Source organism: Rissa tridactyla, chromosome 3 (assembly GCF_028500815.1).
Source record: "Rissa tridactyla isolate bRisTri1 chromosome 3, bRisTri1.patW.cur.20221130, whole genome shotgun sequence".
Taxonomy (NCBI): Eukaryota; Metazoa; Chordata; class Aves; order Charadriiformes; family Laridae; genus Rissa; species Rissa tridactyla.
This window is the reverse complement of record NC_071468.1, coordinates 110,891,034-111,034,599: the sequence shown is the minus strand read 5'-3', so window position 1 is coordinate 111,034,599 and position 143,566 is coordinate 110,891,034. Positions and strand designations below refer to the sequence as shown.

General features: G+C 42.1%; 3 protein-coding genes across 7 annotated transcripts; 2 read left to right on the top strand and 1 right to left on the bottom strand.

The window, feature by feature from the left end:
* Positions 1-20,495: 20,495 nt before the first annotated feature.
* On the top strand, positions 20,496-35,322 carry PDIA6 (protein disulfide isomerase family A member 6). Its single transcript, XM_054195860.1, has 13 exons — positions 20,496-20,582; positions 23,424-23,565; positions 24,743-24,800; positions 25,595-25,721; positions 26,214-26,320; positions 27,745-27,878; positions 28,293-28,407; positions 29,348-29,488; positions 30,557-30,641; positions 30,735-30,807; positions 31,884-32,042; positions 34,000-34,096; positions 34,831-35,322. Exons 1-13 carry the CDS (start codon positions 20,549-20,551, stop codon positions 34,897-34,899), a joined length of 1,341 nt encoding a protein of 446 aa, XP_054051835.1. The 5' UTR covers positions 20,496-20,548; the 3' UTR covers positions 34,900-35,322.
* A 1,291-nt stretch (positions 35,323-36,613) lies between these two features.
* On the bottom strand, positions 36,614-59,355 carry ATP6V1C2 (ATPase H+ transporting V1 subunit C2). Its single transcript, XM_054195861.1, has 13 exons — positions 59,259-59,355; positions 58,372-58,557; positions 56,746-56,813; positions 49,821-49,906; positions 45,127-45,221; positions 44,019-44,110; positions 41,576-41,674; positions 40,412-40,480; positions 39,394-39,486; positions 38,873-38,966; positions 38,480-38,577; positions 37,944-38,073; positions 36,614-36,767 (listed from the first exon to the last, which is right to left on the bottom strand). The coding sequence occupies exons 2-13, from the start codon at positions 58,498-58,500 to the stop codon at positions 36,672-36,674; spliced, it is 1,149 nt and encodes a 382-aa protein (XP_054051836.1). The 5' UTR covers positions 58,501-58,557; positions 59,259-59,355; the 3' UTR covers positions 36,614-36,671.
* Positions 59,356-64,632: 5,277 nt separating this feature from the next.
* Positions 64,633-123,173, top strand: NOL10 (nucleolar protein 10). 5 transcript variants are annotated; one of them, XR_008465542.1, is made up of 23 exons: positions 64,633-64,722; positions 65,195-65,240; positions 65,994-66,092; positions 66,914-66,991; positions 68,829-68,866; positions 73,192-73,328; positions 74,071-74,136; positions 75,604-75,664; positions 76,187-76,272; positions 76,631-76,709; positions 77,880-78,029; positions 80,375-80,441; positions 85,877-85,929; positions 103,432-103,558; positions 105,224-105,303; positions 105,482-105,580; positions 106,235-106,324; positions 108,095-108,268; positions 108,669-108,916; positions 114,231-114,333; positions 117,670-118,180; positions 121,974-122,044; positions 122,671-123,173. XR_008465542.1 is itself a non-coding variant. In XM_054195901.1 (21 exons), the coding sequence occupies exons 1-21, from the start codon at positions 64,657-64,659 to the stop codon at positions 117,787-117,789; spliced, it is 2,067 nt and encodes a 688-aa protein (XP_054051876.1). In that variant the 5' UTR covers positions 64,633-64,656; the 3' UTR covers positions 117,790-123,173. The 5 variants fall into 5 exon arrangements, 1 of the variants encoding a protein (XP_054051876.1); XR_008465541.1 differs by having other exon boundaries at positions 117,670-120,889; XR_008465539.1 differs by having other exon boundaries at positions 117,670-122,044.
* The last annotated feature ends 20,393 nt before the right edge of the window (positions 123,174-143,566 follow it).

Sequence of the window (143,566 nt, the reverse complement as noted above, 5' to 3'; positions counted from 1 at the left end):
AAGGAAGATTGTGAAAGCTTCTGCGAACTGTCAGCATTCTCCCTTGTTACTGCCCCTCTCCTTTATTATCAGTGAACTTCAAGGGTTTATTATTAGTGCAACACCGTAATTTGTACTAGATTTTGTGACTGTCTAATTAGCATTAGCAATTTAGTACAAAGCTATCCAAAAGGCTTACATTCATCTTGCCAGGACAGTTCCACACAGTTAAAGGACTAAAAATGAAAGAATTTGTCTGCAGTTACCTATTAAGAAAAGATCAGCTGTGGATGCTGCATTCCCAAATTAAGATATTCCTACTCCTTTGCTCTAAGCGGTTAGGCAGTATGAAAGGCCATCCTAGTCTTCCCAGTCTGTTGTAATGTTTTCTGGAACACGCTGGAAAGAATGCAACCCAGGGCCCACCAGAGCCTTTCCTGCAGGTTTCATCCTCCGTGTCCCCCTGCCGAGCGCTCCCGTTTGCTCCCCTTGCTGCCTGCCATCTTCATTTGGCACAGTTTACGCCACAACCAGTATTGTTACTCCTGTCTCATCACAGCCCGGTCTCGTTAGCTTGTGATTGACTTTACTATGCTGGCTGCAGCCTCGGGAAGTAGCTTATTGTCTCCAATGTCCAGTACATAATGGGATAGTTGATTGTGTTTTCCACTTACCCTGAAAGCCTACCACAGTTTTTCAGCTCTTAATAACTTTGGAATAACACCCTATTCGGTTCTAGCCTGACCACATTTGCAAATAGCAGCATTCATGTATTAGGTCTGGAAAAAAACATTAATAAAAGATGTCAGTGGTAAGAAGACTGGACAGCTGGATTACAGAAACAAATGTGGGTATTAAAAAGTAGGACCTTTACCTTTTGAAGCAAGCAAGAGTGTCTCCCTGGCTGTCAGTGCCTCTCTCTGCAGCAGGGACAAGATTCCAGCTGCATTTATACTCACACCATGGTCCTGTCTTTCTCCTTGGCCTCGGTGGCCCTACTTACAGTTTAACACTACAGCCACTGGGTTTCTGCTCATCAAGGCAGGAATTTGTCTGGACCGATGGAGGTGGCCCTCCACCTGGATCAGTTGCCCGTGCTGCCATCGTCAATGGAGAGACATGTAGAAGTTTTAGGCTGGGATTAATCTGATTTATTTTAGATGTCTACATTAAGATGACATGAATCACATCTCAAAACTTCTTGTTTCTCACCACAGAGCTGAGAGTGACAGTGATTTAAATGTGTATTGTCAGCATCCACACTCGAGCAAACAAAACCCCTGCAGAGGTAACACCTATACTAAGGCTGTAAGTGGTGTCAGGGCCCCTCTCTGGGCCTGAAGCCAGCTGGCAGGAGCAGGACAGAGAAATGGCCTCTCAGCCTCCAGGGAAGGGTGGCGATGTGCGACCTGCCCACTGGGAAAATTCCCTAGCCTGGGATTGCTCCTCAGTTCTTCACAGAAGTGATTTGGAGCAGTGCTACTTGAACAAGACCAAAACCATGTTGAAGACTTTTCTAGCAAGTTAACGGCGTGGACAATCAAGTTCCCAAGTCCTTGGTCCACATCTTGGCACTCTTTATTTTTCTTCGTGTCTGTACCCAGAGTGTCATAGCTACTCTTTTAACGGAATCCTAATATTGTGTTTCTCCCTCAGCTTTAAGTGCTACAACAGACTTATGATCAGGAAATTTTGGTAAATGTATTATTTCTCTCTTTTCTCAGGACATCTAGAAATTTCCAGAATCAATACCTTCTCACAGACTGTATTGCTTTCTGGAACTGCTCTACTGTTAGACAAATCACAGTTTAACATCACATGCCATCACCCAGTAACTTAAAGGATGGCACATGTGTCTACCTGTTATTAAATGTTTATTTATGCCTGAAGGGAATGAGGTGCACACAAACACACATAGCCAAAAGGCATTATTCTGTGACGCTGTTTCCATGCAAGACCAAATCATTTACAGAGCTCCCATCCACAGCAGATACTACCTGTTCTCCAGAACTCGAACCAGACCTTCCCTGCCTGCACTAACTTGCTGCCTGCTTACCCTGCCTGCTTAACAGCGAATCCTTCCAGCCTAGTGTACACTAGTGTACAAGTGTATAGTGATAGAAGGAGTTCAATATCCTCTTTTTCATCCAAAACCACATAGCTCAATGTTTAGTTTCCCTACATAAGATGTAGGTTTGAAGATCCTCAAGCGAAGAATAGAACAGAATAAATAATCACCCCATACCCTGTTTTATTGCAGCTTGGTTGGGCTGAGCTCTGTAGGGAATCCATCAAATCTGCAGAATTACTGGGTCTTGGCAGGCCATGGGTATGAGATAAACAACTGCACAGCCCTGTAGAAATCAAGGTTATCCTGGCATGCACAGAAGGAGAAGTCCCAACATTTGGTTATACTATTATAGAGAGCTGAGCTGCCTGTGAAGCTCAAGCATCTCTGGTAGCACCACATGGGAGTTTTGAGGATTTAGGTCTTTGGTTCCCAAGATATAGTTGAAGTTGTTTTCATGCTCAAGGGTCGAGGTTATTTGCCCAACACAGAAAGTGTGATTTCCTCACGGTGGCATGCAAAGCCCACAGGGACACCCTGAACCTTAAAGATATATTCATAACTGTGGGGTCTCTGCCTGTCGGCAAGTTACCTGGCTGTGCCTCGAGAGTGGAGGTCATCTTGGGACACTGGTTAGAAAGCCCCATGATAGAATAGTCTTTACAATGATTTTTCAATTTGTATAGTTTGACGTTTGCAAGCAAGGTAATTTGAACATATCAAATATCTTGGTGCAAAGAAATGTTTCATTTAAGGTCGAAAAAGAAATCAATGCTCTTAATTCAAAACCATTCAATTTTCAAACCTTCCTAGCCACACTGATACCTCTGGTTCTTGGCTCACTTGTGGAGTATCAGTCACCAGCACGTGTCCTGGCACCCTCTGAGCTCCGTATGGATAATGTCTTTGTGATGTTTTTTACTGGTGGGCTCTTCTTGGCTGACGGTGGGGTTTTTCTCCTTTTTATGTATGCTTTGTACTTTACTTGATGGTTAGTGCAAGTAGCACTCTATACACTACAAAAAGGCTTTCCTGTTTTCCTTTAAACAAAGAAATTTCTACTTATGGTGTATATTTGCCATGTGCAGTGCAGACATACTTTCCCTCAAATGATGCTAAATCCTGAGTTCAGAGACGGTCAGTAAAGTTAATTCACTGCTGTAAGTCCTGGGTGCCAGGGGCTCAAGGAAAAGTCACTGTTGCATATGTGTTCTAGAGTGACACTGATCCAACCAAAACATTCACTAAACCCAGTCATGTAACCGTGTACCACAATCTGGTCGCAGTTGAAAAAAAATGAGAGATATCTCCCATGCGTTCAAAAAATTTGTAGACCCTTTTGACAGGAATCCAGATGCATTTTTCTCCTAATGGGGATGCTCAGTCAGGGCAGTGAAATATGGGAATGGTGCCAGAGACATCGAATTCACCATCACCTTTGCATACAGTTTCTGCAGTTTCACTATGCATTTAAGAACAGAACTAACTGACCTAAAAGACATATCCTCCAGATCACAGTCAGGATGTGACGCAGGGCTGGAAAAGCTGTATTTCTCTTTTGTTTTACTGCCTTGCTTAGTCTAGAAATGATGGACTTGTATTAAATATTTCGAAAGATGTTCCATTCTTGCTCAGAGTGTGTAAATCCTGTGTTCCAATGGGAAGGGTACTCAGTTTTTACTCTGGTATGGTTGGGACTGTATTACAGCTATATTATCTTCCAGATAACACACACTGTGTTACGAAGCAGCGGACACCTGCCAAAGCCATCAGGTCTGGAACAGACACTGACATGGTGATACCAGGATGCTCGATCCGTTTACCCAGGTGTTTGGCTTGCTGACCAGGAGAGTATCCCTCCTTTCTCCCACCCTGGTCCCCCTGATCACGGAGGCAGGACTGGCTGGTGTGACATGATCAGAGCAACACGCCTGGTTTATTGTCCTGCTCCAGCTGTGGTGACGACACACTGAGCTGCCCATGGGGCACTCCTAGACAGCTCCACTCACAAGATTTGTGTATCCTGTTATTCCTTTCCCCACTCCTTGACACTCCTTTTCACCACCCTTTTACTTGCCTTTCTGCACCTCAGTCTTCTCTAAACAAAGCCATGCCTAAATGCTCTCCTCTCATTGTCCCCGTTTTGGTGCATCTGCACTCAAATTTGCTATTTTGATACTATTGCTTAGCTCAAGCTCACCTTGGACTTACATAGTGATGTTGACATGCACTAGGCACCGCTGGACTTGCAAGATTCTTCTCCCCAGGAGGTCCCACATACTCTCCAAAACATCCCTCCAATTAGCTGTGAAGCTTAGCCGTTTCTCACGCAGCTCCCCCTTAAGGACCTGTGCAATCCAGCCTTCCCTTGCAGTGCGAGCTGTAACTTTTGTCAGTCTCTCACACTGCGGCCACGTGCAGCAATTTTTCATGTCACATCCCACAGTTTTCCACATCTCACTCAGGCAGCTTCACCTCAGGCCAGTGTTTGGTCGGTGACCTGCAGTCCTAACAAAGTACATGACTCATAGAAAGGTAAGCTCATCTTGGGCCAAGAGCAGCTGATAATTATTTATTGCATTATTTGGTATTTATTGCTGTTACTATGACAAACCAAGGCTATCTCTTCTAGGAAATAGTAATCTTCCTCTCCAAATTACGTGAAGTCCTCAGTTAAATTAATAGAGGTGCTTTGGCACTGGAAGAATGAACAGTGTCATGGCTGAGGTTGAAGGAGCTGGTAGCAATGTCACAGCAGAGATTTCACTGAAATTTGTAATTAAAACAGAGCTAAAATTCCTTTATTTCATATTTTTATGATTAAATTTTTTCTCCATAACTCCTGCAGTAACTCTTCAGGGGACTATTAAATTGTCTGTATATTTTTAGAAAAACATCCCTCCAACTATTGCTAGGGAACAATTTACATTTCTCCATCCTGGATTTTACTCTCAGCTCTAAAGATTTCTTCTCATCATCTGCAGCCCAACTTACGTGCATTCTTAGACCACTTCTTCAAACAGAGATCAGCTTAAAACTCACACAGAAGAATGACCTCTGTATGTTTACCTGACATGAATCCTAGACAAATTTTTCTCTGCAAGGAAAAGCTCAGATTGGAGAATCATTCCCTTTCTGACAGAGCAGAGCCTGCCACGCACAGCCTTTGCTATTTGGAGACCTCTCCTTTCACAGGAGCTGCCCTCCTGCTTAGCTCAGCGGATTAAGGAGGGAAGAGTCAGAATTTATCCTCTGCCTCACTGGAAACAACTCCCTCTCCCGCTTCTGTGGCTTATTCCGGGTGAAGCCTCAGCCTGTACCTGCATACAAGACTTGCACTGACCTGTCTTAGGAGGTATGAGCAAGGAACGGAAGATAGAACTAGGGCAGGGGGATGGAGACAGTGGTTGGGGCCAAGCTGCCATGCTGACTCCCACGCCCACCTCCACCTCCCTTTGCCCACCTGTCCCAGCTGGAGAGCTCTCGTCCTCAGCTCCTCACGGCACAAATGGGATGAACTGGCTCTGAATGACAGCTCTTCATTTCCTTGTCTTTAGAGTCTGCATTAACGAGATATGCAAATTAGCAAACCGAAGTTAATTATTTTTTGACACAAACCAGGGGAGATGAATCACTGATGATTAAAGCAAGTTTAAGGTCTCTTTTTGCACAGCTTATGTAAAACAAAGGGGAAAGCGGCAGTCTCACACAGCTCTGGTGGTGCCTGTAACACCCCTGAGGAAGCAGGGGTGGGTGTTTCCATAAGCATGTTTCATGGCCACCAAAATCATTTGAGTTTTCTGCAACAGAAGGTTTCCAAAACAACTGAGGGCTTTGTTATATATGGGGATAGTATCTGGAGGAGCTAATATGGGCCATAATGGGCAGGAATCCACTTGCTCAAGTTTCATCTTACCTGAAGGTTAGATATTGTGTTCACCCAGGTTCTTGGTACAGTCCCTGGATAGAAATATGCAACTCACGTGACCTATCTAGAGACTTGTTTTCGTATGAAATTAGTAGTCATCTCTCTTTCTTAACTACAAAGGCGGCCTAAGATGCCTTCATCATCTATGTAACTCTTTGATGTGGAAGTCAAGCAGACGACTCCCATGCTAGATGCTTCTTTTTCTGCATTTGTCCCCTGGGCTTTTCTAATCAGAAAGAAACTCACTTTAACAAATAGTTTTAAAAATACAGGTTAAGCGTTTTTAGTAAAAAAGCGATTGGGTTTTGTGGAAGGAAGAGTCACGTGCAAATTTTGCTTTGCATCTTGTCTCCTGGCTCTAGAAGTCACATAGGAACTATGCCTGCTGTGAAAAAACAAGCTACGCTGAAAACTCTAAGACTATATTTGTATGAATAAACTGAGCTAGAGGCATAGGCTTGGACACTTGATTTTCTAGAGTGGTGACATTGTTAGAACAATCCACGGTACAATTTTGTCCCAGGCCAACCAACACTTTCCTACAAAATCCTTGGGTACAGTTTTGGAGTTAATGCAAGCCAGGAATCAATCCAGATGCACACAAAATTTTTTAGAAGCTAAAGAGCTCCATGGCATGATAATGGCCAGACCAGGCCAACTGACCTCAAGGCCAAAAAGGGAAACAGATTTTTCTTAGCTTACCAGTGGCAGTATAACTGCAGTATATCAACAATCCAAAGCAATGAAGCCAAAAGAGTCATATTCTCCCCTCAGCAGATCTGTAATTACATTGAACTTGATCAATTCGGTGGTAATAAATTTGCCTTATGTGTTTAAGGCTAAAAATATAACATAAAACTAACCATAAATTATTTCCCTTTGTGAAATATAGGCTCTGGATTTTGCATTCGCTGTTGGTGTTACTGTTTTCATATACAGCAGTGTAAGGAAAGCACCTGAGGTTTTTGAGGGGTTTAACAGAAATATCCTGAGCCGGTTACTGCAAGAGCACAGAGCCAGGGTGTAACACCAGAGCTGCACAGGCACAGAGGTTCAAACAATAATGATACTCGCATGAATTATACCTCGCCTCCTAATAATGCGTACTTGCAAACTGACCTTTCCCTAATCACACCACCATGTGTGGCCAGCTGGTATGATCATATTTATTTCTTACGAGGCACCTCCAGAGGCTAAGGACATCAATTTGAAACTTAGACGATAAAAAGCAGACATTTAAATCCATCATCTGTCTCCTGTATTGCTGCCCTGTCAGTGAGATTTCAGAAGCAGCTTTAGCTATGCAAAACCAGGCCTCTCCTTTGTGTGCTGAAGCCTTGGCACCTCAGCCACCCCAACCTGAGCACAGTAGATCTGGTGGCATCTAAAATCATAGCCAGCCCTTTATCCTCTGCCCTGTTGAAGGGCAGAACATTAGTGGCTGCTCACCTGAGAGCTCAGATGGAGTAGCTGCAAGGCTCTGTGAAGCCTGAAGGTGAATACATGCCAATATACACAAAATCAGCACTTTGCGAACAACTGTGGCACTCAGGTCTCAAGTAGTGAAACGTCCTGCAAATTTCTGTCAAGACCACGCTTCAATCAGTATTGGGAAAAATCAGCTACGTACACAAATATTGTCTTCACATCTCATCCAAGTAACTCACATAAGTGACGAAGAATGGTGAGCTCCTAAAACTTCACATTTCACAATGGGAATACAGATCAATTTTGGTAATTACATGTACGTGAACCTTCCTAAACAGGCAGAATTCCCTTTGAATAAAGCAAAGATTTTATGAAGCAGTCTCTGACAAAAACACTCCTCGGTTTCATGAGTCCTCCTTTTGAATCTCTTAGCATCCATACAGGACCATGCTCATTAAACAAATGTCCTTCAGCATTCCAGAAATCACTTGTTCCAATTTTTAGCAATGTTGCAAGGACATGTTTTTGCATTCCCCTTCATTACCACGTTGTCAGCCTCCTAAATTAACATTCAAGATTTTATTCCACTGTCATAGATTGAGCTGACAGGTCAACTCGTGGTTTTTAATTTGAAACATTGCCCTGTTCTCTGCAATTAAGTTTATTTCTCTAAGTTGAGTGAGAAGGAAAATGCCTTACTCTGCTATGTCTATTTCCCTTACACCTGGTTACTCCACGCTAACATTTGCCTGATTTAAATGGAGTGTCCCTATAGGACAGCGGTGATGTTCAGATTTGTAACAGAAACTTTAGGATGGTTCCTAGTGGAGAAAGAAGGGAAACATCCCAATGCAGATGCAGCAGAATGCATGGAAGATGTGGAGACGTAAGAAAGACACATGTTGATGGCACCTAGATTAGCATGTCATCAAGATCATAGCATATCTGCCAACGGCTTCTGCATGCTTCATACCCAGGTTGGAGAAAAAAAGGAGAGCCTAAAACAAAGGACAGCCTACATCAAGACTAAGACAAAGACTCAAGACATTGCAAGATGATCATCAGAAGATGAGGAACAGGAAATTCCATTTAAACATACGAAAAAAAATATTTACCTGAAGGGGTGGTTAAAAATGGTAGTCGTGGAGTTTCCACCCTTGGAAATACTCAAAACCCAACTTGACAAGGTCTTAAGCAATCTAATTTGGTGAACCCTGCTTTGAGCAGGGATACTGGACCAGACAATCTTCAGAAGTCACTTCCAACCTTAACCATTCTGTGATTCTAACAGCGCTGGATCCTTAAAATCCCATCATGGCAAAGGACCATGAGTAAATTCTAATGAGTGAGATGCAATGGAATGGTGAGATAAAAGATCAAAATCACCATCAGCTTCTATGGGTGCAAAAAAGCTTATCTAAAACTATCAAATGGTCATCAACCTAAGGAGAACCCAGGAGACATGATGTGTACTGAGTAATCAGAGTCCTTTGTACATCTTTTCACCACAAGTAATCTGGACCAGACCACTTTGTCCGCCTGATCCACCAGATCACCTTCTAGAAGCCTAAATGCTGGGCAGGATACTTGGACACGTGTGTCTTAGTGCTTGAGATCATGCAGGTATGAGGATGGGAGAAACAGGCTTTTTTTGTAAATAAAATAACCTTTCTCTGCATGTAACACCTGGCTTTGAGCTATATAATATTGTTTCTACAACAATGTAGCATTATTTCCTACAATACTGTGATGCAGTATGAGGAAACATGAGCTTTTCCTTCTACAGAAGCACTGCAAAATTCAGTGCACAAAATGTAATGTATCATTTCCTCAGCTGGGATAAATTAATACTGATCTAATCATAGAATCATAGAATCACAGAATCTTCATGGTTGGAAAGGACGTTTGAGATCGTCGAGTCCAACCAAACAACCTACAATCTCTGCCACTAGAGCATGTCCTGAAGTGCCACATCTAGACGTTTCTTAAATACCTCTAGGGATGGTGACTCGGCCACCTCCCTGGGCAGGCTGTTCCAGTGCCTGACCACTCTTCCAGTAAAGGAATTCTTCCTAATATCTAAGCTAAACCTCCCCTGCCGCAACTTCAGACCATTTCCTCTGGTCCTGTCATTATTCAGCTGGGAGAAGAGGCCAACACCCACCTCTCTCCAACCTCCTTTCAGGTAATTGTAGAGGACAATGAGGTCTCCCCTCAGCCTCCTCTTCTCCAAGCTAAACATGCCCAGCTCCCTCAGCCTCTCCTCATATGACCTGGTCTCCAGACCCCTCACCAGCCTGGTAGCTCTCCTCTGGACACGCTCCAGCACTTCAATGTCCCTCTTGTACAGTGGGGCCCAGAACTGAACACAGCACTCGAGGTGAGGCCTCACCAGTGCCGAGTACAGAGGCACCATCACTTCCCTGCTCCTGCTGGCCACGCTATTCCTGATACAAGCCAGAATGCTGTTGGCCGCCTTGGCCACCTGGGCACACTGCTGGCTCATGTTAAGCTGGCCGTCCACCAGCACCCCCAGGTCCTTTTCTGCTGGGCAGCTTTCCAGCCACTCTTCCCCAAGCCTGAAGCGTTGCTTGGGGTTGTTGTGACTGAAATGCAGGACCCGGCACTTGGCCTTATTAAACCTCATACAGTTGGCCTTGGCCCATCGATCCAGCCTGTCCAGGTCCCTCTGTAGAGCCTTCCTACCCTCAAGCAGATCAACACTCCCACCTAGTTTGGTGTCATCAAACTAGAGGGACACCTCCCACTAGACCAGGCTGCTCAAAGCCCCATCCAGCCTGGCCTTGAACACTTCCAGGGATGGGGCATCCACAACTTCCCAAAGCAACCTGTTCCAGTGTCTCACCACCCTCACAGGAAAGAATTTTTTCCTGATATCCAATCTAAATCTACCCTCTTTCAGCTTGAAACCGTTACCCCTCGTCCTATCATTACACTCCCTGATGAAGAGTCCCTCCCCATCCTTCCTGTAGGCCCCCTTCACCTACTGGAAGGGGCTATAAGGTCTCCGCGGAGCCTTCTCTTCTCCAGGCTGACAAACATATGAGTTTCAATTTTAATGCTAGCAAACAATGCAACTTGTCATGTTAATGCACAAGCTCCAACTGCTCTAATGTTATCTTCGATCAAAATCTTAAGGATTGTGAGACTCACCCCTGTTCACCACTTTTTAGTCTTCTCCTCCTCCCTTGATCTCCACTCTCCAGTGTACAGCACCTGTGTGAACAAACTGTTTTGACAGTAAAACAGCACAATGATAAAATATGCTGTATATCAAAGGTAAGCAGCACCATCTGCCAGCTCTTCCAGAGCACTGCAAGGAGCAGCAGGCTCAGACTGAACTTGGGCAATCCTGCGGTAGCCGTGGGTGAGAAAAGGAAAGATCACGTTCCCCAACACCCTGTCCTACAGCAAAGATAGCTGTTCATGCGCCATCGATTCAGTTCATGACTCAAAGTAATCAAGGATTTTTGAAATGCACCAAACTACAACATATTTTTCAAAACATTTTGATTTGTTGCAATAAAAAAAAGTATTCAAAGTCATACGTTAGTTTAATTTAAAGATTTTGGGGGAAATGTTTTCTAAGGTCCAAGATGGATATCTGGTAAGAGAGACCCTGCCTCCACCTGACCACAGGCATTCATAGATAATCAATAATCTTTTGTCCCAAATGAGCCTCTAATTTGTGTCCCAGAGAACCTCTGAAATAGAGCAAGGAGGGTCTCCACGCTTCCCTCCCTCCGTTTGCCCAGACACACCCCCTTCCAGATGTGTGGGTATCTGAATGAACATTCCTCCCTGCACAGGCACAGCTGGACAGAGACTTTCCAAATATTCTTTTTTTAAAACTTTTGGGAAGCCATGGATTTTCTGGTAGTACACAAGCAGGTTAGTTAGGAGAACAGCCCCCAGGACTTCTCTGAGGACTTGATCCAAGTCATCCTCCCTGATTTAAAAAAAAAAATAAAGGGGGGGGGGAAATAAAAAAGGTAAAAATGAGATAGTCCTCTAGACCTCTAGCTTCCAAAGAATAAACACGTCACAGCTCTGATCTGCCAGCAATACCCTTTCCTCAGCCTGCTCCTCTGTACAGTAGTGATAATTAGCTTTCTCATGGATGACATGTTTTAATTAGTGACAATGGCAGTCTGAGTGAGAGGAAAAGAAGATAAGTTAGTCTCTAGACTTACTTCTGGCACAGAAAACATGTGGCACAGCAAGAACTAGAATCCAGCAGGATCCAAACATTAACATGAGGAAAACACATGCCTTTTCGGATGCTTAATACAGATTTCACATACTTCTAAATGTCACCAGTTGAGGCCAGACAGAGAACCATCTGGTGTCTGGAGATAAGGTGCTTTGATTTCTTGCTTGTCACTCATTTGTCACTCAAATGAAAAACTGCAGAACTCACAAGACAAGTGAACCAATATTTGAAAAATAAAGGGCATCACTCCAGGGAAAGCCTGGATTCCACCTGTTAAACCAACAAGTCTAGGCAGTGGAGCAGCACTGAGTTGGGAACCTATCTGGTTCTAAGTCATATAGCACGCATCAAGTTATTGGAATACTAAATAAAACAGAGTACCAAAAAACGCACATATGCATCTGGGATGACCAACTTCTGGCTCGTCACATGACCAGCCTGGCCACCTTGGCCAGCTGCAAGACAAAAGGGACCGCTGCAGTTTTCATGGTGGTTCTACGTTCTGTTGACACCTTGCTCATGCTCAGCCTCTCTTTCCACAGGTCTTCTGCAAATTGTAATGTTATTAACACCCAACTGACCACATATAAAAGCTTTTGTACTGGAAGGACTCTAGTGAAACTGGCTGCTGTTTCATTTTAGCATCTTTCCTGAGAAATTCTGTATCCGTCACATCTTGTCTTTGTCACAGCATCAAACATACACGGAGCTGCCATACAGACAAGTTCCTGCACTGTAGCCCTCACTATCCATACGCTCACAAAGATGTGCATGTGGCAAACAAGGCTAAGAGCAAAACAGAGTGCACAGGAGAAGGTCACAAGATCCTTTGCAGGATAAAAGCCATTTTTTTTCTGTTTTCAAATGTATAACATTTACATACTCTCATCTTCTTAGTATGAGCTTGATGATGAAAGCACCTGTGCTGTTTGGTTTTGGTTTTTTTTTTTACAAGTTTGCTACGTTTTGCAAATTCTCTGGAACTCAACAAACATGTGCACACCCACACAAGTCTATTACAAAGTTTTCTTGTCAGAGGTCCATCAGCTAAAGTGAATTAGAGACGCTGATTTCATCCCCATAACTAAGTGGTCTTTGGCCAATGGCTCAGCCTAGTGTTGGGTGCTGAGACAGAGACAGATCAGAGCTGCAGCCGGGGTGGAGCTGGAATGGGGCTGCCAAAGAAAGGTTGGGGCTGCAGAAAGATCTCTCCCATGGGGACCGTTTAGCCGGAGGAAAGGCTTAGGTACCTTGCCTAAGGTCCAGCCAAGGATTACAGTGCAGTTCAGAGCCAAGAAATAAACTCAAAGCTCCAGCTGTAGGGGCTGGAAAGTGTCTTTCCAAGTAAACTAGGGGCTGATGCCAGAAGTCACTTCAGAAGAGTGCCGTCAGCTCTGCTCCTGAAACTCTGGGCTTTCTCTTTCTCTCAACCCCACACTGAAATAAAGCATTGGCTTTACTGGAGCTCTTATCTGAGGAATAATTAGTCCCTGGATTGAGCAGAGCCTCTGGTCTATGGCTTAGATTATTGCTAGGGTCAGGATTAGGTCTGATAGCAATAGCAAGACCACAGTTGGAGCAGGGCTGGAGGAAGACAGAGAAGGCTGCAAAAAGTATCTTCCCTTGGACACGGCATAACTGGGAGAAGGTTTGGGGTCCTCTGTCCAAGGGGCACTCTAGGATTAGGCTTAGGGTCAGGCTGAGAGAAAAAGTCAGAACAAAATTACAACTGAAATGGGACAAGAAAGTATATTCCAAAGCAAATGAAAGGCTAATGCCCTAAATCTTCTCTAAGGGATATTTAGCCCAGGGGAAGCTCTTAGCTTGGGGATAGTGTGGTTTATCCCCACCAGAACTTTCTAAACCTCACTAAAATCTTCTGATTTAACGGTGATTAAAGAGGTTGCATATGATAGCACAGGTAACGTCACAAGGAGGGAACATGCCACAACAGAGGCAACGTGAAGCAATGTTAAAAAGGTGACCATTTGGTGCAACACAGAAGAAGGCGCCATATGTAATTTTTTTTTTTACAAATGCTTAGGTGCATCACAGAACTCTTATGCAATTGTAACCCTACTTGGTAGCTCTGAGTGAGGATTTCACTGGCTGCCCCCTAGCTCACAGCCACGAACATGCAGCAACTCAGGCTGGGCACAAAGAAGGGCTTGCAGGGAAATGTTACAAACGCCACATAAAGTAATGGCCACTGCTGCTTTCTATTGTATAACAACTAACCTCTTCAGCATTGCCTCACCAATGAACAACCCACCCTGCTGTTTTCTACGACAGTGTTGTCATTAGTCTCTGTTGGGTTACATGCACACAAAACCGCACACACACACCTTCAAAAGCATCAGGGCTGTGACTGAAAGGAACATATTCTGCTCCTGTCTGCGAAGGGCATGTAGTCTTACACAGATTGAGAAACGGCGCAGTGGCATCTAGTGGGCATTCGTTGCATTAGCTGATAACCAGCAATAATTCTTGATTCATTAGTGCTGAGAGAGAGGAATATAGAGAGGGTGTCAAGGAAAGGGAAATACGGAGGTCTGCCCTTCCGCCTCCAACTCCAGCGCAGAGAAAACCCCTGGCATCAGGGGCTGCCCCCTGGGCTGTGCCATTCGCAGTACCTCGCCCAACAAACAGCTTAAATGAACCTGTCCTTAATTTCTTCCCACCTCTCCCTCTTCTGCTTCCACATACCCTAGTAAAAAAGTCCTTTAACACCCAGATATTTGTACTATACAGATATTTGTCATCTCTTTCCATCTAGCTACTCAGCATTTACTCACTACTTAGCAAACAGGTCATTCCAGTTCACCTGTCTAAATTTCTGTCACCTTAATGCCCTTCTCTAAAATAACTTCAATTTATTGTTTGGGTTTTTTTAGCAAAGCAGTTTCATTTTTTTTGTCATGGTGCAAATAAATGCAGTTCAGCTAATGAGGGAGTTTCTGTCACCCATTAGCACCTCCAGCTAAGAAATTACAAAAGGGCAAAACAAGCTTGGCGGTAACTGTCCTACCCAAGGTTTTTCCACACCCATCCCCAAAATAATTAACTTGTTAATGAATGGCAGATAAGCATTTGACAACATAAAACAGCAATACGAAAGCAGGCCAACGAGCCATCCAGCTCTGTAGCTTGGAAGAAGGTATTAACAATAAAAAATAGATACGTTTTCCCAGCACAGTCTCAACCCTCATAATTTTGTGGTTAAGAGACTTTCCAAGACAGGGTTCATGGCTAACCAACCAGGAGTGGCTTTTCTTTCCATGACTTTCTTCAGTCACTTTTCTAATCCATTTAAACTTTTACCGTTCAAAATACCCTGCAGCAAGGAGTTCAATAATTTAACTACCCATAGGAAAACGTATCTGCATTTTTGGTTTTGAACCAAACACCTATTACTTTCATTTGTTGTTTCTTAATGAGTAACTCTAGTTCTTGTATTAGGCAATAAGCAGCTGCTCCCCATCCACTGTCTCCATGCCACTCAAAATTAACTCCGTTGCTTTTACTGTAAGTTAAAATAAAACTTCACAAGGTTACACAGAACAGTTTGTTACCACCGCGTTAATCTGTAATGTACCATATGTGTTGCTAGTGAGGCAGTAAATTACAACTTTTAATCCATTATTCTTCATCTGAGTCATCTCTCCTTCTGGAGTCATGTGGGAGCAGAAACTAGCTCAGCTTTTCCACTCCACACAGTGCCTTTATTTTTCCTGCTCACCAGAACTAACTGAACAAAATCCTTCCTTTATTGCAGCCAGGAGAAACTTGCCATGGTTTGTAGCGGGGTCAGGACCAGTAGTATACCTCCAGGTATTTCTAGACTTTGACAGCTCAGATGCCAGAGGTTCAAGCCAGTCTCCCAGGCAGATTGGCCTGCAGCTCCCCAGACCCAGTCTCACTGATCTCGCCAATGGTTCCCTTAAGTCTTTGATCTTCTTTGTATTTAGCAACTTCCAGAATAACACTGCCTGTGGATCTCATTGATGCACTTTTTCCCTTTTTCCCACAGTTCCTGATTCTGGTCCTAACCAGAGATGTTTCTATTTTATTGCGACCTTGCCTATACTATCTACAGTCTGACAGCCAATATTCAGGCTATGCTTTCAAAATTATGTCTCGCACAGTTCAGTCTTGATAACATTTTTTTGAGTCTGAGTTTCCCTTCACTGTCTTTCATCATTTTTTATAGTGTCCTATATGCATTCCTGCCAGTTCAGCCACGTGGAAAACCCTGTGCCTTCAGGACAAGATAAGGCAGAGCAGTCAATCACAGTAAACAAGTAGTCTGCTGGTCAGCCAAAAATACAGCCTGCTACTGCACAGAAATACTCTGGTGGAGTGTACTGCCAGCCTGGACTGACCAAGGTGAAAGGAGAGGAGCAGGACAGGGCAGTAGCACCCTGCCCTGTCAGCCAGCAGCCCCAGGGTGACAGGTACCGCTGGAGCTGGGGGAGTATGCAGGGTCCCCCTGCCAGCCAGACTGGGCTTCCACCTGCCTGACACAAGCAAGCTAGTAGAGATCTACATCTATAAAACCTCTGAAATGCTCCCCCTCACTGCCGCCTTTGGTATTTTTCCTTTCTTTTTACAGTTCCCCTTGGTGTCCTCAATATCTGCTTTCTCTTAGTCTTGTTCCAGCCAATTCTTTACTCTTCTCAACCTTTAAAATCAAGACTTCCGAAAGCCCCACTATACCACAGCCAAAGCCAGGCTGGCCTTCAGACGTGTTTATCAAAGTTTAAGGTGAACTCTCCTGTTGAGGAGTAGAGGAGAACCGGTATAGCCCAGAAAAGCTAAAGGAAGAGGGTTTCTATATTCAATGACTTATTAGGCAAGACACCGAGAGGGGGAGCTGAGGTGGACTCATGAGCTGTATGTGAGATGTCTGAAAACGCAGATTTCTGCTGAAATACACGTTTGCAGTAAGATTTATGTGGCTTCAGCCCTTAAAGGACAACTAGAAATCACTTGATGTTTTTTAACTTATTTACATTCCCTTTAATGCAATCTGACAGGAGTTTCAACTCAGGTCTGCGGTGCTGGCTCTTAGCTTTTCAATGCGTTGATGCTTTGACTTTATTGAGCGGAGATGTTAAGTGGTCACAGAGATGCTGTGCATACACATGCACTGCTTGGCTAGCAGTCACAGTGATCAGATGTGTAAAACTACGCACGGCTATTAAGCAAAAGCCCTTGCGTGGTAAAAGCCTAGCTCATCAGAAAGCCTTGCACAGAAATACAGTTTGTCATGCCAAAAAAAGCTTTAACTACGCTAGTAATGCTGTGCTCACTGCACTGGGCCGATGGCAGGGATGGGCCTTCTTAGAGTTAGTTAGGACCACTGGTGGTGGTGGTTATTACCAGGATATAACCTAAAAAAAGGAAACATCTGGCACTGGAAAACACAATGCCTTCTGCTGTTATGCATAAAGAATAAACCTTATATTGTTGCACCAGGTGATGTGGTGATAGGAACCTACATGATTGGGTCAGACTCGGTGCATCTGAAACTACTGGTTTTTCAATGCCATCTTGAGAGTCCAGAAGTGAATATAAAATGGCTGCGTAACAGGCTAATCCCAAAATAAATTATGATACAGAAAAGGGGAATGACAGGTCCTGTGGGGGATCTGAATGTCCATGACAGAACAGACTTGGGAGAGAAAGGCCTGGATCTGAAGAGGTGAATGCTCCACTTAAGTAATGGAAGTGGCTGATTCCAGCTGCGGTGGGGATAAGGCTAAAACAATCATATCTGGTTTAGGTTAACCTTGATGCCTAATAACTGAGTTCATTCCCTGTGATGGCCCCACCCTGATGAAGGCAAACGGGCTCCAAAGCTGACGATGTCTGTTGCATCTCTGAACAGCAGATGCTGGAGCCTGGAATATTTGTAGGGTTACACCCTCCAGGTAGTGAAGGCCCCTCAAAGTTTTTGCTGTCTTCCAAGTCAGCTCTGGTCATGTGTATCAAATGAGCCAGCAAAAGGCCTTTTTACAGCTTCCAAACCTTCACCCCAGTCTCATCCTAAACAGATAATAAGCCTCATTAAGCAGAGAATAGCTTTTCTTAAGCTCCATCCATCGTTCCTTCTGAGGCTATACAGCCGCTGGCTCTTCTCTGCTGGAAACAAAGCCAGTTGTTCCAGGGAGCAATCCTTATCCCCACTTCTTTTTACTAGCTCTAAGATTTCCCCCGTTTTTTCTGTCTCCAGTAAAAGCTTCTGTCCGCTGCCTTCTGGTTATTACAGACCACTGAGATTAAGCGCATGTTAATAACACAAATGAAAAATGCTCCTTCAGGCGAAGCTTGCTTTACAGTGAACTGCATTCCAGGAACGCTCAAACACGTCTCAGTTTTTGAGTTAGGAAGTACCCGGAACTTGTAAAGCCAGAATCCCTGTGCGTTATATTCCTCCTACTCATCTGCCAGGGCAGGAACTAGGCAAGATCCCTGGAATACAAGAATATTTCTCACATTTATAACATCAGTACTCTTGCTGTCTGTACAAGTGTTCTTCAAGCACTGTATTTCCTTTCTCTGGTAACTGATTTCAGGTTTTGTATCAGCCAGCTCCCCTGCACACCTCCATGTCCTATATGGAGCGATGTCTGCCGTATCAGTGTGCTGACCTCAGAAATCTGCAAAGTCCCTTCTAATTCTGTTCCTGCATCCTAAAAATCCCTATGCATTTTTAAATACAGGCTCAATAACTTCTCATGAAAATCTGCAGGCAAAGTATCGTCCCATTATTCCCTTTTTATGTAGCCATGAGTCATGTCAGGTTTTTTGCCAGTAGTATCACAGAAGTTCATGCTGCAGTGGAGAAAAAGCATCTAAATCTCTTTCAGAGACTCCATTCAAGTACTGTCTTCACTGAGATAGTAAAGCCCCATGCACACTCATTAAAACCCTTAATGCATTTTGTCTGAAGGCAGCTCATTTATCAAATACCCCGTATCACTGCCCTGTTTTTATTTATCACTCTGCTAATATTTGTGTTGGTGCAGGTTTTATCAGCACTATCTTACATGTATTTCCAGAACACATATAAAAATGTTGAATAGCTCCTGGTGCAGAATTGTTTCCTGTAGAAACTCACTAGGAATTTACTGAGTCAGTAAAGATCTGTGTTAAAAGCTTCTTATTCGGCAATAAGTACTTCAACACACGCTTCTTGGTGCATAGAAATGTTAAACACATCCATTCAACTTACTATTGCATGACACTGATGAAAAATAAAATACACTACCTCTATGCAGTTCCTTCTATTAGCCACATACCCTCCCCCTCCAAATTATCAATTTTCTCTGCGAATTTACATGCCATAAAACTATCCTCTAGTTGTTTCTGGTTTTGAGGATTTTACCTAGAGCTCGTGTCATGCTAACTGCTCAGGACTGGCCCAAGGTGTCACGTCTACTTTTTTCATCATACTGGTAGAACGTAAGAGAAACTTAAGAGATGCTCATTCCCTTGGGAAGGGTCGTCGGCAAAGCAACTCCTGTTTGCTTTAGGAGTCAGTAAAAATAAGAGGTGAGGTATGTTTTATCTTAAGAACTAGGAATCATCACAAACTTGAAACTGCCTGCTCATCAGGCTGCTCTTTTACAGATGGAAATGCCAAGATGCCGGTATCTTGCATCTCATTAAACCTTTTATTTCATGCATCCCTGTTCCTCTATTTTTGAAACAACTTGTGTGTGAAAACAGCTGCCTGTTCTCACTACCGTGCTAACAATTTCATGCTCTTAAAAAGCAGGACTTAATAGCCCTGAAAAGTGCTACTTGTGAGCATGAAGTAATGGGTGTATGATGGGGGGACAATTTAGATTACTTCAGATCCAACTGCTGAAACTTCTTATTTCAATGCTACATTAAGTCCAGCTGCTAGTACTACACTAAAACCTTCACAGCTCACTTAATCATTGAATCCTAGCTCTGCAAAAGCCTTTCTCTGGATCTATGCCTACTGACAACATAGCCCCAAGCTCTAGTACCCTCCTGCAATCTGCAATCATGGTTGTGGGGAACAATCAGCTTTTACTATCAGTTGTTTCTAGAGCTTTTGAACTGGGATGCTGATTTTTCATAGCTATACAGATATTGTGCTGCTCAGCCCAAACTTTCCAAGTCTTTGCTGGAGGCAAGCAGGTTATCCAGGTTTTAACAGCACTTGTAGAAGCCTGCACCAGCCCTCCCTTCACCCTACTTTCATTTCCTTGGCCTACAGCAGGCACAGCTAGGTGAACTTCTGCTTTTACACGCAAGCTTGTGGCTTGCAAATCTCTTTTGAATCTAGATGCCAGCCCCACCTTTCGCAGTGACATGATTTAGCCTGTCAAATCCTTAGTCTGCACTTAGAGGCAGCACAAAAGAAGCTCGGGCAGCAAACAGTGCACGCACCGGCGTGCCTTCCTTCTCCTCGAAGGCCTGCGTGGGTTTCAGCCCAGGCACAGAAAGCCCTCAGCGCTGCGAGGAGGGGAACTGCTGAGGGCGCTCCGGCTGTCAGGACCCCAACAAGCTGCCAGAGGCAGGCTGAGAGCGCGTTTTCCGGGACGGGCAGCCTGGTGACCACCCTGCCCAGGTACACCTCCGCCACCCTCCTGCCCTCGTCAGCCTTCGGCCAACCCCGGGTACCCCACTCCGTCCCTGGCCCAGCAGGCCCGGCCCCGCCGCCCTCTTCCTCCTCCGCCCCTCGCAGCCTCCTCCGCACACCCGCGCCCCGCAGCGACTGACGCGGCCGCCCCCCATTGGCTCTTGCCAGTGCGCGAGCGCCGGTGCCGCCAATGGGCGGCGGCCACGGCGGGGAACGCGCGGCGCGTGGGCGGGGCGGGCTGGGCCGGGCCGTCTCTAGTAGCGGCGGCGGCGGAGGGAGTGGAGGGCAGCCATGGGGGCGCGTGCAGCTGGTCGTCTGTGGTGGGGTAGGAGCCACTGAGGGAACGGAGGGCGCGGGGGCGGCCTGAGGGGGCGGCGGGCCGCCGCTTCTCCCTTTCCGGGCCACGTCGGGCTTGTGGGGCCGTGGCGGTGGGAGGGAGCTGAGCGGCCGCTGGAAATGGGCTGGGAGCCGTCGTGGAGGGACGAGGGCTCTAGGCCGTGCGGGCCGCTCTCCAGGGTGGGTGACCCGTGGCGTCGGGGTGGGTAACCCGTGGCGTCGGGGGCAGCGCCTACAGCTGCGTTTCGGCCATCGCCGGCCCGAGCCGCTGCCCCGCCGGGGGACGGGAGTGGAGGCGGGAGGGGGAGGTTGGGGACGCCCCCCATCCCGAATCCTCAGTGGGTTACCGGAGCGCAGACAGGCGGCCTAAAGATCCCAGCAACAAAAAAATTGTGCTTGTCTTCCTAATTAAAAAAAAAAAAAAAAAGAAGAAAAAAGAAAAAAGCTTTGATTTACAGTCAGCGGCGATCCGTTACTTGCCTGGCTGCCCTGACCTGGGATCTGGGGCTGTAAGAAAGTGATGACTGAGGACAAAGGGAGGAGTCTGTGGGGAATTGTGCTTCCTCTTCCCCTCCCCCTGCTGCTGGGTCTCCTGTGCCCAATAAATGGGTAACCCTGTGAAGTGGACCCCTTCGGACCCCGCGATAGTAGTGCTGGAGGTGCAGGTAACGCTGCTCAGGGCCGAAGGGAAAGGCTCTCACTCACTGAGGGCACATCTGTGAAAATGTGTGATCTTCAGCGCACCCAGCTCTGTTGCAGAAGGTGCGGGTATTTTAAGGAGGAAGTTCACAAAATCATCATCGTTATCCTGTAGCAAAAAGTTATCCTCACGGTCCTTCAGAGTTGCAACTTGTTTTTTTGCTGAGGACTAGTAATACTAGCATGGAGCTGCCTTAGTTGGTTTAACAACGCTCCTGTCTATGTAATTCACTTACATTAGAAAACAACTTTTGAAGTCAGATTATCTGAGATTTTTTTTGGCTTTAATATCAAGGACAGATGTGTATTTTCCTGGCTTAGATGCTTGTAGGAAAATGATGGTTTTACTTGCTAAACATGAAATAAACCTTAAATATTACACTATAGAAGGGAAAATTATGCCAGCACTTAATGAGTCATAATTAAAAAAATGCAGTGATACGTGACTAGATTAATTTCACCATGTGCTTTCTTTTGTGAGTTCTCTTTAGCAGGTGTTTTTGCATAAGCTAGAACTTCTCTATTTGAAGTGGCAGAAATAGCTGAATGAATTCTGTTCAGCTACTGAATGTGTTCTGCCAGAGATACCTTTTTACATGAAACCAAAATATGCTGATTTCAACTGAATGGTCTCATTCCATCTAGAGAAGGGTTTCTCTCTTGAGAGTGGCTGTAACATTCAAGTAGCTTTTTTCATCCTTGTTTTCTTACTCTACCCCAGTGGCAGCTGCTACTGTAGGTCACCGTAACATGCTGTGACAACCACGGATCGCCCTGGAAGTCAGTTGATCAGTGCTGCTAAAGTGTGTCTTGTGTGTGGGCATGCTGAAGGGAGAGAGCTCATCTAATGTGTAAATCTGGAGGTGGAAACCAACTAGGATCACCCCAAAAGAAAGGGGTTGGGTCCTAGGGCTAGAAGAAGCCGTTAGGAAGGGGAGTGGTGCAATGAATGGGGTGCTGGGTTGCTGGTTGTGGCAATTCAGTCCCATCTCTGGTTGAGTAACCTGGAAGATGTTATTTCTGTCAGCTTCTCCCCTGTGGAATAGGTGTAATGAAACTGGCTTTTCTTGAGCGGGACTGATAAAGCGTAGGTGATGCTGTGCAGTCTGTGTACCATGTGCTGTAGTTTCTGCATCACTGAACTCTATCTTCATCTCATTTTCAGTCTTGAGAGAGAATGTGCAGCTTCCTATTCAAGTTATTAACCACTCACAGCAAAGTTCACTTTTTTTTTTGCCTAGGTCTAACTTTTGTGTTTGAGCTCTTACTCCCCTTACTCTTTGGATTAAGAAAAGTCTTTTGCTACGTGGATTTTGTCAGAGGTGCTTGTCATCTTTCATCAAGTCACTCTTAATCTCTTTGACTAGGTAGAAGGAAGGATTATGAGGTTTTACGTGTTAGTCTCAAGAGATAATAAGATCCAGAACTGACCAGAAATATAAAGTCTTTCTGAAGAGAAAGCAATTTCCTTGTACCTTTTAAGGATTATTTTTTTATCACTCTTAAGACTGCTTGAGTTGTTGACCAGAAAGATTTAGCTGTTGTTCTACAGTCTGATGATTTGTCTCCAGACAAATCAATGGTAGATTAAGATCCTCATGAGCAATAATGAAGGAGCTCCCAACGCTACTAGTGCATCAAGTGCTGGTCCTAAAATCACTGTAACTGTACTAAGACTACTTGGGACAGTCCCGCATTATGTGATCCTGCGAAAGGTGCGTTTAAATGCCTGCTGTGCAAGAGGTGTGGGCGATAGGCTTAGGAGTTTCCGTGAGAAAGAACTGATAGAAAATGTAGCTGGCTGTGGGGATCCCTGTGGAAGTTCTGCTGGTTTGGTACCAGTAGTAGTTAGGGTTGCAGCTTGATAAAAATGCTCTCTGGAGAGTAATAATGGGAGTGACATAACTCCAGCTAGCTTTAGGCACAGAAAATGTATTACATGATCCTGTAGAACCATGATTTAAGTGGGGAGGGAATACATAATGTGGCCTTAACTTCCTTTTTATATCGTCAATCCCTTTCCCTTTTTTTCTTGCTGATTTTTGCTGGGAAGGGACATGATTTAGCCATGGCAACAGGAGAGCCATAAATGTTCTGCAGGAGTGCTGATTACTTTGCTTTTTTGTTCTAGGAACAGTGAGCTGCACGTTATTCCTGGCAGTTAATGGTTTGTATTCAGCCAGTGATGATGTGATAGAGCTAACACCAACTAACTTCAACAAGGAGGTCATTCAGAGTGAGAATCTGTGGCTTGTGGAGTTCTATGCCCCATGGTAAGAAATACACCTGCATACTTGCTTGCTCATATCTTGGAGGAGCAGCATAGGAATCTGATCAGTCCAGGGTTTCATTCGGTTGCTGGCAGTACAGCTGTTGGTTTGATGGCCTCATGACTAGCTAAATTGCTGTAGTTGGGATTCCTATTTTAAATAGCCTCACCAGAGAAAAAGGCAGGAATTGATTTCAAGTTGGCATATAGAGTCTGACAACAAAGCCTTATATGCCATTTTACTGCTTCAATTTTTCGACTGAAATTAGTATTAAAAATGACTGATCAAAGTGCAATAAGTAAGTGAGAAGGCCCCTCACTTCTGTCTTTCAGAATCTGCTGTGGATGTGAAAGCATAGATCTGAATTCACACTTAGTATTTTTCTATGGAAATTGGAAATTCTTGCTTTGTGCATCTTAATTTCGCATCTCTGTCTCCCATCCTGATCGTGTCCAGAGCATGTACTGTCTTCATCTTCCATGTAAATTCTAGTGACGTATATTCCATCTTTGCACAAATCCTCTGTTACTGCCACGCAAAGCTCCACATTCTGGAGGAAAGGGCCTTTCAAAGCCATAGCCTGACCATGAGGTTTATGGGGAAGCTCATCACGTGTGTTGCAGCTTTACAGGCGGCAAGAAGCTTTATTGAACAATGGCAATAAAGTAAATTGGCAGCTCCTCTTTCCCTCCAGACTTGTGGTACTGTGATTATACACTAGTTGCCAGTCAGCTGTTGGTCTTCCACAGATGCATCCAGGAGATTTTGTGCCACAAATTCTTGCTAGTTAAGAAGTTACCTCTAGAATAATTTTTTTCAGGCCTCGTTATGGGTCCATTTTGGCTTCCAACAAGCAGACTAGCGTACAAATCTGGATTTTGATGCTCATGTTTTCCTCTGTGTTAGGAAAGCTAGGTAGCTTTTGAGATGTGTGTGTATATATCTGTGTGGGGGTGTGTATGCACTATCTAATACATATGGAGGTTTTTCTTCAGAAGTCTGAGTGATGATGTGATGTTGTGGCACAGCCTCTTCCCCTCTTCATGAGTAGATCTTGAATCTTGCACAGTTTGCTGCGAGCAGCTGTTCTGTAATTGCAAACCTAACAAGGCCACTCTGTACTTTGTGAAATAGTTGTCAGATCTGAATTACAATTGCTGTTTGTTTTTCTTTCTAAAAGGTGTGGCCATTGTCAAAGACTAACCCCGGAGTGGAAGAAAGCAGCAACAGCATTAAAAGTAAGTTTAATGTTTCAGATGTGCTTGTGGCAGTGGATTGAGGGAAGTTTGGCTGTTTGTCATCTGGCTTGGGAACATGGAGGTGGGGTTTGGTCCCCAAAACTGTATCACTTTAATCATGCTTGTCCAGCCAGAGAAGTGGCTAGTCAGAGGCACTTAAAGTCAGGATTTTTGTGGATTTTTTTCTTTTAAAAAAGAAGCCATCAAATTGTGTAGGAAGCAAGTAAATTCAGACCCTGTGAGTTCACATTACAATTTTCCAGGGATGACTTTTTTAACAGTACCAGGAGATATTAGAATCCAGCCATCCCCTAAAATAGCGTGTTTCTCTTTTATTCCTCGCTATCATGTCACCTGCCTCTGAACTACAGGAACAGCATGAACTGAACGTTCGACAACAGCTTTGTAAGCTGTTGGTGATGAGTATTTCTTTCATTACAGAAAGCTTGGTCATGTAGTGATTTGCTGAGCTCTTGCCTATGTAAAATATGTTCCTCCTCTTAAAAAACAAAACAAAACCACCCACAAAAAACCCAAACCAACAAAAACCAAACAAAAGAACCTGAAACCAGCCAAACAAAAAACCCCAATTTTAAATTTAGTTTGTCAGGACGAAGAAAAATGGACGTATATGGTGTTCTGCAGTTAAATGCTTTAGGGGGGTTAATACCTCTCTTCCGATGACTCTTTTCTTACCCTGCTAATAACTTTCTCTCTCTCCAGCATGCACAGAGTATAAAATGTATTAAATCACTGTAGAAATCTTGTCTTACTTCTTGTTTTTATTTCCACAGGGCGTAGTGAAAGTCGGTGCAGTAGATGCAGATAAGCATCAGTCCTTGGGTGGACAGTATGGAGTCAGAGGGTTTCCAACTATCAAGATATTTGGAGCCAACAAAAACAAAGCAGAGGATTATCAGGGTAAATGTGATGCTCTTTCATGTGTTGCACATATAAAAACTTACCAGAATACAGTAATTATGGTAGCTGTTAATACTGTCTTGCATGGTGCTTCCTTCCTGTCAAGTGCTTGTAGTAACTGAGAGACAGATGGGTGGGACTTGTTTGAACAAATTGTGCATGTCTTAGCGTGGGCTCACAGTTCCATTTGCAGTTTGTAATTGGTGGATGTTGATAGGCAGTTCTAAAGAATTATTCCTTTCTTCCTGTTTACTGGGAGCTTGCCACAGTCACCCCCCCATCAGATAAGGTGTTTAAGTTTTTGAAGTCAGTCCTGCTGCTTCTGTTAAGTCAGTGATCTCCCACCACTAGTACCCTATCTATGAATATAGCCCAGTTTTGCTTTTCCTGAAAAATCATTAGGGTGAGGGAGTATTAAGTTTGTATTGAAGTCAGGGCCCTACCTTAAACTGTCTTTTTGATGCTTTAAACACTCATTTTGCTGCGTTGCAGGTGGCAGGACAAGTGATGCCATTGTTGATGCTGCTCTAAGTGCTCTTCGGTCCCTTGTGAAAGACCGTCTTAGTGGCAGAAGTGGAGGATATACTTCTGGGAAACAGGTATTTGAGGGACCGTGTGGGTTTTTTTTCAGCTGGAGGCTCTCTTGTACAGGAGATCAGAGCTTTTGCTCCTGACTATTGAAGTTGGAAGGGATCTCTGGAGGCTGCCTAGTCCAGCCTTCTGCCCAGTGCAGGGTCAACTACAGCAGATTGCTCAGGGCTGTGTCCCATCAAGTTCTGAGCATCTCCAAGGACCAAGACTCCACACAGACTCTGCTCTTTGGGCAACCTGTTCCAGTGTTTGACCACCCTCACAGTAGAAAAGTTTCCTCTTATGTTTAAATTAAATTCTTGTATTTTAACTTACGCCCTTTTTGTCTTGACATTGGGCATTGCACAGAAGAGTCTGCCTTTGTTTTCTTTAGTCCCCTCCACCTGGATATTTATATACGTGGGTAGGATCCACGCTGAGCCTTCTTTCTTTCCAGCTGAGCGATCCAAGCTTTCTCAGCCTCTCATCATATATCAGATGCTCAAAGCCTGTAAGCAGCTTTGACCCTTGGCTGGACTTGCTCTAGCGTGTGCATGCCTTATACTGGGGAGCCCGGAACTGGACCCAGCACTGCAGATGTTTCACACAGTGCTGAGCAGAGGGAAAGATCACCTCCCCAGACCTGCTGGCAACTCTCTGCCTAAAGCAGCTCAGGAGGCTGTTGGTTGTGTGTTGCTGGCTCACGTTCAGCTTGTCCACCAGGACCCCCAGGTCCCTCTCTGAAAAGCTGTTTTTCAGCTAATCAGTCCCCAGCATGTTCTTGTACGTGGCGTTACTCTTCCCCAGGTGCAAGACTTTACATCTCCCTTTGAACTTTGAGGTCCATGTTAGCCCTGTTCTCCAACTAGTTGAGGTACTATTTGCCTAGACCTAGTCTAAGCTAGATGGATGGGGCTTTTTTAATTTGGTAGTGTTCTTCTGAAGCTGGCTTGCTGGATTTCTCTGAAGGTAAATTGAAAAGCTTCTAGCTGCTACTATGGTTTCTAAATCATGGAGCAAGTGCACTCCAACATTCTCAAGTTGGCCAGATAAAAGACCTGGGTGGACTGTACCCTGTAGTGTGTATTGCACTCGCATGTTACTGTTGCTTAGAAAACAGAGCGCAGTGGGGTGGGAGAGTTGGAGAGGACTTTGTTCTCGGACAGATGGGAGATGTTCCTGCAGCTTCTTGTTAGTCAGTCTGACCTGATTTCTTTTTCTGGGTTTTTTTTGTTTGTTTTTGAGACAAGGTTACTTGCTGTTTCTTGAAAGTGCTGTGGGAGTAGGCTGTGTGTATTGTCAGTTCTAAAATGGGAAAGTTGTATGACCTAACACTGCCTGTTTTGTATCTCATTCAAATGAAGACCATTTGGTATAACATGACACACAAGAGATGGCTTGTGTGGGAAACTAATTTTGGTTACTTATGTGCGGGTCTGTTTGTTTCTTACAGAGCCGAGAGAGTGGAGGTGGAGATAAGAAGGATGTGATTGAGCTGACTGATGACAGCTTTGATAAGAACGTCATAAACAGTGACGATGTGTGGATGGTGGAGTTTTATGCCCCATGGTGTGGGCACTGCAAAAAGTAAATGAGGTTTTTCTTTGATAGTTCATTTCCCATTAGTGCTTGGTTTTGTGCAATACCCTTAATCCTCTAAAAGAGTCCCTGCATCTCTGGTATATTGGAAGTGGGTTTTTCTCTAAGGTGTTTTGACAAAACTATGGGCTTCTGCTCAGGGCACTTTGGTGCTGCTCTGGCTGCAGTGCTCCTTAGCTAAATTCCTGGTTAGAAGTGGAAGTAAGATCCAGGAGTTATATTGACACTTTCATTCCCTGAGAAGCAGGACTTCAGTCTCATTTAGAATAACCCTCCTAGCTGTCATTCTCTACAAAGACTTTAATTTTTTTCCTGAGTGGAATATGCTAGGTAATATTGGAATGTGGTATACTTCTGCTAGCTCTAAGAGAGCTTAGAGCACTCTTACTCTTTGTTTTTCAGCCTGGAGCCAGAATGGGCAGCTGCTGCCACTGAGGTGAAGGAACAAACAAAGGGAAAAGTAAAATTGGCTGCAGTAGATGCAACAGTCAATCAGATGCTGGCAAGCCGATATGGGGTGAGTGTGCTCTGCAGTGGTTGCAGTTTCCTTTCCATATCTAGTAAGTCAGATGTCCCTTTAATGCTTGCTGAACTGTTCCTTATCTGGTAACACTTAAATGTTTTGCGCTAAAAATAATGTTAAGTGACACATACCACTTTTGCAGAAATAATTCATTCCTGAATGTCAGTAACAGTATAAATAAATGGAGTGAGAGGAAAGGAATAAATCTGGATGTTGCTGATGAAAAAGGCTGTTTATTACCATGTCTTGTATAGCTTTATCTGAAGTGAGAGGTCTCTCCTTTCAGACTGTTTGTATGCTGGCTGGATACTGCCAGAACGCACACATGTGCCTGTACATCTTGGAGCCAGTTGTCAGGGATCACTCAGACACTATTAGCTGCCCAGATCAGCTATGCTGTGGGCCCAAAGTGAACTGATATTCGTTAATTTTTAACACAGTACAGGGAGCTTACAGGGAAGCAAAGCAGCACACTGTAAGTGCACGTGGCTGGCGGTCAGCAGGAAGACTAAACAAGTTTTTCTGGAAGTGTAGCAGAGGGAGCTTAAGGTCCATTTATTGCCATGTAGGCACAGTGTTGTCTCCCCACAGACAAATCAGGGAAACTAATGTCCAAGAAATACAAAGAGTTAAGATGGTCCTCCTGGTACTTAAGCCTGCTTGGTGCATCTAAACTGAGATGAAACTGTTGCTGATTCATCAGGCCTAAAACTTGAATCAGTGTTTCAGTGTACGTTACCCTTTTTTTGAATTGTTGCACATGTAGGAAGTTAGAAAATTGTTCCAGTTCTGTCATAACATGCTGTGAGCCTTGATTCATCTAGACATTAAATCTCTTCCCTTTCTCTTAATCTGGAAGACATCTGAGTAGCAGGTAACTTCCACCATAAATATTCAGATTTTTTTGAGCTGATGGCTTAAACTTGTCTTGCAGATTCGTGGATTTCCTACAATTAAAATCTTCCAGAAAGGAGAAGACCCTGTTGATTATGATGGTGGCAGAACTAGATCTGATATCATTGCTCGTGCTCTGGATCTGTTTTCTGATAACGCGCCACCACCTGAGCTCCTGGAGGTACCTCTACATCACTTTCTCAAATTCCTTTTCCATCATATCCTTTGCAGCAGTTTTTACAGAACTATATTAACTAAAGAAAACAGCCTAAGGTGCTGCTTCCATACTGTTTTGCATCAGAATGTCGAAGATGACAAGTCTGATTGTTTAGCTTTCTGTTATTTAATTTTGACTGCAAATTTGTTGTTGACTGAAAGAATAGCAGAATTGATACAACGAAGACACTGACATGATGGTGCCAGGGTGTCTGAATCCTCTTTGAGGAACAAGTGAACACCTTGGGTTCTGTGCCCTATCTCTTTTTTTTTTTTTTTTACAAGAGGGCAGGGTTTTATCAATTGTAAGCGATCCGTTAGAAGTTGTATGATAACTAACTTTGCTCGTTGTCCAAAAAAACTCCACTCTCTGTATGGTGACTCCTAGTTTCAGCTTGATGTTGGTAGATTGGAAATGGGGATCAGTTATCTCCAAAGTGGAGTGCATGCAAGACAATCCATTGGGGTGCAGAAAAAATTGTACCATTAATTAAAAAAAAAAAAATTTGAAAATGGTTTGTATTTCATCTTTGTCATCCTTTTAAAATGTCTATTTTCTGTATGCCTTACATACATATGATTATTTTTTAAGGTATATCACACAAAACTGGTATTGCTCTGTTAATGTCAATTAAATATCCTCATCTTCAGCAAATGCTACACCCTGCTGGCTGTCCTTATGGTAGCAATACCATGAATAAAACCTACGGGCACATGCATAGGTCCAGGTGTGCTGTTTCCAGCCCTGGTCCAAGGACAGTGACTTTGAGCAAGAAGTGACATCTTGCTGTGCTCTGTGTAAGCCTTATTTGATACTGCTTACTTTCCTGTTGCTGCAAGTTTCAACAGAAGACTTTGAACTCTTTGTAATTAGCCTTGTGTTGGGGCCAGTGAAGGAGGGGAGTCTTGTAAGCTTTTGCATGAAGTTGTTTCAGTGCTTATTACCTTGTAGGATGGAGTTGTTGGAGGGTAGTACAGTCACAGCTGGGTAACCCAGTCTTACTCTTATTGACTTTCTGCCACTTTCTTCTAGATAATTAGTGAAGATGTTCTGAAGAGTACCTGTGATGCTCATCAGCTCTGCATCATTTCTGTCCTGCCTCATATTCTTGACACAGGTAGACATAAAAGCTGGCAGAGTTCTGTATGAATTTGTCACTTAAAGCATGTAGTTGTATCTTTTAACTTGTCCGATGCTATCTAACAAACAGGAGCTTCAGGGAGGAATTCTTACCTGGATGTCATGTTAAAAATGGCTGAAAAATACAAAAAGAAAATGTGGGGGTAAGTGTCACTATAGACTGGTCATCTTGGAAAAGATGTGAACATTTTCAGAGGTAACAGGATAGAATTTGTATGATAGTGATTTATCTGCAGATATGAGTTGTTCCTTGTTCAGGATAGTATATCTTGGTATTTCATTAAATGTACAGTGGGAGTGGATGCTGTGGCTTTAGAATAAACTGCTGATTTTTTTTTTATCTACCCCAAATCCTGTGTTTACAAGGGATATCTAAGCATTAATGAGATCAGATTAACCACATTTTACTCTTGTCCTGAATGATAAAATATTTTAAGGCAGTACTTATCCAATCTCTTTTAGAGTCTTCTGCTGGTGGGTCAATCTGACAGTATGACTGAATTCTCAAAAAAAAAAAAAAAAAAAAAAGTAAATTGCAGTTTAACAAATTTCATTCTCACAAAGAAGCAGGCCAGCAGGCTTTGCCTCTTCTCCTCCTCCTCTCAAATGGAGGTTAGGATCTCTGAGGCGTCTCTGGGAAGTGAGAGTTCTTCTGACACACTGTGACTGCTGTGAAAAGGGGGCAAAATGGCCTGAAAGCCTGGGAGAAAATGCTGAGATTGGCTGATTCCAGAGGTTCCTCAGGGGACTTCTTAAGCATAAGAGGAACTGAGACCTGACCAGTGAGGAACAAATACTGGTCTTGCAGTCTTTGGCCAGAAATCCTCTACAATGGGATTTTGGCAGTACTTTGTTGTGTTTAGATCTGTAACTTGAGCCATTTCAAACATTGCTTAATACAGGCTAAAGTGCATCAGTTTCGTTGGATTGGGAACATAGTTCTTTCCTGGACTGTCTCTTTTGATCCAGCTTTCAGTGGCTGTGAGCATGGTGCTGGCCTAGAGGTGCTGTTCGGGAGGGGTTTCCTCTGTTAACATGGCTCAAGATTGGGATCCTGCTGTTTCCTGCTGCCTTCAATAACAAACTGGGATGGGCTGACATTCTCAAGGGCAGTTGAGAGCCCAGCTTGCACTCTGCAGGGCTGCAGGGTATGTGTGACTTATGAACAATTGTAGTGCCTATCATAATTATTTGTTTTATATTTTATCTTTTCCTCAAGGTGGCTGTGGACAGAAGCAGGTGCTCAGTCAGATCTTGAGAGCTCTTTGGGGATTGGAGGCTTTGGGTATCCAGCAATGGCAGCTGTTAATGCTCGGAAGATGAAATTTGCCCTTCTGAAAGGATCATTCAGTGAGCAAGGGATTAATGAGTTTCTCAGGTATGAAATCTTTATGTGACTTAAGTCTTTCTGTAACTGGGGCTGCAACTCCAGCCCAAAACTCTCCTGGATCAGACAAGACTTGCACAGTTAAGAGAAATAAGATGATGAGCATTCATTGGAGTAAGGGAATGGTTTCGGTGAGGATTGCAGCTAATAAAGCAGTCCTTTTTGTGGTTGACAAAATGAAGAAGCTGGACACTTACACTTAAGTGGTAGTTTTAGGACAACTTTTGAAAACAGTTTGAAAATAAAGCGAGGTTTGATCTTGGAAAAATTCTGGTTCTCCGGTAACCCCAGAAATTAGTGGGATTTAGTAATCAATACTATTAAATTCAAATGGTGTATTCTGATTAGTAATTGGGAAGTTCCCAGTTTGGGAGTCTAAACTGGTGCTACTGAGGTTCTTGAGATTCTGTATGTTGCTGTTCATCTTTCCGGTTTGGTTGGGTCCTGTCTTCCCGTTTCCCATTCCCCTGGCATCTGGTAAACTAACTGGGGGAGCTGAAGCAGTCCATCCAAAAAGAGCTCTCTGCTCAGCTCAAGTTCCCTGAAACTGCCTCTTGCGTAGTTTGGCAAGAGCCAGTGCTGAGAAGAATCGAATGGGGAAAGGAAAAGGGGAAGAGGACAGAAGGTGGCAGCAGCAGCACTGAAACAGAGCAGCTAAACTTAAGCTGTTAATTTAAGCATGGTCGAAGTGAAGTGAGAACTCTGCTTTTGCAAACGCCACCTGCTATAAGGTGTATAAGAGCCTCTGAGAGCTTACATTAGCAGTGTTATTTCCAAGTCCTTGCTTGGAGAATGGCAAAGGACAGTCAGAACTGAAAAAGCAAATACAAGTCCCTCCCCACCTCACCATAAATTCAACCCTGTTCCTGCTGGATTAATGGAAACAGTGCTATATTCTCTTACCTGTGTAAGGGATCAGACTTTCTTCTTAGTGCCAAAAAGGGAAGGCTCTCAGAGCATCAAGTGAAAATACAGGATTCATATGCAAGAAGAGTAATACCAGTCAGTCTGCACTAATAATGCACATGAGAAATGTCTGCTTTTCTCAGACATAGCAAATTCTCTTAGTCTATATTAGTGAAGCCTTTTCTCATGAGGGTGGATGGTGCTTCCAGGACACAACAGCCAATGTAAACAGCTTATGTTGCATTAGATAATTGGTTTGGTATTGTCTTGCTACAAAGCAATACGTGCTGGAATAATCTCTTACTTGACACTTCAGCTCAGCTGTGCTGCCTAGAGAAAGCAGTACAATCCCAGCTGCTGTAGCTGGCTGTTAACTCAGCTTGCTGCGTGCAGGCTCAATAGCATTGACCAAAAGTAAGGAAACAAGCACTGAGAAGAGCATAAAAACTGTATACTCCACCTAGGGAGGAATGCTTCAGTCCTACTTGCCTCTGAAAGAAGGAAAAGGGATTAGCTCTTCAGGATTTTAATTCGGGCTTTTTGAGCAAGTGTAACTAGCAAGTGCAAGACAGAGTGTCTCAAAGCAGAAACTGTTGCCTCATACGCATGGAAGCTTAGAACTGACTAAAAAGGATCACTAGCGATTTCAAGTAACAGCTGCAGGTGACTTCCAAAACTAGAATTATAGCCTCCTCTTGGAGTTGTCTCAGATGGTACACAATATACTGTTAAAGGGGCCATGTTTGTTCATGAGCGTTACAAGGGGCACTGCTGAAATATGAAACAGTGTAGTTCACATAGTTTGTCTCTTTGGATCCAATGGTAAATTCACAATGCTGCTTCATTTTCTGCTTCTCAATTTGAAAAGATGAGAACGTCCAGAAAGTTCTGGAAAAGAAAAACTTCCAGACAGTTTAGATTTGCTTCAAGAGGTGCGAGCAATCTTCAAAGTTAACTTCCTTTTATCTGAAGTAGGCATTGTTCCAGGTGGATGGAGACTGGAGAAATTTCTTAATGTTTACTTTTTTTTTTTTTTTCTCAGGGAACTCTCTGTTGGTCGTGGCTCTACAGCACCAGTGGGTGGTGGAGCTTTCCCTAAAATTCATTCAGTTGAACCTTGGGATGGCAAAGATGGTGAGGTAAGAGGTGTTCCATCTCTAAAAGAGCGGATGATTTGCTAGGTTCAGGTAGGATAATGTAACTAAGAACTGGCGATGTGAAAATTCTTGTTCTTCAAAGACTGTGGCAAGTTGTGTTGATGGCTTCCCATTATGTAAATTCTGCCACTACACCAAACACCAGATTCATTGTCTGACACTGGACAGATACTCCTGCCTGGCTGTTAGGATGTAATCTGGAAGTTGAATCCCTTGAGGCGGAAACCTGTTACTACCCGCGTGGAGTAAGGGAGGTGGTAGTGGATGCATTCAAGACCTGAATGTTTGTGGAGACTTTGGTTCTGCAATATGCTGACCTTACCATCAAAGTCTTAATGTCAGAAAGTTTGTAAGGTAAAGCCTGTGTAATTACACAGCGATTGAGTACGTTCTTAAGGTTCAACATTGCTGTGAAAAACAAAGTTACTACAATCTTTTGATCTCCTTCAAATGGAATTAAAATATAGAACACGGTAGTAGCTTTGTTACAGCATTTATCTGTATTTGCCTTCATCTGGATTGTTTTTATTAGAAAACAACTTTCTAGTTTGAACTCTGATCACTTGTCCTGTGCTTTGGAGGTTGTTTTTTTTATGAATGAAAGAGATGACAGGCAGGAGCTTTACTCAGGATGAAATAAGCGTCTTTCAAAGTCAGTGATGTCCTGGTGTTAAAGTGCTTCTAAATGTGTGCTCAAAACCTTCCCTCTTTCACAGCTTCCAGTTGAAGATGATATTGATCTCAGTGATGTGGATCTGGATGACTGGGATAAAGATGAGCTGTGAGACCTTCAGGAAACTTCTTTTTTTTTTTTTTTTTTTCTTGGGAGAGTTTGCGCAGCAGTTTCCAACCTGGTTCACAATCAGATGGATATTCCAGTGGCCTTTTTATGGAGAAATAGCATGTGACACACTGTGCTATTTGATGCACTGCAGCAGTGAACTGTACGCATCTCAAGAAAACATTGCAGAAATTCTATGAATTGTCATAACCAGTAAACTTGATTGTATTCTGTGTAACAAATATTTTGAGGACATCATGGATATTTCTTTGGAACATCTTGGTTTTTATTTTGTGGGTAGTGTGCTGTTTGAGTGTACTGGAGGCTGTTAGTGTAATCAATTTTAAATGTGGCATTTTTTTTTCATGGAGGTGGAACCTGGTCAGCTTCTGTTTCAATTAAAGAATAAAACAAAATATTTTTGACACACAGTGTTAGTCTTGTATAGAATAATCAAGGTGCACATGATAAAAGCTATCCCATTTTGGATGACTCTTGGGAAAAATGAACTGTAGAATAGAGAAGCTGGTGCAGAGGGGAGTCCTAAACCACTCCCTCGCTGTGAACGATACTGACTGTTTGGCCTAAAGCCTGATTAGATGGACAATCTTAGTTTAAATGCTCTTCAGTCTTCCTGTTCCTTCTCAGGGGCTTTCTCTTTCTTTGTGCCAGACTTTGTAAGACCATTAATACAATGGAAGTGGAGTTGTTGCTGCAGTGGGAGATGCTGGGAGCTGTTGGTCTCTTCCCCAGGATTACAGTGAAGCTACTCCCCATTACAGGGCATGAGGATTTCCAGGTGCTAACAGAAAACCACCATGGTGCTGTCTCCAGCAAATTGGATAATATTTCTTCACTTCCCATCTGGCATTGTCTTGATTTGAAGTTGCTATTTCCTTGGAAGGGGAATCAGCACTGGGAATGGGGATGGATACTGCTGCTTTTTTAATAAAAATACTATTATATTTTGTTGCTCTGAATGTCTTGTGTATCAGGGTCTAGTGAAGTGACCCTCATGGGATCAGATGGTTTATAAGGAAGGAATGAAAGAACTGAAAGTTTCCCCTCCTTTCAAGGAAATAACTTAAAATGGATATTTGTCATTTAGTGTCTGTAAGAGATTGCCCATACCTTGTCCCTACGAGAGGCAGTGTAAGAACCACAGGTAGCCAACAGCAGATTGACTGCTGATTTGGGGCAGGAACTGTGCTCCAGCTCTCAGTTATCCCAGCAGCTGCAATCAAATGGAGCTGTTCCAACTGAAATATCTTGGCAAAAACTAAACTTACAAGTACTTGGGACTACAAGTCATGCTACACTAAGTTCCACAGCAATTTTGAGGATCTTTCTTCTTAAGCTTTATCTTTTTTTAAATTAAAAAAAATATTGGGTTTTGTTCCTGATACTTTCTACTCTTTCTCTTTTTTTAAGTTTGCTTTGTTAGAAGAACAGGACTGTACACATCTAGTAGATCCATTAGCCACCACACTTTAAATTGTTTTATTTCAAGTCCAATAGATATTCCATCTTTGTAACTTACCAAAAAAATAAATGCTACCATAGTACCTCCTGCCTCTGAAATATGTCTTTGTAAAACTATGAACAAGAGATATTTATATGAAGTCACTGTAAAAATTACTGGAAGTGGTAGGAAGACCTTAAGCAATTATCCTGCTACAGCATCTGCATTTTGATTTTACTTTCAGTAGCTAAAGATTAATTTTTGAGACCCTGAAGTCACAGTAAAACAATAGATGAAGCTTGAGCAATATTTTTTTAACTGCTGTCAAGAAGACTGAGGTCAATCTTGAAATAGACGTAAGGATAGTATTCTTGATTACTCAGTTGTAAACCAGGGATGTCCATGCCAGGCTGCAAAAGGAAACAGGATGACTTTAGTATCAGTAAACAAACTGTTCACAGTTTGAAGCTACACTGGATTGGTTTTGTGCTCCTCTTCCACAGGTGGAATGGAGTTTTGTATTTGCTGTGCTCAAGATGGGGAATTCACCACTGAGAATCTGGCGTTTGCTGCGTGTTTTCAGGCTGCCTAAGGCAGTTAGCGCTGAGAATTCATGCTTGCTTAGTGCAAGTTTATGAACACGTATTTTTGTGTGCTTCAGCTCTAGAGCAGCTCATTTCTTTCTTCTCTATGCACTGCGAATCTTATGCTTGCTGTTTTTAGGCTGTTTCAACACCTACTGGTTTATTCTAAATCATTTGTGCGCTCAAGATGGGGGTGGGTGGGTGGGGAGAAAGCAAGTACTGCTGCATGCTGAAGTTTTAGATTGAGGTATTTAGTCAACGACAGCCTCTTAGAGGGGATGGAGCCATCACACTCATAGCGTTTAGTTCTGAATTCATTTTTCTTGCTTGTATTGATCTGAATGCTTACAGAAAATTTTTACCTAGAGGAACTGACGTAATTGAGCAGACCTATTTCAGGCCAGTAGCTGTAAACATCAGATGCTTCAGCAGAAAATGTAAGCAATCTCTATGCTTCTCCATTATAATCTGAGCCTGCCTGTTACCTTAACCCGATCTGTAACCACCAGGTATTAGAGCTGCATCCAGGGACCCTGGCAGTGCAAGGTGTGAGGAGTGCCTTGCTCTAACCCCTGGACTGTGAACCTGTTCATTGGCTAAACTGAGACAAGCTGCAGCATGCCATGAGGACAGGCTGAGAGAGTTGGGGTTGTTCAGCCTGGAGAAGAGAAGGCTCCAGGGAGACCTTATAGCCCCTTCCAGTACCTGAAGGGGGCCTATGGGAGAGATGGGGAGGGGCTCTTTATCAGGGAGTGTAATGATAGGACGAGGGGTAACAGTTTCAAACTGAAGGAGGGTGGATTTAGATTAGATATTAGGACGAAATTCTTTCCTGTGAGGGTGGTGAGGCACTGGAACAGGCTGCCCAGGGCTTTGAGCAGCCTGGTCTAGTGGGAGGTGTCCCTGCCCATGGCAGGGGGGTTGGAACTAGATGGTCTTTAAGGTCCCTTCCAGCCTGAACCATTCTGTGATTCTATGTGCAGTTGTAGACCAAATACATACATCCATTATACTTGCTGCTGCAACTTCATCCAGGTGTTTGAAGACCACGTTTAGGACATCTCTCAGGCGTTTGACAGACTTCCGATTGGGCTGCAGCAGCATTGCTTGGAAATTCACTGGGAGGCCATACCTTGAAACACATCAACATACACGATCATCTGCTGCAAAGGGGCACACTTTTCCACTCCTGCCCTTCTCCCTCGTCAGTCTCCAGGCACACTAGCTGATGGTGCACTGCAGAAACAATCTCCATGGTGGTGTGCTGCCTCTAGTTGAAAGCATTTTCTTTTTTAAGACAAGAGTCAACTAAATAGTGTCTTTCTGTTTTCTGCTGCCTTCTAAGTGCCCCCAGAGAACTATTTTTCATCAGCTTCGTATTTCACCTTTTTTGTGGTCATCTGTATTGTCTCCTGTGAGCTTCTGGAGCATGGTGCGTCAGGGATGTTCCCTCCCATGAAGGAACTGCCCCAGAAAGAGAGCTGTACATTTTGACTTCTCCAGGAATCTCTGCCCGCACTGCATGTTTACCCGCTTACCTCAGGACAGATTCAACAAAAACTCTCAAGGCTTTCACGTGAATCCAAGCCACAAACGCTTCACTGAAGTTCACTTTCAGCCAGCGCAGTAACGGGCCCTGTGAGAACAGACATAACAGTATTACGACGCCTTCGGTGGGTGAAGCGGCTCCACAGCTCACACCACTGAGGCCATCACGGGCTGCTGTGAGAATTCTCAGGCAGCCTGTTCGTGGCTCCCAGTTTATCGGAAACTCAAGTGACCTTGGGCAAATTGTGTTATCTATCCTGTGCCTTGGGTTTCTGGGCTAAACGGAGCTCACAGGATTCTGTTGGAACCATAAAGCCATTTCTGAGTGAGAGGTGCTTAGGCACGCCTGTAGCATTTACATGGGCCGTTGATGTGTTACTTACGTATTGTTGTTTCTTATCAGAAGCTAATTTCATCAGCTCTTCCTTTTCGCATTTCAGTTCCTTCTCATCAAAATAAAATTCTCGAACCATGAACCTACAATTGAATGACATTTGCTCTCACAAGCCATAGTCTAAGCAATGTGTGTGCTCGTTTCTTTTGCCTCTGGACAAGCTGGTACAGGATGTTTCAAAGTCGCTAGCCATTTAGCTGGTTAAAGTATGTGGAGGGTGAGAGTTGAAGTCACCCCCAGAAAGCAAGCTTCCTGCTGTCAGTAGCACGAGAGCAGGAAGGACAATTCCAGGATCTGAAGTTTGGTGCTTAAATCATAGAAATCACCGTATCTGCTGCCACAGCTCCTCCCACCCTGCCTTCTCAGTGGCCTTAGGGCCAGCAGCATCCCAAACAGTAAGGAAGTCCTTAAAAACCAGTGATGGATTCAGCTGTACTGCACACAGAACAAACCTCACACCCTCACCACCTGCCTGCTAGCCTGCCCTGCCGAGCAATCAGTGCTCCTTACCTGTTCTCCCTGGCTTTAGCCTTGAAGTCATCCATCACTTTTCTAAATAGCGTCACGGTGAAGAGTCCCCCCTCTGCATCCTCAGCAATCATTCTGTGGGAGGGAAATCCACTGCTGTGATTTGACATGGCAAATCCCTCATGCCTTCTTTACCTTCCTCTTCTGCAGTTCTTTTTTCATTTATGATACTGAACAACACCCCGCTTTTCAAGAACTGCTGTGACTGAAATAGGGAACTAGCCACTGGCTACGCCATCTCCAATGTAAAACTCCCACAAGTTCAGTTCCTGAACCCACCGTAGTACGCGCGCATTCTGCCTGCCTGCTTTTTCTATGTTTCCTGATAATTTTCCCCTACTTTCCGTGCACTTGTGTTTTTGAGACAGGCAGTAGCACACAGCTTGCTTCTTTGTGCTTTCCACTTCCTCCGTTTCAGATAATCGCGCTGTCACCTCTTGTGCCCTGGATTGGACCTGATGGTCTGTGGGAGCTAAACAGTGGAATATTTAATTCCTAGGAAGGATTTTTTACTCCAGGTGAAAGGATAAGTTCATATTGGATTTGCTAGTGGAAGTGACTACACTGAATTATCCTATTCTACAGCAGAAAGCATTTAAAGATGCAAAGACAGTGTTTGATCTTTGTAAAAAGTAGTTTCCATAAAGTTGTATGTGATTGCATGTGTGTGAATTATGCCTGGATTACAGTAACAAATTGTTTGCCTGTTTTACACAAAAAACAAAGGCTCTGGTTGAAAGTAGAAAGAACTAGATTACTGGAAAAGGGAACAAGCAGCTAATTGTAAAAAAAAAAAGTGATGACTTTTTTTTCTTTCATCTGCACTTCCCTTCAACAGAATAATTTCTGATTTCAATTGAGAATGAGACTGGGCAAATCTGTATGTTAACATGGAGCCCATGCATTAGACAAGTGATTCCTTCCAGGATCCAGCAATTTGAGGGCCTGAAGTATGGCAGGGATCTCTGAAACAGAGACCTTAATTTGGAATTTCACTTACTTGGTGGAACGAGGCACTACCATATCAGAGAGGGATTCATAGGTCTTCTGCCACTGTACGTAGCTTGACCTTTGAGCAACACAAAACAAAGCACAGTAAATAAATACTATACACTAGAAAGCAGATGTGTTGATAAATGCAGCTAATTAAGCTAACGGCTTAGGATAGAAGGGTTGGAGCTCTTTGTGCTGGGTTATGTGATTAAGATACATCAGGCTTCTCCTATCCTTTCCTCTCCTAGTCACCAGCTAGGGAGGTATCTCCCTCAATACTGCACCCCTAATTCTCACTGTGGGTTTTGGCATGAGGAAGGGCCCAGAGCAGGCAGGTGATGATGGGAAGAAGGTGGCTTTTGGCACATACTTCCAGGCTGCCACACCGTGCCCCGTGCTCCAGGACCCCGTACAAGCTGCCCCTGATCCATGGGTAGGTGCGGTACATCTGCTATGTGCAATCCCAGGGCTGATCTGGTGCTACACCGCAAACCTGGCGAGCGCCAGCACTGGGAGAAAGGGGTCAAGGGGATGGTAAGAGTTCGCAAAGCAAGAAGTCTGTTTATAGGGAGAATCTGAAAGAATGTGCAAATAAACTCAGCAAACTTACCTCAGACAGCTTTTTGTAACACGGTTTTCACAGACAGAAAAGTGCCGGTACTGTATGTGTGTGTGTTGGGACAGGGCTATCTGGAGAGGAAGGGTTTTGTGTAGGCTTCCGAGAAGGACATCGCGTAACTTCACAGCTGATGGTGATGGCAGTCATCCTACGTGCAGGCACTTATGAATCACGGCCAGCAGAGGCCTTGTGAGTTTGACAGGTCTAATTCCTTTTATAAAGTGGCTGAACTCCAGTAAGAATCAGCTTTTCTGTTTTTTTTTAACTCGTACTATTCCTAGCAGAAGGCTGTTTGAGAGCCCACTCTGCAACCATTAAAAACCTACATCCCGATTCTGTCCTGCTCCCAGTTCGGAGCAGTCTTTGCCTCTTTCTTTTGTGCCGGCACCATGCGTGGCAGAAACTGTTCTTTCTCTTTGCTACCAACTCCACCTGTGCCCCAGCCGCGGCACTGATGAGCTGCCCCAACCTGACCCAGTATCGCCTGAATCCGGAGCTTCTGCCTGAAACTCAATGCCACACGGAGCGCGTGTGCACGCGCTATTGCCTTACTTTGGCACCACGACGAGCAGCGTGATAAGGTACTCGGAATTCAGAACAAAGTCTTCTTTATGCACGATGTCTGCTAGGGTCCGGGTCAGCAGATTTCCCCTATGGTGAAGAAGACAAAGAAAAAATAACATTAGGAGGGAACCAGCAGCAGCACACTGGAGGTATTGTGCTGCGGGTATAATCGCTAATAGTGTACACTGGGGTAGAAGGTGGCCAGGAAGGAGGTGACTAAAGGACACGTCTACACTTCTAAAATGGCCATTCAGTTATTTTTATTGCTACTAAAAAGAATAAAAAAGCAACTAATACTAATGGCAGAATATTGGTGACTAGGACTAGGGTAGTTTACGCCCTTTATGTGAAATGACACCATTCTGCTGCTGTTGTTTCTACAGTAAGGGTGTAGATGCTTGGCAAGTGCACGCCTGAAGTTACCACCCCGCTCCCAGTCATTGCCGCATCCTGCGGGAGGCACTCGCCTTCGGAAGGCTGCCTGTTGAGCTGCCTGTCTGACCACGCTTCAGTCAGGGTAAGCAATGTTAGTATGGACACAAGCCACCAAAGCAACCCTGAAACTCCATGGGCACAGAGATACCTCCAGCTGAAGGACAGTGGGAGCAGCAGTCTTGCAGGCAGGTGGGATCTGCGGGAGTGAGTCTCTTCATGGTCTAAGCCCACTTGATCACATTAAGACCCACTAGTGCTGCGCACCTCGGAGGTGTAGATGGCTGGGGCTGGCTGGGCATGGCTGGTGGGCACTAGGTGTGTATGGGAAGAGAGGAGCTGCCCTCCCTGTAACTGGGCAGGAGTGAAGAAGGACCTAAACCAGTAGGTTTTGGTTTGAGGTTCACTGTGCCAGTCTAAACATTAACTGGCTAGTAACATCTTATTAGATGTTTGTTCAAACCCAGCTAGCTGGCACTGGTAGACACCAGATATGCCCCTATTTAAAAGTGGACGGGATGGTGAGAGGAAGACAGGCCTGGACCATAAGGTCTCTGTTCTTCTCCCTCATCACCTTGCTAGAGGCCTGGCACTGGTTATGTTCCCCACCCAGAGCTTCTGCCTCTCTCCAGTTGTTTAAAGCTGATGTGGAAGCCGGAAAGATGCTGCGGGAAGCGGCTGGGAATTCAAATGGGGCTAAGAAAAGGGAAATGGGAGCTGTTGTCCCCTTGTCCCTCCCATCCGTGATTATCCACATGGATGCAGCCTAAGACAAATGTATCTAACACTGTCTATACCAAGCTGGAAGCACTGGCCAGTGGTGCTGGCTGGCGGTGGTGAGGTATGGACACAGGAACTCAGCAAGAGAGGGGGAGATGTAACTGTGCATATGATTCTGCTGACCCTCACGGGCACTGCAGTCCCCATGTTGAGCAGGTCTCCGTGAGAGATAGCATTTTTTTGACAAACTCATTCTAAACCACCACCTGGAAGTATTTTTTCTGTGGTTTCTGGTTGGGTTCAGTGGCGCTGGTGCCAGGCATGCTCATTTTAGCTCCACATTCCGAACAAAATTCCAGCCACCCTGGGGTTTGGTTTGAGCCCCTGCAAGTATCTTCCTTGGGTAAAGGCTGGTTTCTAGGCAGGCTGCCAGCCTGGGTGGCTGATGCGCCAGGAAGGTGAGGACCTGTGTCCCGTGCCCGGAGCAAGGGGCCTCAGCAGGAAAGCGTGACACACAGGAGCATGTGTTGGACAAGAGCTTGCACAGCATGGTTTAAGTTGCTCTAAATTTCCTACGCACTGGAATTTACTATTCTCCCCAGTGATACCCCAGAGAAAAATCCAGCTTATCAGCCCTGGAACAGGTAAAGACAATAAGCAGTTGAAGAGAGGAGACAGAACATTTGGGAAGGCCTTGACAGATCATCACCTGAACTAACAGAATGAAACAAAGAAAAGAAAAATGCAAGTGGGACATGCTGGTGAGGTAGACACAGCAGGGATGGAGAACAGATGCCTTTGGCTGGAATATTGTAAAACCGACTTTCTAAACAGCATTTGCAGAGCTCCCGAAGGAAAAAGCTCTGTCTTGCAAAGGAATCCACTGGTTGACCCAGCTGATCTAATTTCTGACTCCCAGAAATCTCATCAGAACAATACAGTACATTTAGTTTTGACTCTTTCCCAAGACTGTCTGCCCACGCTGCCAATAAAATCCTATTAGGAACTACAGTCTCCCAGAGCTGATTTTGAGACACGCTGATCCCACGAGCTCCCCCCGCTCCAGCTTTCGCTGGGTCATAGAATCATAGAATAGGTTGGAAAAGACCCTTGGGATCATCGAGTCCAACCATCAGATGCTCAGTGTGCCCAAAAGCCAGAAAAATGTGTTCCCACCAGAACACACATGGTCCACAGCACAGCAATGGGTGTGAGCGTGCACTGCCCTCAGTTCAGCCGTGCAGTGGTCCAGATGCGAATGAGCATGTGTTATACTTACACGGTTTTTTTCTCCAGGCTTTGCAAATTTCCTTTAATGTTGTTGTATGCAGCTGATCGGGTCTTGAGGTCTGTCTCTATTTGAGTCACTTGCTAAAACAAAGTAAAAAAAGTGAGTCAACTCGGTGGTTGAGGTGGCGTCCTCACCCCCCTTCCCGCTCCCTCTGCGCCATAGGGCAAGGACACGGGTATCAGCCCCTCGTAAAACCCCCTGAGCGCGGTCAAGGGGGAGCCGGTGTCCGAGCTCCCCTGTGGCAACGGCCTCTGCAGAAAGTGGGATGCAGTGAGCTGCTGTTCTGTGCCTTACAGCTGTCTCTAAGGGCAAGGTCACAGCTTTATTTGTTATCCATACTGAACAACACATCACGCCTTCCCAAATGGACCGACCATGTATATAATTCATCCAGCCTGCAATGCGTTTGATTTAATGTCAGGCCAACGATTTCACAAAAGAACTCCAAAATGGAGAATGATATGGCAGTATATAAAAACAATAAAATGTTACAATGAAGGGGATTCTATTGCAGAAAGCATATCAATGTACTCTACTAAGTCTGATAAAGTGCCATACACTTATAGACTGGATAGATTTAAATATATATATCGCGGCCTTCCAGTATCTGAAGGGAGCCTACAAGAAAGATGGAGAGGGACTTTTTACAAGGGTATGTAGTGATAGGACGAGGGGTAACGGCTTCAAACGGAAATAGGACAGATTTAGATTAGATATTAGGAAGAAATCCTTTCCTGTGAGGGTGGTGAGACACTGGAACAGGTTGCCCAGGGAAGCTGTGGATGCCCCATCCCTGGAGGTGTCCAAGGCCAGGCTGGATGGGGCTCTGAGCAGCCTGATCTAGTGGGAAGTGTCCCTGCCCATGGCAGGGGGTTGGCACTGGATGGTCTTTAAGGTCCCTTCCAACCCGAACCATTCTATGGTTCTATGAATCTGAAAATATCAACTGCTTCAGTACAGAGTGCGTGCTTCTGAGTCTGACAGCCTAAACCAAAGGCAAAGCTGTCACTGACTACCATGAGAGGAGGGACCAAAAACTGCCAAAAGACAAGTTTCCCCCTGCTGATATCTTCTTAAAATTTTGAGTACAATTTACCTTTGCTAATGCTTCTGATATATTCTTCAGCGGCTGCTTTACGGGATATTTGGCCATGTCCCACTCAAAGCGTGTCAGGTAGCTAATTAGATCAACTGAAAATGCAAAGAGATGCATTAAAGCAGACAGCTTACCAGATGGCAGGTGAAAGTTTGGGTAGTAGTCCCCAGCTACGGCCTAGGCACATCTTTGATTAACATTAGAGATGGGAGGGAACCAGAAGCCCACCTTTGAATCCTTATAGAAATTTGATATAGATCAAATCCACACAGAACATATGCCCAGTCTAATCATCTTTATAATTAGAATTATAAATATTTTTAATTATAATTAATCATCATCTTCACAGCAGAAACAGCTTCATGTAACATACCTCAGTCTTGATTATTGCAATTTGCCTGAATTTAATCCCAGCAAGAGCTATCAGAAAAATACTTTGTGCCCAGGACCAGCAGTAATGCTCAGGGTCATTGAGAGTTTGATCAAAGACATTAAGAGTGTAACTGATGTTACTTCTCTGTGATTCAGCCAAGCACTCACTAGAAATCAAACCAATTCAGGTGGGATGAGGAATTCCTCATTGACTTTTGTACACAGAGCTCCCCAGCTCACACAAAGCCATACGGCGTTTCTCTGAATGGATAAATCCAGTCACAGCACCCAGCGATAGAAATTCACAGCAAGGCCTTGTGTGCATGCAGCCCCCAAAACAAGGCAGCCCTGGGCCATGGGGAGCGGAGCCATAGCTTCTTCCCAGAATTGAGGGGAGATGACACATAAGCCGCTCTAGAACAGGATCATGCTGTGGATCTCAGGATCGGGGCTCCTTAACATCAGAAAACATTAAGATTTGGTACATTATGGTATACCAAATAAAGAATTCTCCTCCAGCAGCTCATGAAATCAGACAGCTCTGTGCCTAAGCTGACTCGTGAGAGTCCTTAGGGTGCCAAACACACTCCTACATAGTGTTCTTGAGCAACTTAATCGGATGGGATAAACTCACAGCAAGCAGAGGGGCTGGGACTGTCCCCCTGCAGGTTAGGGAGGCTAGAGAAAGGCAGCAGGCAGGGTCTCAATGTCTAGGCAAGGAAGCCAGAGGCAGCGTCACCTGCAGGGTAGGCTTTCTTCCAGACCAGGAGAATATCTGGCAAGTCGCCCTGGGGAGATGGGGACCAAAACAAGTTCCAGGTGCCAGGTAAAAGGAGGAGCATGCCGGGCCCATTCAGTGCTCTTCACCGCCTTCTCCAAAGAATTAATTCAGTCCCATAGCGAGGTTTGAGCACAATTCCTTATGGGCTGGACTTCCAGGGTGTGGGGAAAATTTTATGAACCGAGATGCAGGGGAAGGAATGTGAAGAGTTGTGCAACTGCCGCACTACCAGGCTGAGGGTACTACCCTGTCTCGCGTGATACCGAATACCCTTGGCAGGACAGGGCTGTCCTTTCCATGGGCTTCTCTCACCCCACAACAGAGTCAGTTTACCCTATTAGATTTCTAAAGCATGGAAACTCTTATGTTAGGAGGAAACAGGCTTCTGAGCAAGGGATAAACTGCCTGGGAGGCAGAGAGCACTGGCATGAAGGCGTTCTCCCCCTCTTTCTAAAACTACAGCTGTGTAAACCTCCCCCACATCCCATGGGCAGGAATCACGAGGCGAAGATCCAACCCTTCCTGCTAAGGTCTGATCGGGAATCAGCGAATTCTCCTGCACGGGAAGTGTGTGGGAAGGGGGCAAAACCGCAGAAGGTAGAGAGAGCTATCACACAGCTCCAGCAGCGCTTGCTCGTGGTCCCTGGGGGAAAGGCAGGGAGATCGAAAATACTTGAGCAATAAAATTCATGGAGCATTTTCAGCACAGGGTACCCGACACAAGGGTTTCATCCTGCTGCCTGTCTTCCAAGCTTTCTTGCTTAGGCTTTGCTAAATTCAACAGGAGTGAGACCTGCAAAGAGCATGGTATTACTGGGCTGTGCAGAGGAACAGTGTAATCACGGGCTCTGACCTATATATAGCTGAGAAGATACGAAAGTTCCTTGTAGACCTACACGTGCCCTTTCTATCCTCGCATTCCTTGAATCTCAGCAGCATTCAAATGTTAGGCAGTTAAGCACAGCATGAGTTCTCAGCCCATTTTACAAGTTCCCTCTTGAGCAGTGCTGTGGCATGAGTGCAATTTAGTTAAGCAGCCTGATCTTGGGGATGGCACAAACTACTGTGAATGCATCAGCAGAACTGAGCTTAAAATGCCAAGCAGTCCAAGCACCCTGATGCTCCTGGAATGGCACCTTTCATTTATGGAACCTGTCAAGTCACTTCTAAAAGACTTCACATCCAGGAGACATGCTTCCTACCTACTCCAACGTACCCACAGCTGCCCAGGAACCTCACAGCCTGAATCTCTCGTAACTCTGATTTATTCACCCAGCTCTAAGAGGCAATGTTAAATACTTTCCCTCCAAAACACTTCTTCAAAATTGTTATGCTTCCCATTATGCTTTGTTTTGAGCTCATTATAAAGAACGGAGTTACTCCACCACTTACTAAATTTTAAAATTCATTTGAGTTCAATATTACTATAAACAAAGAGAATTTGGACTGAATCTTTGAAGAAAAGCTTTTCCTTACCTTTCACATTGTTTATTTTGTCATAAGCGAGAAAGCATTTCCTGCTGTTCTGATATGCTAAGAATCCCTTTATTACACAAACACACGTTTTCCTTCTATAAGAGAGATCTCCACATGGCTGCTTTTGACTGTTGCCCACTGGAAAGTAGCGTGTGGCCACTTAACTAAGAGTGCTGTATTTTCTAGTACTTTGCATTTTTCTGCACACAAATCCGACCAAACTGCTGTCAGGATTATATACAACTGAGCTAAGATCAGAAAACTTATACACTGTCACTTAAAACAAAATCTGAGTTGGGATGGTCTAATAGTCTGAAACAGGACCATGCAGCAAGAATATAACATAAATATAAAATTATAATTTTGTTTCTGATTTCATGACCTCGAGGAAGTCTTCAACTTTAGGGACCTTTTGCTAACCAGAAGGGGGAGGAGGAAGAATTCATACAGTGAAGTTGCTGCTGCTTATGAAGAATGACACTGGAATGTATTAGGGGAATCCTCATATACTAAAGCTGACTCAGTTTTTTAAGATGCAGTCAATAATCTTGGAAAGGTTAATGTCTTAGTTTAATATGATTTGTTTGGATGATCAAATCCAGAGGACAGAAATCAGTAACACAGCCAAGTAATTTCCACATCCTTCTATTACAATACATGCAGAGCTGACAGGGAAGGAAAATAGTATAAAAAGAGGAAACAAAGGAAATAGGTGAAACCTGTTGTTTCTCAAGTCATAGAGATATCGTGATCAAGCTACGAGGTTGTTACTTGAGAAATCCATCGTAACCTGATCACTGTATCTCTACAACCAGACCAAGACTTGTCTCTAGCACTAAGACACACAAATGCATGCTTGTAACATCACTGCAATCATCAATCCTCAACATACTTTTGAGACATTTCATTTTATCCTTTAGCCCTGGAACACAATAAGTGGGATTATCGTACTCGTCAAGCAGTTGCACTCATCAAATGCCAGTCTTACATCATGCTAGGAGAACATTTCTAAAAGAACATCCTCCCCACCCTTTACTCATACAGATCTTAAGCGCAACACTGCAGGCATCAAAGGGTGATGGAGCGTGCATTCTTAGTTTATTTACAAGCGTCATTCTACAAGCCTGTAATTACCATGTGTAACACATCCAATTTTGTTGTACTTTTCTAGGATAGATGGGAATCTGCTTTGGAACACAATCAGGGTTTACTGAAACATGCGGAGATTTAGGAGCCATCAGTTTCTAAGTGTTAATTTTGTCCTTGATGTAGACTCCCTTTAGGACCTTGAGTACCATACTAAATAACAAAGGTGGAAAATTAATTCATGGAGGTTATAAAAACACCATATTGAGTACTTAGTGATGATGTAGGGGAGCATACAGTAAGGTAGTGGGCTCCCATGGCCCTCTCCCATGTCACAAGTGTCCCTGCCTTCACTGCCTGCTCTCCTCCGCTACACAGGTGCTGGCAGCCAGGGCAGGACACCACTGAAGGACGTTTTCTCCTAAGAGGAGTAGGAGCTGCATGTCCTGCCAGCCCCTGGCACAACCTTGTGAGTGCAGCCCCGGCTCCGTGGTTTAGAGCTGTTGCCTCACACGTCCACCCGTGATCCACAGTTAACAACATGATCTATCCCAGCACTGTAGGAGGGAAGGCAGATCGCTACCAGATCGCTGACAGATCTCATGCAGCCATACAGAATGAGATTTAGCTGCCTGTAAGAGGTCAAGCCCATACAGGGCAGAGAAAAGTGCTACGTCATTTTAGGAGGGAAAAAGGCTGTCTCCTGCTTTTCTCCTCAATCCTCAGCTCCAGTGTTAGAAACTAGTTCAGGCAGACATTAGTACTAGACACTGAACACTCCTGTAAGCAAAGCCGGTGCTGGATAAAGCTTCTGCTAACTTTGAGAAAAATGGGAGCAGGCCAGATGTGTTACTAAAAAATGTTGCTGATGTTTGTCCTTTCTAATGTGTCAGTGTTTCAATTCCACATGTTCATATTCTGAAGCAAACACAAGCAGCATCAATGCATTTAAAAAAAAAACCACATTCACAGCACCTACCTCCATTGGCCAGAAGATTTTCCTGGACTTTATCTTTTGAATCCTCCATAACTTCTCCTATGTACTGGGCTATTTTCTTTATTACGCTTAGGTGTAACAAGAGAGGCTTTGTTAGTGAAGAAACAAAATGAATATAAAACAGTTGCCACGACAATCTGATAAACACGGAGATGCCCACACAAAACACTTCTGAAGCAAGGCAGGTTACTTTGCAACTCAAATTATGATAAACAACCTATGGCATATTGCCTTATTTCTAAATGCACTGATCTCTGCAAACATACAGGTAATATCATCTCCCCAGTGCTCTAGACTTTCAGAAGATCACGATTCAGTCTTCTGTACGCTTGTGATACTCATAGCAGAAACCGGAAGGCAAGAAACCCATGTTTAAACTCTGAAGGTGATGGAGGAAGAAGAGGCTACATACAGACTAACCCTGGCTGAGACTCTGTTCCATAGGATGCTAAATAAACCCTGAGGGCTTACTGAGATAAGGTTCTTACAAAGTTCGCAGGGGAAAATGACAATGTTCTCTTGTTTGACAGAGAAAATTTCCTTCTTATTCCTCTTCTTTAGGGGACTCTTTAGCGTGGGGGACAAGCCACTCCTTTAAGGTGTGGGAAAACTAGATTCAAATCCTCTTTCTGCCCGATTCAGAGCAGTGATTTGAACAAAGCCCCGCCTGGAGAACATTGTCTCCACACGGTTACTTATTCTTTGCTTATTTAAAAAATGGATTCAAGTCCCTACAGCAGTAGATCCCCCTGGCTCCAGACAAAGTACCTATCTCATACAGGCCAAGAGTCTTTCTGTTTTTTCTAGTATCCTTCTGTACTCAGAAATATTCACAGAATTTGGCCTTCAGTTCCCTAGCAGTTCCAGGTTGACTACTCCTTGTAAAAAAAAGCAACAGTGAAAAAGTAACCGCCTGATCATGAAATTGTCAGAGGCACGAAGTGGACATAATCCTTGGCATGGTGACATGGAGTAGAGCATAATGACAGGCTTCTTCTCCCTTTCTTTTCTTACGGAGGGGAGAGTACTACAGCTGCAGATGAGCTGGAGACTGAAAGAGCACCTGCAGTGTTTGGACAATGTGTCTTGTGACATCCTGTGGCTTTCAAGAGTTCAGGAAAGGGTCTTCAGACCAGCTATAGATATCATGAGAGATAGGGAAAAGGATTTGTTTTGATGTGCTGCAAAGCAGATTTATGGGCCATTTAAAAGCAGTAATTCATAGAGGTAAAGATTCTCTCTATCTCCATTCCTGTGAAGAAACTCACAGTCTTTGGACTGTGCAGTCTTTGGAAAGGTTTTCCAGTCCTGTGATAGGGAGGAAAAATCTGAGATTGCTGATGCTGCCAAGAATGCAGTAGTCAGAATTCCTGCAGTTTGGGGTCCTTCAGCCTGGGGAAGAGAAGACCTTATTGCAGCCTTTCAATATTTAAAAAGGGCTTATAAGAAAGATGGAGAGAGACTTTTTATCAGCGCCTGTAGTGACAGAACAAGAGGCAACAGTTTTAAACTGAAAGTGATTTAGATTGGACATAAGGAATAAATTCTTTACTCTTAGCATGGTGAGGCACTGGAACATGTTTCCCAGAGAAACTGTGGATGCCCCATCGCTGGAAGTGTTCAAGGCCAGGCTGGATGAGCAGCCTGGTCTAGTGGGAGGTGTCCCTGCCCATGGCAGGGGGGTTGGACTCTAAAGCTCTCTTCCAACCCAAACCATTCTTCTCACAGTCCTGGACAGGTACAGTTCAGAGTACCATTGTACTCTAGTTCACAGCCCTCTCAGGGCTGCCACAGTTTTCTGGCTGCAGCCACTTAGGGACCCGGTGCCAGCTGAGCTGCTTTCATTACTGTTGAGTGCAGCTGGGGGCTAATTAGATATCTGGGAGACAGTTAGCTCTGGTCTCCTTAGGTACAGATGGCGGGACATGTAGGTGCTTTCGTGTACCCGGCAATCCAACTACCTTCCAGCCCACACGCCCCAATGTTCCTGCAGCAGGATCCAGCCGGAATGCGTGTACATGCTGGGCCAGAGAAATGTTCTCCAGTCCCAGCTTAGTCTTGTGCCTTGCCTTGCATCCTGTGAAATGCAAGCGGGATTCACTCATCCAATACATTCCCCATGCAATGACAGAACACGCACCCTGTGTACCACTGATGTCTGAGGCAAGTGAGAGCAATCAGACCCCCGGAGGAGCCCCATCAACTATAGTGACATCCAACAGTGAGCAGCATTCACAAACAAGCCTTTAAGCTCTGCCTTTAGATGAGATGAATCCCACCTTGAGCAAATATCATGCTCAAATTATGTGTTATAAAAGGAGAGGGTTTCAGCTAAACTGCCTCAAGAAGTAGTAATAAAAACCTGTACGGATAACAACTCCATTTAGCCTATTATTATCATAGAATCGTCATGGTTGGAAAGGACCTTTGAGATCGTCGAGTCCAACCATACACACATACACAAAAAAAAAAAAAAACCCAAACAAAAAACCCTACAATCTCTGCCACTAGAGCATGTCCTGAAGTGCCACATCTAGACGTTTCTTAAACACCTCTAGGGATGGTGACTCAACCACCTCCCTGGGCAGGCTGTTCCAGTGCCTGACCACTCTTTCAGTAAAGGAATTCTTCCTAATATCTAAGCTAAACCTCCCCTGCCGCAACTTCAGACCATTTCCTCTGGTCCTGTCATTATTCACTTGGGAGAAGAGGCCAACACCCACCTCTCTCCAACCTCCTTTCAGGTAGTTGTAGAGGGCAATGAGGTCTCCCCTCAGCCTCCTCTTCTCCAAGCTAAACATGCCCAGCTCCCTCAGCCTCTCCTCAGGTGACCTGGTCTCCAGACCCCTCACCAGCCTGGTAGCTCTCCTCTGGACACGCTCCAGCACTTCAATGTCCCTCTTGTACAGCGGGGCCCAGAACTGAACACAGGACTCGAGGTGAGGCCTCACCAGTGCCGAGTACAGAGGCACCATCACTTCCTTACTCCTGCTGGCCACGCTATTCCTGATACAAGCCAGAATGCTGTTGGCCCTCTTGGCCACCTGGGCACACTGCTGGCTCATGTTAAGCTGGCCGGCCACCAGCACCCCCAGGTCCTTTTCTGCTGGGCAGCTTTCCAGCCACTCTTCCCCAAGCCTGTAGCGTTGCTTGGGGTTGTTGTGACCGAAATGCAGGACCCGGCACTTGGCCTTATTAAACCTCATACAGTTGGCCTTGGCCCATCGATCCAGCCTGTGCAGGTCCCTCTGTAGAGCTTTCAGTCCCTCTGTTGAGCCTTCAATGGCTTGGAAGACTCTCACATTTTGCTTCTGAAATTGCTGCTATGTCATTAATTTAAAAAAAAAAAAAAAAAAAAAAAGTCTAACACTCCTTAAATGACACTGTGTATTGAAGGGTGCTACCAGCTAGGACTCCAAAATGCTGTGGGGAGCAGAAGCCCTGCAATCTGAGGCCACTGCAGAACGCTCTGTCGACCGAGGGCTCAGGAGAACCCTCGGGTAAGAGTGACCGAGGGGATCACCAGCTTGAGAGCGCTCCCTGCTACCACAGTGTGACATGGAAAAACACTCCACCTCCCTGCGTAAATAAATAATAAAAGTATGTGGAAACAATAGATCCTGCAAACTCTTGCCCCTTCTCTGCTGTCCTGGCAGGAGGCAGCGCTGACAGGTTTGTGCTGCCCGGCTTTACTGGCAGTTTTGTTTATCTAGCAACAGTTCAGCAAGTAGCTGTTTCAGAGGAGCAGGAACACAAATGTTCGGGTCATTTGAAGAGTCTTGTAACCCTCTGGATGCCATTTACTTCAACAAGGTGCGACTGCTTGGCATTTTAACCCTTGAATCACAACTTAGACTCAAAACCTTGGGCATTTATTTCACGCAAAATGCTTTTGTACATCCGTGAGGGACTTGATCTGTGTTGACTATTCTCTGCTGTTAGTCTACTCTAATGCATTTTTCTTATTTTTTAAACGCATTTTTCTTATTTTTAAATCTTGTTGATCATTCTTGATTGACCTAACTGGATGGACAAACAGGACACATAGGAAGAGTCCTTACCGCAGAAGCTTATGGTGGAAGGGCCTTGCTGACTCCTTTGCTTGGTACCTGTAGCACGTCATATGGCAAGTGTCATTACTGGCATTAAAGGGACAACTAGTGGAGCAAAGTGGCATTTGGCTTGAACAAGGAGCTGTACCACGTTGTCAAGTTAGGACAAAGGTAACAGAAAGAGACGGTGAGACTAGGAAGCTCATACTGACAATTCACTTAAAATTAGCTTCCGTGACCTTACACAGATCTAACAGACGGCTTTTCAGAAGTCCTAATTCTTCACAAAGCTGGGAATTAGCTAAGCCTTTCTGAAAATCAGTTCTGCATGATTTTTGGCAGCCCTCAAACGCAGATTGCACAGTTGCTTGCCGATCTGCTGCCCTGACTAGCAACACCTTCCAGTAGAACAGACAGCAGGTATTGCCACTCTCTCTCCCCAAATTTGCCCCCTTCACCACTTCAGGAAGAATCTCTGCAGTATGAACCACAGGCCTGGACATGTTTACAAAGAATTTGGGACAGGTTTTTTTGGCAGGGTCACAATGGAGACGGTTTTCTTCATGACTTGAGTATTAAGTTGTTCTGTCCTGCTAAAAATCCTGAAAAAAGCAATAGGGGTCTATTTTAGGTAGTTCTGTGAGGAGCAGGGAGCCGGGCTCGATGATCCTTATGGGTCCCTTCCAATTCGAGATATGCTATGATTCTATGATTCTAAAAAGATCAGCGTTGTGTGCAACCCAGAGTGATCAAATGTAATCATCCTAATACAGCCCTGCTGTAGCACCAGTAAAATAGTAAAAAAAAAAAAAAAAAAAAATACTACAGAGAAATGTATTCTAGAAGACTTATTTTCACCTAAACTGCCTCACACAGATGTAAACAGTTTATATCGGTGCTTCTGTATGTGTTTGCAATTGCCAGGCAAAATTTATGAAACTATCAAGCATATTTAGACAAGCAAATCCTTATCAGTCCTGGCTGGGGGAAAAAAAGATAAAAAGTCCCAGAGCTAACACGTGCCTCTGTGACCAAAACCACAACTATAAGTGAGGTATACTTCCAAAGCAAAAAAGAACCCCCTCCCCCCCCAAAACCCCCAACAGCTTGTACTTTAATTGCCTCAACAACAAAGTCTACTTTGTGCCATGAAGTATCTTACAACCTGGCATTTTCTCAGCTTGCTGTACTATATTATTCTTTGTGCACCCAGGTCAGTTTGGCCCAAAAGGCAATCTGGGCAATGATCAGCAAGGAGATCATGTGAGTTTTTGCATAAGTAGGTTTGATACTCTGATCTAGTTAAAGATGGCCCTGCTTACTGCAGGGGGGCTGGACTCGATGACCTTTAAAGGTCCCTTCCAAACCAACACATTCTAAGATACAATGTGAGTCAATATTGTGGTTTTCAAGGAGTTTAAAAGCCTGGAGAGAGGAGAGCTCCAGACTTCATTCATAAGAACTTATTCATTAGAACTCCTGTATCTGGTTGAAAAGGGGCAGAAGGCTAAAGAGAAATATTCTGGGAAAATCATGGTTGCACCCTAAGAGTTGCGGTCAATGGCTCAATATCCAAGCGGCAACCAGTGATGAGTGGTGTTCCTCAGGGGTCAGTACTGGGACCGGTGCTGTTTAACATCCTTCTGGGTGACATGGACAGTGGGACTGAGTGCACCCTTGACAAGGTTGCTGATGACACCAAGCTGTGTGGCGTGGTTGACATGCTGGAGGCAAAGGATGCCATCCAGAAGGAACTGGACAGACTTGAGAGGTGGGCCCGTGTAAACCTCATGAAGTTCAACAAGGCCAAAAGCAAGGTCCTGGACGTGGGTCAGGGCAATCCCAAGCACAAATACAGGCTGGGCAGAGAATGGATTGAGAACAGCCCTGAGGAGAAAGACTTGGTGGATGAGAAGTTCAACATGATGCATCAATGTGCACTCGCAGCCCAGAAAGCCAACCACATCCTGGGCTGCATCAAGAGAAGCGTGGTCAGCAGGTCAAGGGAGGTGATTCTGCTCCTCTACGCTGCTCTTGTGAGACCCCACCTGGTGTACTGTGTCCAGCTCTGTGGCCCCCAACATAAAAAGGACATGGACCTGTTGAAGCGGGTCCAGAGGAGGGCCATGAAGATAATCAGAGGGCTGTAGCACCTCTCCTATGAAGACAGGCTGAGAGAATTGAGGTCTCTTTATCAGGGAGTGTAGCGACAGGACCAGGGGTAACAGTTTTAAACGGAAAGAGGGTAGATTTAGATATCAGGAAGAAATTATTTACTGTGAAGGTGGTGAGACACTGGCACAGGTTGCCCAGAGAAGTTGTGGATGCCCCATCCCTGGAGGTGTTCAAGGCCAGATTGGATGGGGCTTTGAGCAGCCTGGTCCAGTGGGAGGTGTCCCTGCCCAGGGCAGGGGGGCTGGGACTAGATGATTTTTAAGGTGCCTTCCAACCCGAACCATTCTGTGATTCTATGATAAGGTCAGGGAGGGCTTCATATTCTCTAAATGCTGTTTTATTAATTTAAATTTCTGGATGGGGTGGGAGGATGTTCTTTCTTTTAAAAAAAGAACTTTTTAAAGCAGTTTCCTTCTGAGATTCCCTAGCACTGCCACTCAAATGGATTGCTGTGCAGACAAAACTATCATGAACTTAATGCAGTTAAATTTTAAGGAATGATCCTTTCTTTGTGATGACTGTGATGGCAGTCAACACAAGGGTTAAACAAAGCCTATCCACTTTAGCCCGGTTGTAGTCCAGGCTGAACTGAGTCAGACCGAGGTGAACACAAGGACATACCGTCCCATAAAAACAATGTCTGTTTCTCATTTGTAGGCAGTAAATAAGATCTATTTTACCTTTCAGCAAAGGTATCAAGTTTTCCCAACTCATCTGACAGACCAACAAGAGCATCCAGTGTCCCCACCTGTGCAAAAGATGAGAAGTAGGTGAAAGATGCACAAGTCTGTCTAAGGCTTCTGTTGGCAGAGTCTTAGGGACACCGACTTGTGTTTAGCACTTGTGAATCCAGTAGTTTGGTGGAACTTTATTTACTTAGTGGAAAATAGTAGCAATTCCTTTACCCAAGACCTAGGGCATAAAAAGCCTTTTCCAATAAAGGAAAAAACGTATGTGTAGTCTCAAGACTACACGTCAGTGTCTTCCTTCCTGTTTTCCTTCCTGTATCATCAAGTAGCATAGACTGGTCTTTTACATGATAAAATAGTGACTAGAAATGCACACAATATACATAGAAACAAATATGATGTATTGAGCGAACGAAGGGAAGCAGCACTTATTCAGAAGGGGGTCCCTGTCTGCATTCTTTGCTATTACCAGCGACTAAGGCTCTCACAAAGCCATTTCCTCCAAGACCTACATCTGCTTTTTGTACGACTCTGTCACAGTCACAATCTTATGTTTATGGTATTGCAACATATTGCCAAACCTTTTCTTATAATGTTGCCAGCTCAACATTACGAAGGGTCAAGCTGAAGAAGAAGAAACAAATTTTACATAGATCAGAATATTAATGGGCCAGTTGCACCTTCAGGTACTGTGAATGCTTTATCTCCTATGATGTTAGCAGACACACCAACATCTACTGGGTAAGACCCATAGATGGTAAAAACCATATCAATCTCAGGTGCACAAAAAGCAACATTCCCAGTCTGAAAGATCCATGCGACAATTCAGTAGGTTATTACTTGAGAACAGGCCACGCTCCCCTTTTACTTGCATCCTTATGTAACTGGGATAGCTCAAGTTATAACTCTTAACAGTCTTTCTGGATTAAAGCCAGATCCTGGATGCACTAAGAGTAGCTTCATTAAGTGATGGGTTATGGCAACTCCCCAAGGAACCAAGTTCTACATCAATAGTAGCTCCCCTGACTTTAATATGGATTTTTCATAGCCACAACTGAAACAAAAATAAGGTGCAGATCTTATAAAATAAGGATTAAATAATGCAAATATATATAAAAAAACCCCATGGATTAATACCGTTCCTATTTACATGATGATTTGAAGTTGGGTAATATAGCTGAATATAGACACACATCTGTTCCCCAAGGAATAATGTACATTACAGCACTGTTTTCTCTGTCAGCAGTCTCACTGGCACGGTTCTACGTGCTTAGCTACTCCCTTTGCATTAGCGATCCAAGATGTACAACGCTGTATGACTTTCACGACTGGGAGCAAACGGTACATCGAATGTAATAGATCAGTTATTTAACTCATCTCACTCATCTTCCCTCCTTATACACACATCCTTCCAACGTGAAGGTCAGCTTCAAGCACAATGACTTCTTTTCTCTCTGATCAATTTCCAGTTGACTGAACACAATTCAGTCCCTGACACCAATCTTCTTCTACTCCCTGCATATTATCCCAAAAGATAAATCCCACATTTATCCCGAACATCTGTAGTCCTGGTTAATGCTGCTGTATCACCCACACCCAAACCCTTTCCTTGTTTACCTTTAAGTCTGGAATATGAAATTTGCTGTTGCTGGACAGGCTCGATTTAGATGTCACCATGTTCATTCTCTCCCATGCCTGCAGATTTGTTTTATCGCCCGGAGCAGAAATTAGCCAGAACTCCGACATGATCTAGTATTTTCCCTTTGCTCCCGGACACCGTAGAAACACAAACCAGGTAAGTGGCTAAAAGAGAACAGCACAAAACAGGCTATTCCCTAAGAACAGAAAAAGTTAGAACAGATTAATGATTTTTTTTATCAGAAACACAAGGAGAGGGAGTCAGTCCTGTGTCTCTGGCTGAAATGGAACATGACCTTCTCCAAAATGTCACGGCTGTTGCTCCTTTCTCAGGGTTGTTTCACCCAGTTTCTGAATGAAGAAATGAAGCTTCCTCCTCCCCTTTTCCCTCCCAGCCTGTTCCATTCACCCTGCACTGTCAGTCCAGTCTCCATTGTGGAGTTTGGGGACTCCACTGAACCACCCAAATGTAATTAAGGATTTCTGATTGACAAATATTGTCTCGCAAATTTTTGGACACTTGCAGGCAAAGCTGAAAGCAAAGACCTCTGCTCAAGCTATAGGCTGCAAAAGATGCCACTGGCATGATGGAATACTACTTTCTCCTGTGTTTTTCTTCCCAGGCTGGATAGGAAGGGAAGGAGCTGGAGGAAGGCACGTCGCAACATACAGAGACGATATCAGCAGAAACACCACAGATAGAAGAGTCGCGAGAACCCACGGGGGACAACTTCACGGGTGTTCACCAGGGCAGGAGAGCGAGGAGCAGAAGCGAGCCCTGCGAGCGGCGATGTGGGGGGTGCGATGCTGCCGGCGGGGGTGTGTGTGTGTGTGGGGGGGGTGTGTGTCCCTGCCCGCTGCCTTACCTGCGCTCCTTGCCGCTCCCTGCCCGCTGCTGCCAGCCCGGCGGCTCCCGGCGGCGGACGGCGGGGCGGGCGCGGACATGCTCGGTGAAGCGGCCGGGGAGGGCCGGGGAGGAGCGGAGAGGGGCGGAGAGGGGGGAGGCCGGGCAGGAGGGAGGGCAGCCCGGGCAGGGGGGAGGGCAGCCCCCGGAGCCGGACCGAAGAGGGTAGGAGGGAGGCAGGGAGGGCTGCTGCCCTCGGGGAGACGATCCCTTGAAAGCCGGCGGCGGCTCTGATCCTTGCGGCTTTCCGTCTTTTTGCTGTCTTTTAAACTCGCGGAAAGACTGCAGAGGGCATTTCTTCTCGTTAAACGCTGACTGGCTTTAGCAAGTCTGAAGGTTTTGGAATAAATGAAGAAACTTTTGTGACACTTTTGTTTGTGGGACTTCCCTGGATGCTTTATTTAAGAAATACTCATGCGGCGCAGGACTCTGCAAGGTAGCGATGCTGCCTCCCTTGGCGATGCTTCTCCCTTGGTAGAATGTAGCTGTGGCTTTTAGTCCTTTCTAAGTCTTGAGTTTGCCTTCAGTTGCCCTAAGCTCGCTTAAGATATTGGGAGTGCTTTGTAGCTTGTATGGAGTAATGTTCTGCAGACCCTCCTAAACCAGATGGGCTCTGATGTAAACAGGAGTCTAAAGCTTCCAGTACCTGCCTTTGAGCGGCATCTCTGCAAGCGGGAATTCAACCCCCTCAGGAAGGGTACATGGTGCATCCAGTTCTCATTTTCATAGTCTAATCACTATACTATCCTACAGCACTTAGGCAATCTCTGCTATTACTGGTGCTTTATTTTCTTCAAAAGACAGTGCATTGTTTGCTCATGTTTCTGTGTAGCACTGTGTACCACTCACAAGAAATTAAACAGAAGGATGGTCTTGGTTTTCCACATGGTCTGTCCTCAACTGAGAGGGTTTGAGTTGCTCAGGCCAGGCAGGTCTGGTCACGCTTGGGGGCAGAGCTCTTGACACCTCCAAGAACCTTAAATGAAAACCCCAAACAGGTTTAAGTATCTCCAGCACTAGGTAGAAGCAGCTGATGGAAGATATCCTGCATCATAGTCTTGGACTTGGACTGTTCCATCTAAATCACACTTTAGGTAGCTAACGCGCACGACAAGGTCTTAGACTCTAAATGTATAGACTCTTTAGATTAGAAAGGATTTTTCTTCCTTTGCTTCTCTTCTTTTCTTCTCTTGCTTCTCTTCTGCGTGCAGCACACCCTGGTGGTAACACAGCTATGATAGCTCATGTCTCCCCTGCCATTTCCCTGGCTGGTACTGTGCGTTGTGCCGTGTGATCTCCAAGCTGTCTAATTCCCTTGTGATCATCATGTGTCTTTCTGCTTTCTTTGGCCCATTAATGCAGTGAACCTTTCCGTGACTTTGCCTCTCTCTGTGTTTTATGACTACTTCTTCAGATGTCACACTAAGGAGTAAAACTCTGCCTCCAAAAAGTCGTTAAGAGCACTGAAATACCCTACTCGAAGTATCTCCCGAGGCAAATTTCTCTAACAGATAACCAAAATTAATTACCTAGATAATTATAACATTGATACTAACGGGAAAGCTTATGTTTTAAGCTTGCAAAACAGCAAACACGGAGCTGTAGTTCTCTATAAAACAATTTATACATCTATTATGTGCATTACCGGTTTAGTCTTCTAGTAATGGGGGGGGTCGGGGGGGGGGGTGTCCCCTCTGTGTAAAAAGTTTCTTTAAAAATCTGTGAGTGTTTTATTATTATTGTAGCAATGTATTTGAATTATAGTCCTAACTATTTCAATGACGGAACTCTTAAATAGCTTTATATTAACGTATTAAAATATTATTTAAATAAAAGCATTTTTCTGTATATTTTTAAGATTAGTGTGCAAACACTTACCATAATTCCTTAGCTGTGCATCTATTTCTTAATTATGTTAAAGAATACTGGAGTATTGGTTATTCACTCTCTCCATACTGTGAATTGCAACAGAACCTTCCTGATTAATTGCTTTTGTACACTGAAATGTACAATGAAATGTTGTTTCAATGTGAATATATCTGACAACTCATACTTAACATAAGCATATGTATTGTACGTACTGAAGGGGCACTGTCTAGTTATCATTAAAATCAGCAAAGGTTACGTTCAGTCTGCTTATCACCATGTTGTTTCAGTATACTGCATCATGTCTCACCAGGTAATGCCCACAGCAAATTCTGGCACTAGAAAAACAAAGAAAAAGCATGGAAAATGATGCACTCTTGTTTGAAAGCATGTTATATCACACCTATTTGCAGTCAGTACACCTACCTGCTCATCTATGTTCATCTGAATGGAAAACCTGAAAGTATATAATTACTACACGCAACAAGGATTCATTACATACAGGAAGCAAAATACTTTGTCATAGTTGCTCCTTCATCATTCAGATCCTGATTTTTTTAACTCCGTAGTAAGCGTAACAGGGAGATTTGTCTGCTCTTAAATTACCTGGATTGAAATTTTAATAGTCCACATTCTAGTTGATCTTTTCCTCTTCAATTTTCTAGGAAGTCTTAAATGTACGACTCACGAGGCTCAGATTTATCAACCTTGCCTTAGAACTGAATTTGACTAAAAGAACAAAAAATTAATTTCAAATAACTTGAAATACAACGCTGTTTCCTGCTGCAGAGGCAGAACCTCTGGGTTCTACCCCTCTTCTTTTGCGCTGTGGCCAGCTAAATACATCTGGAGAATGGAAAAAAACGTCAGGAATCCTTGAGCAGTCCCACCTAAAGAAAGTCACATCATTTTCCAGTCTGTAAGAAACTCCAGTATTTTATATCCCTAGGAATTCTTTGTGGGTTCAGTCCTCCTGACCCCTCCTGACACCTTTTGAGGAGCCCTGGAGCATCCTTGCCTGGCCGCTGTTCCAGGATGGCACTGGTCTTCTGCACATCTTGCTTCACACCAACCAATCTGCTGTGGATGTCTGGGATTCCTTAGCGCATCCCGAATGGCACAAGACCTCTGGGTGTGGACAAGTGAATTCAGCCTTAAATGTCTATTCATAGCTTATGGTGGTCTAAGTAATTAGACAGTGGAACCTAGAAATGATTGAGTTCACCCCGAAGAAGACATCTAGTGGCTACTGTGCCACATTGCTCCTCAGGCTTCATTAATAGCTTTTACTAGGCATGAGATTCAGCTGCCTGAGCTTCTAGTGCCACTTGAGATGGCCTTGCACATCCTGCCTGGACTCCAGCTCATGCCGTATATGGGTTTTCCATAGGTCTTCTGTCAGCCCCATCTAGGTGTCCTGGATACCATACGGCATCTCAAATGCCGCTAGAGAACCTACATTTAAGCAAGTGAAGCCTTAGCTCTCTGAAATGGGAGTTTAGATGTCTAGCACCCACAAAACCACCTATATTTAGGTGTGTTGATCTCCCATGAATCTCAGCTATCATGCCCTCTAATGTGAACTAGAATAGAGTCCTTTCTAGTCATGATATTGGTATCATCATTGCTGAGAACCATCATCCAGGGAATATTATACTTCAGGCTTATTTGAAACAGCTTCAGTTTGCAACTTGTACTGGAGTTATGTATTGTTGTGATAAGAATTTAGTTGTGAGTTTCATTGTTTCTTAAAGATGCATATAGATTGGATATACCTAATTTCAGTCCTTGCCATTGCTCTTGTAAATTAGAATAGATTAGCTAAGAATTTTGGATGTCTGTTCTTGTTTAAATGGTGATGCTACAAAGCAATAAAAATGGGTCTTTTTACATTTGCTGACAAGGTTCTGATCAACCAAATCCTGGATTGATTGTTCTCTGTAAGTAATGGGCATGGTTCACTGTAGCATGAGAAAATTAACCTCCTACACGAAGTCTCCAAAAGCAACTCCTGCCTTCCTGATGTAACCTTCAGGCCACACAGAATGGCACCACTGTATAGCAGGTCTTTGGATGTTTCAAGATGGGGTTTTGCCTACCAAGGAGGAGAGCCACAGACTGTGTGGCACAAGCAGCCACCCCTGTTACCTGCCATCTCCGCAAATTGTGACACCTGTCAGCTTCTTACACAGGTGCTTTTTGAATGTTAGAAATGAACGCTTGGGGAAGCTGGTAGCAGCCAAGTTGTTTTGCTATGAGCGATGGTGCTGGCAAAGCTTGCTTTCTCATAGATCTGCATCCTTCCCTATGAGAAGGATTTGCTGCTTCTACCAAGCTGTGTAGCATGGTTGACATGCTGGAGGGAGGGGATGCCATCCAGAAGGATCTGGGCAGACTTGAGAGACGGGTCTGTGGGAACCTCGTGAAGTTCAACAAGGCCAAGTGCAAGGACCTGGATGTGGGTCAGGGCAATCCCAAGCACAATACAGGCTGGGCAGAGAATGCATGGAGAGCAGCTCTGAGAAGGACTTGGCAGTGTTGGTGGATGAGAAGTTCAACATGATGCATCAATGTGCACTCGCAGCCCAGAAAGCCAACCACATCCTGGGCTGCATCAAGAGAAGCGTGGTCAGCAGGTCACGGGAGGTGATTCTGCTCCTCTACGCTGCTCTCGTGAGACCCCACCTGGAGTAGTGTGTCAAGCTCTGGGTCCCCAGCATAAGAATCACAGAATCACAGAATGGTAGGGGTTGCAAAGGACCTTCAGAGATCATCTGGTGCAACTCCCCTGCCAAAGTAGGTTCCCCAAAGAAGGACATGGACCTGTTGGAACGGGTCCAGAGGAGGGACACAAAGATGATCAGAGGGCTGGAGCACCTCTGCTATGAGGACAGGCTGAGAGAGTTGGGGTTGTTCAGCCTGGAGAAGAGAAGGCTCCAGGGAGACCTTATAGCCCCTTCCAGTACCTGAAGGGGCCTACAGGAAAGATGGGGAGGGGCTGTTTACCAGGGAGTGGAGTGATAGGATGAGGGGTAACGGTTTTAAACCGAAGGAGGGTAGACTTAGATTGGATATCAGAAAGAAAGTCTTTACTGTGAGGGTGGTGAGACACGGGAACAGGTTGCCCAGGGAAGCTGTGGCTGCCCCATCCCTGGAAGTGTTCAAGGCCAGGCTGGATGGGGCTCTGAGCAGCCTGATCTAGTGGGAAGTGTCCCCGCCCGTGGAAGGAGGGTTGGAACTAGGTGATTTTTAAGGTCCCTTCCAACTCGCGCCATTCCATGATTCTTCCCTGTGAGAGGGAGGGTGCAAAAGCCGCCCTCACCCGGGCTGCCCCTGGACCCCGCGCAGGAGCTCGGCTCGGCCCGGCCCGGCCCGCCGCGCCCCGGCCTCCCTCAGGGCCCGGCCGCCGCCGGGTGGAAGCAGCGCCGTGCCGGAAGCAGCGATCCGCCTTCCGCTTCCCCTCTGCCCGGGAAGAGGCGGGTACGGCCGCGGCCATGCAGGTCTCCAGCCTCAACGAGGTGAAGATCTACAGCCTGAGCGCCGGCAGGAGCCTCCCGGAGGTGAGGGAGCGGGGCGAGGGGACGCGCCGCCGCTGGGCCGACCTCGCCTGGCCTCTCCGGTGGCCGGGCCTCGGGCCGCCGGCGGCTCCTTGGCAGGAGGCTTTAAAAACGTGCTGTAGGGTTCGGGCCTGGGCCTGAGCCCGGGCCAGGGCCACTCGCCCGGTTGCCCCTGCCCCTCCTGGTGCCGAGGACAGGGATCATTAACTAAAACCAGCTACCGGTACTTCTTAAACTAAAAATGCAGTTTCAGTGCGGCCATCTCTAACTGCCGGTGTGTCATTTTACAGACCCTTAAAAACCGCGACTTTGTGAGTTTTCTAGGTGTGGGATGGTTAAACTTGCCAGTGGAAGTTTTCAAATAATCAAGAAGAAAAGAATTAACGGCCTGGATGTCTTACACTCCCAAACTGGATAAACTAAGCAATTGTCTTTATGGGTAATGAGCTGAAGACTGATTTATGTTTTCTTACAGTGGCTCTCAGACAGGAAGAAAAGAGCTTTACAGAAGAAAGATGTGGGTGAGTTTTGCTGGCACAGGGTCCTCAGTAATGCCCAGCCACACATATACAACATGCAAGTTCCAAAGGAGACACTTCACTATCTGATAGATGGAAGTCATGCCTAGTTTATCTCTTTAAAACTGCAAAATTAAAGCTATAAATAGTTACTTCAACACCCTTGATAGCTCTATGTGAACAGAATATTACCAATATTGTTTGAAGTTTCAGACATTAAACATTGGGGCTGTAGATTGTACAGAAACATGATGGATTAGTTCCATGTGTAGCATATGATAAAGTCCAACTATAAACTCCTCTATAGTATTATGCTAGTCTTAAGAGTGCAGGAACATCATCGTTTTAGCCTAAACTTGTTATACAACATAAAAATGGCTATTTACGTACCATAGGAAGTGTTGTAGAAGAAACTCAACCAATAAAAAAATGCACAAAGTTAAAAGGAGGATAGAATACATCATGCATCTTAGTTGTGTAAAATGTGTGATAAATGTTTGCTACTACATTTTATAATAATTTGTTACAGAGTTGCCTCAGAATAGACATTGATTGTGCATGGAGGTCACCTGCTCAGGGTTAACAGGTTGTATTAATCTGCTTATAAAGTGTTAATTATACTTAAAAGATATTTATACTTCAAAAGGTCTGAAAAGATATTCTCTATATTCAATCAACTCAACATAAGAAACCATTACAGTTCTTTGGACTGATAAAATTGTGCTACCTTTACAAAAATTTTTTTTTTCTTTATAGATATCCGTAGAAGAATTGAACTTATTCAAGACTTTGAAATGCCCACGGTTAGCACAAAGATTAAGGTATCAAGAGATGGACAGTATATTATGGCAGTTGGTGAGTTAACAAAGTGTCTCTCTGTAGAAGAGGCCGAAAGTGGTAGAAAATTTCGGTTGCAGAATGACATTATTTCAGGTAGAATTGATAAGAGTTCATTTTTAAATCAGCAGAGTTTTGGAAGCTTACTGTTAAGGTGAGATAGAAGTGGCTGTCGTGGTAGTGGTATTGTGAAACACTTTTTTTTTTTTTAGAATTCAGGTGTTTTTAAAATCATAGAATGGTTTGAGTTGGAAGGGACCTTTGAAGATCATCTAGTCCAGCCCCCCTGCCATCAAGGGTTCATAATGCAATTGAAAACTAAACTGTTTATAATGGAGTTGAAAACTAAGTTCTTAAGTATTTTTATTGTATGTATGTAAATTTGCTTTAAATAACTTCTGAACATTGTTGTTTGAGTATAGTTTTAAAGGATGGAGGATAATGCTACATTTTGTAACTGTAAAAGCAGGATCCAAACATGAATGCTTTAGTAGGTGTTAACAGCATAAGGAGACTTGGTCTTTCAGACTTACTGGAAGGCATTATTAAATGTATCTGGTAATCAGAAGAACCTACATACGAGCAGGGTGCTTTCAGGCACCAAAGACAATAAACAGGCCATAAGGTTGTGTTACTAAGAGGCATGTTTTTCCAGTCACAGAGACTCTGGTAAAATCAGAATGCTTATAGTTGAAATACAGTAAAGCCTGTGCATGTAAGACATTATATTTAAAAAACCAAAACAAGCTTTAATATTATATTTTTTATTTTTTATCTTTTAAAAATATTTTTATTTTTATCTTTTAATTTTTTAATTAAATATTAAATTGTTCTTTCAGGAACTTACAAGCCAAGGATCCGCTGTTTTGATACCTATCAGTTATCCCAGAAATTTGAAAGATGTTTAGATTCTGAAGGTTAGTATAAGCTGTAGCTGTTAGTACAAGATATCTTTCCTACGTAATTCAGGTTGGACTCAAGTAGAAATTTCCCTCCCTATGCTGGGGGGCAGAATGTACTTTGGAGGAACATGAGAATCTAGAGTAAAACATCACCTTGTCTTTCTCTCTGTAGTTTTACATTCTCCTCCTTCTTCAAAGTTCTTTCCTCTCTTGGAGCGGTGTGAAGGGTGTAAGATTTACCTTGAATCCAGTAAGCGTGAGACTCAGAGAGTGAATGTGGCTGAAGGCTGTGTTTTGTTTGGGGAATGCGATGCGGGTACAATGGCTGGGCGGTGGTCAGTTCTCCCTTCTTTCTTCTGTGAAGCAGTACAGTAGGCGAATGCACAGTGGTTCTGCCATTGTTACTGAAAAGTGTTACCACAGTTTCTCCTCTGGAGCCCAAGCTCAGTAGGTGAGTTACAGGGTAAAGAGTGAATTTGTTTGTTTTGGAAGCAAGATGCTTAGGAATGGATGGTATCATGGCCAAGGCCCTAATTACACCTTATTTGCTACAAATTTGGAGGGAAAACAACTATGGTGAGGAAAGCAAGGAGCCACATAGACAATGGGAAAGGGAAAATCTGCTGGCAGTTAGACTAGGGGAAGAGGTCAGGGCTGCTGTGGCTCCGAGTTTTAGGGTGCATGGATTTGGGGAATGGTGCTTTGGTTTTTTTGGTTTGTTTTTTGTTAGAAGAGTGGGATGTTAGAAGACCAATGGCTGAAAACTGGGATACAGGGGTCACCAAAGCAGTGAGGGGATGAGTACAGAGTGGCAGAAATCGTAAATCATTACGGAAGAATGAAACTGGTCTGTGATGTGTGCGAAAGTGATATGAAAAATAAAAATTGACAACTACTGAATTAGGTCAGGAGAAGGGGAGTAGCACGTGGTGGTGTTTCTTCACTCTGTGCCTCAGGACTCCAAGGAGTCATGTAGGGTGAAGGAACAGTGCTACAACATAGTAGGAGGGGAGGGGGTAGGGGTAGGGGCAGGGGCTCAGAGGCTGGGGAGAGGAAGGTATGGCAAGAGCGAGACCCGCTTTAAAAGAGTAGGAGTCATTGTAATAGTAAATGCTTGCTGGTAATTAGAGCTTAAAGTGAGGTTGTTTTTTTTTGACCTGGCATCTTGCTAGACTGCAGAAGTATGTTTAATTTGAAGTGTATCGTAGAGTCACTTCAGGTAACTTTAAATGAGCTACCTCATTTAAATGGAACCAATTTAGCTGAAGCAGCTACTCCCTAATGCTCCCAACCCATCTCATATAGAGCTAGGCAAATCTCAGTACATTGCAGTTTTCATCATGGATAGTAGCTTTCAAATTTGTGATTTTTTTTTTTTTTTTTTTGAGCCTTAAAACTTCTTCTGTGGAAGTGCTGACCCCTTATAAGGATCGCATGTGCGGGTTTGTGTGTAGTATGTCCAAACTCACATCATTTTTTATCATCTTTGACGGTTTACCAAAGATCCATGGACCACACACTCACTGAAAACTACTTGATTAGACCTTCCCCGAGCCAATAAATACATGGTTGAACGTTGTGTTTAGGAACGTGTCAAGTATACAAGATGATAAAAAGATTACAAGATGCTTCATATGTTTCTAAAATTTTAGAAAACTACTTACTATTTTGCAAATAAAGTTACATAATTAAAGATTTTATCACAATGCCTGCATTATGCACTGACACCTGTGGGGAATACTTACATGACTAAAGGTTAGCATGGATGTAAATGTTTTCAGGATTTATGCCAATGTTTGCAAATAAGTTTGCTTACCTAGTTGACTTAAAATTCTCTTGCTCTCTCCTCTAGTGGTTACGTTTGAGATTTTATCAGATGATTACTCAAAGGTATGTTTAATGTTTTCAATGTATAAATGAAAAAATCGTTTAATATGTATATTAAAATGCATTTTCATATATAGTACAGGCAGTCAATCAAAACAACTTTTGGAACAGAAAAGTTTTTTTTTAAAGAAGCAAACTGGATAAACATTTTTTGTACCTTCAAAATGTTGTTTGTTTTCTTTGTCTCTTTGTATTATAATTTGCCTTACCACTTTTAAAGTCTTTTGTCTGTAGTACAGAAAAACTTCAAATAATGATCTATTCTACAAACAAAATAATATGAAAAATGGAATTAGTTATTCTTTCTAGGATAACATTTAGTCACAGTCCCTTGTATTAAGTGATACACAGATGCACCTTTTTTTTTATAGCCTGATTTGTCAGCATTGTTGTAGCCATGGTGATTCTAAGCGTATCAATGAGGCAAAAATTGTGGAGAGAAGTAATTTTTTTTATTATTTTATTTTTTTTATGAAGTGCTGTACATGGAGGAAACAGTTGAGTTTCCTCCATCTGCTGGGCTGACCATCAGCCCTTTTTCAGGCCCAGTACAGTTACTGCATCCAATTCTGTTTAACACGTGGCTGTTTTCTTCAGCTGCAGCAGTTGGTGTAATAATAGATGTTACCTCTTTCTGTAAACTTTGCTTTGCTGATTCATCAAGGTGTTAAATATGAAATTTAAGCATATAATTTTCCTCATTTCATTGGACAAACCTTGGTTGTTGGTTTTTTTTAGTTAAACATTTATTTTAATACTTTTTTTTCTGAGAAGAGACGTTAGCATTTCTGGTACAGGTTTGTTTGAATAAATATTTCTATTTGATCAGAGACATTATCATCTAGCCTTCTAGCTTTAGTCCTTTCAAAATTTTTCCCCTGTGAAATTTCTGAGAATGTGCGTGAATTCAAATCGCAGAAGGTGGTGACTGATGGAGTACAGTACCCTCCCACTTGTCTGTCTGGGGGAGAATGTTTCTGGTTGTACAGACCAAACAGTTATTTGGGAGACTGACAAACACATTGTGTTCACAAATAAATTTCTGACTGGTTACAAACAGTAAGGCTTGTGTGTGTTTTCAACTGAAATTTCAGAATGGAGCCCTACTTTCACAATGTAATACAGCCTTATTTTCAGTTTTAGTTTCCTAAAACTTACCAAATCATTCGAAAGAAAATTAATTTCATGTAGCTGCCATAATGTTTTGAACATGTTAGAAAGAGGGGAACAATATTTGAGAAATGACACTTGAAATGCTTAGAAGCATAAAAATGTTGATTGGAAAGGGGACCTCCAGATGTCATTTAATGCTTGAACCAGGACTGTCAAAAATTGCAAGCATGGAGGTTCCACAGATTCACTGAATAAATTGTTGCAATGCTGCACTACCTCATCGTAAAGAATTTTTCCTTCCTGTCCCACCTGCCCAGGAAAATCTGAAATTTTCACTGTTGCTATTGCAAAGAGCTTGACTCTTGTCATTTTTGTAACTGCACTTCAGTTGCTGTCTGCTATTAGGTAGTCCTGCAGGGTGCTGTTTGCCTGACAAAACAAGCTGAGATTCATCCAACCTTTCTTTGTACATTTGTTGTTCTGCCCCTTGTCTGTCTTGGTAGCCCTTGATGTTCTCAACATCCCTCTTGAATTGGGGGGCCCAACACTAGACACACTGCTGCATGCTTTAGTAGCACAGCGAAAATAGCTTCTCCCCAGCTCCTGCTGTCCTCTTAAGGTCACAGAATCACAGAATGGTACGGTTGGGAAGGAACCCTTGGAGATCACCTAGTCCAACCCCCCTGCCAAAGCAGGGTCACCTAGAGCAGGCTGCACAGGAGCACATCCAGGTGGGTTTTGAATATCTCCAGAGAAGGAGATTCCACAACCTCTGTGGGCAGCCTGCTCCAGCACTCTGCCACCCTTAAAGTAAAGAAGTTTTTCCTCATGTTGAGATGGAATTTCCTGTGTTTCAGCTTGTCGCCTTTTGAGGCTTATTGGCATTTTTACCATGAGAGCGTGCTGTTGGCTTTCATTGGTATTCGTATCCATAAGGCCAGTTACACTTAGGTGCTCTCCTAAATTTTAGACTTAGAAGTTTCAGACTTAGGAGAGAGTGATATCTTTTTTTCCACGGCCTTTTGCAGAGACACATATTTCTGCTTAGTATTTTTGCCACACACCAGTGGCTGTGCTTTTGCTACCCTGAAGTTGTAGTTTTCTGGTAGTAACCAAAATTAATTTAGTTCAAAGGAAAGACAAACATGATTTACAGGGAGTTGTATCCACTGCTAATGAAAGAGAACACAAATATCACAGAAAGGTTTAGGTTGGAAGATCATCTAGTTCCAAGTGCCCTTCCCTGGTCAGGGACACCTCCCTCTAGACCAGGTTATTCAAAGCGCCATCCAACCTAGCCTCGAACACCTCTAGGGAAGAGGCCTCCACAGCTTCTCTGGGCAACCTGTTCCAGTGTCTCACCACCCTCATAATGAAAAATTTCTTCCTGATGTCAATCTAAATCCACCCTCTTCTAGTTTGAAGACGTTACCCCTTGTCCTGTTGCTACATGCCCTTGTAAAAAGGCTCTCTCCAGACTTCTTGTCTTCAAGTCCAGTTTTGGAGAATTTTTTTCTTAAAATAGAAAATTATTAGAGCTAAGGCATTCATTAGCAGAATATTTGGTTGCTTTTGGCAGCTATCAAAAACTTTCTAAAATCTTTTTGGAGGTAGAGTTGGTGAGAAGAAAACTCACTTTTCTCACTGAAAGCAAACTGCATCTTCTTTATTCCTAGTAACGTGTTCTTGATGGCTTGCTGGTAGTGAACTAAAGTAATGTGATACTGATATTTTAAATTAAATGTGGTTTAATTTTGTATTCTTCTCATAGTTTAGGTAGCTTCTGTACTGCATGAAGATGCAGACATTTATTCTTTTGCAATGATGACAGAGAAAAGATTTGATATGGACATCGTTTCAAACAGACAAGTAAAGAGCTTTGCTTGTTGTAAACTTCCGGTAGAAAGAATCAAGGCATTAGGCACACACAGGATTGATTGGGATGTATATGAAAAACATCATTGTATAACAACGGTGCAGCTGCATCTGTAATCTCAAAGTTGTAGAACATCTGAAAGATGTTACTCGATCTTGGACCAAGATGAGCAAGTCCCTGAATAAAAGTTGAAACACTGGGGTTTCTGATATCAGAAAAAGCATAATTAAGGGGTGGCTTAATGATAAATAGGCATGAAGTACTAGCCCAGGTCTGTACTTTCTCCATGTCTCATAAAGGAAGAATATACAGATATATAAGTAAAGATGACAGATTCAAAATAACTTTTGTAGCTCACCTTTCCGCAGTTTCTCATCCTTATTTGAGTTGCTAATGTAGTCCAGCAGTAGGAAATTTAAAATCGTCATTATCTACTACTTTTAGAAGATGCATGGGCTCTACATATTCTAAAATAAACCAGCACTTTTCTAATCTAAGCTAAATAGGGATGAGGCTCAGAGTCAAGACTCAGCCTGTGATTGTGCATCTCGTTTAATTGTTGGCATGAATCGTGGCACGAGTTTGGGCCAGGCCAACTGTTCCTCCATCAGACAGTGCCCGGCTATGGCTTGAGGTACAGCATGAGTATAATGGATGGTGTGGATGAGGCTGTCTCTGTTTGAAATGGGGAGAATTCCTTCATATGGATGTGAGTTGTGCCATTTTAACTTGCCATCAGGGCTATAGGGGCAGGTTCTGGCTTATTTTATTTACTAGACTAGATGTAGCCTTCTAGTAACGCCTTCCTGTGGGCTCTTCCAAGAGTGAGATGTTTGTCCAAGTTTCAGAAAGAAACAATGTGCTGCTTCAGTTGGCAAACAACAAAAAAAAATACACTAAGGTCGTTGGTGTCGTTTATTGGAACGCTGTCATGCGTAAGGATGTGTTTAGTACCTGTGAACATCTTGGTGTCTGCATGGCATTGTACCTGGAAGAAATTATTAACTCTGGTGTCTGAAAGAAGTACAGATACTAATTTTAGTGCAGCATAACACTGAGGTGATGCTGCTGCTTCTGGCTGCAGAGTCACTTTCAGGGTATCGCATATACTTTCGTGAATACACATTTAATCTTTATTAATAAAGCTTTTTGTTGCGGCTAGTGAGAGTGATGAAGCACTAGTTGGTTCTCTCATTTTAATCGAAGTGGTTTAAATGAGTTGTGATAAACCTGTGTGAGCTTGAAATAAAAATAAATCACTGGAGTTCATGCTGTAACACAAGTTGAGGAGATTGTCATCTGCTTCTCTTTGTTTCAGTGCTTTCTGTTTTATTTTCAGATTGTCTTCTTGCAGTGTGGTAGGTTTGTGGAGTTTCATTCGCAACACGGCCATTACTACAAGACAAGAATACCAAAATTTGGTAGAGATTTCTCTTATCACTATCCATCGTGTGACCTGTATTTTGTAGGAGCAAGGTACTGATTAAGTGGATTATATTGTTTCACTTTTGTTAGCAATGTTTTCCAAAAATAAAATTAATATTAAAATACCAGAAATGTTAAAAGTTGGAAGAAGTGGCAATTCCTTAGAAGTTAGTAATGTAGACTGTTTGTGAACAGTGGAAAATGTGGGAAGACTAAGATTAATTCAGTTCCTGTACTGTTTTAAGACTTTTTTTCTTCGATTCTAAAACCAGGTACATTATGTATTTGCAAATTTGTTATAAAAATTGCAGTTCGGTGTCTTGTCCTAAAAGCGATTAGCATCTAAGGAAGGAAAATTAACTTCTATCCTGGTTGGTGTTTTGTTGCTGTTAAAGCGTGAGTCAAATCACATAAAATAAGTATTTGAGTTTGTGAGAAGACATAGTGAAAATAAAATGAGGTCTTTAGGGTTTCAAATAAAATAAGTAGCAATTCAAGATGTAATGTAAATCATAGGAAATGAAAAGATTTTAAGAAAGGAATTAATGCATCTTTTCCCTGGGAAAAGAAGGGATATCACAGTGTAATAAATATCTTTGGTGAACATGCACATTTTTCTCTGTATTTTTCACACTGAAGGATAGATGTGTCTTATATTTCAGAATGTGAAGTCTGAAAATTGTGCATTTGGTAAAATTAGGCTGTCAGCAAGAATCTTTATAACTCCTCCTACCTTATGACAGTATTTTCAGTATTTGTAAAAGAAGAGTAATTTTGGATTTTTCCTTTGTAGTTCTGAAGTATACAGGCTAAATCTGGAACAAGGAAGGTTTCTCAACTCCCTGCAAAGTGATGCTTCGTAAGTAATCTGTAATGCATGGCATCTATCTGTCTTCTTTCCACCAGGTGGAAGCAAACTACTAGAATGCTCACCATCAGTACTGTATCTGAATACTGCCCAAACGCATTGTAGAGTTGAAAAGGAACATATGCTGAGTGTGAGCCTCATTTTATTTTATGTTCTGTAATTCTTTGTTCTAGTTTTTGTGCTTTAATTGAGTTTTCTTTTGTGGATATTCTAAAATTGCTTAATATAGACTTGTAATAGGTATTATATAACTTGATCTTAAGAGCATTTCATTAAAACTTTGCCATTATTGCTCAATTTAGCCATCATATAGAGATCTACCCACAGGGTATGTACTTTCCCAGACATGTCTTTGTCCTTCTGCTCTTGGAGTAGCCCAAAGAGAATTTTTGTATCTCCAGCATGTGTCTGATTCTTTTGAAAACCCTACCAGAGCAGGAGCTGGGCTCCTTTCATGTGGGGAGAGGCAGATGAGAAGAACAGACTTGGCTAGATAAAGTGGCTAGTTGGTGGGCAACAGCTGGTGTTCAGTGGGTAGGATAGCTTAATGGACGAAGCAATATTTGGGAAGGCACAATACAGAAACCGAGCAGCATTAAAAAAAAAAAAGTGGGAAAATCCTGGAGTAGGAGACCTAAGGGTGTAGTGTAAAATCTGAATTAGAGAGATGAGACTTGAAGTTGTGGGAAGGTTGTGAAGTGGGGGAGTTGGATGAGTTACAGAGTTAGAGATGGGGGGATTTGCATGGAAGAAGTTGGAAAGTGCTGGGATGAATGGTGTAAAGAGAAGTATTTGTACTTTGGAAGAATTGTTGGAGAAATACAGGGCTCTTGGATGCCCTGTTGAGAAATAAAGTACTTGGGTGAGGGAAGGGAAGACAGGCCATTCATCAGAATATGCTGGAGATGTAAGCTTCAGAACGTAAGTAATTGGGAAGACATTTTTGCATAACTGAGTGGCTTAAGAATATAGTGGAGCAGAGCGATATGGCAGGGCGTGGTGGTAGGTGGCGGATATGGGCAGAGAAACACGGAATCATTCAGGTTGGAAAGAACCTCAGAGCCCAGCCTCCTGCTGAAGGCATGGTCACACTGAATTCAGATGAATTTTCCCAGAGGGTTTTGAAAACTCCAAGGATGGAAATTCCACAGCCTCTATGGGCAACCCATTCTAGTGCTTAATTATCCTCATAGTATAAAAATATTATCCTTGCATACAGTTGGAACCTTACCTGTTTCAAGTAATCAGCACTGTCTCTGATGACTCCAAATTCTTGGTAAGCTCCTCTTAAGTATGGGAAGCTGTTGTTAGTTGGCCATCCATCCCTCCCTCCCTCCCTCCAGCTTTTGCTTTTCCCAGCTGAGCAATAGTGTACATGATTACAGAAATCTTTTGTGAATCTTTTTCATGTGTTAAATTATTCTGAGGTCATTAAACTTGCTCCTTTTTCTGTTTTAGAGAGAGTAATGCCTGTGACATAAATCCTGTACACTTCTTGTTTGCTATGGGAACGGCTGAGGTAAATGTTTGCATTCCTTTTATAAAAAGGGCAGCAGTGTTTGTTTCTTTTTTATGTAAGTTTGCATGAGGATAAGACGAAATCATGACAGGAACCTCATTAATTAATTTGATCTCATTTGCTATATTAAGTATAGATCTGTTAAACAAAATGACTTTTTAGAGCATAGTGCAGATAATAATTTCTGAGCTACCTTGGTTGCTGAGATGTTTGAGATTTTGGAAATAGGAGAGAACATAATGTTATGTTGCTTTACAGTATAGCCATCTGTAGAGATTAACTAGCACGTGAACCCCATTAATCTTCAGAAATTTCGTGTTAATGGTTTTGATTCAGATCACGTTTTTTAAAACTATAAATCAGATGTGTGGAGCTTGTATGCAATTATTAGAACAACTCATGTCAACCTAGGAAATTTGATTAATTATTCATAGACTAAGTAATTCATAATTTTATTTAAACATTTTCAGAATACCAGACATATGTTGCATAAGCTTGAAATGTATTTTCTAAATTGTTTAGGGTAAAGTGGAATGCTGGGATCCGAGAACTAGAAATCGTGTTGGGCTGTTGGACTGTGCTTTAAGCAGTGTGACAGCAGACACAGAGTGAGTAAAGGCTACCTTTCCAAAGTGTGGTGTTCTGTTTTTTTCAGAAGTTTTGCTTTTCGAAACAAATCCCACTTTGTATGAAAATGAGCTGCCCGTGATCTTCTCATTGCTAGTGTGAATAAAGAGTTCTCTTAGACATAAATGGAGTCTCTTAGTTATTGATATGAGTAGTAGTGGCTAATTTTCTATACAACCATAAGTTGTGAATGTAAACAATACAGCTTTTTGAAGCAGAATTTCTGTGTCATATCTGTAAATTAATTTACATTCATTATCTTAGCTATTTTTAAGATTGAAAAAAATATTTGCAGCCTTTATTGAAAGACTGTCTAACTATAAGCATTGTGCTTTGCAGGATAGATGGTTTACCATCCGTTTCGGCACTGAAATTTGATGGAGCTTTGAATATGGCTGTTGGAACATCTACTGGGCAGGTAGACTTAACTGCATCTACAGCAGTTCTTAGGAGATCCTGTTCTTGCAGTTGCCAGTCCAGGTCTATTATACATTGAGTGCGCTTATTGTAATGTCAATATATATTAATAAAAGCATTTATAAAAGCATAAATTAAATGTATAGATTTAAGCTACAAATTAATTTTGTCAAATGGTCATGCTCTTCAGAATAGTGTAGGGACCACTGAAAATCATCACAACCTACATACGTATAACTTCAAAGAGTCAAGTATGTGGGGAAGTTGTTGTTTTTTGAGACTGAATCAGTACTATCTCGATGCAACATATATGGTATCCCATATCTTGATGGTGGCTAACAAAGCAGAAGCGATTGTCTCTCAACTATTGTTCTTACTGCGTTATCTTTCTATAAGGGATCATTTAGATTCATTTTTTCATTGTTACCATAATATTTGTTAAGTGGAGTATGGGGATTTTTTTCTGCCTTCATCATTCTTTTGTTGGATTTAGAAAACTGTAGCTTATTCAAGAGCAGATAGGTATGTTAGAGTTGTATTTATGATAATGTCAGTATACATGTCAAGCAAGTTTTATTGGAGATTATATTTTTTATTAAACCGATAATATTTTTTTCTCAAAATTATTACTATTCATAACTTTGCGTGTGAAAGATTTAAGGTCTTTTTCAAGTTCCATAGGAAACTTTGGAGACAGGGCCTGTACTCTCTACTTTCCTTAAAATAAAAAATTACATTCTCTTGATGTTCCACTGAGTGAAAGTGATACTCACTGAATGCAGAAGGGAGTCTGAAAATTTAAATCTTGTGAGAACAGCACAAGAATCTGAAAGTGAAATATTAGTAATTAAGAAATACTAAAAGCCTTGAAAATGGTTCGTTTTTTCAATGGAAACTAAAAAGACTTTAGAAAGATGGTGAGCTCTTAAATTTTCTCTTAATCTTTCTAGACTGAAGTATTCTGAGGTTAAAATATATTGTCAGAATAAACTGGGCTCATTTAATAAGCTGTTTTCAGAATTTAAACTGATTTATTTTACATAAATCCTGTCCATGTATTTAAGTAAAAAAAAATCTTAAGTTTAGTTTAACCTTTAGTGAAGATCTGGTGTGCGTGACTTCCTCGTGATCTTTCAATATTGTAAGTTTAATGTGTCTCTTATTCTTCAAGGTTTTATTATATGATCTCCGGTCTAGTAATCCATTAATAGTCAAAGATCACCACTATGGCTTGCCTATTAAGTCAATTCAGTTTCAGCATCAGTTGGATTTAATTATCTCTGCAGATTGTCGAATCATAAAAATGTGGAACAAAGATACGGTAAGTGTTTTTATGTTGCTGCCTTCAAAATGTTTAATTATTTTTTTTTTTTTCATGCAGCTTGAATAATAAGGCTGAAATTCAGTGTAGGAAGTTGTGTTTTTAATGTATCCTAATTTACATAGCATTTTGTCCTGTCTGACTAAATAAACCAACATCTGGGAAGGTATTCAACAGCCTGTCAGGTATAAAGATACAGTTTTAGGTATTTTTTTAGCTGTTTGTACATGTCTGCCTATGCTTCTTCAGTAGATGCTTCTTTCAGTAGAAGGATTTAAACATAAAAAATAGTATCTTAGCCATGGCCTTGCTTTGTCTATTTCTCACAGTGTGCTTGAACACATCCAGTTATGGTTTTTCACGAGAGAAAACATGGTCATTCCACCTCCTTGCTCAAAGAAGGGCTAACTTCAGAGGTAGATCAGTTAGTTTATGATGTATTAAAATCGGATAAGGCTTATTTTCACAGAAAGCTATTTGTATACTGAAGCAGATACAATGCCTGGATCCAAATACCAATGTGTATTATGCTGTGTTAATGGACTGCGTTGCAATAGGCAGCATCTTTATCCCTGCCTTTTGCACCCTAAGTGAAGTTGAAATCTCTAATTTTCACAAGACTTGCTTTCATTATATCGTGCTGTTCTTTTTCTTATCTTTCTGTCAATGCAGCTTGCACAAAGTATGTTACTCCATAGATTCATAGGAACACTACTGTAACTTGGTTTGATTTGAGGGGCTATGTTTAGTCATTGTATTCCTTCTAAAAAACACGCTCCATCTGTGCTTTTCCAGCTTTAGAATGAAACATACCAAGAGCTGTTACAGTAGTTTAGAGGCTCTTTTTCCTGACTATTTCAGGCAGTCATTTCTCTATTGTTGTGCTTCTTCATGAACTTTCAACAGCCTCATTTCATTTTTTTTTCTGTGATCGCAAACAGTTTTTGGGAAGCTCCTCTGCAGTTACTTTTTATTGTTTAAAAGAGCAAATAAATTATTGGTTATTATTTAAAACATCTGCAGCGGCCTCTCTCCATTTTTCCTAGGTATATACATTTCCCTCATTGAGCATGAAAGACTGTGAGGTTTGTCAGGTGGCCTCCGCAGTGGGAAAAGGGAGGGTTTCTTACTGCTGGAAGGCAAAGATAGCTTTGGACTCTTTCCTAGAGTATGTTCCAGCTGGCTCCACCTCTCCCAGATGTTGGTTCCTGACTATCTCTGGCTGGGAACCAACTGCAGAGGCAGACTGTGGGGTGGAGAGCATATGGCTTTGATACCAGAATAGCCCCATGCTGAGACGTGCCTTGGGGTGGGGAGCGTGAGGCTTTTGTCTGCTAAGAGCCGGGGTGGGGGAGGACTCCTATTAATCATCGGGGAGAGACCAGAGGTGGGTGGGGTAACAGCATGTAACTGGGAGGGAAAGGAAGGGCCCAGAAAGGTAGGTGGGATTGCTGCAGGGAAAGAAAAAAGAGGAATAGGATCAAAATTTGCTCTGTTCCTGTCCCTCATTTAGAACCGTGTGGGCATGTACTCTCATGCTTCGGATTCTGCGGCCCAGTTCTTAGAGACTCTTCCTTTGCTGGCTGTCTTGTGTGTTGGCTTATAAGAGCACCTGTATTTTGTCTGGGTTTTTCAGACTCTGTTCCAATTCTTATTTTTTTTGGAGAATGTTGTTTCCTGCTTTTACCTTTTTCTTAAATAACCTTTATAACTTCAAATCTGATCTAAGCTAGATACCACAGGATGCTTTTACTACTTTTATTTTGTATTTAGACCTTTTTTTAATACTGAGTTTATAAATTACAGATAAAGTGCTGAACTATATTTCATTTACGTAGGCATGAGCAGGGTGGAGGAACCAAGCTCCAGAATTGAATTCCACTCCAAGTCCATCATTTCAGCTCATGATACTAAAATAAAATTATTTAAAACAACCCCATTCAGACTTGAACAAAAGGAGGGTTGCACTGGCAATGTGCCAGGAACTTACGGACCTCACCGCCCCCCTTGTGCATAAAGTAAAATAAAGCAGATCTGACACACATATTTTCAACACGGAAGTGTGAGCTGAGAAATTCAAGGTGCCACTGTATGTTGCTGTGTCTTCAATAACCAGTAGGCTACGCTTCCTTGTAGGAGATCGGATCAGAGACAAAATACAATACTGAGCTCCTTGTGTTATGTTCAGATACTTTAATAACATTTTATTCTTTTGCAAAATCTGTTCCATCTTTATTCTGTCACATTTCTTAGCTTCTGTAATGCCTATTCTTCATATTTAGATTTACTAAATTTATTTATATTGTTTGGAATTCTTTATAATCTATCTTCTTATACAATTCCAGGGGAAGATATTTACTTCAATGGAGCCAGAATATGGTATCAATGATGTCTGCCTGTATCCAAATTCAGGTATGTTAGATATATTAGTGTCTTCATAAGTTCAAAAGGGAAAGCTTGTGTTAACCCAAGCTGCGGTCTTTTTTTCTGTTGAGGTGATATGAATTAGGTCCACTTTTCCTCCTTATGACACAGTTAGGAAAAAATGGTTACTTGTCAGTTTGTGTCATTGTTTCCTCTGCTTCTGTATTTAAATCGGAGCCTATTTGCAGCTAGGAGCTGCTGTGCTGTCTATTGGGTGATCGACCTCTTTTGCCCTTTCAAATATCTGAAGTGTTTTGTTTCATAAGAATAGGAATTTTGGCTTTTTGTCTCGGCTAAGTCACAGATAAGTCAGAGCTTGCTTTCTAGAGCTAGGAAAAATCTCTTTACAGCAAGTTTACAAATTTTTACAAGCGTTTACGACTATTTGATCTTTCTTCATTTTAGATATTGTGCTTATTGTGCCCTCCTTGAAAATTATTTCTTTGGTTTTAAGTGTAGATTCATAAGTGCATAGATTTGCATGCTTTTTGTGACTCTTCTCAGAATTGCTGTGTCTCATAACATTATGTTAGAGGTCAAAACTGAGGGTCCCTTTTAACCAAAGTATCCAGATCCTACTTTATGAGTAAAAGTACTTTACAAAATGCTGATTGTACATGCATATGTGTTTTGGTTGTACCTCAGATTGCAACTGGCCTTAATTTTCCCTGTTTAATCTGAGTTGCTTAGTTCTTATCTACTATGTGACACCTACTTCCTTTTTAGAAAGTACTGAAAAAGATGAAATAAAAATTAGGGCCACTAGGATGGCAGAGGACAAAATTCTTGATCCAGAGAATGCCTGTGTTGCAAACTCTGCTATTACCTTAATTTTAGAGAGAGGTAGCAGCAAAGACAGAGCGACTTGGACTTTGATTCATACTAGCAGCTCAAATTCAAGATTGTAGATAAGTGAGTTTGAGATTTCTAGCGAGTTAAAACTTATCTTGTCTTTTCTGCCAACTTCAGTTGAGAATGTGGTTTGGTTTTTTTTTTTTTTTTTGTAAGATGAGCACTTAAGTACTGATCCCTGCTGAGAGGGTGGGCATTTTTGACCTTATGCGGCGGCAGAAATGTAATGGTCTGCAGGACCTTGCTGATGAAAATATTAACTTGCTTCCATGGTGCTCAGGTTTAGACCCCTCTGAAACAGAGTGGTGTTTCACTACTTAGGAATTGGGCTAGATTTTTCTGAGCCCTCAAAAAGGCATTAATATAATTTTTATTTGCGTTCCATGTATTCGTTTTTCCCAGATCCAAGTGCCAGAAATAATGTAAGCAAAGAATGTAATGTAAGCCTGCCAACACAGGGACTTTATGGCATGGTGCTGAGGGTACATCTCGTGTGCCCTGGTTGTATGTATGAGTTCATTTGGGTGTATTTGAGAATAACTGTGTGGTAAAAGTGTGGACCGTGCAACATGGAAGTAGAAGAACCTGGTCGTCTCTCATCCAGTAGTGACTATGGAGAGAGGTCATTGGAGTGAATTATCTTTTGCATTTCATCCAGGTTTCACCTTTGAGTTCACTGATTTTATCCAAAAGAGAACCCAGGAGTGAATTAACATCCATGCAGCATTCATAATGAAGGGCTCAAGACAGGGAGTAAACCAAGTTATTTGACAGTGTAAAATCTTAGTGTAATTTAGGTTGGAAGGGACCTCTGGGGGTCATACATTTCCTGCTCAAAGCAACGAAAAACTTCAAGTTAGACCTAACTTCAAATCTGATCAGGTTGCTCAGCTCATAACCAGTCAAGTTTGAATGCCTACAAGGATGGATGTTACTCAGCTATGGACGCTCTGTAGCCGCTGTGGTATGTAGACATGCCTCAGGTGCTTCTGCAGAAATGATTTTCATAAGGCTCTGCCGGAAGAATTTTGTAGCACAAAGAATTGAATGCACATATCTCCCTAATGTTGTTTATTGGACATTACTTTTTCATGTGTCTGATCTGGATCCAAGTCAGTGATCAAGACTGTGCATTCCAGTCCTGTGTCCTATGTCTCCTCCCTAAGTCAGTTCTGCTTTTCTTATTGTTCTTGCTTCGAGCATGTCTGTAGTGTCTGTAGCGGAGCAGGTTGATGTCTTTTGGTAAGAACTGTCGTGGGATGAAAACTAGGTTGTATTTTATAATCATATGGAGGCAGAGGAGGGAAAACTAGAACTTGTTGCAGTGAAAATTAAGAGACTTAAGGTAAGAGGTGGTGCATTACGTCTTTGTCATAAATACTGTTGCTCCAGAATTTAAGGTGGTTAGCATGACCTCATGCTCATTTAGAATTTAAAGAATAATAATGATTGAATATCTGAAAAGAAAGAAGTACTTTCAGTGATACGAACTTGCAGTTGTAGAAAGATGGACATACAATATCAATTAGGTACCAGGATGGCTGTGGCTGAGTGCTCTCATTGGTGCCCCAGCATTCTCAGAGCACCGCTGGACGGGTGTTGGTGGAGCCAGCGTGGCACAGGAAGCTCAAGAGATATTTGCCTAGCTTGTGTTTTAACACCTTCTACAAAACTGCTGCTCAGAAAGACCATGCCCTAATCTCACCCTCATGCTCTCACGTTCACTTAAAACAGCTTTGCAGTTCATCATTGGAAAGCACAAAACGCTTCCATGTTTTATTTCACTGATGTGGATCAAAATTCAGAATTTGTTTCATTAGAAACACTTTCATGTTTTATTTCAAATTGAAGAGAACAATTTCAGAAATGCCACAAACCAGAAGTCATTGAATCTGTATTTAGAATGCTTTTGTTTAGGGAAAATTGATATCTAGTATGTCTACACATTCTACTTTTCCATTTTTTATTTATGATTTTATTACAGTAGTTGTAATAATCAAATTTTGTTTTAAAACCACAGAAGGTAGCTGCTACTTTGGATTAGTTGCAGCCCTTTTTTACCTCAAAATGTCTGCTGCATGTGCAGTAATGAAATAGTTTTAACAGTGTATTGTCACAATTATTTAAAAAAAAACTAAAAAAATAATTGGAAAAGTGAAATTACATTGTAACGTAAAACATTCTGAAATATTTATGGTAAACTGTTGATCAGTATAATGTGAATTACTCTTTTTCAACAGTATTTTTTGTTGTAGTTGGGTGTTTTATTTTATCAGCAGCTTCAGTACTACTGCCTTTCATGGGAAGCAAACCCTTGTGTATCTTTGACCAAACTACATGGTGATAAAAAAACCCACTGGATCTCTTAAACTAGTTATGAATTTCTTTTTCTCTGATCACACATGCACAGAGTGGGGCTGGGGAAAAAAGGTTTACCACTTACTGAGTAGCCTTGACTCAGCTTCAGTTAAGTTGTAAAATATAAATGAAACGTAACAGCATCTTCAGCGTATAGAAATCTGTGCCTCATTTGTTTCAATTATTGTAAAAAAAAGTTTTGAAGCTACAAATTTGCATTTTCTGAAACGGTTTCTCCCATTTACTGTTGCTTCATACTCATATTTTCTTTGCTTTAAATTGATGATACTGTATAGCAGACCACTTTCCAAAGATGGTCTTATTAAAACTTCTCTGAAAAAGAGAGTTCTCATTTATTTCTCTTTTAAAGTGATCAAACTAGGCTGCTGGGTAGTTTGCTAGGGTGTGGTCTCTCTTCTCATAAAAATTGCTTAAAACTAACAAGCTGAAACAATGAAAATGTGCGCAGTAGACTTCTCTTTTCACAGAATTGCTCCTTTTTTTTTACTCTTTTATTTCCCTTGTAATATACGCCCATGGACTGTTCCAAAGACCGTTTTTCCCTCCTTTAGTTATTGGTGGAAGAATCTGAAAGAGGAGGTTTTCCTTTTACTGTCATCTTGGTAGCACCTGCAGAATTAACTTCTATCCTTTTATCTCTACTGATTCATATTCAGTCAATGGAGAAAAGTTTTGTCTCCTGAAACAGTAGTGAGCATGGTGATAAGTTAAAGGACCGTGTCATCTATGTACTATTCTATAATATATGCATATAGCACAAGAGTGTGTGTGTGTGTCTGTATATTTGTGTATATGCTATAAATTCTTGCTTTTTCCTTAAACTGCCTGCAAACCTTTCCAGGTATGGTTTTTAGCCTCAGTTTGCTGACTAAGCTTTCACAAATTTCTTGCTTTGCCAGGAAAGCAAGCCCCCTGTTTGCTGACATTATAAGCTGCATTGTGTGTTTTTAATAAAAGGATTAGGTAGGAAGGATTACTCCACCCATGTTAATTGCGTTCCTCTAGTTGGGTGTAAATTATATTTCTACCCTCTGGGTGTGTAGTAATTGACCCAGTTATTCATAGTCTCAGTGGCGTATCTTACAATACTTTCAGATCTGAATGTTATCTAACGTGATTGTTCTTTTCTTCTTCACGTTCCATCTCTTGTATTACCTGGTGATCGGCTACGTTGGAAGACAAAATTGAGATAAATGTGAAAGTATATGCCCAACCTTCTTATTTGTCTGTTATTGTAGAAGGAAATTGATAGCATTTCTCATTTTGAACTTCATGAAGTCTTGTAGCAGTTGGAGATTTTCCATGGATTTTAATATTTCCGCAGGAGTTTTTTATATTCAGAGTATTTGCAACCCTTATTCGTGGTGTTTCTTAGGTATATTCGTAGATATTTCAAATTTTACATTTGCCCCAGTTGGCTGATATCACTAATATTACTGCATTTGAAGCCACAATATCGTGTCTCTCATTTTCTGTTGACAGGCTACTGTTGCGTTGATTTCCCAAGATGAAATATGAATAAAGGTGTAAACCACGTTACGATTTATGACTTCGTTTAGACTATAGATGTGTTTAAATGCAAACCAAATAAACAACCCCCCTTGTATTAATAATACAAGTTTATGGCCAAGGTAGTTTTTAAGTGCAGTACTAACTGGATTTGTTCTAAATATTATTATGGCATGAACTATTTAAATTTGTTATGAGAATTGGCAGCCCGCAGTTGTCAGGACTTAGTGTTGCTTGGAGTGGTGCTGAACACTTGTTAAGAGAGAGAACAAAAGGGGATGAATATGTAGGAAACAAAGCTTCATTAGTTGTGCTGCTATCAGACTTTTTTTCCTTAGCATTTGACACAACAATTTATTATGGGTCCCGATTAGCTGTTCCATTGCCGGCCCAGACTATGTAGTGTATGAGCTGCGGGTAATGTGATTTCACCCCTCCTCCCCTAACCCAGGAAGGATTATTTCCCTACAAATACTCAGGTTGCCATTCTAATTATTTAACATTTTTTTTGTGCCAGCAAATTTTCCATTTTTTCCATTTTTTTCTCTGGAAAGATATTTTAAGTTCTCTGTACAAATCTACTTCATGTGAATTAAATGCGTCAAGTATATATATATTTTTTTTTTTAAAAGTAGTGTTATCCTCTTGTGACCAATATTTTTAATGCGGAAATCTCTTTTTAGGAATGCTAATGACTGCCAATGAAGCCCCTAAAATGAATATCTATTATATACCAGTAAGTAATACACATTCTTGCTGATATTGCTCTTTTAAAAGTCAGTTGTTTGGTGCCATCCAGGTATTCATGTTGGAAAATTACTTCTGCAAATTCATGTCTACACTCTCTGACTTCTGATGATAATGTAAATTTAAGCTAATTATAATTTATTAATGTAACTCATTGAATTACTAAAAAAAACGGCCTGTAATTTGTCTTTTGCTACCAGTTCCAAAATTGGCTGGTGGCACTAGGAAATTCAAGTGGAACTTTGCCAGAAAAAGTAGTTTTTGATAGCTAATCAGAAAATAATTCCTAAGTAGGGACCGTATACCTTACTTTCAAGATAATAATTTTGCTTTGTTGCGAAATGTTTCATTATTATCTTTAATATGTGGTGTATAGTGACGTAGTCATGGCAATAAATGTTATTCTCTGTTCTGACCCAGAAATGTTATTGTGTGCCTTCAAGTATGGCTCGTGGCTGTAGTTTCTGCTCAGTGCCCTGCTTGAATTGCAGCTTTTCACATGAGGAGCTCTTCACTTGAAAGGCTTAACTGTAGGTTAACGGTACGTTACGTCTCTGCAGGTTGGTTTTAGGGAGACTCAACAGCAAGCCTTCTGCTGTTAGGGAATGGTACGGAAAGCTACACCTGCCGTTCACTCTTGTTTTGGTTCTGATTCTGCACTGCATGCACTAGGGCGTTTTTGGCGCCGTTGGAGATAAATAGTAGGATGTATACGCCAATGTTACAAGCAGAATAGCTGACCAGACTATAAATCTTCATTAATTTTATTCACATTCTGGGCAAACTGTAAAATTTCTTAAGTTTGAAATATATTTTTAACTGTTTTTTTTAAATCGGCCAAGAAGTCTGAATTCAGATAATAAATTTTAAATTAATTTTAATTTAAATTTCTTTAGTTTATTTCTGGGTCGTCTCCTTCCTTCCTCATATGATCTTGATTACATTTAAGATGGAGGTTCATCGGTCGACATTTTTCTTTGTGGAATAGGTACAATATAGCTGTTGTATGGACATGTCTAAACACGACAGTATACCCCTCTAAACAATTCTGTAGTCTGGTTATATTTGCTTTTATTATTAGATTTTTTGCATTTACAGAAAGGTAAAATTTTATATTTTGTGTGTCATTGCTGTTCTTTAGATATAAATTATCTGTTTCTCTAATTCAGCTCTAACCAACTTATGTTTTGTGAACTGGAGCTGTTCCATGCTTTGGAAAACAAAGGGCGGGGGGGCAACAAATACTTTTGTATTTAAGACAAATATTAGCTGTAGTAGAAGCAGAACGCTTTGTTTCTGTTTACCTTGTCCTTTGTAAGGTTTAGAGAGTAACTCTCCAAGCATTTTTTTATCTATCATCTTTTTAATTAATGGATTGGGGAGGACAAACTCCTGTATTTTCAGTCTGATGTGTTCTTAAAACTTGAATGGACTGGTTACTCAATTTAAGTAATTCAGATGGAAAAAGCATTCCTTCTGTCACTAAGGGCAAGGTTCAGCTTCTCTCTGAAAATTCTGCACTGAGATTTTTTTTTTTTTTATGCAGGTGTGCATGATGTATGAACTTCACAGCTATAGTATATTAGAGGTATATATCCAACATTGCCGTTTAGCCAAAAAACTATTTCATTGCCTTGATTGTCACCAGCAATGAATGTTTGTTAGAACTTGTTCTAGCCAGTATTATTTTGAGTATTCTTGCACGTATTGTAAATCAAAATGCAAAATACTTATTTTTTACTCTCTCAGAAATCTTACTCTTGCAGAATCCTCTGTGAATACTGAATTCATGTTTCTGAAGTCAGATAAGTAATTTTTAGCTAAGAAATGTAATACTTAGCAGACATTATTGCAAACCAAAATATTGACTAATACTATCTAGTATTTTTGCAGCGTGCAGGCTATTCCAATGAAAATTAACACAAATCTTTCCTTAAACCATCTTCTTTTGTCACCATTCTCTGATTAGTGGTACCTGAATCTGCCTGAACTTGTTTGGATCATACCTTTTTATGGGTTTTACATTCACAGTGACACGAGTATACAAATGGATCCAAATTATGAACATTAATGCATAAAAATAAATATGAGTTCTATTTTTTAATAAGAAAATTTAAAATTTTATTCAAAGGCCGCTGCCCAGATTAAATTCGCTTTTTGAATAAGGTAAACTTCTCCAGTTCACGTCAATGGCTTTGAGTTTGAAGGCTGCTGAAGGTATCTTAAATACTGGCATGACTTTTTTTTTAGTCAACAAGCTGTGGTTCATTTCAAAAGACAGAATGCTTATTTTAGACAATAGACAAGTTAAAGGTAATGAGAAGAAGTTCCTCTGAAATAGAGACAGGGGTCTCACGCTTAAGTAATTGGCTTTTTTACCCTGTCTGCCTTTTCACAAGCAAGACTGAAGGGACTGGCGCATAGCGTTGTATAATGGAAGGGTTTCTTACTGCATTTCCTAAAAATCAAGTATGTAGCTCAGTAAATCTGTTTTGGTTGGCTGTTTTGGGTTTGGTTTTTCTTTTTTAATCTCCTTTTTAAATGAAGAAAATAAAAAATGGAGAAGTCGTGTCAGCCTTAAGGTGCTCCAGGGCATTTGTTATTAAGGAAAGCTCAATGTTATTAACGTGTGCATGTTACAGTTTTATTCCTTGATCTTTTGGGCTAGTTATTTGAGCTCAGAGATGCACACCTGTCCTTTGGTTTCGATGTCAGTAAATTATTAAGACATGTTTTTTTTTTCCATCCTTGGAACACTGAGTAATTTCCTTGCACAGGCAAAGAAGAGTTTGGTTGCATGTGTGTTTGGAGCAAAACTTTAAAGAAGTAGTGATTTGCTGTATTACCTGATCTCTTTCCATAGTCTAGTTTTCTGGTTTTTTCCAAGAGCTAGGGTTCACTGTTTTTCCAGTGAATAGCTTAATTTTCTGTTTGTTTGTTTACTTTGAGATAGACATGAATACTACTTAAAATGCGTCATCTGTTTTTTGAGATGTTGACAAGAACTGAGTTAGAATTCTTGAATTCCACAACAGAATAAATGCCTGGGGGAAATGCTACTACTATAAAGGACAGCTGTGTTTCAGAGCTCTTGGAAGTACTTTTGTGCAAATAGAATCCATTCGATTGCCCTAGCCTGCTCATTGCCCTGTAGTGCTAGTAACTATTCTCTTTTTAAATCTTCACTGGAACAGCTACAAGGAATTACCATGGTCATGGTCGAGGAGGATACTTAACGTGTTGAATGGATGGTGCTGTGCTCCAGCCTTCTAGTTTACAACATAAGAAATAAAAATGTGCAGAAGAAGAAGAAGAGATGCGCAGGGGTCGGAGTCTTGCAGAGCAGGAGTGTATGTGTACGCGGATGGGTGCAGCCAGACCCAGCGTCCTCGGTCCTTGATTGAAGTTGGCCAGACAGCGCAGGACTGTGCCCAGCCCAATATACCCAGCCTCTCAGCAGGTTTTATTAGTGTGGGCACAGCGCTGAGCTAACACAGCTCCATCGCTTGTGAACCAGAGCTGGCTCCTGTCCGGCCAGCTTGGAGTATGGTCTGACTGAGCTCATGTCTGACTGAATTATCTGTGTACATGTGCCCATTCTCTCCATTGTTAATGCCAAAGCTAAATTTCCACTGCAGAACCAAAAAAATGACTGTCTCTTGAACTTCAGGATTATAAAAGAGTTGACAACGGGTATCATAATATTGTCTGTAAATGAAATAGCATGCATCAGCTTTTCCTGCAGAATTTTCAACAATATAGCAATGACATTTGAGACTAGGAATGTCTGAGAGAACTATGCTTCTCTTAAAAAAAAAAAAAAAAAAAAAAAAAGAAATAATTGCCACACTTGTTTCTTTTGTGTGCAAAGCTGTTAGTAGAGGGAAAAGAAGATGATTTTTGGTTTACTAGAAAGGACAGGCAGGTTTGCTTTTAAATGGCAGGAAGATGCCTTATACAGGTAAACAGTTGCAGGGAGGGAGTAAAAGCCAAACCGAATCTGGTTAAATTCATACAGTTCGAGAACGAGAAGTAACTCTGTACCTTCACTGGCCATTAAAATGAAATATTTGTTTTACATAGGTAACATCTAGCTTAGAGACTTTGTTTTTGTTTTATTTTGTTGGGCTTTAATGAGGGCAAGTGCCTCTGACTGGAATTGGGCTGTTTGCCAATAGCTTAATAGTTAACTTGCAGTTTATGCAAACATTTGAAACGTACTTCTTGCCAGCTGGCTTCCTGGTATATCGCTTTGATGTGTGCCTCGGGAAGGTTGAAATGAAAGATGTGTGTGCCTTGGGATACTTTTCAGACTACTGACTCAGAAACGTAAGTTGAGTCAATAGTGCAACCAGGTCCTGGCCAACGAAGCGAAGGGAGGAAGAAGCTCCACCAACACATGGTGGTCCACTGGCCTGTGATCTGAGATGAGCTGGATTCTCTTAAGTTTAATTGAGGCTGTCAGCTTCCACGATACATAATGTTCTCTTTTCAGGTTGTGCAGAAAAAAGCCCTGCGTGTTAGCTCCCGGATGCTCTGGGTGGAAGGCAAGGGGCATAGGTGTTTACTACTGGTTACATGAACATGTCTGATCTTAGCACAGACATTTCAAATCAGTCCTGTCTCCTTTATTGGACTTAAAACTTTGGGCTACATATACATACTGAAACTGAAACTTGCTCTGTTCATTAGGCTGTTAAAAGAAGAGAGCAATTAAGCATGTAATTAATTGAGTGTAATATTCTGTGTTCTGGGTATTATTTTTTTTTACTTTCCTGCAGTCTTGGCAGAAAACTCCCTGTTGAGGCTAGAAGCAATGTACTTTTGGTGTAGAGAAGATATTAAGCTCTTTAAGAAAAAATAAATCCTGGAGCGTCTCTGGCTTCTTTTCAGGTGGTTTTGGAAAATCATTTGATATCTTAGCACTCCCCTAGTTCAGAGTTGTTGGAGTTATAAACTGGAAATGTTTCAAGGACAAGTATTTCTTGCCTATTCAATGATTCAGTTTCTCCAAGAATATCTTATAATGGGTCTGGTTTCTAACACAATACCCACTTTGGATATGTGGATCTCTTTATTGCTAGAAATATTTATGAATTTTATCCCCTTCAGATTGGGTGGCTTTTCAGCTAAACCAGCCATTGCTGGTACTTCTTTCTTTTCATACATGCTATTTTAAATTATTTCATTTCTCCTTTTTTTTAGGTTTTTTGCCTGGTTTAATTACTCTTTATCATCGTCTTTTTGTTTTGAATATACCTCGAATATGCTTATTCTTAAAAAAAAGAAAAAGTTGTTTTTACTTAGATTTAGAAAAAATAGTTTTAGCAAAACTGTAGAGAAAGCTAGGTTTTCCTTAGTAGTTAACCCTGAAATAGCATAATCACAGACTAAGGCACCAGATTCTACTAGCTTATATGTTTTCATTTAATGCACTGGCTATTTGATGAAAAAAATCTGCAAAGAACTTTTACTGAAGGAAATATAAGTGAAGGCAGTTTTTTAATACCTTAGTTCACCACTTTTTTTTTTTTTTTCCTTGATACTAGTTTGGAACAGTTCTGGATTGTGAATTAAGGATGAACATGCTTTGATTGTAGGCTTCCAGGTCAGCTGCTTCTAAACCTACTTGTGACTGGATTGACCAGAGAGTTGTGTTCAGTTCATTTACCGACAGAAGAAGCATTTATCTGAAATAGGGTAGTATTTTCTGTCAGTCTGGTCTCACTAGTTCTGTGCGAGGGGTTATAATCATCAGCTATCTATCCTTACAGTCTGCCATTTTTGACTTTAAAAGATGTGGGAGGTTTCTCATGTGTAGCACGTTTCACGCTTACCTCTATGGTCATAGCCTTTCAGAAGACGTAATGTTCTCATCCTTTCTCTCATCTACTTATTGTCTTTTTTTCCTCTCTTGGGTCTTTATATGGTGGGGATACAATTAGAGAAAAACACTGATCCACACCTTGTACTTCATGCCCTTAAGACCAATGTTCTGTATAGTCAGCTGTCATTAAAATGGTTTATGGGTGCTGTTAGAGTTACAGCAAGAACTGAACTGATTTTTGACTTCTGCATGGTAAAAGCTATGAAGCAAATGATGCAATTCTTTTTATATTTATGACTGGCATTTTGACACTAATAGAACAGATTAGGGCTGGAGTGTGAGATTTTGATTTCTTTTAGGATGTTTTCATGTCTTCTGGTTGGCAGTATGAGGTTGTTCTGGATTAACGCTGCCTCAGTTCTCTTCTGGAAGATCGTATGATGAGGCTGTACTTTTTAGAAGACAGTTGTTCATCTCCTTCAATACAACCCTTACCTAAGAAATTTTAGGTAAAGTAGAAAGCAGCCATGAAACTGAATTGTGCTAAGAGATTTCTTTTTTTATCCTGAAACAATATATAGTGTAGAAAAACATTTCATTCTCTTGGAAAAAATGTTGTAAAATAAAAATACAGTAGTTATGACATAGAATGGGACGTGTTGGTCTTAGCCTTAGTTTGCTTATTTTGAGAACTGTGAAATGACTGGGAAGCAGGGTTGTTATGAAGTAGCATATTACAGTCATGCTTTGGGGCTGCCAAGTGTTAAAAGAAAAAACTTTCCATTAATATAAAGACACTTGAGTGCATCTTTGGCCTTTAAGTTAATTCTGAGTTTTGGTATATCATTCTTTTAGAACTGTGTTTTCCATCCAGAACAGTACAATCCTTTACACGGAAAATTGTGCAAACAATATAAAAAGAATGTCTGGTGAATGATACATTACCTATCTCGCAATATTTACAAGCATAGGAAAAATGTTGTTTATCTTCACAAACAGAAATGTGAGCTTCCTACTTTTAACCTAAACAGGTTCAAACTGAAAAATAACATGCTGGGCTTATTCCCAACAAAGGATATCCTCCATTTCCCATGCGCTGGCTGAGAGACACTGTACCACTTATCACACATATATAGAAGGAAAACACCAACATGCGATAATCAGGAAACAATTTCTGATCTTCCGGTAAAACTTGTTTTGGATGTTTTTTGGTGGTGATGAAGAAGTAGTTCAACATCATGTATGGATTATGAAGGTGTATGATCCCTGCATGCTGCAGTTGTGAATGATAGTATGATAGGCAGCACTTCTTCATTATTTTTTTAGTAGGTAATAGCATGCTGACTGTTCAGTCCATACTTCCTTATAGTTTACATCGTAGCCTTCCAAGAGCAAAGGAGAAAACTCTTAAGCAGAAGTTATACTAAATTATACCAGGTGATTGCTCTGCCAGTTGATAGACTCACATGTGTTTTCATGTTGTGACTGTTTCTTAAGCAACTGGTAGTATGGGACCCTCTGTTCTTGAGTTCCTGTTTTAAGAAAACGGGTTTTGAGGGGGGAGCGTGCTCCCCTTTTTAAGCGGTAGAAAATGTAAGCCGTAAGTATCTGAAAGATATTTTTTATTTATTAAGTTGCACTCATTCCTTCCTTTGGACCATCTGTTCTTCACCTGGTTTCTTAAAATTTAGAGATGCATCTGCTGCTCAACTTCAGTCAGTGGAGAGAGAAGCAGTCACAGATAATAAAAAAATGTGATTGCTGAAAACAAAGTTTGTACTATACTGTGGTCTGTCAGCATGTAATAAGTATTAGTGTCTTTTTTAGCTTTTGGATCAGAGAAGGCAAAGCACGTGAGAATTTTCTCTATGTGATAATTTCAACTAAGTCTTTATTTCATTGTATTAGAAAGCAGAGGCAAGCGACTCTTGTGGCTTATCTGTATTGTCATCTTTTGTGCTGCATTCAGTGAACCAAATGTGTTGTGAGTTATGACTGTTTTATAGAAAAATAGTAACAAGAGTTGTGAGGATTTAAAATTTCTATCACACAAACCTGAGAGATAAATAAACCCATCAAATATGTGAAAGCTTTCAAATATGTATTTGAAAGATGTTTCCTACTCAAAGAAAATTATTGCAGAAGTTTTATAAAATTTCTTCTCCCTAGCATTATGCTCTGTAAAAAGCATGTTGGTTTATGCTGAGGTTATCTTCATTATCTGTCTGGAGGAGTAGCATATTCCCAACAGGTAGTTGCCTTTCCTTCCCTTTGTGTTGCCTGGCAGTAGTTGTATGAACTCACAGAGCAGTCGTCTTCCCAGGTTTGCAAAGAGCAATTAAGCTGCCATGGTAGGGAGTAATTAGAAGCTCACGCGTTCCTAGATTTCCAGTAGTTTGTCAGTTATGTAAGGTAGACGTACAGCTGGATTTGCCGTTACCTTTATGTCTGTAGCATCCCTCAAATTTCCCTATAATGCAGGTCATGCTTTCAACGCCAGTACGGTAAGTTTTGTTTTCATGGCTGTAAAGGTATTTGTGCTGTACCGTTCCTTGGCATCTGGCTTGTACTGTGAGAGCCCTGTTGTCCCCAGCCACTTAAAAGCACGAGGGGCAAGTCCCCCCACACACTGTATGACAGTCGGGAATTTTGCTGTCCCAACAGAGAAGTGGAGAAGGAGATTTGCTGAGATTTTGCATTTCTGGCTTATTCTTGGTTCTTAACTTGTTAATTTAGATGGCGATAAGAGGCTATTACGTGCATACTAAAATCAATGCACATGTTACTCTCATCTCGATTAGTAGTGGAAATTTTGTCCATTGATGGCCCATGCCCTTAGTATTGCAAGAAATGCTGTTAAATTTTGAGAAACATACTTCTGACTGTGTTGGACCAGGTAGAACCTGTGTAGAAGTTTTCTCCTTGTGTAAGAAAAAGGCCAAGGCAGTTATAAGTCTCCCACTTGTAATTGCCTTGTCTGCCTCCCCTGCAGTCAAAATTGCAAATGCAGGGGGAGAGCATTGTGAGGGATTTATTCTTCAAGGAGAATTGTGATAGGGTGGGGTTTTTTTTTGTTCAGACTTCTTATAAAATGTGGAGATGTTGTGTTTGTGAGGGGAGTTGTGCTGGTTCACTGACGTTGAGTCACTGAACGGTAAATTGGCTTCATGAAGGGTCTAATGAATCCCAGAACTTTTGCAAAGGAATCAGTAAGAGCACATAGCCAGATGCAGTAGGGAATGGGAGGTGTGGATATAAATAAAAGACAAAACGTGGTTGCTGCCTTTTATCGTCAGCAAGGCATTAGAACAGCTGATCATACCTGATCTGCACCTTTTTTTTATTATGGATAAAGAAACAGACCATCAGCGGATGTTCACAGGTAAATAAATCTTGTGAAGTGAGTCTCAGCTGAACTTACTGCTCAGTATTTAAGTAACTTATGCCTCTATTATTACAGGAGAAATGCTATAGAAGCTGCTACATTAGAATAAGAACAGACTCTCTTACCTCATTTGATGAGTTGACTTAATGTGGAAGTAGCAGGTTCTTGTACTTCAAATTTCTACCTCTTTTTCTGACCTCGAATTGTCTGAGCTCCAGTTGTCTAAAGACCTAAAATGTGTAGGGAGTCTGCTAAATAAAAAGATCCATAGCAATAGTGTCGAGTGTTTATGTATGTCAGCATGTCAGAACATGAGAGGGACGTTGGTGAAAGCATCCGACTCCTTAGTCTTAATGCCCATGGCTGGTAAGTCACAGGTGAATTGTGAGAAGTATCCCTTTTTCTTCCTGTCTTGTGAGGAAAAGAACTATTCTGCTGATGTTATTTACAATTTTATGGAGTAACTTTGTTTGCTGAAAAATTATTTGCTGCTCCTATGTTGGAGGGCATTTTTTTTTCCCAACATTATGAGCAAGAGGACTCCTTCAAAAGATGGTGGCTTCACCAAGAAGGCACTCACAGTGAGAGCAGACCTGTGACTGGTTAACTGACTGTAATACCTGTCGTATCAGAGAATGTGAGATTTAAAAAAAAACCCAACAAACAAAACACCGACACTATTAAGAGAGACTACTTAGGATTAGAAAAAGAAGTACTTACTATCTGATAACTACCAGGGCAGAAAGATTTAGTATCTCATTCCTAGAAGATGCGTGCATGTTCCTGCAGCAGTTTTTGTTTAACACTGGGAAGATCTTAAAAGCAACATTTCCTTTAACATGCTCTCTAAGGAGTAAAACCTCCAAATTGTTGATTTGGCAGCTTCCATAGCGTACTGAAAGGTAGGAAAACCAACCTCTCTGATTAGTGAATATGCCAAAAATGTCTGGATGTGCTGGAGTTAGGATGAGAGAAAGAGCCAATTCGTTGTATAGTTCAGTGAAATTTATGATTGCGTGGGCTTAAAACCAAACGCAGTGCTGTTGTCAGTAATATGCCGAAAAGGAAAAATGTGCTATTCAGTCTCTCTCGGTCATAGCTGTACTCCAGTGAGCTACTTGATGGCTGTAAAAGCATCAAATCTACGCCATATAATGTAGGGTGAATGAAAGCATGAAATTATGGAAAATGAAAATATATGGGAGATTTGTTCTGAGTTTATTGCCAAAACCCATTTAATTTAGAGAATTAAAGAGTTTTAGTCAGTACATTAAATGGAATTACTCGTTAGATTAACAGGGCACAATTGGAGTTGATTGTAAAGCATTCATAGGGAGAAAGATTGGAAAGGAATGGCAGAATAAAACTCAAAATCACAAATTGTTCAGAGCTCGTTGGTTACTAAGGGAAACACTGTATATGGAAACGTAGTGGATAGAAACGTAACAAGGCAAGGTGTTTGCGCGGGTCCTTTCTAACGTGAGGTAATCTCCTGGGCTCTCTGAAGCTCTTGGGCTGGGTATGACTGAGGCCCGAAAGCAGAGAAACAAGGATGGAGAGCCACAGCTTTTCATGTCTACAAGCTACAAATAATCCATCTGATTTTTGAGTGTAACCAATTGCAATTGATGTAACCTTGACTGTTAACGAGGTACAACCAGGTGTTCTTTCTTCTTTTGCCTTTTCAATGCTTATAGATGGAAACTTTTCAAAGTTATTACATATTGAGATCTGTCTAATTCTTAAAATTAGAGAACAAAACATTGAAAGCAGTACTCTTAAAATGGATAGTAATTAATTACTCATGTAATTGCATTAATTAAACTTGGCTATGCAATTAGAGAGCTAATTATGTTTAAAACGCAATTGCACATTTCAATCACTGCCCACACCCTGGGGATCACCTATTTTTTTCTCCTCCATCATTAGGCCTTCTGTAATCTCCCTTCTCCTGTTAAATGGCATTGTTGAAGCTGAGAATATGCACATTTAGATGTGCATTTGCTTTCTCCAGTAACTGTCTCCTGTCAAAAGTTTAAAATGTTTTTTATTGTACCATTTTATTAAAAACCCCGAACACCATAATTAAGATTTTATTACTATTCTTTGTCTCCCCCCAAAAGTTATTTTTGTCTCCTACAGGTAAATATGTATGTGAAGTCATTGAGTCGTATGTGTAAAATGTAATTTACAGAAATTCTAGTCTAGAAAAGATTATCACTCTTTGTTAAAGTGCTTTAAGTTTGGGTTGTTTTTTTTCAAATGGGAACAGAGAAATGGAGGAGCTTCCTTGGGTCATGGAGTCCAGTCCCATCTTATCACAGGCAATGAGACTGTATAATCTTTTCCATGAACGTCAGATTTAATCTGCAAATTAATTGTTTGTTTCTTCCTCGTTATCTCCATTAAAAGGCTGTTGAAGAGTCACAGTCCTCTGATGCTTAGCTAACTTTTCTGATTTACAGTGTCGCTGTGATAGCTTTGCATGCATTAGTTCTTGTGCAAGCATTATTGTTTCAGAAGTCATCCTAGCAGCCTTTCGCTGTACTTGCTACAGTTTGCATTCACATATCCTGAACATTATTGCCTGGAGTTGTACGAGATGCCTCGGCTGAGTCATTATTCCTATCCTATACGAGTACAATGATTTTATATGACTATTTTACTGTCTTGTGATCAGTTGGTATCATTTTTTCCTATTCTGTTCTTTACAGCTGATAGTGATTTGGCTATGTATGGGGAGGTTTAGATTGGATATTAGGAAAAATTTCTTCACTGAAAGGGTTGTCAAGCATTGGAACAGGCTGCCCAGGGAAGTGCTTGAGGCACCATCCCTGGAGGCATTTAAAAGACATGTAGACGTGGTGCTGAGGGACATGGTTTAGTGGTGGACTTGGCAGTGTTAGGTTAACGGTTGGACTCAATGATCTTAAAGGTCTTTTCCAACCTAAATGATTCTGTGATTCCATAGTTCATCCAATTTCCAGCATCTTAGTTTTCAAGGTAGCTTTTTTCCCCCCCCCGAGAGGTTTTGACCCTTCTTGAGTGACACTTTGCCACCAGCAGATTTTATTGGCATTTTCCTACTATATGTGGCAGTCATTACTGAAAATATTTAATAGGATAGCCCCTGGAGCTTTACTTGTAACCTGCTCTCTGGGCAGTAGCACCCCTTTCATCATAAACTGTTTCTCGTTAGTAAGTTCCTGTCTTGCCTTGCAGTTATTAAAATTCTTATCTTAGTAATTTTACACAATACACTGTACCCAGGGCTCTGTCAAAGGCCTTAAAAATATGCTATTTTTGTTGTAATTAACATAAATTATTCACTGCCATACTATTTGAATAAACTAGTACGGGTTTTGCTACCTGGTAAAGGTCTTACAGCCTAATTTAAAATCCATAGAAGGTATGACAATAAATAATTTGAAGATTTTTGAGCAGTGATATGATGTATTTTCATACTTGTCTGTTATTAACTATCTTATTGTGGTATGACATGATACAGCATTACAGTGTTAATTTTCATGAAACTCTGAAGTTTTGGTGAAACTGTGCGTTGCTGTTTTTTACAGCTGTGGCAGCTAACACTTCTGCTTTCCAAAGCCTCTGGAAGTGTTTTGTTGAATGATATCCACATACACTAAGTTAGTCTTCTAGAGGGAATTCAGTCAGTGTAAACTTTGCAAATTCTAGTTAATTATTTTCAAGTCTGATTTATGCTGTCTGTGAACATTTTGCTTATTTCTGATTGCTAAAATACATCAGTGAAGGTTGGGAGGAGTTTCTGCTGCGGTTGAGTCTTAATATATTTTGACATCTTATTTACAGCCAAAGAGTTTATCACTGCCTTGTATGAAATCTTCCAGGGACTTGCTATTTAACATCTTGAAAAATAGATTTTGGAACCTGTTTTGACTCCTTGACAAGGAAAGAGCAACTGTTCAGTTCACTCGTGTAGAATTGGTCCCTGAAACCTTCAGACAGATACTTAACAATACTCGTCTGTATGTGCATTCAAAGCCGTCTAACTTAAATCTCGTGACATCTGACTCTGGAAGCTGCCGCTCATCCTTGCTTCTTTTAAGTTGTTGAGCATGTTTAATACTAGTTAGGATTAGACCCAGTTTTTCTGGGGCTCTAAGGGCTCTGCGGAGCTGGCTGCCAGATTGTTGAGTGGCATTTAAAAGTGTACAAGTGCTGTCTGGTGTTCCAGATTGGAGATAAGGAACATCTGTTGTGGGTTGGGAATAATACCTGCTCTGTTCTAGGGTTCATTAATTTTAGGGGAATTACAGACTGATGACAGGGTGATATTTTCGACACAAGTGCTCAGGAATTAGGCATGGCCGTAAGAACGGGACATTGCAGAGCTGTCCCACGTAAGATTTGTGGTGCTACAAAATTACTAAGTTAAACATCTTGTAAAATAGAATACAAAGAAGTGTGTTTCTTGAAGTTATTTTACAATTTTTACAAATATTTTTCTGGCAACATTTTTCTCTCCCTTTACTTGAACAGTTTGGCTTTACACTTGTCATCTCCACTCAGTTACATGCCAGATTACTCATGATGTTTTGTGTTTTCTGTGTCTAAACTTTTTATAAAGAAGATTCTAATGTGTCTGAAAAAAAAATTCCATTGGATGGCATGATGCTAATAATTATAAAGTCCACATCTTTGCTTCTTGTGGCTTGGTATATGACACGGAAGGCAGTGGTGAGATGTCTGCGTTACCCGTGTATGGCAGCCCCCCATAGTAAGTCCGGCCGCGTGGCTCACCTGTGGGGAGGAGAGGGCTGCTCTCCTTGTCCCCTGCCCAGCGTGACCCAGCCGCCACTCTGCCTTGCAGCGCGGTGGTGGGACACGCCGTGGGATAACCGTGTTTTGGTCTCCTCCTGGGTGCTATTCCCAGTTGGTTAAGGAGGGGAGCAGGGAGCAGCTCCCCTAGCCTGCAGGGGAGGCTTCTCTGTTGATGGGCAAAAGTATTTTCAAAGGCAATCTTCTTTCACCAGCAATTGTCAGAAATTGTCTCAAGAAGTGGTTATCCTCCTGAAAATGGAATAATAATGAAAATAGCAAAAATATTGGTTCCATCACTGTTGGTGATGATACCTGGTTTTCCTATCTTAGAGTAAAAGCTGAGTGTAGATGTGCACTCATTTAGTAATGGTTTTCCCATTAGCTGTGTGCAGCTTTTCTAAAACTTGCAGAGAAGCAATATATATGAATGTGGTATTGTATGAATACCATAAAAATGAGATCTGTCAGTTTAGTTGCGTGCGATTACCTTGCTGTGAATTCCCGTGCATTTTTTTCTCCCTTCAGTATGGCAGAATTGTACGTTCCCAATCTAATTGACAAGTGTATTAATTAGGCTCCCCGAACTCCACAGCTTCGTGGCTGCTTTGCTGGGTTTGGCACGGACTGGACACCAGGCTGCGGTGGTGGCACGAGCTCTGAGGTGTTCCCACTGTTCCGCTGCATGCCCACTGTATGGAGATCCGTGAATGGGGAGGACAGACAGGTTTCATCCTTGGTGGCCCAGCGCAGACCAGCCCTCTGAACGATTGCATTTGTACTTGGGCACAGGAGTGGCAGAGCCGGCCGTTTCAGAGTGCTCTCGGCACCATCCTGCCAAGTCTGTTGGTTGATAGTGGATAACAGAGCATTAAAGTCTGCAGTGGCAATTAAATTCTGTGAAGAATCCCTATTGCAAGAGAAGGCCACTTCCAGTTTATGTTTTTGTGATTGTGGCTGGTATAGTTTGCCTTCTCTATTTTTAAATTTCTTCCTAAGATTTAAAATATGTTCCATTTTAGCATACAAAGCAAAGCTCCTGAAGTGACCTAGAATAGGTAGGCAAGTGGTTTCATGAGGGTGGAAGGGAGGGAAATAGGCAATAAAACATACGCAGACATCTCTGTAGGGTTTTCCTTTTTGTCAGATTACATGTGAAATTTGAATAATGGTTGGACTTTCTATTTTTTCCTGGTATTCTGCCACTGCTTTTTTCCGTTAATTATCTCATTTCCCCTCCCTTGTTTTCTATGATCTGATCGTCCAACTCGCTTCACAGATGATAATGAATAATCAGGTCTTTTGGCTTTGTGTGTTTCATGTCACAGATCACGCGCCATGAAAGGTTTTACTCTCAATATCAGGGTTTGAGCACAGGGATACTTGTAACAGTGAGTGGAGCCACAGCTAAAGAGCAAATAAACTGTTTTTCCTCATTTGTGAGACTTCTGCATTGGTTATTCGTTCAAGATCCCATTGGGGGATTACCGTAAGTGGCTGGAGTGGCCTGAGTTCAAAATGAGTAACGTGCACTTTGTAAGGCTTGAGCAGGTAGTGTCGCAGGCATGGAAGTGGTGAAAAAGGTTTATTGAAGTGATAGAGATCTTTACATGATGAGTCAGCAAGATGGAACGAAGGGGAACTTTTTATTTAATAGAAATGGACGCGAGTCAAGGATTCTCTAATCTCATTTCTAATAATCTTCAGCAGAGAAACTTGTACTTAACAAAACTTCTCTTGTAATGAAATTTTAGTTAGTAAGCAACTTGGATTGTGTAAGAATGACAGACGGTTTAATCCAAAACAAAACTATAGATAAACTTTAGAGAATATTCCTCCACCTCAGTCATGCTTTGATGGTAATGAAGCAGAGATAATGGATTGCTTGAATGGCATGAGAACCAGTTTAATATATCTAGACCGCTTTCTTATTAATATTAAAGTTTGGTGTTTAGATTTGAAGAAATGGGTTTGGGGGAAACAACTGAAAAGAGTAAAATCCGGATGAAGACAAGATGGACACAACAGCTTCTTAAATGTTGGCAGGAAATCAGTCTGAGTGTTATATGGTGTTTAAGCTGAGTCTTACTGGATCAGGCATAGGAGTTTGGTTAATTCATTAAGTAGGTAGAGTCTTTCCTGTTAATGACATGTTAGGTCTTTTCCTTGGAAGCTCTTACTAAATGGAATAAAATATGCAGCACAGTAAAAAAAGTTAAATTTTTCATTTGGCATGTTACGGTTCTCAGCTAGGGCTGGAGTCTTACAAAGGTAGATCATACTTGATACAGAGACAATTGTGGTCTAGAATACAATATTATTGTTTGGAGTGTTAGGGACTAGAATATTAGTAGAATATTATGGTCTAGGATACAATTCTACAATGTTTCGTATCTAGTTGTCTGCAAAAGAGGACTTCTGAATGAGTAGTAACACACTTTTAAATAAACAGCATTATCTCATACTATTACCACACTATCATGTTAAAACAAACTATGTGTATTTTCTGTATATAAAATGACTTCTACTTGTTTCCATAATCAAATAGGATCTTAAATGTTGTTGAATCACAAACATTCCTACGGTCATGTTGACGTCGGAGGTTTTAGCATACATTTTTAGCAAACAAATCAGAAGCCTCATCAGAAGTCCCACTCTAGGAGTTAACTGGCCACTTTACGTTCTCAAATGTCAGCTGATTTGCTCTGGAGAGAAAAATGTAGCGTTGGATTTTTCCATTCAGCTAGCTCACCTACTAAATTAACAGCATTGGAACAGTTGAGTATGGCTGCGTGCATCAGGGTAGAGAGGAATTTCAATCAGAACAGCGGGAGGGAAAAGCGAAGAGAGCTAATTGTTAACTTGGGAAATTGGAGGAAGTTTATATGGAAAAGTACATTGATAGTGCAACATAATATTGTTCAAATAAATCCTTTGCCTCATGGTGGAAATATGCAAGTTTTTTAGTATTCCCCTTTATCTGTTTATACAGTCTGGGTTTATCCTTGAATAAAAATACATGAAATATACCTGTGGTGTTTTAATTAAAATAAATAGGGCAGAATAGGATTTAACATGATTGCATAGTGAGCCCAATGAGTTCAGGATGCAGCAGTGCTGTAGAGATTAGTTGCTGTCTGGTGCCATTGGTTCATAATTTAATCAATAATGTTTGGCTCTCTGCTTTTAATAAATCAATCAGACTGGGACCACTTGAAACAGTTAAACTGGAAAGCTCTAGGTTGTTGGTCTCAAATAAATGACGTAAATTAAAATAACGCTTACAAAATCTATAGTACTCCTTATTGGTAAGGCAAGCAACAGGTTTAATTGTGCTTTGTAATTGCTGTTGCTCTTAAAGTCTGTTTGATCTCAGAAGGATTAATTTGTTATTCCATTATGGCACAGTAGCTAAGAGCCTAACTGTAGGGTTTTTTTGTAAGAATATATAATGTTATAACTTTCTATAATGTCCACAGGTTTTAGGACCTGCCCCAAAATGGTGTTCCTTCTTGGACAACTTGACTGAAGAACTGGAAGAGAATCCAGAGACCACAGTTTATGATGATTACAAATTCGTTACCAGACAAGACCTTGAAAATTTAGGTAAAACAGCTAAATATCCTCTTTAGCTAACTTCTTTGTTCAGTTTTTGATCATTTACACGTGTAAGTTTTGTAATTCCGATGTAACATATGAGGACTGATAGAAATTCACTGGCAGTAGTTTACTCCAGTCGTCTTGGTTATTAATATACCAGACTGATGGCTTTATGTTCTTTGGTTCCCAACCTGTGCAACACGAGATATTTGTGTTTCTTGGATTTTTATCCCAAGAAGATGATTGATATTTGCTGATTTAATATGTCTAGGAATCTCATGTGTGCTTTCAGACGCTAAATGGAAGACATAGGAAGAGAAGTTGGTTTAGTTTTCAAAATATTTTTGAGGTGCTCAAATAGTATGTCGGAACTTACAGCAAAATCTGCCAAAGGCTACCCTGTTTGAATGTCGTAATTTCCAGAGAATACAAATCATTCTAGGGCTAATAGAAACACAGTTTCAAGGAATTGGAATGCTGAAAATTATATAGCAGAGAAGGTAATCATGCTTCTCCCAAGGTAGTTAGTCCTTTTTCTGTCTGTTACGTGTTTTGATTGCAATGTTTTGCTCCAGTTTAATTTAATTAATTTACTTCTGAATATGGGAGTTGGGTTTGGCCTGGCAGGAGGCCATACAAGGAGGAGGTCATCCAAAGCACCTGCATCTTCAGTGTTCTAGTTCTAGACGGTCTGAATGTATCCTGCAGAGCCCTGTCCCGGTTGTAAGGGGATGTAAGCCAATGTGGTATTATCTACACAGAGATTTGACTGGGAATAGTTATTCTACTTTAAATTCACTAGAACTTAGTCAACTTAATTTCCCCATAAATGCAAGTTTTTAAATGAAGAACCAGTTTAGGGGTTATTTTGTATTTCATTCATCAGGGTTTCTTTGTATTACTAGCTGGAGTACTCTCATTTTGGAATACACAGGAAGACTGTTTCCTGGAAACAGTTAAAAAAATTTTGAGACACAACTCTGCTTTCTGAGATGCACAGTGGTTTCTCACTTTTTTTTGCCATTTAGTTCTAGAAGAAGTTTGTTAATTCTTAATTTCTAAAGATTTGGGGTCTGTAGAGGATATTTTTCTATAAAAAGCTTTTCATCTTCTCAGTCTTGGAATTTGTGAAGATACATGGAAGGAAAATCGGAGAACTCTTAAGTATTTTCATTCTTACTTAGGTTAGGGCCTAGGGTGACAGTTTTATGACCTGATGTGGTACTGTATTTTTTTTCAACATGTTGATTCTTCAAAGACAGTGACCCAAGGCAAAACTCTTTAATTAAAAACATCTCTATACCACACTAAAAAAGTGACTGTCAAACATCTATGGAGTTTAAAAAAAAATCCTCTTGAATTTTTCTTAGTAAACTTTTATGGAGCATAGTGCTTGTGGGCATTTTTAAAAAGTGCACAGTAACATGTATTATGACAAGAAAAATGGATTTTGTTGCTCTGAAGCAGCTCAAATTTCTTGCTGGCCAAACTGGTTTGTTTTTTTTTTTTTTTTTGCGGTTTTACTTAGTCTTGATGTAATGGATGTGACTGTTAGATTGATGCGTTGGCAGTGCTTGTTTGTCTTGAATCGGGTAAGTGAAGTGGCTAGCTTGGAATAGGAGTTCTTCATATATGAAAGCTCTTTGAAATCCTCTGTAACTTTTTTCCCAGGCCTTGCTCATCTCATTGGATCGTCATTGCTCAGAGCATATATGCATGGCTTTTTCATGGACATAAGACTTTATCATAAGGTAAATGACACCGACCCTCATCAATTTTTATTCTTAACAATAAACTATGCGTGTTGGGCTTTTGTTGGCTTTTTGTCTGTTTTTTTTGTGTTTTGGGGTTGTTTTTTTTTCCTCCAAAATATGGACTGCGTCCTGTATTGATGTTGTTTTCCTTTTACTTCCTCCTGCTTGTTCAAAGGCAAAAATGATGGCCAACCCCTTTGCCTACGAAGAATACAGAAGAGAGAAAATAAGGCAGAAGATAGAAGAAACACGTGCACAGAGAGTTCAAATAAAGGTAAATGCTGTAAACAATGAGTATACTTCTGGGAAAACTATTCATAGAGAGTAATATATTCTTAAGTGTATCTCAGAGATGTAATGACTTAGGATTTGATTCTGTTTATCATCAGAGACACAAAGTAATTTATAGAACTTTTTGAATGGAACCGTAAAATTCCCCTGCGTGTGATTACCACAGATGAGAAGGACTGATACCAAACTGTAAACGAGCAGCTCTTATTACATTTGCCACCTGAATGGGTAACCCACTGGTAAAACTTGCAGTTTCTACTTTTGTCATCAAACTAAATGACTTAAGCCATTAAAACGTAATACTCTGGAGAGAGATGTATAAAAATAGTATTGTGTTTATAATAAGTAGCTTTCTAGATTGAATTTTCTCAACATACAAGGAAAAATAATTGCTTTTAAAGTACTAAAGCTGATGTATTGCAAGGAAGAAACGATACAAAAGTTCTGCTTAAATTTTCTCCAAGTGCTTTAGCTTTACTAGTACCTAGAAATATTTGGAACCATACAAGGAGCTTTTCAGCAAAAGTTACAAGAATGAATAAGAGTTCTCTCTTCACCGCATCTATGAATGTAAAGCATGTCAATTTTTGCATGTGCAAAAGCGTAATTTACTGATTAATTGCTTTCCTCTCTTTAGAAACTTCCGAAAGTCAATAAAGAGCTTGCACTCAAACTGATTGAAGAAGAAGGAGAAGAGCAACAGGTTACTAGAAAAAGGAAACAGAAGGTGAGCTTTTGTTTTGGAGACTTTTCTAACTGGGAACGCAGAAATAGTAATGCTTGAAGTATTATTTTTTTGTTGTTGTTGGATTTTGTTTTCTTTTTTATTTGTGTGTGTTATCTGGACAAACAGATTAAAAATTCCATTGTTTCTGTTTCTCATAAATAACTAATAAGTGGCTTTAAGGTGAACTTTGCTGTAGCCGCAGCACCAAAAAGGCCATGTAGTATCTTAGACCTTAAAATGATGACATACTCACTGTGAAAGTGATACGGACTTTGTAGGACTCCAGAAGTTAGCTAAATGCAGAGTCAATACCAAAGTTGTTCTAGAGAGACCTATTGTTTGCATTTGTTGGTATTTTGGTGGCGACCACCACAAGATAGGTGTTTTCTGTAAAACTGAAGACAGAATTGCCTTTCTTTGTGTACACAGTTAACTACATTTTGTAAAATAGCCAAAATGGTTTGCTCTTATGCAACAGGAATTCTTCCGGATGTCGAAAATAATCCATTTTTATCCTAAGCGGAGTCTAAGGGGAAAAAATGAGTTAATGTTTAGTAGCTGGTGAGAGGGAGTCTTTCTATAGGTAGCACTTCATAGGTGCTCATTCTCAAGAGGACTATAGAATTCATGGAAGGCAGGCATTAGCTTCGTGTGGCATCTAATGAAATCCCGTGTGTTGCAGTTAAAAGGAAGAATGAACTACTGAAAAAGTAGGTGGTGGCAAAACCTTAAATGCAGCCTGGCGAAGCCAGTGTTACGATGGAAATAATAGCTCAATAAATGAGGGCTGATTTGTCTAGGAGTACATACAGGTTGCGTTATGAAGTGGACTAGAAAGAGTATACATAAAAATACATGTTCTGGTTATTTTCCTGAAATGACATTAGAGTCTTATGAAAAGCAATTTATTTTTGGCTTTGGGATTTAATTTTTTTGGTGTGTGACTGCAAGTCGCATATTTGTAACAGTTTCTGTGCTTGAATTTTACACTTATTGTTTTCTGTATTTATTTTTTTTTCCCCACTTCATAGGTAACAATGGAAATTTAATACTGGGGTGGGATGAATGTGCTGGTATAAGTTTGGCAATGTTGAAAGATCAGCTTTTTATAATAAAAAGCTATGTATTCATGAATTTTAAAAGTATGACAACAGGTATTCACCTAAGCTGAAACTGTAGCTTGAACTGTTCCTAATTCAACAGTAGCATAATTTACACTGAGATCATTTTACTTTAACATGAATGAAACTGTCTTTTCCATTCTGTATGTGTGGGCAGTGAAGAAAAAGTGTTATAAGATGTATAGAAACACTTATGTATTTACAGTAAAACAGTAGTAGCATTGCATAAAGACGTGTTTACCCTGATAACTTGTTGTACATGTTGTAGAATCATCCCTGTCAGACAGGGTATTTGCCTTGGAGGTACTGCTGATTAGCCAATAGATATCAACACGTTTCCAGACTAGCTGGCAGAATGTATGAGAGGCATTAATTCAAAAATACTAGTAACTGTGTATTTAAGGTGCCCATAGCGTGCATAAAAAGTCCTGTCTTGCTTACAGGTACCTTAGAGTGATATTTATTTGATCTTTGTGAAAGTAATAAAATTTAGTAAACATAAATCTTGATTTTACATGACCTGGAAGGATAAAGCAACTGGCGTTTCACATACCGGTTTTGAGTTTTGTTTAATTAAAAAGTTGTTACTTATTTTACTCATGTCTGTTTCAGAATTTTATAACTCTCTCATGCTTTGCTTCTTTTCCAGAATCTGCCTAGCCTTCTCAAAGATGATCGTTTTAAGGTCATGTTTGAGAATCCAGATTTCCAGGTGGATGAGCAGAGTGAAGAATTTAGGCTGCTTAACCCACTTGTTTCTAAAATAAGTGAGAAAAGAAAGAGGAAACTAAAGCTCTTAGAGGAACTGGAAGCACAAGAACAGGTAAAATATTTTGCACTTGGATTAAGAAAAACCCATAGGTTTGGGTTTTTTCCTTTGTTTCAAGCATTCAGAATTTTCACCCTAGAAAGAAGGAAAGATGGGGGCAATGCAAGAACGTCTTATTAACTAGAGTAATTAAATTTGATGCGTGATGTTATCCTAGTTTTTATATATGAACTATATTGCGTCTACATGAATATAGCTTTGAAAAACATAAAATATGTAGGTGGAAACAATTTTATAATACATCTTCTGCTTCATTTGCTGCTACTGCTTTTGTTGAAATTTCAGTTCTCTTCAACTGTATTGTGTAAAAGCTGTCACATACTGTAATTGCAGGAATAGTTTGAAAAGCAAATTAGTGGATGATTTCTTATTTTTATACTATTTTCGTCTTCAGGAAGAGGAGGAAGAACCAGAAGGAAAAGCAAGCGATGCAGAAAGTTCTGAGAGTTCAGATGATGAAAAAGGCTGGGTTGAAGAGGTCAGGAAACAGCGCAAGCTTCTACGCCAAGAGGAAAAAGTAAAGCGGCAGGAAAGGTTCAAGGAGGATCAGCAAACATCACTGAAACCTCAGTTTTTTGAGATTAAAGAAGGAGAGGAATTCAGAAGCTTCAAAGACTCTGCCAAAAAACAAAAATTAATGAAGTAAGACTAATGTTCCTATTTTAATAGCTGGGGGTGGACGATTCTCAAGTATTTCTCTTACAATGCAGGCCAGTGGCATTTTGGCTTGGAAGCACTTACTAGTAAAGCCACATCTGGCGACTCAGGAATATAACTTAAAGTGACATAGTTGTTGAAGGCTTTGTTTTGTAGTTGAACAAATACAATGTTTAAAGTATGGCAGAGAGACAACACAAATGAGATATTAATATTCTGAGTGCAATTTGGGGATCCATTACTCAGTGTTGGTGAACTGTTGCTCTCACAATTAACAACACTGGTGTCTATAAGAGTGGTTATATTTCTCCACTGGCGTCAGTTTGAGGTTTACAGTCTGGATGTTTTTCATCTGACCCTCTAAAAGGATATAGAATACTGCATAGTCAGTATTTTGGAGGTAGGATCAAGGTGGTAAACAAAAATTGTTCTATCTGGGTATTTTTATGGCATCTAGAAACTTTAAGAAAACTATGCTATCCTTACTTTGGCAGGTCTCACTATCTCTGTTTTTCTTTTTGCAATACAAACATTCAGACTTTTTTTAAAATGTGGATTTTCTTAAATTGATGATCAGGTAATTGGGTACTGTGTAAAGAGCACGTCAAACCAAAGCTTTGGCTTTGAGGTGCTTAATACCTGCAAATCTCATTGATATTATTTTTTCCAGAGGTGAGTTGAGCTCTTCAGAAGATGAGCTTTAATACTCTTTTATTATTTGGAGCGCAGACACTAATATTAAAACCTTGAAAGACAATAGCTTCAAAGTTCTTGCAGCACACTGGTTGCAGAGCAGAATTTTGACTAATGTTGGAAACAAGTTGCTGGGCTAGATGGATCTTGTAATAGCCATTATGTTTTTACTTAGAATGAAATGATACAGTCAGAGAAAAGAAAGTGAATAATACATATAATGGGACTGTTTCTCTATGTCACTAATGACTGACTCTACAACCTAGTTGTTTCATGATGAAAGTTTGGTGGAGGCATGTGAAAGAAACATTTGATAAAAATTCAGCCTGTCCCTTTAATGTGCAAGTTTTTAACTGGAATTTATCATGTAAAATGGTCTTCAACTCCTACTGAGCCAGTGTTTCTACAGTAGTCTAGTAGTCTATGATTTCCATGCTGTGCCTGCAAGACCTCTTTAACTAGACATAGTGGGTTTTATAAATCGGGATTTGTTCTGCAGCAGTTCTGCAGAACCGCTTCCCATGTTTTCCTTAGCTATTTTTTATCAGCAAGTGTTTACACACAGGGATTTTTCTTTGTTCTTTATATTGAATATACCCACTCATTTTGGACTCTTAAGATTCTTAGATTTCTCCATCAACTTTCTTCTGATTATTTTTCTTTCTTTCTTCCAGAAGGTGAAGCAAATTTTTACTTCTGTCAGGTTTTTTTTTTTTTCATTGTCCAGGAGAAAATCCATTCTGGACATTCTGACAGAGCATTGTAGGTTAAGGATATTTTTTACATTGTACTTGGATTTATCGTCATGTTAGCAAGTGATTTGAAAAGGGCCCTGAGAGAGTGGTCAAATGGCACTGTATTCTCATTGCCATTGAAATACTTCCCTAAAAGGCAGCACGGCTGCAGCCTACTCACGTACTGTTCTTTTATGCAAATTCAGCTGCGGACTTCTAAAGGAAATTCTCAAGGACACTCAATTTGAAGTATTAAGATTTTATTTCATTCAAAACATTGAAGGCTTAAATGTGAACAGGGATACTGAAAGTTAAGTAAATAAGGCCGGACAGGTGTAAGGAAGAGAAACATTTAGAAAAAACTAAAATAGTGTGACGCAGGACAAAATAAATTCTTTCGTCTGGTTTACAGAGGGAGAAAAATTATTGCTTCGGTTCAGGAAAACTGAAACCAAATACCACAGATCTGTCCAGTGGATGGAGGAATATCAGTGATGATATAAACCACGGAACGACTTCTAAATGACTACTTTTAGGGCAGAGAGAATCTGTCTTAAGATTCACTGCTAATTCTCTGCAGAATATTTTGCAAGGTGTGGTGCATAATTAGGCTGGCTTGGGTTAGTTACCCTCTATGTGGTAAATGCACAGATGAGACGTAATGTAAAATGTTTAAAAAACAAAAAGAAGAGGAGAAAAAATTGAGGCTAGAATAGGATGACAAAAAAATGGATGTGACAGCATTACATCCTTTGTGACTTTCTGAATTGCTTCATTGACTTGTCTTTCCATTTTTATTTTTGGCCAAGCAATTAGCTCTATACTCAGTGATCCAATTTGTGCTTATCCAGGTATTGTTCCGAGTGTGGAGTTTGATATCCCTCTAATTCTTAAAGGAAATTTAAAAATTAACAGCTGGTATCCATTTCTTATAACGTATAGCTGATATGATTCTGTAATCATAATGACTTAGTCTGTGTTGTGAGCTAAGTTGTTTGGTTAATAAGCATTTTTACATAATAGAATTTCATGAAGAAAATACCTAAATATGTCTTCTGCTGGCTTTATTCAGTGATAAGTAGTCAGCATGAAAATAATTAATTCAAGTAGTGTACTGAAAATTGGAAAGACTGTAGTGGCATGTACAATCCGGTGAGGCTGGCATGTTTGTCTTTGATTTGATTTATCCAAGTTATGGAATGATGGTCTGTGACCAATATAATTAAGTACCTTAATACCTTCACTATGCATTTAATGGTTAGGTGTTCTTTTTTTTTCTCTAATCGTATAATGTTCTACCTGAGGAAACAGTTTATGGCTTATATAAAACTGGGTGTTTCTTTTGACATGTTCCTGACTCAGCTCGGCTCCAAGCCCAACTTCTAAAGCAGTGGTGCGTACTGTACATTTCTTCATAGACCAACAGTCTACGCATTTCTTTGTGCAGGAAAGCTGCAAAATTTACTCCTGGTTGTAAAAAACCACCTTGTCTCAAATCAGTCTGCATTTGATTTTCCCCTTTTGCACTCTTATGCTTACACGTGAAAGCCTGCTGAACATATTAGCAAAGATGCAGAACTTTGCTTTGTTTACTTACTGCATAAGTTCCTTACATAGTATTAAAAGGACCCATAAAGGGAAAGGGTTTTTATCATGATGTGTGCTAAAAGCTCTTTCGATTTTCTTGATGTCCCTTTAAAAGGTTTGTTATTGAAGTTAGAGCATGGCAAAATTAAAAAGTACAGTGGTCATATCTTCAGAGATGGCCAAGAAAGTTGACAAAAGCCAACAAAAGCACCGTTGACATTCTTAGGTATCGCTAAAGTAAAACAGCAGGAAAAGTCCTGAAAAACTTTATAACCCCAAAAAAAGAAGTGCCTAGGCAATTTTTTGTTTGTTTGTTTTTTACTGTAGGGCAGGGGAAGTTGCTTTTAATAACACTGTTAGTGTATCCCTTGAATCAATTTGTTGAGGATGATTTAAAAAAACAAAACAAAACCAAACCCAAACAACCCAGCTGTTGTGTTTGTGTATCAGTGCTTGCAATTCACTATCATTTGAGGTGTGTGCATTTTCAGATAAATAACAGCCGTACCTGCAATTATTCAGTAAAATGGCAAGCCCACAGCATTTTGCTAGTATCTCCTCATTTTAATTTTTCTCCTGACTGAAGCAGTATCTAGGCAGTCATGCTAAATAATTGCTGGGTAGTAGCCATATTTCTCCAGTTTGCTTTCAAAGGGGAGAAAAAATGGGACTTCACTTGAATGTAGAAATCCCACCACAATGTCGGTGACTGATCTTCTGCCATAGTTAGCTCTAAGGCTTAGCTTGTCTTCCCGATTCGCACAGATGGAACAAGTTTTTACATGTACTCACTGAAAAATATACTACAGGGAAGAAAAAAAATACAATCAAAGTACCTAGTCATGAGAAATAAAGTAATTCTTGACAGTAATTTTCAATTGCTAATCTGAAAAGTCTTTGTTACATAAAATGGCTCATTAACCAAAATTCAGCGGACTTCAGAGACTTGGTACGTAGGCCACAATCCACGAGCCCTTTGTCCATAGAAATGCCATTGACGGTGGTGGCTGCTAATCACCTGTATTTTTATGATGACTTATTTTCCACTTTAAAACCTGTACAAAAAAAACGTCTCTTAGCCTTCTTCAGAGCGATCTAATAAGACACTAACAGCAGCATCTCAAATTGCAGAACTAATTTCATTTACAGTTAGGCGAATGTTTTCCAAACAGAGTGAGTTTGATCACACATGTCGTATTCTCAGGTGGCACTATCCATACTCGTAGGGCCCACATTACAGAGGAAGGACTAGCCGTGCCAGGGCTCACAGGTGCCTGTAGGGGGGTGGCTGAAGCCAGCAGCGTCCCTGCCTGCCTGCCGCATCCCTGTGCTGGAGGCTACGCGGGATCAAGGTGTATTTCCTCTCCTCGGCTGTTCCACTTTACAACCCGGCTTACTGAAGTCAGCAAGGGGGATATTAAATATCAGCTCGCAACCTGGAGCAGCCGGGGCACATCGGCGTGTCTTGCTTTTGTAGGGGCGCTAACTTCCAGTGGGGGGAGAGCTGAAAACACTGTCAGTTTTGACCACAACAGCTACCTGCTCTGTAGAAATGCTGGAGTTCAGTGCCCAAGGGGAGAGGCTTGACACCAGCTTGCTCACAGAAACTAACTGATGAGTACCGTGCGCTTGAAGGCGAATGCTCACGTTGGAGCTCCTCTCTGGGGTCAGGGTCTGTCTGTCTTAACACATTCGCTTGTTTGCATCGTTCTTTAATTTAGAAAACTGTTTGCATTAAGACCGTTACAGGCGCAGTGTCCGAGCAGTCATTTGTGTTTGCACTAAGTAGCTTGTCTCTGTCAGTGAAGTGGTTCGCTTGGTGGCGAATTCATTCTGATGTGTAGTCGAGACTATTTCCTTTCCCTCAAAAGTGTTTCCAATTCAGAAATTACAAGATTTCAAGAAGGCTGTATATATCCAGCCTTATTGGTTTTTTATTTGTGAATGTATCTATTACTGCAACTGAATATTCCTGACTTTTTCTGACATTTTGTAGAAAAATATAGCAATAGAAGGGTGTGGTTTCTTTCTCAACTAGAGTCCTGTTGCTTTTTAGCAGAAAAAACAATGAACTTTACATAAATTTTAAAAGTGTTTCTCTACTGAAAGCAGTATCTGGAGGGAATGATTTGAACTTGTCTTTTCTGTTTACTGAATGTTTATTTTTTAGACTCATGGCATTTCAGGCTTTCAGAGAAATTGAGATTAGTTTTGACTGCATTATCAGCCTTTATTGTAGTAAAAAGATGGCAAGAATATGGACTAACATTAATTATTCTCCACAGGAAAACTCTTGGAGATCGTTTAAAGCTTGAAGAAAAACTTGGCACGCTCAATGTGTGTGATACCACAGTAGGCAGCAAACAGGCAACATTCAAATTAAAGAAGGTGAGCTATATATATAATTTTTTAAGATAATACACAAGTAACTTTAGTTTTTGCATGAAAGAACAGGAACTTTGAAACCGTCAAACAAATGTCCCTCTTCATTTCTTTATAAGCTGCCAACTCTTCTGCTTCTTGCCAAGAGAATGAAAGCCTCCGGTAGTACACTGTGTGTTTATACCCTTATAACTCAGACAGCGCTCATAAAATCTTATATTCCGGTGGAAAATACTGCCTTCCATCTTTTGATAGTTTATTTGCAGACATACCATCAGAAGCTTGTGACTTTACCTGACTTCAGTGCCAGGACTGGTCAGATCTTGGTCTGCAGGTCCAAATGCAATCAGGATGCTGTATGTGACTGGCTTGCTCTTGGTTGGTCACATCGCTAGGTCTCAGCATGATCAAAACAGAGCTCCTAACGACCTTATTGAACTTGTGTAACACAGATTGCAAGAATGAGCTCTGGTCCTGTTCTGCTTGCCAAATTCCTTTTGAAGTGTGTAGTTAACTGCTGCCTATCTAACTTTCCCAAAGGGTTTTGATTTCCCATCCTAAGGAAATTTGTAGATTGCAGACGGGATTACTTCATAGTGTGGGCAGAGTTAAATGCATGCGTGCATCTACTGCTGCTGTAGAACACTTAAGGATTTTTTGCTAGAAAATGGCTTTAGAACTGATGAAAGGACACGTTATAAAAGCTGAAAACCCATATTGATTCATACTTGAGCTGACAAAACGTACTTCAGTTAAACTGGTTTTCCTCAGTAAGCCACTTTGCTATAGTACATATCTCCTTACCAGTGGTCAAATATTGTTCTCGCTGGTAAACTGCTGTCATAAGAATGGCCAAGATTGTCACATCAAGTATGCCTTAAAAAATTCTAAATAACCAAATTTATTGGACTATTTCTGCCTTACTTGTTTTACCCATTTATTGTCTGTTTGCAGATGTTCTTTTTCATCTGTTTTTGATTGTTGTATTGCTGGAATTTAAAATGTGGTGACTGTGGAATAAGTCACAGATTCCTCTGCAGTGCTGTGTAGGATAACCATTCCAGGGATTTTACCAACTGCTGTAACTGATATGTTTAGTGTCTTGCAGCTAATTAAATGGTCTTTGCAGGGCTTTGGAAGCACGGTCTTTTTTATAGTAGCCTTAAATTAGAAAGCGCAGAGCCAGAAGGTTTCTTGCAATTGGTGTTGAACAATAAATGGTCGCCTTTTGCTAACAGTTTTGTGAAAATTTGGGAGTAAGGTGGAAGAAGAGAGATACAGCAGTGGTTCAGAATGCTATTTTACTTGATTCTATCAGATATGCTATAACTTTGATTTATTTTTCTTAATTATGTTGCTGCTAACTGTTAACTGATGTTGCTTTATTGAAATACGTACGTTGTGCTCGTTTGCATTAAAAATATTTTTGGAAGTCTAATTAAAAGAGAAATAACGCATCTACAGAGACCTTTCCTCCTGTCAACAGAATAGCAAAATAAGACTTACAAGTCTTCTCTCAAATAAACAGATGCCCTGTATATATTCTGAAGTCACATGGAATGGAGCAGGGAGAGCTAGGAAGAGCTCACACTATGCAGTATGCTGTGTCTTGACGCTCCTTTTCAGAGGATGAAGAGATGAAGTTGGCAGATCGAAAAAGGGATTTTAGTGTTACTCTGATCATCAACTTCTGCTTTGTGACGCCCTTTCCTTAAAGTGCAAGTGTATTTGGGAGTAGGTAGAAAGATTTAGTGGAGGAGAGAATTGTGCTTCTCTGGGATTGGTATCACTCGACCTTATAGATCGGTGGAATTGAGACTGAACTTTGCTGCTACAGTTGTGATATGTTGGCAGCCTCCCAAATGGCCAGCAAGTACTGACAGATCCAGTGAGGAAATTGTTTGGCATTGATATTTCACACTTTAGTTTTCAGGGGATTTTTAGTATGGTTCCTACAGTGTGGCATCCTGTTTTTCAATTTCAGCGTGCTTTATGATAGCAAATAGCTATGACAAAACAGCAGGGTTTCTAAAATGCCTAAGTACTTACACTACTAGGGAGGTATAGAGGACATTTTTAAAAAAAATCCACAAAGCTTCAAATGCAAATCAAGATCATTCAGTACACTAGAGGTAACAGTCAACATTAAATTAAGTAAGATTTCTCCAGACAGTTTCAGACAAAGTCTGGAGACAGAGAGAAACTACTTACATTTTCACATAGCGGGCTTCTTCTTTCCCTACTTGCAGTGGAAATGGGAGTCAATAAATTTCAGTGACGTCTAAAGCCCACTAGCTTTTATTACCGTGATACTGGTATGGACTTATTGCTACATTTGGTAGATTGGTTCATATCTCACCTCAGCCAAAATATTTTCTATGCGTGCAAATCTCTAGCTCAGGTTTAAATGGTACTTTAATGGGAAACTCAGGGAGAGGTGGGCTGACATATAAGTGCTGCTGATTACGGATTAGATGCAGTGGGGATACAGTTGCATGACCAGTAACTCTGTCACACTGTTCCTGTGATGCTGTTGAAATTGCTCTAATTTTATTTAGAGTATATTATAGCATATTTAGAGTTTTTTATAGCATGGACAGTTGCCTGAGCTTGGCTAGTTCAAGTCTGCTAGTTCAAATTTATGATTAGTTCGAAGACAAGCCTTAGTCTTCCAAAGAAAATAGTAGTTTATGGCTGTAAGAGTCATTTCATCTATGTGGTATGTAAATGAAACCCTTTCAGCATGTTCTTGATGAAGAGGAAAAACATTAAGAGAGCATGTGCCACAGGAGCAGAGATTTTAAATTATTTTCATGTGGAAAGTCTTTGTAGAATTGCATACAGCATATCAAACTCTTCCAAGAACTTGTAAGAACACTTTGTAGAAAACCTGTACGTTTCAGCAAATTTAACTAATTTTTCTGTCTTTTAAAATGCATTTGTGCAAATATTAAATGTATGCGTAACTAGTTACCCAAAGGAGATACTAAATATCCTCAAATTGTGCTCTACCTTAAGGGCATTAAAACATAATTTCCGGAGTGTAATTTTACAGTCTATTGTTAGACATTGGTTTTCATCTGAAATACATTATTTTTTTTCACTTTTTTCATGTTTTTCGATATCTTTGCCTTAAATGTTTGCTGTGAATTACTTAGAATGATAATGCCTGGAGTACCCAGAATCAACAGGTATGGTATAAGACAAGGTAGCATGGGACCATTTAAAGTAACTCTTCCAGATTTCCTTAGTAGAATTCTGACTTGATATATAGATGCTTGAACAATGAGGTGATGTGTAAGTTTACAAGAGCTTGAGTCTGTTTTTGTTCTAACATTCCAGTCAGAGCAGCAAAAGAAACAGCAGGAAGCTGAGAAACAGCATCGTCAAGAGAGGAAAACTCTTCGGCGTTCTGCTAGTCATCTCAAGAGCAAACGTGGAAGAGGACGACCGTTTCATTGATTTATTTTATATTATTTTTTTAAGAAACTTCTTTTATCTCATTTTTCATTTGAAAAAGGGACTTTTTCAAATTGGGACACAGTACCAATGTATTTGTATTTTGATTCATTGGTGAACACAAAAAACAGAACTTGGTAAACCCTGTGTTAATTACTGAAAAGCTTATGAAAGTAAAGTATTGACCAAAGGACACTACAAATATGGTGTGTTATAAACTCCAGTGTGAACTGATTTGTGCAGAAATCACGCACAACTGGTTTTTGTGTAACCCTGGATGTTTTCTATATAAGATTTTATATATACAACAAGGCTGCCTGTCTTTTATTTAACTTAAGAGCTGTGGGTTTTTGCTTTCTGAAGGCTTTGTGACTCTTTAGATAGAAGATCAAGGGTAAGTTATTTTGTCTAAAAATTTATCTTTACAAGGGCACAACAAATTTTCCTTTCATGGTTCTTGAAGGATTGTCTTTTTTAAAAACTGACTGTGGCTTTTTATTCTTGGGTTGCCTTAGTAGCCAGAAGGAGCTACAAATGAAGCTCAGTTGTCCTGAGGGCAACTGAGAATGCCTGATGTAGGTTCCTCTAAATCACTCCATAAGGAAACTTCTCTTGCCACACCGATGTACAAAGGGGAATCTCGGAAGGATAGTCTTACTAAGTTAAATTTGGTAAGTATGGCCCTTACTCAGAATCCTTAGGACCAGGTTTAATACGTTTTGGTAAGCCAGCCGTGGTTCTACATAGATCAAGTGGTACATGTTCACATAATAAGCACATTAAGGCCATGACAGTAGAGTCCTATTATTCAAAAAGTTAATTTAGTTAAATAACTTAAGAAACTAGAACCTATGTTAAGGAAACGATTGATTCTTTTCTATGTTGTCTTTTTGATTCCAAACAGAATGCTTGTTGCTAACCAGGATACAACATCTCGATTTTTTTATCTTGCAAACCCATCATTTACATAAGCAGTTCACTATTTAAGCAAATAAATTAATTTTTACCTTTGATTCTAAAGGCGCTTTGTTTATTGCTTTTCAAAGGACTTTAGAAATTGTCTTTTTGCTAAAGCCAAGAAACTGTGAACTTTGAATCCAACAAGAATCAGTGACTCTCCCCATCACTGTAAATCTTATTAAGAGACTTGGAGGTTCTTAAGTGTTTTGCTTTATAAGGCAGAGAGGTTATTAATCTGATCAGGTCTCCTGGACAGTATTTACCGTAGAATTTTTGCAGTTATTTCAGTAAAAACCTTGGTTTCTCGCAGCCTGATGCTTTTTATTATTATTTTTTAAGATGGTAGACTAATCAGTCACATGGTTAAATTTATTTTCTTCTCCCTGGTTTAATTTTACTTGCTTTAATTCCTTGGTGCTTCTGTTTTTAATTATATTGTTTCCTTTAATTTAAAAATGCCTTTTGCACCTGGTATTTTCATTTTAAAACATACATTATAATCATCACCTTTCTGTTGTTGCATTCCAACTAAAGGATGAGTCTCTCCATACCTGTTTTTTACCTCTTAACAGTCAAATTTCTGCATTGCCCACAAGCTTCTCCTGCTTTCTATTTAACACAGAACTATCTGGTATTCCAGTGTCAGTCCCACCCGTGCTGTATATCAAGAAGTACCATTATTGCTTTGCCTTAGCCACTGAGAAAATGTAACGCAGTTGCAGTTGCTCCAGGGTATGTCCCCCTTTTTGGAGCCTTGTCTTTTGATAACATTCAAGCCTTTGAAATCCAAGTGCAGTGACAAGTTAAAGTTTGTACTAGTGCAGCATCTTCCCCGGAGTGTTGTTTTATCTCTTGGAAATTATCTTTGTGCAATTCAAGTGTGTTCACTTCATGTACATGGCTGTCCTGAACGTGGAAAGATTAACAGTGGAAACTTGCCACCATTCTGGTTGAAACAGGGAGAATTGGGGATTAGGTGGACAGAACTGGCTCTGTAAGAACAGGGGTTCGGAGGACTTTGCTCCTTCTCATGGTAGGCCTAAATCCCATGATGTTTGATCAAGAGCTAGAGGTGCATTTGTGGTTTCAGGCATCTGTATTTCAGCAATGATTTTATTGGCTGTCAAGAGCAGTAAAAAAAAATAGATGGTTGATCTGCAGGGTAGTAGTGAACTGAGTTTGAAGCAGTTAACTTTCAGCTTCAAAAAAAAAAAGCTGTATTTCTTCTGTTTTGAGATTCTCCTGACTGGCACTGGTTTAGGTCAGTGTATGTTTTGTTTTTCATGCACTTAGAGTACCTCGTTATGATAATATTGGCCATGTATTTAGGTTGGAGCCTGTATGATTAAAAGAACATACTTCATACTGTTAGAGAAAAAGCACGCGTAAACTTTGCTTAGCACACCGTTTATTTCACATAAAGGATATTTGGGATACACTTTCAATGGTGTTTAAATATACTAGGCATAACCAGTGAGATGCCTGGAAAGATAGGACTGTGACTGTGGTTTGCATGTTATAAAAAGCCAATGTGGGAACTGGAAGATGGGCTTGATGCACTTATAGTAGCTTATGTTGTTTAGCAAATGCTCTACAATTGTCCCTACTGTTTGGGGTTCTCAAAGCACTGCAGGCTTTGCCTGTAAGTATGCTGTATTTTAGCTACTATGTGTATGTATATGCTGTATATGATCTTGCTATAATAAGGCTAATTAAGGATAGAAGTGTGAGTAATAGGTACCAGCTATTCTGGAGAACAATCCTAGAAAACTGGAGGTCGCAGATAGCATTTGTTAATGAGAATATTAGAGTTGGCTCAAGAATCTTAATACTGGTGAACGACAGATGTAACAACCGGTTGTGAGGTGCCCTTCCAAGGAGGAAGACTGTACTGCGTCGTAAATTCGTCTGCTTGTCTTTGCCCAGGAACGCCTGCCCTGGTGATGTTTCATCATTCACCAGTTTATTCCTTTGTGCGCTGGGCTTGGTTGAGAACGTGGTGGAATAGGGCATTCATGTAAGGTGAAGAAGAAGTAAAGCTCTGTGCAGTCTCTGTCTCAGCTATGACTGAATTCGTGCTCTACTGGATAACTAGTGGCTCGTGTAGAATTTGAAAGACCAGAGAGAATTAACCAAAAAACAGGTCTGTAGTGCCAGAAGTGTTTTCCTGTTGCAGCCATATTCCCAAAGGAAGGACATATGATTCTAATACAGGCAGAGGGAAACCCAGCATGTCTCTAAAGCAGGAAGATAGCATATAATTTTAAAATTCATAAATTAATTGAACTAATATTTACTCTCCTGCTACTTTTTCCCATGAACCAGCAGGTGGTTAGAATCAGCAGTACCCAGAAAAGTCGATTTCCTAACCTTGATCTGACTATTAAATGTTTGAAAGAGGGTGGTGTTCTGTAGGTATTGCTCACGTTGGTCAGAAGTGTTGGATGTTTGCATTTTGCTAACAGTGAGGCATGGCTCTTCAGGGTGTCCAGTGCTGGAACTCTGGAACGCAGGGGAGCTATAGTTGGTAGGCTGTGCCGAGTCACCTGGCACGCATTTGAGCCCAAGAGCTTTTCGGTGAAATAGGGATGAAGATTCCTTGCAAGCTTTGTTTTTGAGGTATTGGGGAGCAGCAGGAGGGCAGCCCTATGAGCGAAGGCAGGCTGGGGGTCCTGCGTTATCTAAAAGCAAGATAGAGTAGGGTGACGGCAATGAGGTTCAACCAACAGACCAAAGAGAGATGTCCAAGGTCAAGTGAGCAGGTCGGGATCCGTGAGGCGCTTGGGCAGGCGTGGGCACACATAGCTCAGGTGAGGACTAAGGGTGATGCGGCTCCCAAGCAAAGCAAGGCTGCTCAGAGGTCTTTCTCCCACATCTCTTCTCATAGCAGTCTGGTCCCCGGTTGTTCGCCCATACTGTTCCCAGAGCTGGCTTGCAGCACAGGCAGCCAAACCCTTGGCAAGGTGGGGGAGGGGTAGCGGAGCCCTAAAGTCCTACATAGGGACCCGACATGAAGCATGTTTAGATTCTTGAGTTTGATAAAGCAGGTTAATGTCCTTAAACAGATATCTGGGGGAAGATTTGCGAGTTTCATCAGAAGCTGACGCATTAATGCAACATCATTGCAACCAATTAACTTAATGCAACAAAAGCAGGCATTCCTTGGGTATCAGCCTGATTACATCAACTGTTTTGCATTCAACGGTACTTCATTTTCCATACTGCAGAAACCAGTATTGATCCAGTATTGCCATTCCTACAAGCTGAGCAGCTGCTGGGGTCCTTTTTGACATTTAAGGTTCGTACCCTAAGGTAAGAGTGATCAGATGCTGTAGCCTTGTGGAAACCCTGATTGTTTCATACGTATGAGAATTTAGTGGTGAGAATCAGTTTAAAAACTCCTTATAAAAAAATTTACAGGTAGTGGTTAAATGTGAGTGAAATCCTAGTGAGATAAAGAAAAGACCTGGATCTGATGAGTCAATACTTTTTTACTCCACAAGTAATATAGTTTACTTCAGATGGGCTATTAGTCATTGAACAAACGTTGGACCAAAACTATTTGTGTAATGTTCTTTCCAAAATGCTGTTACCAAGCCAAGCAGCATGCTGTGTTCCTGTGACTGGTATAATTGTCTGAAAAAGAGAGCATCCATCAGTTTATACAAAACAATGAAAGAATTTACCACACTGCTGGTTCCTAATCTCTGAACAAAACAGTGAAATATGATTTAAAACATTCGTCTGCATAAATAGCAAGTGTGTGAAAAATATATATACACATTTTTATACTCGTGGGGTTCATTTATATACGGAGCTTGAGATTACCAGCTTCGGGAAGAGTTGTGAGGGAGGGTGTAACACGTTTTCAAATTACTCCATCTTGCTTTGCGGCTGCCTTTTATATTTGTGTTCTCCTTCCAGACGGCAGAACGAGTAAATAGACTTGAATTCCAGGAAGAAAGGACCAACTTCCAGATGCAGAAGGGACAGCGAAGTAGTACAGCAGCTGACCTGGGGAGGTTGTGCAGTGTCCGCCGAAAGACTTGCAGTGTCCACCGAAAGACTTGCAATGTCAGATTAAAGTTTTGCAGGAACCCCACAGGTAGAGTGGAGCCTGCCTTGAGGAGGAGGAATGGATTAATGAACTTTAGAGGACCTCTCCAGCCCAATGACTCCATGAATGGTTGTAGGGCGTAAGGAAGAGGCACGCAGCATTAATTGACTGGAGTCATTTTTCCCCCTTTGTCCCGTCCTTCAACTGAATCACTCACTAGTTTTATCTTTTTATCTCTTTCATAAAGATTAAATACTTTTTTTGGCTTGTCTCCATAGCTAATATATTTTGTCTGATCTTGGGAAGTATGGGGTTTTAAGCCGAATGAAAGCACATAAATCTATTAATAAACTTCAGCTCTTGATCGTTATCTCTGTGTTTCAAAGCTGATTTTACTCAACAACTGACTGTTTGTGATGAACGTGAAGAAGTGGTCTTAGTCTGTTACCAAAATGAACAATTTATAGCACAGCCTGCAGAAAATAATCAGGTTTAGCAGAGCTTGTAGTTTACACAACTGGAGGAAAAAGAATTCCCGCGTTTTAAAGGCTCTGTCGATGGGTAACTGTAAACCTTGCGACGTGGTTTATAAATCATTCTGTCTGTAAAACTGGGTATTGCTAATTTCCACACCCATTCCCCCGCCTATAATTTAGGCATTTTCTTTCTGCCCCGTTCCTCTCGCTGATGGCTCTGCTTGTGTTAACTGCGTTTTACTATCACTTCCTTCCTCCTTTGTTTTTTAATTTGGCTCACATCCTTGATCCACATGGGGCCTAGTGGCAAATTTCTATGGATAGTATCACACGTGACCCTGTGTTTCTACAGTAAGTGGCATTTCTGTACAAAATACTTCTGGGCATCCTGTGCTGCAGACTAGTTTGCACGCTCACACATCAGCCAAGGTAAATTAAACTGATTTCTGAAAACAGCGATGACTGTAAATCATCCATACTAGTATAAATTCAGAAATGCGTGTCAGTTGCTGACCGTGTTTTTCAGGATCTCATCCTCTGATCTTTGTTTGCTCAGTGTTTCAGACGGTGGTGCACGTACAAGGAGTGAAGATCAACCCTCGGCATGTTCAGAAAGTACTAATTTTCCTCTTACTGTTTGAAGGAAATAATTGCAGAGATAAGTACTGCATTTCCTTTGACAGCTACATTCAATTAGAGTTTAAGTACAATAATTTTACAGCAAGACCAGGTATGAGTTTAAAACACTACCGTTCCCAGTGTGGTCATGCTTTACAAGTGACGTTTGGGTCAGCTTACCTATGAAGGCAAGCCCTTGTTCCCATTTAATTCTTCATTGAGTGGGGCAAAAGTGAAAATCCCGTTTCCTCATTAAAGAGAAAACTAGGCAGTTGAAGTGGGAAATACCAGCCCAGCCCTAATCAAAATTTATACTCCCAATTCCTGGAACCACCCTTCCCTTCCCTACAGCGGTTTCTGCCAAAGCTGCTCTGTCTCCTTATTATCTCTTGTTTTAACATCTGGCTATTTCTTGTGGAGTGCCTATCCTTATGCTCCAGTTTTTCTATTAATATCAGGATCTATAGTACAAATTTGTACAGATATAGCACAGATTTGAGAATGAGCACTAATGGTAACAGTAGTGAGGTCATGTCTAGGCACATCTTGAGCAGAAAGGATTTGTATAAACTTGGAGATGTGGGGAGCTGTGACATCAAAGTGCATGGGGGGGATTCGGAGAGCTGGCACGTGTTCCTGTGCATATCGTTAGTGATAGGCAGGGGGGAATGTTGCTTTAACCGCCCAAAATTCTATTCCTACCGCTCTGTGTGCATCTGTACCCCTGTACTAGCTCTGCTTCAGTAAGGGTCTGGGTGTTTTGGCTGGAGTTGTTGTGTTTTATAATTTTTTCAAGACTTTTACTACTGTGTTAGTACAATTCCAGTGTACAGTTACATACATGCACAATTACATTACATTGTATACAATAGCACAAAAGGTTCAACATTCAAAAGCATTCAAATTATTTATCATCATATTTATCATCATAATTAATATTATGTCCATTCCATTTACCAGCACTTCTGTAAATGGATTTTCTTATGTATTTTAACCTTTGTAATATTGGAACTTCATATCACAAGTGAAGTGCATACAGTAGGGGTCATAAAGACCACATGTTTAGAATCATAGAATGTGTTGGGTTGGAAGGGGACTTTAAAGGTCATCGAGTCCAACCCCCCTGCAATGAGCAGGGACATCTTCTGCTAGATCAGGTTGCTCAGAGCCCCATCCAACCTGACCTTGAATGTTACGAGGGATGGGGCACCTACCACCTCTCTGAGCAACCTCTTCCAGTGTCTCACCACCTTCATTGTAAAAAAATTTCTTCCTTATATCTAGTCTAAATCTCCCCTCTCTGTTTAAAACCATCACCTGTTGTCCTATCACAACAGGCCCTACTGAAAAGTTTGTCCCCATTTTTGCTGTAGGCCCTCTTTAAGTACTGGAAGGGGCTATAAGGTCTTCCCGGAGCCTTCTCTTCTCCAGGCTGAACAACCCCAACTCTCTCAGCCTGTCCTCATAGCAGAGGTGCTCCAGCCCTCTGATCATCTTTGTGACCCTCCTCTGGACTCACTCCAGCAGGTCCATGTCTTTTCTGTGCTGAGGGCTCCAGAGCTGGACGTGGCACTCCAGGTGGGGTCTCACAAGAGCAGAGCAGAGGGGCAGAATCACCTCCCTCAACCTGCTGGCCACGCTTCTTTCGATGCAGCCCAGGATGTGGTTGAGTTACCTGTAAGGATTTAATCATCTTATGCAAATGAGAATGTTGTGAAAAGCAATTATCTTGTCCATTAGGATTTTGCTGATATTCTTGTAAACTGAATCAAAAGGAAGTTTGCAACACTCCCATCATAGCTACTGTGTTTTTCTCCTTTCCTGGATGTAAATGAGAGATTGCCCAACGGGACTATGACACTGTTGTACTGAAAATATGGGGCAATATTTTAAACAGATCTCCCCAGCAAATATATATCCTCTATCTGAGATATTTTAGACAGGTTACAACAAATCACTTTTGCACAATGCTATGGTAACTACGTTGCTGCATTTTAAATATTACTAGAAGCAGAGCATAGATGATCACGCCCCAGTGTTTAGGACGGGGCCTGACGCTGTTCAGTTTACGAGTATGGACAGAAGCAAGAACATCGTGTGTAATATCCCGCATGTGCATGTTGGTGGGGACTAGTACCACTGAATTAACTGCAGTTTGCCAGTTAAGGGAAGAAATTAGAAGTATTGTGAAGTCTAGAGAAAGTTACTTTGGGAGAATTAAAAAGAGACGATCCTTTATTTTCATGGTCTGTCTCTCAAACCATGAGCAGTTCCAGTCAAAACGGGAAGAAGGTGGAAACTTTTTCAGAGGGGAGGTGAGGCTATTTCAGGTATTCAAGAAACGCTTGACCTCCCTGGAATGGTGGAAATGAAAGCTGACTTCAGTGGTGGCATTTTGGACAGATGTGAGGGCAGGGCTATGGGGGATATTTAATGTGACCAAAGCAAGGAAGATTTTACACCCAAGTGGAGAGGCCACTGTGCCTCAGGGTACGGGAGGATGAAACAGCCAAACAGTCAAGGCAGCTCCTTCTCTCCAGCGTTTTTCCAGAGGATCTCTCTTAGCTTCCCTTGTTATATGATGTGTACATGATACCTACTGAAGCAGTTTCTGGAAAGTAATGCCCTGTCTTGGCCTCTAGTTATCATAGAATCATAGAATCTTCATGGTTGGAAAGGACCTTTGAGATCATCAAGTCCAACCATACAGACACCAAAAAAGCACCCAAACCAAACCAAAAAAAAAAACCACAAACCACCACAACCAACCAACCTACAATCTCTGTCACTAGAGCATGCCCTGAAGTGCCACATCTAGACGTTTCTTAAACACCTCTAGGGATGGTGACTCAACCACCTCCCTGGGCAGGCTGTTCCAGTGCCTGAACACACTTTCAGTAAAGGAATTCTTCCTAATATCTAACCTAAACCTCCCCTGCCGCAACTTCAGACCATTTCCTCTGGTCCTGTCATTATTCACCTGGGAGAAGAGGCCAACACCCACCTCTCTCCAACCTCCTTTCAGGTAGTTGTAGAGGGCAATGAGGTCTCCCCTCAGCCTCCTCTTCTCCAAGCTAAACATGCCCAGCTCCCTCAGCCTCTCCTCATGTGACCTGGTCTCCAGACCCCTCACCAGCCTGGTAGCTCTCCTCTGGACACGCTCCAGCACTTCAATGTCCCTCTTGTACAGAGGGGCCCAGAACTGAACACAGCACTCGAGGTGAGGCCTCACCAGTGCCGAGTACAGAGGCACCATCACTTCCCTGCTCCTGCTGGCCACGCTATTCCTGATACAAGCCAGGATGCTGTTGGCCTTCTTGGCCACCTGGGCACACTGGAGCATGTTCATGCTTCCTCTAAATCACAGAAAAGTAATTGACCTTTCGTGTCAGTTAAGATGCCCTATTTCCCCTTGCCTCTGAAGATCTCTGAAGAAATAGCAGAGCTCCGTCCTTCAAAAACTTCCCATGAAATTAGAGGAATTTCTCATAGACCATTTGGAAAAAGAGTAACTGTCTAGTAAGGCAGTCAGTGAAGCAGCTGGGAAGGGATGGAGAGAGGAGAGGTGGAAAATCATTTGAGATCTGGCCAAATGTTTCTCTTAAAACATATTCCAACAGAGAAAAGAGCTTATCGATGTAAAAGGCAAATTTCCAAGAGCTGAAACTAACCTGTTCTGGTTTGGGGTCCTCAGTGAAGATATTCTAGCTTCTAATTTTACCACCGTTTTCTGCTTGAGGGTACAGTCCTGTCCTGAGCTGCTCAGGTTTCTTGCACTTCAGTGTCTTTTTAGAAGTGGATTCCTCCAGCTGGAATGGCAAGGTTACTAGAGCTGGTCAGGTAGAAACAGTAATGCAAACTCTTTCAAACTTTTTTTCTGATTCTCCCCGCAATCCCTCAACATCTGGAGTTATTGGGGGTTAGATAATTGGGCATTATCTAGTCACGAGCCCCGAGTCAGTGAGCGCCCCTGTGGAGCAGCAGTCTGAAGTGCCTGCAGACTGCTGAAGTCTTGAGCTGCCTTGAACCCTTCCTGTCTTCCCTTCCTTCTGGGTAGGCATGTGTTGCCACTGACGGTATCCAGAAAATGACCCACAGCAGCTGTCAGCAACAGGTTTCCCAACCTCCTTTCAGCTGCTGGGAAATGGTTTTAGCGAATACTCTTCAGAGGATGAAACAGTTACAGCAAGTTTGACAGACAACCTCTTCGTTTCTTCAAGCTGCCTTTAGCTCTTAAGTCATAACAGCAAACCAATTTCTGCACTAAGTAGGAATAGTGGGGATGAAAATTATTATCAGTGCTGATGTGGGTTTTTTTTCCTAGTGTAGTTGGGATTTGGTGACAACTAACTGATAGGAGCTAAGTGGAAATAATTTCTTAATCACAGGAAGCTTTGGAGCTTCTGGCTTTGAGGCAAGCCTACTTCTGGCTTGCTTCATGCATCACTTCATCTGTCTCACCACATTAAGTAATGCATTTTAGGGCATCTAAACTAATACATCAAGATACAAACCAGGCTGAAGAACTGGATGGGCTTAAGAATCTGTCACAGTGTAAGGTACTCATACGGCCAACCAACTTCTACTTTATTAGATTGCGTAATTCCCATAGGTCAACATTTCTGCCTCTTGGCTAAGGCAAGAATTCGGACTGGTTTCCAGGCTTGCTCAGCGTTCAAAGGTGCTTGAATTTAAGAACGTAGGCCTATCCCCACTTTGACCACACTCAGAAATCTTCAGCACAAGGCTGTCCTAAGAGCCAGGCAACAGCCATGCTTCTAGCCTTCCCTCTACCGTGCATTCTCTGAGAAATCTTCCTGCTCGCTTTTGAAAGCCTTCAGAGACCAGGCTGGATGGGGCCTTGAGCAGCCTGGTCTAGTGGGAGGTGTCCCTGGCCATGGCGGGGGGTTGGAACTAGATGGTCTTTGAGATCCCTTCCAACCCGAACCATTCTGTGATTCTATGATAAGGTCAAGGAGGGCTTCATATTCTCTAAATGCTGTTTTATTGATTTACATTTCTGGATGGGGTAGGAGGATGTTCTTTTTAAAAAAAAAAAGAACCTTTTTAAGCAGTTTCCTTTTGAGATTCCCTAGCACTGCCACTCAAATGGATTGCTGTGCAGACAAAACTATCAGGGACTTAATGCAGCTAAATTTTAAGGAATGATCCTTTCTTTGTGATGACTCAGTGCATTTTGAGGCCAATGTATCTAGAAATACCTTTGGTGTTTCAGAAAGGTACCACAAGTATCTAGAAATACCTTTGGTGTTTCAGAAAGGTACCACAAGCTCTCTGTGGGGCCTAGGCAACATTCCTCACCACCAAACTGAACAGCAATACAACCAAAACTGTCCGTAGTAGATTTTATTTTCTTCCATAAATATTAAGGGTCTCTGAAAGTAAAGAAAAGCTGGCCACTGGGTTCAGAGAAAGGAGGACTAAGCCCGAAGGCAGAAGGGCATAAATAAACAAGGAACAAAAGCAATTCTGAGGCATTTCAGTGTCGATCTCTCAAAGCATCTGATGCAAATGCCTCAAAATAAAGCAAGAAATTTGAAAGCTACTTGAACAGTTTTCTTTGAACGCCCTTTTGCATGTGGATTTCTAGCACCGAAAGAGGGAAATTCTGTTATATCAATGGGATCTCTTGTGTTTTTACCAGAGAAGCAACCATAGCAGCTAGCTGTGGTGACTGTGCTCCAAATCCCTCAACAACAGATCTGTAGTGTGGGTTGACTAGCACGTGATTGTTGAGAAAGACTTACTTTTCTCTCAATTAAAAGTTCTTACTTTGGTACATAAGTAAAGCAGCCCAAAGGCAGAGAGTTAATTTGAACGACTGGTACTTAATTTGTATTGGCTTTCATGGACACTGCTTACATTAATTACAGGGAATCCATTGCACAGGATGAACTAGTACTGAATCATTTCTTAGATTTATTAAGCATAAGCCGGCTTTCATCCCACATGCGGGGCTTTGAACTGTGACTGAATGCTTTCTCAATTCATTTTCTTTGGGCTTTTATTCCACCTGCAGGTCTTGTCTTTTCCACCTACACAGCCTCCGAAACAACAGGGTCAATCCTGCTGCTTTGACGCAACACTCTCACTGACATCAAAGGAGTTTTGCCCGTGTTGAGATGGTGTTGGCCGTATGTTTACTGGGACAGTTGCAAGGTACTGTCTGCCTTACTGGTTGCCTGGTGGTTTGGGTTGTTCTGGTGGGTGGAATTGAGGGGAAGGAGTATATCATATCGGGGTAAGGGAAAACGGCTCTTTAGGTGTGGTGAGTTCACTTGCTCTAACGACTGCTGCCCCGAGCCCTAATGATGGCCACGCAGCGTAGCCCGTGATTCCTGCCCTGCACAAGTCTAGCAGGGTGCCCTCCTCGGGGAGTCAGACCTGCCGTATGCTTTGGATAGACCCAGTTCCTGGGTGCCAAATAATTTCCCAAAGTGGAAAGAGGACACAGGAAAACACTGGAAGCTCTGTAGGATTTCTGCTGCTCCCTCCCTTTGCACCCGTTCCCAATGTATGTGCTACGGTGGGTCCCGAAACGGGAAGGGATGAGACAAGGACCGTGTCTCAGAAGAGCAAGGTGAAAGTTTCTGAATCCACTGAGTGGTTCTGTCAGAGCAATGACTTAACAGGCATGGGAAGGAGCCGAAGTTTCGGTCTGCTCTGATGGACAAGACCTATTACAGCTGCACGTTGATTTCCTGGCAGTATGGCACATCATACACCAGAAAGGTGGTTAAATGCAAATGGGTGCTGCCTTACATGGGAGGCAGGAAAAACAAAGGTGCATTTTTCAGTGGTGCTCAGGGACAGGACAAGAGGTAATGGGCACAAACTTGAGCATAGGAAGTTCCATTTCAACATGAGGAGGAACTTCTTTCCTTTGAGGGTGGCAGAGCACTGGAACAGGCTGCCCAGAGAGGTGGTGGAGTCTCCAACTCTGGAGACGTTCAAAACCCGCCTGGACGCGTTCCTGTGCAACCTGCTCTGGGTGACCCTGCTCTGGCAGGGGGGTTGGACTAGATGATCTCCAGAGGTCCCTTCCAACCCTACGATTCTGTGATTCTGTAATGTTTCTGAAATTGGAGACAGTGCTTGTCAAAACATTGCGGTGCCCCAGTTGCTGTTGCTAAGGATTTAAGCCAAAGACACACTTTTCTCTGAGAAGATACAGTTTGAGAGGGGGAAAAAAAGGAAAATCTTTAAAAAATATTTGGAAATAAACAAAATTAATTGATATTTTTTTTTCTTCTGCTTTACTTCTGATGAGCCAAGGGAGACCAGCAGAGTCTACTTTTGTGCACTTTGTGCCCTTGAAATTCTATGGATCCTGCTCACAAAGATGTCTGCAGCCACAACCAGGAGCTGTTCAGGTTTTAAATGCCATTGTTGCTTGCATTTTATACATAGAAGGCTTTGAAGTTTCCCCTGGAGAACAGGTTCAGTATCTGTAGGTGACTGCACAGGTTTCTTACGTGGTTATGGGATTAAGACAAGGGCGATGGGATTGCAAACTGTCAGAGCGCTTGGGGAGAGACAAAGGCCCTATGAAAATGTGCAGCTCCAAATGAGTTGGTACTTCTCTTGCAGAACTTTTCCTGGAGCAGTGACTAGTTATGGTGTAGCCCATGTCTGCTGGGAGGTGTAACACTTGTTTCTGCAGCAGTGGCTTCTACCTAATAGTCACCCAGCTATCAGCACTGTTTAGCTTGGGGACAGCCTTAGCTCCATATGGTTTCTGTGTCCTTGGTACCCCAGCTTCTGTGCACTGCTCCAGCTTCCCCTTGAATCCTGTAGATGTTAGCATCCACACCATCTACTGCCACTGCGTGGTGAGACACTTCCTATTGCTAGTGCTGCCCCTGGCTCTGTGGCTTTACTTGAGCTTCGTTCCCATTCTTGGCTTCAAAGAAATAGCGAGACAGCTGTTCCCTTTTCATCCTCTTTGTGACAACACTCTTGGTGTTGTAGACGTCTTTCGTGACCCTTTTAAGTCATCTCTTTTCCAGACTCAAGTCCTGAACTACTCAGTCACGCCTTGTACAGAAGCTGCCCCGTGTTTGGGATATCCACAAGCAATTCAGTGCACTTGGATTTCTGAAATGCTATTAATAATGTATTTTGCCTTTTGCTTGGAAACTAGACTTGGATTCTGTCAGTTGTTGTGGGGTAAGAGGAGAGTCCTCCTGTGGGTTAATAATTTATTATAGCTAGGAAAGAAAGGGTGACAGTAAATGGGCAGTTTCCCTGACAGAAGGAGGGTAGCGGTGGAGTCTCCCAGGGACCTGTGTGGAGCCCTGTGCTCCCCCACGTATTTGTAAGTGATTTGGAAAGATAAATCATCACCCAGGGAATTGAAAAATAAAGAAGGCTGCAAAGAGCTGTAGGAGAATTCAGTAAACCTGGGTAGAAAACAAAGTGACAGCTGTCACTGTGTCATGCTGCGACATGACAGTGGCATGTCAGCTGTGCAAAGTGATGGAGACAGGCAGGAAAATCCAGGTCAGGATCACAGGTCAGCAGGAGAGTAGCTGGAGCGCAGCACAAAGGAATTCCAGCCACTGCAGCCAGTAAGTCAGCTTCATCGGGGACCCAACTTAAATGCCTCTATGCAAAGGCGCATGTAGCGTGGAGAATAAACAAGAGGAGCTAGAGACATGTACACACGTGCAGGGCTATGACCTTACTGGCATCAGAGAGACATGGTGAGATGGCCCCTATGACTGGAGTGTTGGAATGGAAGGATACAGGCTCCTCAGGAAGCACAGGCAGGGGAGATGAGGAGGAGGGAGATGGGCTGCATCAAAAGAAGCGTGGCCAGCAGGTTGAGGGAGGTGATTCTGCCCCTCTGCTCTGCTCTGGTGAGCTCACAAGCTATAAATCTACTAAGACTTACCGTACCCGAGAACCTGGATGCCATCTCCAGCTCAAGAAATCCTTAAACCAGTGAGTGCCTGAAGCTGGAGGCATGTGTTGAGAAAAAGATCATTCTGTACTTGTCCTGTTCCTTATACCCTCCCTTACGTATCTGCAATGCAGCAGGTAACGTTGGTCTGCCTGTATTTGTGTGTTGCTGTGAGCATGCTGAAGGCGGTGAGATTTCCATCACAGGGGCTTAAGAGCAGATTAGCTAAATGTCTCCCTGCTGCGGGGTAGGTAAGAGCTTATCCTGCTTCAGAAGGGAAGCTAGACTCGGGGACCTCCAAATGTCAATTTGATCCCGTTTCGTGCATTTCTGTGGAAACAGTAAATGAAAGTGCCTACTTCTTCACTTCCCACCTCTGGGCTGTCATCAAGATGTGACAGAAAGGGGTGGTGGGTGCTGAAGGGAAAAGAAAGACTGAAACAAGGGCAGAGCCTGCAGCCGGCATGTAATCTTCCCACCGGTGCAACCACCGTGGAGGCTGAGGGCGAGTTACACCTCTGAAGTGCACCAGAGCAGACATGCCGGGATGTGACTCAAAGGCCAGGCTAAGCCATCAGCGAGGTCTGTAGGCACTGGAGCTGACATCGTGTCAGTCTGCTGTGCTGCTGGCAGCCCGCCTACGGAGGAGTGCGAGTGGCAGAACGTGGTTGCCTCAAGCCCTGGGAGAAAGGAATTGCAACCACTGAGCCTGTAGGTACGAGCTGTTGTTATAACAGCTCGGCAAAAGTGGTGAAGATCCAGAGGAACCATCTAAGGAGCAGTTTCACAACACATCTGGCCCATGAGCTTTCCATGGGAATGTCCTGGACAGAACAGGAATGGGCTTACAGGACAGATAGCAGTCTCGTCCCTACATACTGCTCTTAGTTTCTCCTTTTGGTATGATTATGGTTTTGGACTGAAGGTAACCTGCAAGACCCTGTTGCCAGATGCAGGGTGATGTTGGTGGTGGGGAGGGCAGCTACAGCAGATGCTCATGCCTTTCACAGTGGACATTATTCAAGGCAATGCCATGGGGAAGTTACTACTGACCGAGTCTCCCTCCCACTCCCTCACCCTCAGCAAAACCAGTCCCCGCAGGTAGCATTGAAAATGGACAGCCATAAACTTGAAGAGCTAACAGACTATGCTGGGAGAAAAACATGAAAAAAAATCAAGAGTTATATACTTGCAGTTACAGAGATGAATTGAACTCCCAAGGAACTCAAAGAACATAGCAAGAGCTGGCATTTGAAAATCACAGTGTGCAAGAAAAGGTATAAGCAAACAATGAATTTGTGCATATTCCCTTGTGTCCTCTTTGAAAATGCCTGAAGATTTATGTGAGCTACAGCTGTTTTTTTCCAAGGACTTACTTTGTGGTCCTCTATTATTAACAGACAAGTAGTATTGCCAAGAAGATAGCTGAACCTCTAACTTTCAGTCCAGCTCATCGGCCCTCAGCTCAGGAGACCGGAGCTGCGTCTAACCACAAATACTCAAGCCTGGAAATCCCTCCTCAGAAGCAAAACAGCTTCCAGGCTCTGACTAGCTATTGTGAAGAAACCCGAAGGTGCCTTCCATGGCCCTGTCATGCATGTTATGAAGCTGAGCAGTCAGAAGCATCTGATGGCTCCTGCCCAAGTCAACCTCATAGTGTCTACCACATATAAAGTATGAGTAACACCCAGTCTTTGAACCGCAAGTAAACCACTTCGCTGTGGTTCCATTAAGGTATGTTCTACAAGTAATAATTGCAAACAGCTCCTTGCAGTCCATAAATGCGTTCCACCTCCACGAGCCCTATCCTTTTCCTATGGCGCAAGAACTTTCCCTAATGTTGTTTTTGAAACCAGAGCAACAAATGAAAATATTTCCAGCTTGTTTTTAACTGTTGCTGACAACCTCTGAAGTGATTAGAGAGCGTGTTGCTTTCATTTGTTTATTTTTTGTTATGTTATTTGCATTCATTAAATGCAGGCATAGCACAAAAAAAATTAGAGCATAAGGGATGTGTTTGTGGAATGAAACCTGGTTGGAAGAATGCCAGTTGGACTGCTAGTAGTCTTGAAGGTGGCATTTCTGTAATCCTGCTGGAAAATAGAGCCTGACAGGATATAACTTTTGCTGTTCCAAAAGTACTTCTGCATTTAACATGGATAGACCAAAGGAATCGCATCTATTTTAGCTAGGCACATCCTGGAGCCATCGCGCGATAGTTGCAGGAGGGGGATGATGTGGTATCAGCCCGTTATTGTTTGTGTGTCCTTATTAGCTCCCAGCATTAGGGAAATCAAAGATTACATTGCAACATCCTAACCAGGATCCTCATGAGTCTTTATAGGGAACATTTTTTTTTGTTAAGAAGTGCAGTTTTGGCCTGTTTAAACTGTGATCTGAATTCCCCGAGGTTTTTAGGCAGGACTCTTGAAGGATTTGGGCACCACTCGCAACATGGGCAAGAAGACTGGGGTCTCTTACCCAAGCTGACTAGAGAAGTCTTCATCTCTTCACCTCTGAGGAACAAGGCGTTTTGAGAGTAGGGCTCCCCTTGCCCAGCAACAGGACAGGTGTGCTTTACACACTTCACATGGTTTTTTCCAAGGACATACTTTGAGGTCCTCTGTTACTAACAGCCAGGTAGTATTGCCAAGAAGATAGCTGAACCACACAAAATTTTAGCTTGGATGGAAACGAATATCCTATAGCCTATGGTTAAAACGTTCCTCTACAAAGCATTACTAATTTGTGCACAAATTAATATTTAAATATTTTGCAGATCCCAGGACAGTTTCATCAGGTGAAGTTGGGATAATTCCACTCAGAATGGTGTATGGAGGTGATTAACCGACACTGCGCGGGGGGAGGTCTCTGTCCACACTCCTGCCTTCACATAGCAGAGACTTCCAAACCCAATTCTCTGTTGTGTCTCTTCTCCCTCTTGGTGCCAGCTCTGACAAACCGTGTGGATAGGTTTGGTACCTGCAGCTGTGAACTCGGCCGTTGGCTTTCACTGCAGATACAGAAGACCAAAACTGAGTTGTTCATGTTCTTGAATTTAATTAAAATCAAGCATTTTCAGTTTCTAGCCTACCTAAAGTAGTTTTTATTCGTTTTTCTGTTCCACACTGCAAGCCCCTCCTGTCTTCCTTTCCCTGGTAAAATTTGCATGTCCCTAATCCTAGGATTTGCTTAAGCAACTACAGAGGATCCTGAAATGGCTTCTCCTCCAACTGCTTTTTCTCCAGCTGGAGACAATTACTGATTTGTCCAATTCTCACCACATATATTATTAAGATCAAAGGCAGACCTCAAAACATTAGCAACTAATTTCAGTGTTATAGTTCTAATAAAATAAAAGTGGCCCACGATTAGGCAACATCTCTTTTGTATGTGGTAACTTCTTCATTGAATTCTGAGGTTTTCTTCCTTCCCAGATAGAATTAATCATAGTTGCAAGGATCTATGGATTACTGTTGCTTTTAAATTTGCAGCGGGGTGGCAGATGGGAGTAATTTGGGTATGTCTCTGGCAGGAGCATGGAGCAAGGCAGAATAGTGTTAATAATTTTTTTTTTCTTATTCTAATAAAATTCCGCATTCAGCGTTAGAGACTCTTTTTGCAAGGGTCTCCCTTTTATCACAAGGCTTGGTTAGCAGATGTTGATTTGTTCTGTATCGGTGCAAGCAAGAGAAAGAGAAAGTGCCACAGTTCAGTCTTCTGGAGAGCAGATTTGGGTGAGCCCAGGGAAGAGCTGCCAGGTGTCAGAATTGAGGAGTGCTGAACATGGGAGGTGGAAAGAATTAAGGGGATAGGGAAAAACGTGTCTCATTAGTATAGGAGACAAAGGCAACCATAAATCATTTGCCCTCACTGAACTAGAAGATAAGAATAACTGCCTTCTTTCAAAGTATTCCTATGTTTAGGCCCTGCTTCCCAGAGAAAACTTCTGCCCTTTCAGCTCCCAGCTCTGGCAAAGAAACTCGGTGGCCTTCGAATCTGGACTGGGCAACCATCTGTAAGGCACAGTGGTGTGATCAGCCCTGAGGGCTTCTACCCTGTCTCTCTACTAGCTTGGAGGCTCTGATGAAGATGAAGGTCTGAAGGAGAGCCTGCCAGCCCAGCCCAGCCTCAGCCCACCCCGGGAGCTCGGCCAGGGCAGGCACAGGGAGCTGCCAGCATGTGGCTGATGGGTCCCTGGTCCTACCAGTCTGTCTTGGGACACCCCACCTCCTGCTTGTACCCCTTGTGATTGGAAACAGGCATGAAAGGAGGAAGAAACTGGATTTACCGTGAGGCTCTGCTGTGGGGACCCAGAAGTCCAAAGCATAGGCTGCAGAAAGGGTCTGGGGAAGGAAAGGTGAACATTAATTCCCTCTATGGTGTGGGTCACCTAAGCTTGAGATCTGCCACCAGTTAGCACGAGCAGACAGGCAAATCACTGATGATGAGAGGACTATATCTGAAACCACCTCGTCTGAGTCATATCCCAGTGCTCAGGTCAAGGCTGGAGTAGGACCACTCTTGGCTAAGAGGAGCCTGTCCCTGGGGCTATCAGATGGGGGCTACCCAGGAGTGAAAGGTGTTGAAGATAAAAGCACGGGAGCAAAGCCTAGAAGGTGTGAGAGCCTAGGATCCATCTTTCTGTCTCTTCTGAGGTGTGAACTAGCCTCTGGGCTGCTGCGGAGATGCTCGCTGGCATTTCCTCTGGATGTTTCTCCTCTCTTGTAATGAGCGTGGCTGCTGCTTTTTGGGGCTGTCAGTGACCTCCATTGCAGTTAACCCCTCCTGAGCGGGACTTTCCAGGAGCCGTGGGTACCAACAACGCTGTGTTAGCAAACCTCAAACAGCACGAGGTGTGCGCCGTAGCTCTCGGCTTGGCCGGGGTGATTTTTGGCACTGACTTTGCAGCGCCATCCTCCCCATCGTCACCCCCCTGAACTGGTGCAGGTGATGGATGAGGTGACGCGGTGGCAGAGCGGTGCAGGTGCCTTCGGCTGGCCTCGGTGCCTGCGTGGTGGACAAGCACCCTGTGCCTGTGCCGTGAGCTGGGTAGCCGGGGTGCAGTTGTGAGCCCTGTCTGTCTGGACGCGCTGCAAGATAAAGGGGATGTCTTTAAACCACTGTGGCAAAATTTGTTAGAGCTGCTCTGCCAGAGCTTGGAGTTAAAAAGGGGCCTTTTCCCATGTAGTCGTGCCAGAAGAGATGATCACAAACAACTGGCTGTCACTGATCTGCTCTGAAGTCCCGGTTTTTGCAACACCCCGATTTAAACAGTTCCATCCCCCAGCGACTCCAAGGGTACCCATCAACCGGGCCAGGCATCCTGCTTACAGGGAGAGCTGCGCAGGAGGGACTTGCGTCTCAGAGCTCCGTCAGGGCAATGGGGAACAATGCAGCCACTGCCGAAGCCTCCGCTCTGGCTCCCTGCGTCCCCATCGCCTGGGCTGTCCCTTCCATCACTTTGTGGCCGGCAATGGTGCAAATTGACCTCTTGTGATGTTTATTTGGAGGTGAGCTTGACACCACCTTCATGTGACCTCTAACCTCTAAACAACTTTTTTTTTTTTAAAGCTGAAATAATACACAGGCTAATAATATTGTAAAAAAGTATGGGTCTGGATTTTCCCCCTGCTCCACGTCTGCAACGTTACAGATTTGATATGACCTACCGCAGCCGTGTTGCAGGTAATACGTGTTGCTGCATAAATACGTCATTACAGCTCCAGAGAACCTCTCAAAGGCTAATCCGAAAGCTGATTTATGGCAACCCACCTCAACCTGTAACAGCCATTAGCTCACTTCTGACACTTTGCTAGGTTTCCTGACTTTTCTGCCTGGTTTACTTCGGAAGCAGAAGGGAAAGATGGGATTTCTGCCGGATATAGGCCAGCTCTTCAGCCGGTCGCTGGAGCTTTGCCAGTTCTTGCCAGATGGGGATTGGGCACTGGCTTTGTCAGATGAGATAGTACCTAGCCGAGATTTAGTGGCATCTGGCTAGACATTCTTTGCTTTGTGAGAGATTTGTTGTCACTCATCCCAAATACTTTGCTCTTGGATCTGGTATTATCTGACTATAGCTTTTCCGCCGGCTACTTGCAGGGAGGTACTTACGTACACACAATCACCGCAGATAAATCTCTTATAAAGAGATAATAGTAATCTCTTTAATCAGCACACTGTAGTAATCCCCTATAAACAGACAGGCTGCAGCAAACCTTTTACTAGGTCAGTGTCACCACTGATATTTTCTCTGTTCTCTGTTGTCCTGTGTCAGCTGTGGAACAGGAGGTGTTTCAGAGAGATATGGAAATTAAACGATTGTGTGTGTACATACAGGAGCTGATAATGCTTGCATGCATATGCTGTTTGCTGATAAATCTGAGAGTAGCATGCAAAGTTGAGTAGGAAGAATGCAAAGTTGAGTAGGAAGAATGCAAACACGTCTTCACTGTGATTTACCACATGGCAAATTCCAGGGGCTCCTATCTTGGGGCATTCCCAACTAAACCAGCATTTACAGTGTGCTTTTGTTTGCTCTTCGTTCCTGGAAGCTACCGATGCTGCTGACACTGCAGAAGTTAGGTTATGTTTCTTGTCACACATGGTGCACATACATTATTGTAAATGCACTTGTACGATGAGTTACTGAAATGGCAGGGAAGGTGAATTGCACACCCGCCTCCGGCAAACTCTCCTCACCTGGGTTTATGCAGTTGCTGTAGGATCAGTAAGAACATTTCTAAAGGAAAAATGTTTCATCCGAGGAGCTCCAGCAAGAGGTCAGCTCTGTTCAGACCCACTCCAGAAGATGGAGGGGGGCATCTGAGCAGAGGGAAGCCGGCGGTGTTACCAGCCCCAGCTCCGGCCCTTCTCACCGTGCAGGCCTTAACATTTTTGCAAGAGTTTTCGAAAGAGGATTGTTTCTACGTACATGCTAGGGGGTTTAGCACGTTGACTGCTGCGCTGGAGGGACTCCAGGTAAAGCAAGGAGAGCAAATGAGGTCTGGGAAATTGGTGGGGCTCGTCTAAATTGTCAGACGATGTTCTCATTTCAGGCAAGGGTCTGTAAGTCCAAGTTTGGGGCTGTCTGGAGAGACCAAGGAAGTACGATGGGAAAGAAGAGTGCTCAGGCATCCCGGGGTTTGCCTCAGAAGAGAGGACAGGTAACGTTTAATGTTTGCTTCCTTTCCCGATTTGCAGGTCAGCTTTAGCAGGCCTGCACGCACTTGAAAAAAAAAAAGAATAAATGACAAGCTGCGTCCAGTCCCGTGGGTCTTACTCATGGGACTAGTCCTTACTCATCGGGTTGGCCCCCGCAAGGTCGATGAGACTGCTGGTATGATTGAGCCTTTTGGCAGAAGGGCCTGTTCATTCAGACGGGGATCTATTTGCTTTGCACGCTGTAAAAATGCAGCCGTCGCTGGAAGGCAGCAGGAATTTTACCTGTGCGACCTCAAATGCGCAAAGGGATCACAAGCCCACTCGGGATAGTCCTGGAGTCCAGGACAGTGCTGGCACCCCACGATGGTCTTCAAGAAACCACCACGAATCCAGGCACTGGATTTTTTTCTGTTTCTGCATCTTGTCCTGGAGTCCCCAGAGCTTCCCCGTTGCCGGGGCTGTGGCAGCAAATAGGGCCCTTGTGTTTTTTTAGTTGTTAGAGGATGTGTGTCGTTTGAGACAATTGAGGAAGGTGGGAATGGAGGCAGAGTGTTCCCATTCATGTCATGTGTTGCAAAGGACATTCCTCTCTGTCCCTATTTTTCCCCACACAAGCAAAAATGTTGGCACCCTCAACTAGAGGGCAGACGGGAGCCAAGAAAGGGGGCAAGATGGGCAGCTGAAGACTGTAAACCTCTGTGTTGGAATTGGTTCAGCTGCAGAGCCACCCCCACCACCACCACACCACCACCCCCACCCCCCGAAACCCTGATGATCACAAACATCCTGGACATCCGCTTCAACGTGGCATCTTCATCAGCAGTGTCCTTGGCCGTGGCTGCTGATACTGGCTGTATTTTCGCTGCAGAGGTGGATGTGTGGGGATTGCCCAGCTCGGAATAACAATGGTGCTTCCTGCCCGGCCGAGCAGGCAGCGGTGGGGCACAGCAGCACTGGAAACCTCTTTTTTATCTCGGCTTCCTGTTAAAGCTGAGCATCTGGAAGGAAGGAGGGTCTTAAAATTTGGACATCGGGCTGGTAGGACTGAACTGCAGTTGTAGTTTCTACCTGCATTTTCCCATGTGATTTTGAAAGTCACTTAAGCTCTGCTTCATTTTGTTGCATTTTAGGAACAGGAGCAACTCCCTATTTCAGAGGAGAAAAAGCAATGAAAGTTTGTGGCTTCGTTGGAGAACATGAGAGCCTAACGAGTAACAAGTGTGAGAGAGGAGGAAAGCTGGTAGGCTCTGGCACTCGGGGATCCTGTTTGATGGTGGTAAAGGTAATCACGGTGGCAGGAGTCCTCCGAGTTCAGTGGGGTTTCTTGTTTTTCCTGAGGTGTCTCCTACAGACAAGTGAAGCTCAGCTTTTTATAGTTAGGGAGATCTTTGGAGCATGCAGCCTAAAAGCAAGGAGAGACTTGACCCTGCTGTGTATAACTTTCAAGGATCTGTGTGTAGGCAAATTTGCCCATGAAGAGAAGTCCTTCCTCATGGTTAGCGTGAGACTACCATGACAGTACATTCCTGCAATGTTGCCATCACCAAGAGAGAGGCCCAGCACTTGCTAGTCTGTTTAAAAACACCTATTTTGGGTAAAACTGCTCTCAGGAACTGGCCAACAGAACTGCAGTGCGATCAGGCTGGAGACCGATTAGCTGCCCTGACTCCACTGCTGGGGACATGGTGAGAAGACAAGGACACACCTCGGTGAATTGCCTGTCAGCCTTGGATGCCGTTTGAATTTCACAGTCAGTGGCTTTGATGGGGCTTTTCTCACCCATGTTTTTTGCTCAAAGGAAGGTGTTTTTAAGTGGGGACCTCTGTCCCAGTCAATAAACCAGTGCTGACCAAATCGGGATGGGGAAGAGCTTTGCTGCAGAGACAGGGCTGGAGCCCAGAACAAAGAGCCAGAAGGGAAGGCATGTAAGCGACTTTGGCTGGGGAATCACGAGACCCTTGGGACCAGCAGTCGGCTGCTACAAAGCCGTACTCTCAGCCAGCTGAAGTTGTTGGTGCTCTTTTGAAGTCAACTGTCCTGCAGACTGCAAGTCTCTCTCTCTCTCTCCAAGGAGCGGGAGCCAACAGCTTAAAAATTTGATTTTCTTCTGAAGCTTGCTAGGGATTGATGATAAAATAACCTAAATTCTCTTTTTTTCTTTATTTTTTTTTTTTCTTAGAGGGGGCACCTTAGGTATAAGCAATAAGGTCAAAAGAAGTTAGACCTGAGAATACTTTGGTGTGATTTATGAAGGTGGCCCTCCCATTTGAATGAACTGGTGGCTGTATTCCAATGAATCTTGACTGAGCAGTTCAAGGTGCTTTTGCTCCCCGAGCATCAGCCCCATCCAGCGTTACAGGTCGCACCCCTTAGATGCTCCAGCAGGCAGTTTGATGTCCTAGCTAGGACTGCCTCCGCAAACAGACCAAGCCGCAGCAGCATCTTCTGTGCTTTGAGGAACACAAATGCGCTGAAACCTCTGGCAGAGAGGTGGCCTCTGGCAGCCGCTTCTGAAACTGCTCCTCCTGTTTCCAAAGGGAACACATGTTTTTGCAGTTAATAGTGAAGATTAGGTAACAGCTCTATTTTAGCTGTTGACAGTCCTGCTTTGGCTTTGCTTAAACCCGTGTTTTCAAAGGACTCTTCTACACGCACAAATGGCAGCAGCCTGCTGATAAACCAGGGAAGTTTTTTGTAGAACCTCTGAAGCGTCTTCCACGCGCAGTTTAGCACTGATTTAAACACTGCAGTTTAAAGCCCCTTAATTAATCTTGTCAAAGTGGTCAGGTTGCTGAAATCAATTTGAACATGGTTTTGCTTAAGCCATTTTCTAAACCAGTCTTTAAAGCGTGTTGCCACATTGGTGCAGAAATCTGAGCATAAATATGTTTTTTATTTCTTTGCACTGTGTTAGACCAGCTTTTACTTGTACAATGGTGTCAGTTCAAATCAGAAGACAAAATACTTCTTCGATACTTTCAAAATGAATTTGGTAAAATCTCAGATCTTGTCCTTTCTATTTCAGAATATGCCAAATAAAACTGGGGAAGAGCTTTTAAAAAGGCAGGAAGTAGAACCAAAAAGTATCCACCCTTCTTCATATGCTATAAAGCAGCAGAAAGACTTCATGAGTTAAAAATACTTTCACACCACCATTAAATCTATTTATCTTTTCAAGGTCCAATGTTTCCTTTTTGTCAGCGCGTTTTGGTTATGATCCTTTATGATCTCTTTTCCACATCCAGCCCACAAGACTAAACATGCTTTATTTTTCTCATGGTACATTTCCGCCTTCCTGTTCTTGCCTCCTCACACTCACCCCCAGAGATCTGGGATGGTCTGAAGGCAAGACAGAGCTCCTGCTGTGTCTAAAGATAGCTGCTGGGCTGGATGGGTAATGTGATATGGAGCTTTTAACTGTCTGGGTTGCTAATTTGGCTATGAATCGGATCGGTCATGACTGAAATAAATAGGCTGCATTTCGGTAGCTTTCTAGTGGTCTGTTTGATACGGTTTATTCCAGTTCATACCAATCCAATCCCATTTGTCACAAATCACCACCACAATTGAGCTTAACCT

Excerpts from the sequence above, each read along its gene's own strand:
- PDIA6 (XM_054195860.1), top strand. The coding sequence starts at position 20,549 with ATGGGGGCGCGTGCAGCTGGTCGTCTGTGGTGGG. Across the intron at positions 23,566-24,742 it reads GTGGAGTTCTATGCCCCATG|GTGTGGCCATTGTCAAAGAC; the intron begins GTAAGAAATACA and ends TCTTTCTAAAAG. Across the intron at positions 30,642-30,734 it reads GCCTCATATTCTTGACACAG|GAGCTTCAGGGAGGAATTCT; the intron begins GTAGACATAAAA and ends TCTAACAAACAG.
- ATP6V1C2 (XM_054195861.1), bottom strand. The coding sequence starts at position 58,500 with ATGTCGGAGTTCTGGCTAATTTCTGCTCCGGGCGATAAAACAAATCTG. Across the intron at positions 41,675-44,018 it reads AGCCTGGAGAAAAAAACCGT|GGGAAATCTGCTGACCCGGA; the intron begins GTAAGTATAACA and ends TCTTCACCATAG. Across the intron at positions 38,578-38,872 it reads CTGATAAGAAACAACAATAC|GGCCCGTTACTGCGCTGGCT; the intron begins GTAAGTAACACA and ends CTGTTCTCACAG.
- NOL10 (XM_054195901.1), top strand. The coding sequence starts at position 64,657 with ATGCAGGTCTCCAGCCTCAACGAGGTGAAGATCTACAGCCTGAGCGCC. Across the intron at positions 76,273-76,630 it reads AGTGTGACAGCAGACACAGA|GATAGATGGTTTACCATCCG; the intron begins GTGAGTAAAGGC and ends TGTGCTTTGCAG. Across the intron at positions 103,559-105,223 it reads ACAAGACCTTGAAAATTTAG|GCCTTGCTCATCTCATTGGA; the intron begins GTAAAACAGCTA and ends CTTTTTTCCCAG.